We start from the raw sequence: 128,121 nt of genomic DNA, 5'->3' as shown, positions 1-128,121 counted from the left end.
ATACTGCAATTATGCAGCATGCAGATTTTCTTCCGTTGATACGTAGTCTATGTCGGTGGAAAGCTATACATAGATTATGTTTATAACCATCATCAAAATCTCAAGTAATTGCCCCACTCAGCAGGGTATATTCGCAATATAGGATAAAAAAACAACAACATATGCGCAGCAATATGTGGATCTTTACAGCTAAAAGACCCCATATACAACAACGTACGGTAAAAACGGGATAAAAATCTGACTTCTTCGTCCACTGGCATGCTGTATGGGTACCCGGCCAGTTCCGTCTGGAAACGTACCAGAGTCGGCTGGAGCACGACGTTTGGTTTGAGGCGATTCGACAGGACTACCGATGTGGTGAAGAAACTGTTCTGGTAGCTATCTGTCTGAGTTTTTGCGGGTTGCCTCTTAGTGTTCGAGCATTGGCGAGAGGAGGTCAGGTGTTACGTCGAATAGATGGTTTATGATCTTATACAGCATAGAGAGTCGAGCTGTGTCTCTCCTCTGGCATAGTGCATCCCAGCGCAGTGTTGACAACATATTTGACACGCTGCTCTGCCTCGAGTAGGTATTCATTACGAAGCATGTTCTTCGGTGTTGTACAGACTCGATCTTGTTGATGTCCCCATCATGATACGGTGACCAAACGATTGATGTGTGGTGTAGGTCTTGTAAGCGTTGGCCTTATCGCTTCTTGGACTGTATCTGATGATTCACGGAGGAAGCCGAGGGTGGAATTAGCTTTTTTGGTTCTATCATCGACGTGGGATATCGATTTCCATGATAAGTCAGGTGTGATGGTAACGCCCAGGTACTTTGCTTTATCTGTTGATTTCAGTGTAGTTTGATGAATATTGTATTGACTGCGGATGGAATCTGTCTTGGTTGTAATATGGATGACCTCGCATTTGTCATGGTTAAATGCCATCTGCCACTCATTTTCCCAGGTTTTGAGGTTATATAGGTCCTCTTGGATGATCTGGATGTCTGATGGGCTCTTGATTGGACTGTAGAGCAATCAGTCATCAGCAAACAATCGGGCAGTAGATCTGACTTTTGATGGCAAGTCGATGATGAAAGCTGAGAAAAGCAGACTGCCAAGCACGCTCCCTTGCGGGACACCTGAGGTGACGGGCGTGATATCTGAGCATTCCCCTCAATAACTACTTGTTGAGTTGTGTCTGATAAGAAGTCCTGGATCCACAGTAATAAACTGATCCCGTAGTGGTCTAACTTCTGTAGTAGACAGTCATGCACAACCTTTTCAAACGCCTTACTAAAATATAATAGTATGGAGTCTATTTGCTGGTTGGTGTTGAGCCCTCTGGCAAGGTCATTGACTGGAAGTAGCAGCTGGCTGTCACAGGAGAGACTTCTTCTGAACCCATGTTGAAAGTCTTTTAGGATATTATGATGTTCAAAGTGTGACATGATATCACTATATACACAGGATACAAATGTTTGGGAAATTGGCCGGTAGGTAGCTGGGGTTGCTCGTTCGCCTTTCTTGAAGACTCGGTATCTGGCAGATGTGTTGAGTCCGTTAGTTGGAAAAACAGAACAGCACATTCTGAATAGTAAACATTTTGCGGAGAAAATCAAAAACCTTGAAGTCCCACCGGTTAAGAAACTTGTATCTTATGATGTGACTGCCCTTTTCACAAGTATACCCGTGGATAAAGCAATAAAAGTGATAAAAGAGAGACTGAAGAAGGATAACACACTCAAGGAAAAGTCAATACTCTCGGTAGATGAGATTACCACCTTTCTAGAATTTGTTTTGAATACAACTTATTTTGTGTACCATGGAACATTTTATAAACAGAAACACGGGGCAGCAATGGGCTTACCCGTCTCTCCGATTGCGGCCAATTTGTACATGGAGGATTTTGAACAACGTGCCATATCGACAGCTGAATGTCCACCCGAACTTTGGTTCAGATACGTGGATGATATGTTCACGAAAATGAGTATTAATTCGATAGATTCGTTCACTGATCACATCAACTCAATTGATGATGAATTCAAATTCACCAGTGAACCTGAGGAAAACGATCACCTTCCTTACTTGGACACTGACATCTATATTAAAGATGATGGCTCCACTAAAGTGAAAATCTATAGGAAACAAACCCATACAGTTCAGTATCTGAATTTTGGCTCGAACCATTATATACAACACAAGAGATCAGTTGTAAGAACTCTCATGTATAGAGCAGAAAATATAGTCAGTGAGCCGGAAGACATCAAGGTGAAGAAACATCATATATCAGAGGCGCTTAAAGTAAATGGTTATAAGAACTGGATGTTGAAAATACGTGAACAGAAAGATAAGAACAAGGAGAAGAAGAATTCTGAAAAAAAAAGAAAAGAAAAAAAAAAGGGAAACGGATAGCACTTAAGAGGCATCTCAGAGAGACTACAAAAAGAGTACAAACATACCACAAACCTTTCAACACAATAAAAACAAATTTAGTACACCCAAAAGACCCTACCCCAGCTGAAAAACAATGTGGTGTTATATATACCAAGTAAGATCAAGTGTGACGGTTGCAAATCTGAATATATTGGGGAGACTGCCAGGAATTTAGGAGTACGGGTAAAGGAACACATGAGTACAAAAAAAGCCGTTTAACATTAGAGAGCGAACATTGTTAAGATACTGGACACTCAATATCATGGGATAACATCCGGGTGGCGGCCCGTGAAGATAACTCCGTGAGACGGAAGATCAAAGAAGCAATTGAAATCATGGAAGGTGCCTCCGATTTGAACGAATATATAGGTTACGACCTTCAGCCAGTCTATCGGAAGGTTGTGTCACGTGACCACCATCGTCACGTAGCATCACAGTCCTGAAGAAGACTCCGAAATGGAGTCGAAAGTCTCAACAAAAAGATAAATTTAAGCCTCAGAAAGGTAACTATCTACTTTGGAATCAGCATGGCTGAGGCAGGAATCAGCCTCTATTCTACATTAAAAGGTAAATACCAGACTAAAATGTATGTAAAGATACAGTAATGTCCTTGATCTTAATACTTGGAAAACGCTTTGTTATTCTCTTGTTCAGTGTTTATTTGACTGCACTTGTTCTGCCTGGTGTAATTGTTTGGGCAAAACTTTGAGGTCCAAGCTCTCCATGTTACTCCTGAAGAACAAAGTAGTCAGATCTATACTGAATGTACCTGCACTTGTTCAGATTTTCATAAACTTGGTTTGTTAAAAATTGAGGATAGAGTCAAACAACTGAGTCTCAATCATGTTTGACAAATGTCAATCATACATGAAAGATAACTTTGTCAGGAGAGCCAGTGTTCACAATTATTGTACTAGAAAATTTCAATTTTTTGTTCCTTCCGTTGAATCTGTAGCAGCCACGACCTTTTACTATGATAACATTTTAACATGGGATTCACAACCTGAATCAATACAGTTCATAGGTAATCACACTAGGTTTAAGAAAGAAGTTAAGAAGCATTTCTTAAATGCTTATGAGATTTGGAATTATTGTTTGTCATCTGGTTTGTGTGATAAGCTATATGTAATAATGTTGATGTTATTTAAATCCGTCTGTGATATTTTTGTTGACCAAATACATATGGGATTTCAAGTTGCAGGGATTTGAGATGTGCATTTTTGATAGACTAGTAGAGAAATATCAGAAAAATATTTAAGTATTGAAAGTATTCATGACATAGTTTTCTTATAAATACTTTTTGGAAAATCTGAAGTATTAAAATAATAAATGTAGGAAAGTGCTTTGATTATAGTTCTGCCATTTTTCCTTTTTCTTTTAGTAGTATAAAGGTAACCATTGGAATTAAGTCACAATACTTTATGGGCTGACCTGGCACTACATGTCAAGTCTTCTCAGTTTTGATTGTTTAAGAATTTCTTCTCAAAATATACTGATAAAAGACATTTGATCTCACTGATGGTTGTTTCTGAGTAGAGATAAGTGGTAGTATTTTATTTTTCTGTGATTCTAAATTACAAGTCCTTCTTATTTTATTTATTTTTTTAATGCAGAAAAATGTTTGTATTGTAGATATTATACCTATACCTATACCTTACCTATGCTATGCTATGCTATGCTATCCTATGTTATCCTATGCTATGCTATGCTATGCTATGCTATGCTATGCTATCCTACACTACACTACACTACACTACACTTGTGCTTCTTGTGGGTGTACGTGTGGATGTGGATGTGGCTGAGCTGTGCTGTGCTGTGCTGTACACTACACTACACTATACTATACTACACTACACTACGAAACGCAAATAGATAATACTTGGACATGAAGTACATTAAATACCAATCACACTGTGAGTATACAAATAATGAAATGTTTGTGCTGAAAATTATTTATGTTCAACATTTTATTATGGGGTAATCTTGATCACTTTACCTTTTCTGTTCTAATTCTATTATATCAGTTACTAGTAGTTGTTTATTCCTTACCTGTGCCTTCATCACCAATGCTACCCCATTCATTTGAAAATATCTTGAACTCATGTCCATATGTATATAGCTTCACTATGTTAAAGGCGACTAGGTGTTACATTGAATAATGGTTTGATACATTGTTGAAATTGTAGCAATAATAAAATGTATGGTGTCCTTTATGGCCTTCTATTATATTTGATACTTAATATTTCATGACATTTGAAAATACACAATGTTGGAAAAGTCTTCGGAAGTCCATTTTACTAAACTAGTGTCCGTAGCTAGACATATCAACAGCTGAATTGTGATTCAGAATACCCGAAAATGACTCGAAATAGTCACGTTTAAGGAGGTCGAGAAAATTTGAATATAGGGCAAGGTATGTAGTATTTCATTAATAAGACAACTCATTTAAGACAGTTAAAATAGAGGTCAAACACAAAATTTATAATAAAAAGCACACACACATTTAATACCTGATATCGCCAGCAGTAAAGATCCTGACTATGGTGCTCCAAATAAATGTTCTACAAACAAGATACATTCTTTGATTAAAATCTCAAAACAAAGAACTAATAACATATTCGTTAGTTCGAATTCTCTGTCCAAATCAAGTGTGTCCCCTCTCAAAGATTCAATTTTCGGATTCATATTTGTTGTACCAAGAAGATTAACATAATTGCTGGTGACAAATTAGTTCTGGAAGCAATAAGGTATTTGGGTGTCTTTCAGGACAAAACGCTGAACTTCAAAGAGCATGTTAAAGGTGTTTAGCAATATTTTATTACATTTTTCAGTTTTTGAATATTCTGTCAGAATTTTATTTAAGGAACAAAAAGTTGTTGTTCCGTTTAAGAAAAGAAAGTCTTTTTATGACAAAAGTTAGGTACTATAAGTTTTGTGTTTTAAAATTTACTATAATAGGTAATGCCATTGAATATATACTTGTATAAAATAGGCTTCTAAAATCAAATAAAAGAGTTTCAGCTTCAAAGATAGCCATTTCCTGCTCTGGACAGGATCACTCCACTACTAGTCCGTGGTCACATCAGTCGACATCTCTGGAGGAACAGAAACAGCATGGACATGATCACAGCAGTCGACACATCTGTGGAGGAACAGAAACAGCAATGGACATGATCACATCAGTTGACACATCTATGGAAGAACTGTTCCGGCCTTGGGCATGATCATTTATCAGTCGACGCATCTCTGAAGGAACAATTGATAACAGCCTCAAACGTGATCACACCATTCGATGCCCCTCTGTAGGACCAGTACCAGCCTTTGACATGATCGCACTAGTCAACACACCACTGGAAAACGTTATGTGTATAAGCCGAAGCTTCGGATTAAGCCATTAATATCCGTCAGAGGTTCGTCGTTATGGTGGCTGATTTATGCTATTTCGTTATTTCGTTCTGTCGAAGCGACACAACGAGAAACGTCGTAATCCCCACCCCCACCCCACCCACGAATGTCGCCCCACTAACTGTCGCCCAGCCGAATGTTACCATCAGGTCTGACATGGCTGCATGGCTGTATCATTCAACATGAGGACATTATATGAAATAAACTCATATTTTCGCTCTGCGCAATATGTACTGCCTGTAGCAGGATAGTGTCAGAATAGATGCATATTTTGTATCTTTATTTATTCATAGTTGCCCATATCTGGAAAAAATAGTTAATTCATATTTTAGAGGACAATGCTACATAGAAAAGATACTCTTATTAGGTTCCTTTACGTTTGCTTTACGTATAGGAAAGAAGCAAACACACACTGCATGTCACCTCGATTTAAGGTGCATCCGAAAGACTATTTGACTATCTGACTCCTGTAGGTTTTAACCAATGAGCTTCCACTTATTAAGTCAATACATAACCATCGAGTTGAAGAGGACTCTTATATTGTGTACGTTTGTGGACGTTCTTTGTATAGTTTCTGTGTTTCTGTATATCGAGCAGACGTCAATTTCTAACGTTGACAATGCCCTTTACATTGTTCTTTTTTTCACATTGATTTCTTGAAAGTTTTCGTAACTATGTCTGTTCTGTTGAGCAATGTAAGTTATTGTCAGACATGTGAAAATGCCAGGGGAGAGAAAAAATGCCAGAAATCCAAATTTGTTTATTAACTCATTCCCGCTAAATTTCTATAATGAACTTGTCATCTTTCAATTTGGACAGTACCATTAACTGTAAAAAGGAGTGCATACCAAAACGATACTGACTAAATGGCGAACAGTGCAGAACATGATCTGACTACACCGATGTGCAGGCTGATCTTGATCTGTACTGGTCGCAAAGGCAGAATTAATCGTGTCCAGCATGATAAGGGTTAAGTAATTAAATGTAGAAGAAGATATACTGGAACAAGAAAAACGACAACAGGCTAGGTATGACAGAGCCGGTTCAGGATTTGAAATGAAAAACACTCGCATAGTTGTGTTTTTAAGGCTGACAAGTAAGTATAGAACACAACACTGTTAACCAATCAAAATTAAAAGACTTAAACGAACAGGGAGATTACAATATTTATATCACACGTAGGTTATTTTCAAAACGGAAGAAATGTTATTTGATAAACTCTAAAGACTGATGACAATCCTATTTAATCAGTACAATAGCATTGTCACCAAACGTCTGTCAATAACAGAATCTATAACTAGATGTTATTATTCTGTGGTATGCACTATGTTCTACTAACAATGTAACCATAATTTAATACATATATAATGAAACAATTTAAATTGTTTGACATATAAAATGACAGATATGCAATGTAACGTAATTATGGTGCTGCAACCCTGAAAACATTTACTAATACACTTACATCGATTTTGAGAATAAATTGCAGCAAATTATCCATAATTTACATGCTAGTGTAATTAAACATACAAGCATTTGTACAGAGAAGGTATAGAATAATGTTCCAATTTTGTAAAATTGACATCATGTCGACTGACCTGTTGGACGCAACACCTGCTATTTTAATTTTCCGCGCGTCATTTACTAATTAATGTTAGGAAATGTATGTTTTAAAGCGGAATGATCCCTTAATCTTAACACCAAGAAAAAAAGACTGGAAGATTGCTAAAAGTTTGAATTTTCAGGACAAACCAATACAAAACTATCATCTAACTAATGTTATTATAAACACATTTGCAATCAAAAATATCTACAAAATGGAAAATATAAAGTTATGATTTTTGATCAATATCTCTGTACAAAGAAATTAAAATATTTTTCAATTGTCACTTTATTTATACAGAATGTGTACAGCATATATAGAAATATTGTGATCACCACATCAGCTAAATATAGAAACAGGTCGGCATAGAAATAAAAGAAAACGTGAATTGTGTGGAACAAACTGTAATGTAAGATAAATACCCTTTTAGTCATGATATGTCTAGTATATAAACTGTGAAGAGTAATTTGATAATATTATACACAACCGAGAAGGCTTTTTAAATACTGAAAATGTGCAGTTTTAAAAGACAAAATGAACCGAACTATTTGTATTAAACATATTTTGAATATTTATTAAATGCAATTTAAAGCTCGCCTGGGTGTAATATTCTTTCATGCGAGGAAGCCATCCAGCTGGCCAATAGAGGGTAGGTGGTTCTACCTAGGTGCCCACTGATGATGAAACAATATCTTGAGGGGTACATGGGGTCCTCCTCAACCATCAGAAATTGGAAAATATAATTGTGTCGGTGTAACGTTACACTCCTCTTCACCCAAACCTAAAGAAAAAGAAATCATTGTATGTAAATGCTTAGTTTTATAATCGTATAGATATATGCATACAAATAACTTTACTTTTAATCATTGTATTAAATCTCACTTTTTTAAATGCATGTGTTTGTATTTATGTTATGCTATGACGATGAACCACTTTGTTTCGATACGCTTCTGTTCTGTTCTGTTCTGTTCTATATAAATATCTATGACTAAACGAATGGCAAATATTGGTATCCTAATATGCACCTGTTACATTAGTGAATAAGCTTTCTCTTATAACTATTTGAAAATATTTCACAATATTTTGATTCATATTTCAACCACTACTAAAGTAAAGCCTGTAAAAAGCAGTTGAAATGTAATCCCACCACATTAGTACAAGAGACAGTTGTATCAAAACAATAACGAATAAACATTACAATGTTTATAAAATGTGTTCAAGTGGCATTTACCTCTTACATTTATATTATCTGCAAATAAAAATCTAAATTGAACTTGGGGCACTTTATCCTTTCTTATAGAAATATGAAATTGATGTTTAATAATATTTTTCAAAAGGTTTAAATGACTTTTCAAGAAGTAATTGAATATGGTTACATTCTGTCTTTTAAAAGTCTAGCCTGGATGATTTGGCATTTACTTCTGGAATTGAATATCGGAAATCACTTGATGACATTGTACGTGTTCTTAGCAAAGTTGGAATTCATTTTGGATACTAACAAAGGTAAAATACGTTTGAAATTTATGTTCCTTTACTCTGCACCCATTGAACATTGGAATTATCAATTAATAAACTCCTATGAATTAATTTCATTTTTCCTATAAATAGTACGTTTACTACATAAAAATGTTGCAGTAAATGATATTTTTGAAACAGCTTTAAACTTTAAATAATTGACATGTCTAGAATATAAAAGAACGGTAATATATAAAATTAAAATTGTAAGAAGATATGGAGCACTTGTTACAATTAAATTTGTGTTACTCTAACCTTTTATTTTTTGTATATTTTAAACTGGATAACAATTTAAAACGTCAACTGTATCAAGTGTAGCGTTAGTATGACAGATGACTTTTTTCCATTCCCAAAACCATTAGTCCTTTTTCTCTCTCATATAAACGAACTAGTTAAAACTAAATATATACAAATTTCCTAAGTTTAGTGAAATTATGCATTTATCAGACACAATTTCATTCACTTATTCATAAATAAATTTATACGACTTTTATTTGTGACAAAAATACCACCATTTAAAATATCATTTGTGCGGAGCAAATGGCTTGTATCATGCAATGAATGGTGAATAGGAAACCTAGAACAATCAATGAAACATGAGATAATGCGTAATTATTTTGATTGCAGGTAATTAGAAACCGCAGAAAATGTTTACAAAGGTGTTGCAGGTTAGATAAAATTACGTGATTATGTAATTTTATAGAGATTATCGTCTTTTCTATAAATTTATATATAAAAATCTGGATTGTAAAAATTCCGAACATTTTTGTAACGTAGAAAATCCTGGTACAAGAAGTGTAAAGAATAAACTACGTTATAACTACATAAATGGAAACAAAAATGTTGTTTGATTGAGTAAAAATTACTAAAGGAAGTTAGAAGATGCAGCAAGAAATTAATTAAAAAAACAAACAAAAACAAGTTTGCTATTAAAAGTTTAACGAACCAGTGTATTCAGACTTTGCACATTTCATGGGAATGACTAATATTTATAAAATATTTTATTATTATAAAAGTGAAATTTATAATTAAGCTTATTATTATACTATGCTACCTCTGAGGGCAATGTAAGAAACATTTACATACATAACGATTTAAGAAGACGAAGTAATGCTTTTACTTTCTTAATTGCACAATTCAATTAATTATTTTCATTGCATGCATGTTTTGGTAGATTCAACTTACCTTGGCACTTAGAATAAGGGATCTTAAAAATGAAATTATTGCAAGCTCTTTTTAGACAAGACACAATTTGAAGAAACTTTGTTTACAAACCTGATCACATAAATCTGCAAAAGTTAAAATGCACCGAATTCGTTTAGTCCTTGAATAACTAAATAGTAAACTAATAGCTGATGACAAAAGATGGAAACTCCCACAACAGAACTCAATGACATGCTTGTTTTGTTTAAACTTTAAACTGCATTTTGTATGTGCAGTATTTCAAAGTTATTTCATTTAAATATAAACAAAGAGATGATAGGCTTCATTTTATTTCGAGTGTGAGAAATTCTTTTAGTGGCCATACCATTTCTTTTGTGGATGTGATCTTAATTTTATAATACAATATTTTGAGAAATATGCAGATCATGTGGTTAGAACCGTTTGAATACTGAAACCTCACAACATCAGGTATGTGTTTCATATTCTACAAATACATTTTTGTTTTTAAAAGTCAAAATCATAATGAATTGATTATAATTTCAGTTTCTGTGAAAAAAAAGGTAGTGAAAATAAAATCTATAAGAAGTAGAATCGGTTCCACTGTGGCTGTGTCACAGGCCATGAAACGTGTAACCTCCCCACACCCATCAGCTCTTATCATTCTGAAAAACTGAACTAGCTTCATGATACTAAAGGAGCAGAAAATAGCATTAAACTTATGCTTATGATCAGGCAAATCTTACTAGCTGATTTATGAAATGAATGTCTCGTTCTTCTTCTGGATACTCGGCATTTAGGTATAATCAAAGCTTGACAAATCAAATCATGGCAATAAAAAGTTACGGCATATTTGAATACAAACATGGTTTGCTGTATTGAAATAACATCAAATACAAACATGTAACTGTATGTCTGCCTGCAACTTCAATTATGACATTTTATTTTCCGAAAACATTTAATGTATTTTTAAAAATATATTTTTACTTTTGCGATATACGATACGCTGAATGCATTTATGATTAATTTATATAAAATAAGCTGCAATAATCTGCATGTTTAGAGTAATTATGTTATTCATTGACGTCATACTTTCTTTCCGTTTTCAGGAATACAAAAAAATATTTGTTAGTGTGAACATATGAAACAACACCAAATATTGAGCCTTTCTTTCTTTCTTTCTTTCTTTCTTTATCTAAGCCACATCTCTGTTATTGGGGGGTGGAGGTGGGTGGGGGTGAGGGGAAGACAAATTTAAAACATAAATTAAGGCATTAAAATGAGCATATACTCGGATTTGTATACACACTTGGGTTAATATTAACAACTTTTTTTTTCCAGATAATGTTATACTAAGAGTAAATAAAACACATACATCTTACTTCCAATAATTATGGCCTTCTATGTGAACACAATTACATTTACTATGAAAGCATCACCATTAGTGTCTCGACGCAGAAGATCAGCACGTCTTTTCCAACAGGTCTGGCAGATCTCTAGGATGTCTGAATGATCAAGGTGTTTAAATATGCCCACAGAATACTTGATAAAATTTATCAGAAGATCCCGAAGGCAACGAGGCAGAATAATAGCAGACTTAGTCTGTTTCTGAGAGGTAATGAAATGTGCAACATCCCTCGCGCCACATCGGGACACCATACTGTGAAATCATTAATATTCGTGGGGGACTAATTTTCGTGGATTTTGTGGTTGAGTCAATCCACGAAATTTAATCCTAACGAAGAAGTAAAATTCCCATTCATTTTATGTTCAATGTTGATCCACGAATTCATATCCCCACGAATTTGCCGTTTTGATCAAAACCACGAAATTTCATGCCCACGAAATTAAATGATTTTACAGTATCTATTCATATTGCAAAGACAGGAAGAAATGAAACCATTGGTACATTCTAATTTATTTGTAATCGAATCTTTAATAAAATTAACCAAAACGTCGTTAAAACCTTTTGTTCAAACTAAAAAAAAAATAAAGAAAAGAAAAGATTTACGAAATTCAGACACTCTAGTAACTGGAGTAAGTGAGTCCTGGTATTAATATAACATTAGAGAAACATGATACTGAAATCAAAAAACTGATGGATAAAGGTGAAGAATGATTGAAATGTAAATAATTATACTAAATATGTTGAAATTAACCTGTCTGTGGCAAAATGGCCTAGATCTACTGTTAATTATCACAAAACCTGTCACGCAATAATGCAATTTGCAAAAAAATCTTACCACCTATATATTTGGGCAATATATTTTTATTTTATATTTCTAATGCACTCGGTGCATTCCACCTCTACCTTTTAGGGTAAATACGGATATTTATCTTTAAGGTTGCATGTTCAAAATACCATTTAAATATAGTGTTCCTGTAAAGGGATACAGGAGCGTTATTAGTGAATAAATAATGTTAAATTTATCTGATAACTGGTAAATTTCAAAAATGGCACCTTGTAAATAACATTATTTGACACATAAAAAGTTATATATATGCCATAAAATGAAAGTTTTTTTTTAAGTAAATTTTCCCATTGACCTTCTTTTAGATGTTATGGTCTTTCATGACAGCAGCATTGAAGTGTGGAGGCAGTTAAAGTCAACCCGTACTTGGACACGGTTTTTATACTACTTCCTGTCTTTGGGTCACTGAGTCCATTCAATGTTCATCTATGTTAAAACTGTCTATTGTTTCCCCCCTTCCAAAGGTAATACTAATGATTAACTTTACTTGAATTTCCCAGACATTTCCAGACATTGAGACATTTCCATTAATAGAATTTCAGTAAAAGTATATCTGATGCTAAATTGACAAATGGATCATTGTCAGACAGTTTGTTATTCAAGTTTGTCATCATTAATCAATACAACCGATGCAAATATTCTGTTATTTACTAAAGTTTCATGCTTGGATATTACAGATATCACAGAATAGAAATTCATAATGTAATATCGATAGAATTATGAGGAAAAAAGAACTACAAATAGGTTGTCTTTGTAAAATTAAAATAAAGCTTAAGCTCCTTGTGCTACCTGATTTACTCCATGCCATAAGTACGAGGGAAACATTTAAAACTTAATATGCAATACTGATACATTAGACCATAAACTATTTAGATCATAAACTGAAGAACAGTTCCAACTGAACGGCATATCAAATCTAGTGTGAAACGATTCTCCAACTTCTCAAACTAGACACATTAGTTACCAAATAATTAAAAGGAACAATGTATAATCTGTAACAAAGTTAAAGTAGTGTGTACCGCAAGTGATACCACAATAAAAAACTGACCCTGATTATACGTTCACTCTTGTCACTGTAAATTAAATGACCTCGTACCTGAAACTAAAATTTCTACTAGTAAAGTTGGAATTCCTTTGTGTATGTATGGTTTGAGTTTGACGAAGTGCTTGTTCTTGTTTGTTCTGTAAATTTAATGACAGATAAAGTTTGAGAATATTATGTCTTAACATAATACACATATATTGAGATATAAGGGCAATGGTAAAACAGTTTTATGAGCGGTAAAGTGAGCAGTTATTTTGCTTTAATGAAGTTTGTGTGTGTGTGTGTGTGCGTGCGTGCGAGCGAGCGAGTGTGTAGCAGGCGGAAGAGCTGGGCTAAATAGAGTTGTAGTGCCATTGCACACAAGGCTGTAGGAATTATGGAGACCTTGTTTTTGTGAGCAGTTTTTTCATTCATTTTTGCTTGATATGTGAAAGGTTAAAAGGCAAAGATACCCATAAATACCGACAATTATCCTTTCCATATTCAATATGACTTTAAAGCACGCACAATCATCGCGCTCATTAACTCTTTATTTATTGACTTTGGAAAATGATTGAACGTATTTTACATCGGACTGCAACTAATTTTAGCGGAGAACAATTGCTTAACTGTGGAACGAAGTTTATTTTTGTTTATTTGTAAACATTGTAACTTGAAGTTGACGGCTGAATGAAATTTTAATGGAAATAAGCTGTAATTATTCAAGAGATTTTCATGAATGAAAATATGATGTGGTGTACCAGTATTAATATATTAGCGGATGATTGAGAGAATTTTACATAATATTAAATTGATTAAACCGGAGAGATGGAATTAAGAAGTTGATTTGTATGTAGCATATGACATTATAAACGAAAATGACAGTAAATCAACTCAGTAATTGATTTACATGGGCGGCGTTATAAAGACGTATATTTAATAGGACACTTATATTGAAGGTATACAGAGCGAAGATATTTGATTTGAATTGGGTGAAAGTATTGATAGAAGTGCATTTGGTCGTGGTAAAGAATTGTTCAGCAATTTAAAGAAAATAAGGCGGCACATTGATGATTAGGAAGAAGATGGTATTCTATTTTCATGTGTAATTAATAAAAAAATCAGCAACATCTGGAATGTTAAAAGGCGCGAATATTGATATAACACACAAAACTTGCTTCCACAGAATATAAAAAACACCATGGATGCTATCATGCACACGATGACTAAGGTACGTACTTCTGACATAATGACTAAGTTACACAACTCTTAAAACGATGACTGAGGTACGTAGCTGTGACATAATGACTAAGTGGGACAATTCTTTGACGCGATGACTGAGATACGCAGCTCAAATAGGTAATGCTGCTGAATGAGGAAATGCTGCTGCATGGCATTTATACCCACATAAATGCATATAAAAAGCGCTGCTCGCCGATTTTGTTTTTACAAATTCTAAATATAAGGTACTCATTAATACAAATAAAAACTACTTTCTATTCATTTATCTTGATGTAGCCACCATTATATTAAATAGATACATAGTATAAATCCGGACTTATTTTCAAACCATATAATTACTTCTTTTTTTCTGTTTTTTTCTTTCAATTTCCAGATGTAGGAAAAATGGATTGTGCAGGAAGTGCTAAGCTCATTCATGTATGGATTTTCTTTTTCAACATCTTTCAGAGAGGTAAGTTCAAATACATTTATATTGAAACAAATCTTTCCCTCAAGGAACCCGTATTCACCATAGATGTAAGTCTGATAGACTGTTAATACTTTTAATTCTTGTCATTTTACACGGTAACTTTTTATTATGAAATCGACATTAAGAAAACTGTAAGTCAAATTGACATTTAGAAAATTGTAAGTCTAATTTTCTTTTGAGTCTTTAAAGAATGCTATTGGTTTCCAAATACTGAAAACTGTGTTTACCATAAGTAAGGGAACGGATTGAATGTGCTTGCAAACGGTCTATTAACTTTTATACAACGCAATCATTTATTTGGATTAAATATGCAGAAACATATTATCGAGATCAAATGAAAAATGATTAGCGAAATACTTTGAAATTATAGAGTGAAATAAACAGAACTGCAACATACTATTTGAGCCGCGCCATGAGAAAACCAACATAGTGGCTTTGCGACCAGCATGGATCAAGACCAGCCTGCGCATCCGCGCAGTCTGGTCAGAATCCGTGCTGTTCTCTTTTGAAGCCTATTGCAATTAGAGAAACTGTTAGCGAACAGCATGGATCCTGACCAGACTGCGCGGATGCGCAGGCTGGTCTGGATCCATGCTGGTCGCAAAGCCACTATGTTGGTTTTCTCATGGCGCGGCTCATTTATAGATTAAGCTTAATCAACATATACGCTACCGTCTCAGCAGGCACGCTCCATGTTATGAATGATATATTGCTAGAAACAAAAGTTCAATTGTGTCAATAATGTGTAATTGTAAAATCAAGCCTTTATGGACTGCTTGACTTTAAGGCAATCTGAATCTAAGTACATTTATTGATAGGTCGATTGGCTTTAAATTACAAAAAAATTAAGACCAACACGCGATGATTGCTTGATGTTACATCGACAGTTCATCACATCATGGAGGAACCGGTTAAAATGTCTGAAGAAATGTTAGCGCCAGACAAAGCAAGTCTTGTCTTCTAAATCATTTGATACAGTTATATACGGTTTGCGCATGCCCTGTAATCATTATCTTCTTTTATTTTGAAATCCATACTTCTCAATAACTCTATCAAAATGTTTTATATTTACAATATAAGCATATTCGGTATAGTAATTGTTTCTAATTAAGCGCTACAAAACACAATGTATGCCTTTGAATAGTTAATGATATCCCATATTTCTCTTTTTCAATTGATTTGAGATAGAATCTTGACAAAAGTATGAAAACGATTATAACTCTTTTGTAAGGGTCAATTATATCAGTGATAAGGAGCGAGTCAGGTACAAAAGACACACCACGCCTTGAAATTATCATTTTTCGATATCAGATGGGTCGTTAGATACTATTGTATTTGTAAAGAATGTTGTCAAATCCGTTTAATATCATCATAAAAACGAGAAACGTGCGCATGTGTCTGAAATATAATGTAATAATAATAACAGAATAAATATCTTTGCGTTCATCATGAGTCATTTTAATTTAGTCTCATCAAAGGACTATAGTCGATTACCATTACCTATGCAATAGTTTCCTAAAGGGTGCTTCAATCAAATAACAGTCATCCGTTCTTAATCAACTCAAAACATACTGAAGTAATGAGGTATACGGTCGATTTAACGAAAATAGAATCAGACATTGAAATAGACAGCTGTATTAAAACTATAAACTGGACCATTTTTGGGTAAAAATAATGACAATAAAATGAATTTCATTTTTATTTATTGTTATATAATGGTATGTCTTTATAAATAAAATTAATAAATATTTAGACTAACTATAACAGCGGCCGCTCTGCTGAATGAGTTTATTGTTAGTGTCACAGAGATGACATATGTATAGGAAAGTGGAACCAATGCTCCATTATCCTTGCGTCACGACTCACCAGTATGTAAGCCGTGATCGTAAAGTAGGAGGATGGTTGAAATGTTAACTGGTCGACGTCTTGTTAATTTATTCATATTGAGTCACTTCGAGGGTATTATATACGTATTACGTGCCTTGAAGTTCTCAGGATGACTACACGCTCAAGTAAACCGACTCTAGTCAAGATAAATGCAACCATATCCTGTAAGACATGACACGCGTCACATTCCCGTCTGAATTAGGCTAAAACCAAAATTACATCATCCATATAGATTTATTTATTGTAAAATGCAACAATAGTCCAACTGCATATCAAAACAAGGCTCAATTTAAACATCTTTTCACAACACTCACGAAAGCCACTTCCCAAACCTGATATAAATGTTGTTTGAAACAGAGAGGAGTTTTACAGAGTGTCGAATTTTCTTATAAATCATTGGATTTAAGCGTACATTCTATATCAAGACCTTCACATGGATATTAAAAGTTTATGGGTCTTCAGCTCCATAAAATAAATTGTCTATACTATGTATTTGTCTTTGTCCTGTGTATTGAAAGTTTATTAGATTCGTATCGAGAAATATGCACGAGTTCGGCAGTTATATTGCGGAGGACTTTTGGTTAACGACGCTAAATCTAAGCATGGGGCTAGGCGTGATTTTAGACTAAATAAACAATCTGCCTTAAACTGTAAACTGGTACTGTAACAGTAATATTTGTTTAGAAAAGTCTGCTGAACGTAGCCTTTATTCACATTTAAAGGACAGAAAACGCATTTGGCCGCTACTGTGACACTTTATAGAAACACTAAATGATTTTTGTTAATTGCATGATATATCACATGCTAAACATATTCAGAAAGAGCAGAACAACATACTCAGTAAGAGGTACAAGAAAAATAACCGGAATTCTTTATGATTTTTTACTCACGTCGTTTAACCGTAAATGGGGTGTAACAATAATACTGCCTTACCGATTTCAAAGCATCTTTTTTCACTAAAATGTAAAAGAAAATGAAGGAATTCGGAATATTTGTACGTTTTAATATGTACTGGTTATGGAGGCCGCGATCAAATATGCATGATTTTAAAGGCAATTAAATTTTAAATCTTAAGTTTCTTAAATGGGTAAATTTCAAATGTAACATATAAGCATGTTTGATTTTAACTTGATTGATTTACAACTGCTAATTTCTGATACGTTTGAAGTGCTTTTAATGAAACATTATAATTTAATAATGGCTATTTTATTTCCTTTTAAAATATCTGCCTGAAATTTAAACACTCCATATTATACTTGTATTTAAATATACAAAACGCCTCTATTCAAATACACTGTATTTTTGTTGCGGATAAAGATTAGGGAATACTGACGTTAAGGAAGAAGAACTTGTTTAATTGAAACATTGTCGAGATGATGTAAACAATAGGTGTATGGTTATAAATTTCAAGTGAAAGAAAAATAATTTTTCGCATAAAAATATTTTCCACTTCAGACAGTCATTTAAAAATATCAAAAGGAAAGAAAAACGTGCTTCAACTTTTAAGCAAGGTAACAGTGACATAGCAAATGCCTAACGACCTGATATTATATGTTGATTTAAAATAAACCTTGGTTCAGTTTTAGTGCATTGGGAGCATGGATTCAATTCAAACAGAACTCTACTTGAAAAAAAAAACACAAACAAAAAACAACAATAAACAAATCCTTTTAAGCCGCAACTAGGCCTAAATGAGGGGTGATGCACATTTCATTTACTCTCACGAACCTAGTCTGTTATCCTTTTACTTTGGGCTGAGACATATGCTATCAAGGACACCTCAAAGCATTCACATATTTTACTTTACTTAGTAAAACACTTATGCAAAGGTTCTGTTCGCCGACATGTTTTTATGATGCAAAATATCTATTCAGTTTTGCTGAAAATAGTAGACATTTTGACAAAGTTAAAATTGATTTTTTTCTGTTTGTAATGATTTCGGCATAGTCATTTAATAAAGGTTTCTAGTACATTGAAAGTAACTTTGTTTCTATTTACGTAGCATTCTGTCAGTGCAACGGTTCACCTTCCACAGTCTACGCTAGTGAAGCTCCCGCAAAATTTGAATCGCCCGGATACCCTACATCATATGCAAAGTAAGAGTTTTATTATTAAACAATATTGCTTGTATACTCTACATCAGATACAAAGTATATACACTATACAAAAATAAAAGGTTCATTACTTTTGCAATAATTCCATGACAGATTTTTGTTATGTAACAGTGTTCCGAAATCTACATAACAATACGTTGTTGTATAGCATACGAAAAGTAAGAGAATCACTACTCATCAATCACCGGGACTCTCAACAGTATACAGTACTTGTAGTAAGAGATGTATTACTCAACAATATTGCTACAATTCAATGACAGAATTTTGTTATGTTAACGTGTTCCAAAATCTACATACCAATATGTTTTTCATAGCACGTCAGTAAGATATCTGTTTTGAAGATGTAGTTACTTTTTTTTTTTGTGTTTCTTGTCAACAATCATTCAATTTCAGTTCAGTTTTGTTATATTGTTATTTTTCTTTATTTTTATAACTTATCGATAAGACTATACATGAATATATAACTCGGACATACAGCGAACGAAATAAAATAATGAAATAAAAAATTCAGAAGGACATTGAACAAATAAATATATAGAGATTAACAGAAAGAAAAAGCAAACAATGCGCTTGAAACAGAGTATGTTTTTACAATTTCAGTGATTTGAGTTGCCAATGGTTAATAGACTCTGGGGTTGCTGGTCAATCTATCATCTTGTATTCAGATAACCTCGACATGGACTGTTCATTCGGGGACTTTGTTAACATTTACGATGGTAATATTTCCAGGGTAACGTTTTAACATTAAAAGTAAAAATGACTATTTTAGAACTCAGTGCTTCAGAAAGCAGCTTATGGCTACGATTAGAGTTTTATATCAGAATTGACATAAAGACAGAAATCAATATAGGTATCGAATGTTTCCTAAACTATTATAACAATTATAAGGAAAAAATAAATCAAGTACTTATGTACTAAGGTAACACGTAAAACAAAAGCTAACAATATTTGCAACGTGTTTTTGTGTCACTGTTGGTCACGACTGAATAATTATTATAATTACCATTGGACATAGGTTCAAGTACGTCGGATGCCACCTTACATCAGAATTTGTGTGGGACAACACTAAAGAGTAATGAATATGTCTCTACCGATAGATATGTCCTCGTGGAGTTTACCTCGGATTCTGCAACAGCTGGTGCTGGGTTCGAGATGACATATCTCACAGCTGCAGACACATGTAAGAAACGGCGAATATGACGTTTACTTGTCATTTGTCTGTATTTTGTTTTAGAGTCGGGCCTTAATTCCATGCTGCTGATGCAAAATGCAAAAATGAGCACAAATCTAACATAAATATCTTTTGAAGTGTCATTTTCCTGACGACACAAGTCGAAGTCGTTATTTATTCAATGTAGATTTTAAACATTTGCAATAATCATACAGAGAATATTTGTTTGTTTTGGATGACGATGGAAAATTATTTCATCGGACAAGTAGCGTTCTTAATATTAGCACGTAGGATACTTAAAATACAAATGTTTCATATAAAACTAAGATGTTTGTTTAAAAAAAAGTGGAAAATTTAGTTCTACGTTTATTAGTTGAAAGAAGTTTCATGTATTAACAATTAATATTCTTCCCCGTTCTAGTGTATTTCGCGAAAGTAAGATTGTATTTGATAATCTAATTGTTCAAAACAGTTGACTTACCAAGATATTTCCAATAAAACACAATAAAACGGCGAAGATCCTGTGTGTAATGGTCTGGATTTTATCTTTGCGATCTGGTGTCAAATTATTGAACCGACTCATAATGTAGTGAAATCTAAAATAAATCGTAAACATTAATACAAAATCATAAAAGTAGTCCTTTTACACTTGTTTTTCAGCCGGAACTGGTTGTTCCTCCCAATACACACTATCCGCCTCAACAACACCGCAGTACCTAACGTCACAAGGTTTTCCAGCATTATATTCTAGGTATGTTCTCTACATCTCGGTCTTTATCTTCTTGCTAAAGTTTAGAGATGTAATAATATACCAATATACAAATATGACAATGATACTGTTTTATTACTAATTCATGTATAGGGAAAACTTCCAGTTATCTTAAAGTTAATATATAAAATGCATCTTATTAAAACATACTCGTTTTTTTTTACGCTGCTTCGCTTGCAAAGAGCAAATACAAATTCTTTGTCTATATATCTGCACTTGACACAACATAGTTGCACAAGCGTTTGAATTTATTGTCAAAATAATTGTTTAATTCTTCCAGTGACAGTTCATGCCGCTGGTTGATAACTGCCTCCACTTCATTATCAACGATAGATTTTCAAGTTATCTGGAGTGATGTTGAGGCAGACTCAAACTGTGCATACGATAAACTTGTTATTTATGATGGTAAGTTCTTTTTTATAATGTTGAATAAATAAAATAGAAAAAGTGGAAACTCCACAGGTCGCTCAACACGACAAAAACAAAAATGTTGCAGGCTCGGTTTGACTGAGCCTGTTCATGTACGGTAGTGGAAATGCATGCTATCGTCCACGCCCACTAGCCCCGGATTATACAATATTTTCTCTTTTGAGTCATGACCGATTTTTAAGACTTTATATTAATTATTAAATATATGGTGCAAATGATGTTTAAAACAACGTGTGATCTGCTCTATGTATTCTAGGATGTAACGTGGTACGCGAACTAATTTTACAAGTGTTCCAAGTTCAATAACAATATCTAAACTTATTGTTACTTGTTCGTGTTAAACAATTGTAATTGGACGTTTGACTTCCTGATATAATTCAGTTGTAATTCAATTTGTAGGTAGCTACATCTGCGAGAACCAGGAGTTGTTGACAGATTGCTCCGCCAGGACAAGCGCAGACGCCACGTCCACTGTGTATACGTCATCCGCAGACAGCGTGCTGGTCACGTTCTTCTCGGATAATTCATTTAATAGATATGGTTTTATTATCAAATTCACAGAAAACTTTGTTAACTTCACCACCACAACATCTCCACCAGCCTCTACAACAACAGCGGCTGCCGTTCAGTCTGTAAAAACTGACATTGTCACAAGTAAGTCAGTAAAAGTGACCAATAAATAAGAATTTGTTACGATTTGCAATCTTGGTCCAGAAAAAAATAGTTTGATATCTTTGATAGAATATCTTTCAATATAGCAGTTTCTTTCATCAACGAGAATGAATATTGTTTCATTTCATTATCATTAAAAGTTTACAATTAATAATTATGTTAACATATAAACATTTTCAATGAGTTGTGCTCCTTACATTACGTGTACATTGTATATCAAGAAACTCATGTGTTTCTATATTTTGTTATTTTTGAATACATCATTTGATCTATATTAAAAGCCAAAAACATAAAGAATTTCGGGGAAAGGGTCTCTTAGAAAATTCCCGAATCGCTGCTTTTTTCTTCTTTAAAGTTGAATAAATTCATAAGAAAGATATCTAATTATTTAAGACCTCATTACATAAAGTTTCATACTTTTTAAAAATATCTTCCAAAACTATTTTTCAGAGACAGAAATCAGCATTCCTTTAATGGCGGCAAGTGCTGTAGGCGGGGCTGCATTCGTGCTTGGTATCTTAGCAACGGTTTGGCTTATCAAATGCATATTTACGAAAAAGAAAACGAAGAAAGGTCTCATTACTGTACATTCCATAGCTCCACTGCCTGCAAGACCTACTGTGTTCGCTCCAAGACAACAGACCAATGTTCTCTCCTTTGTATAATACTGATCAAAGGATTGTTCCTTACGTTAAAACATTTTTTTCAAAAAGTGCCAAATGTTCTAGATAGTGACATTTGTTTGACTTCACAAACATGTATATTGCTCAAACAGAAGAATCAAAGTGTGTTGTAAATATTTCTTAAATTATTGATTCGTTATCAATTTCTCTGTTGTTTTGCATTTTCACCTGTTTGTAGTGTCATCACACGTTTATGTCTTAAAAAAGACATATATAATCACTCTATCAGTCCGACCGATTTTCTAACCCATATTCCAATGTTTTTCAATCGAACTTACAGCATTGTGGTATAAAGCAGATAAACTTCGTCGTCTTGCATTCAAAGTCAAGATAACATGGCGTATTATGATTTTTTTGCTATAACATTGTCCAATCTTTCTTTTAAGTATACATGTATCAAGTTTTTTAGGATGGACACTGTCCTATCTCCAAGATCAGGAAAAGCCCGAATGGTCCTTAATGCTGTACATTAGTGTAATTAAAAATAAATTTGTACATTTATTGGTACACAGTCCAATAACTTCGGAATATGATGGGCATGAAGAGTGAGATTCTCTACAATTGTTTTGCCATTTTTTTTATATTGGTCTCATCATTGTTGTGATATCTTTTACCTTGTCTATGTATATTATGTATATATCATGTACATGTCCTTACATAAACCGCTATGTGATGGCGGTTTGATAGGCAGCGTCCCTGTCGCCTATTTATTTCTTTGCAATAACTTTGTTGCCCTGTTTACGATATTATTTCCTTTTTTTTCTCACTTGTCTCTCATTGTTTTGGATGCAAAATTCTTTTATATTAGGTAGCTAAAAAGAAATGTTGTTTTTTGTTGCTCAGCTCAGATACTCTGTTTGCTTGAAACAATGTGCGGAATGGAACAAGAGTTCTACCTCCATCATTGAATCTGAAAATCTGGAATGTTACAAAGGGAGCTGAAAAGTGTTAGTGAAACTCAAAATCAAAAACATAAAGCTTAGAAATAAGAACGACTGAAAAGCTATGGCCAGGACAAGGGTTTGTCTTTGGTATTTTGTGTTTCACTAGTATCTACGTTCCTTTGTGTCTTCCTGGCCCCAGCCTTGAAGACATGAATTAAAACTTGAAGTACTCCTCTGGTCTCCCTAACACTGATCTGGAAGACAGATATGGTGTAGCCTACACACTGCAACATTATGATAGATAATTCATAAAGTATACTAAAATACATTATCCTATCTTGATCAAAGCTGTTTTACTAATATTCTGATTTCAATTATGATTGGTTAAACTAATTACAAGTACTTCATATTGTATAAAGAAATAAACAAAGACCACGTATACTGTTACCTGAACCATATCATAGAGTTTGGATAAGTGATATTAGTATCATGATTTCCTTACTACAAATTGTCTGTAGTATTCACTTATTGAATGGCTTATCGGTTAATAGTCAAAACTATTGCCCAAAGCCAGAAGCCATTCAGTAAGTGTTTTTTTTTATATAACATCAGAAATTATTTTCACGATTTATCTTTAATGTTTGTTTTACTTATTAGCCCAGTATTCATATATTGAACATAGATTAGTCATATAACACAAATTATGGGCCGGTGTACACATTAAATACTGACCCCGTTTAAAATAGACCAAATGGGTCCTTTTAGAACATTGAGAAGTGACCCCGTCAACATTTCAACATTGAATCAAAAGATCCCTTTTCATCGTTGAGAATTGACCGAGTCAACATTGAATTATGATCAAAAGGTTCCTTTTCAACGTTGAGAATTAACCCCGCCAACATTTCAACATTAAATTTTGATCAATAAGGTCAATTTTCAAAGGGGTCAATATTTAATGTTACACCGGCGATTGATATAAGGAGTCATCTATAATAAATATCAATGATACAATGAGTAATGTTCGAGCCGGTGGAGTCCTCCGAGTATAATACGTATTGCAACACAATCATCTTTTCATGCATTCTGTTCCATGTCCTTCTAGTCAAACATTTTGATTGTGATTTTATAAAACTCATTTACATTTTATACTTATAGTCAAAGTTTACAGTTTTTATGGCTAATTTACAAAAAATAATACGATGGGGGATTGATGCATAAATGACAGAAAACAAAACAAAAAGGTCAAAACGAACAAAAACATAATATTATTTAGGCGTTTTGTGTATACTTCACATTGTTTGTTTGAATGCCAAGGTTTTGTATAGGGTTTTGATGCATGTTGCTTCAAAAGTAAATTTGAGAGAATGAGAGAGATTATTCTTTACACTATGTTTTTTCTTTCATCGTATGTAAAAAACTTTGTTCAGCCTGCTTGCACATCATTTAAAACATGTACAGACATAATCTATATTTCACTTGGTGACATCAGCCTGAGGAAGTTACTGACTTCAACGGTGAAATGACGTTCCATAACACATCATGCTACATTCTTAAAATGCCTGACATACGCACACGTATTCTATGATAAATAATAACAACACTAATAATGAATTATCATCCTTTGTCTCAATTGAAAGGTTCTTTGGTTTTGTCTAAAAAACATCAGTATGTTAAAGGAGGGAGCTTAAACTAGTTCCGATATATGTTACTATTAAAGTTATTCATTGAATATTTTGTTTGCTTGTTGTTTTGACCTATATCATATTAAAAATGAAACGTTTACAATGTAAAATAGCATATTAAAGATTCATTTGAAAAATATACGAGAAGCTTCTAACATTTTACATGTATGGGCTAGGTGATACATGGGTTTAGTAGCAGACGGGATGTTTTTGTTATCTGAATGCACTGCTTAGCAGTTAAATTCAAAACTATAAAAAATGAAATATGACAGAATACGCTACTGTTAAAAAGCCTTCTGTTGCATGTCTAGATCTGTAACTTGAAATGCAGAAACTAAAAAGAAGCCAGATTATCTTTTGCTTCCGTATTAAACAATAACAACAACAACAACAAAAAAGAAAACACAACAAGAACAAACAACAACAAAACAATCGAGTAAGATGAACAATGAAATGGAATAAAGTCATGACTCTTATACGTATAATAGCACTAAATAGGTAATCAAGCAGCACTTCCGGGCTAGTTGGATAATGGAGGAAAGAAAAACTCTCATTTGTTCCCAGTTAAAGTGGTTTTCATGTTTTATGTAAGCCAGTTCCTGTTTATTTCATTGTGGAGATATAGTTGACATTTTTGGTACATTTTTATAAAAATGTAAACAAACCTTATTAGACATGTGTTCATACACACATTTTAGCTGTCAGTTTGGAAGATGTTCCACAGTGTAGACCTGTCAGACAAAAAATCTCTCTTAGAAGATATATGACCCCTACTTTTCTTTGTATTTTGACAGGCTATTAAGCTACCGGTTGATGAACCTTTAGGATTATTTTTCGACATTTCAGAAGACTTAGGAAAAATAAATGTACGAGTTAAGAATTATGTACCTTGAAAAATCTTTACAATAAAATCAAAACATTATACTAGTGTTTCCCACCAAGAATAGTATTTTGAATCAAAATTAAACCGGCGGTTAGTTTAACAGCCGGTTAAAATTTCGAACAACTTGGCCCTGGACGGTACATGCAAAACACGTTCTGACTTGCATAGAAAATGTTCGAATTAGGGAATATTTTCAGGTATAAAAGACAATATGTATAATGACTGCCAATGCTTAAAATCTTTTAATCAGAATTATTTTGAACCTCCTCATCCACCCCATTCACCTCCCCCGGAAATTCTTCGTCTGGTCGTGTTAATTATACCCCAAAATACACTCTTTTTTTTATAATATTGTAATGGAATTCTCCCTTACAAAATGAACGTCATGAAATTATGTGACAAATAAACATTTAGCATACAAGTAACTGCTGAACTAGAGTAATCTAACTTAATACAAGGACTGTTTTCAATATTTAAAGTGTTTATATACGTCATACCTAAGTAACTTTCCTTCAAATGGACTGTTTCCTACAAAGATTCTTCATAAAAATTAGAATGTCATCATTGTTGACATTTCTCCTTGTGAGAGAGTACTCTACATTAGGATACGTAACTCTTGTCATAATTAGTACAGGAGGCAGATGGTTCTTCTAACGAATAAATTAATTACTCCCCGACACGTACAGGAAGAGATTTTTACCACATCAGACTATCTACAGACGTATTGGAACATTTCTGACGATGCTGCCTTGTGCCATTTACGGTATTTAAAAATGGCGGACACGGAACTTTGGACTACTTCTACCTTTTTAGGGTCCGGCTTTTCGTGAATGTATCTTTGTTATGAATGAAACTTTTAGGGATTCATATTTATGCTTAAATAACTTAAAGCCTGATGTAAGCCGGATATTTCACATCAATTCTAACATTTTACTATGTATGTACTATATATTGTTAGCGTAACAAATTTCGTCTACATGTATCACTACGCTTAGCATATAATGCTCCGGCTTTTTGTCGATATGTTATTTCATAATGTATATCATGTATAATTATGTGGCTTTTCTTTTAAGCCGTGCTTGTAGTACTCGAGCCTGAAATGTAATGCACTTTTATTGTTCTCATTGTTAATTGTTGCTTTGGGCATATCACATTACCTAGTCTTAAGCCGGGATTTTCATTGGTCAAAGCCGTTGCCATTGGCACTCCAAAGGCTATAAATACGGGTGTCTGCGTTCAGTCGGTATCTTCTTCTCAACCGTAAAACCTTGAGAAGTAAAACTCACAGACGAGACATTTCTATTCAGAAATACATTTTCTATTAAGAAATACAAAAAAGCTCTTTAGCAAGGTAAAAGAAACACTTACTAGGCAGTCTTAACTTTATTTTAAAGAGCAGAAAGTCAAATTCATAGAATAGGCACTTTTAGCCTTACAGAACAACAACAACAACAATATTATGAAGTAAATACAAAACCATGTAAAACCGAACCTTGCAGTATGCCTAGTTTGAACTACCACGTTATGGCAGAACCAAAGAGATGCATTGGTCTCCGTAATTCTACTTATATTCACATATTATAATGCTTTGTACTGATGTAGATTCTATATATAACTGCTTTGACTGAAGAAGATCCCATTGCATAGGCCTAGGTCCTCCATTGTTAATCTATGACGATGTATTTATTTCTCCGGTGTAATATCATTTCTACGATGCCATATTGTCAACTTCTGGAACGTACTTTTGTGTTATGTTTACAAGCGTTACACGATTATTATGATGTCGCAATATTAAAGAGCTATTTTTAACCGTTCATCCGAGTTCCTGTGGTAATTTGAAGGTATTGATGTAAACCAGAAAGGAGTACCGGTATATATGCACTTCATCTAAACTGATGGTGATGTATGTATACTGGTTATCATTATGGTCCGATATCCTGACTAGATAGGACCGAAAAGGTATTCCCAAGGTATATGATATATATATTGACGCATCTACAGAGATTGTCCAATATCGACGCATCCAAAGAGATTGTCCAATATCGACGCATCCAAAGAGGTTGTCCCAGGTATATATTTCAACGCATCTGGTGTTAATCGCAACATACACTTGTATTTGCATGCTTTATCAAGGGTAGATGTTGATGTGCAAATACCAGTTATTGCTAAATAGATCGGTATCCTGATTAATAAGGATGTGCAACTACCCAGGGGTTAGGTCCTTACAATATATAGGCTCTAAGCCTTCTTTAGGATATATATTAATCATTATACATTACAAAAATATCAGAAACATACACAATTTGTAAAACTTTCTCATTGTCTAAAATATGTCGTTTACATAAAGTCCGTTGAAGTAAGGAGGTAGTACCATTTGAAGACAAAAGATGTTAATTTGTTACAAAGAAGCAGAAAATACCAAACACTTTTGAAACATGTATAAGGCCTAACAAAAAATTGTTTGTTTCCGGTAAATTGCTAAAAATAATAGGAAATTTGAAATTTGGTCAAAATATATTTTTTAATGAAACTTTCGTTAGATCTGGTTCAGTGTCATCTAGGGTCATAAACTAGGCCACTAGCTCGCACCATACATTACCACTGTCAATGCTCCAGAAGTCGTGTTATTTGTTCTTTGTGTTCATGAAATCTAGGTCAAATTGGAAACAATGTTCTCTGGATTAGGAGCTAGATCAGGCGAATTATAAAGAGTATTACTGTCTATACGAACCCTCCCTGTTGTATATGGGAAGTTGTCACAAGGTACATCATTCTCCCCGTCTAATATATTGTAAAATACAATGCAATGAAATACATTCGTTGCTTTTTTGTCACTGTTATAGATATTGCGAAGTAATCTCCCTTGTATGTTGACTATACATTTAGCGATATTTTGGGTACTCGCACATTGTCACATAAAACTCGATACCTCTTTGTTGGAAACATTGCAGCTATCTTAATGAATTTTCCTTGATTGTAGAAATAGTGTATTTCAGTAACACTGTTTTATAAGTTCAAGAGCAAAACAATCTTAACAAATGACAAAAAACTACCTAAAAAGTGATTTAAATTTGCATGTCATTAAAAATGCGGGATCTTTGAAGCCTTGTAATATTATTGTTTCTTATCATATTTTTTGGATATCTTAGTAGACTACATATTTTACATCATTCATAGAAGTTAGTCTTTTTTATTAACTGCATTAAGTATATTGGGTCAGACTTGTCATTTTTTCTAACAATAGCTACCTCTTTTGAAACTGTATACGAAAGCTAAATAAGTAACAATAATTATCTGTAAATTGTAATTTGCAGTTGACAGTGATCAAATGGGGGTGTTAACACTATTGAATTACAAGAATGCTGTAAATATTTTATAAAAAAATTCAAATATTGACCGAACATGCCTGAATGTAATTGTAGTAAATCGAAATTTTGATTATTTTATATTTGAGCCACGCCATGAGAAAACCAACATAGTGGGTTTGCGACCAGCATGTATCCAGACCAGCCTGCGCATTCGCGCAGTCTGTTCAGGATTCATGCTGTTCGCTAACAGTTTCCCCAATTCCAATAGGCTTTAAAAGCGGACAGCATGGACCCTGACCAGACTGCGCGGATGTATGCTGGTCGCAAACCCACTATGTTGGTTTTCTCATGGCATGGCTCATATGTATCTTGACTTGTGCCTTATATATAATCACCATTAAAAAACTACGATAAATGAAGAGTTTTTCTTCTAAATAAGCAATGAATGGTGAACATTTTGAAAGAGAAGTTGTTTCCCCTGAATTGGTGTAATCAGCTGTGAGAAGATGTAGAAAGCGAACACATTATAACAGTATTTTGTATTAAGAACGATAGTTGATGATCAATCCATTCCTCCTTATAAAGCAGAATATTAATTCCGCTGGTTTAAAGAAATGCTCCAATGCATTATACGGATTTCAATCAAACAAGCTACTGAGTCTTTTCATATCTGTTGTACCTATATGTTAATATAAGCTTGCATGTGGTTATTAAGGATGCGAAAACATTCATTATGTTGGCTCTTATTTAATATTTTGCTTCAGAAAACTTGCTAATCTTTCTGACTTTATTGAAATCATAATTTGCATTTTCTTGTATTATGGATATATGCACCCGTTGCATCAAACATCAAACTAACCGTTTGTAATTCCGCTGTAGAAAAGGTGGGAATATACGATATGATGATTCAAAAACTTGTTTTACAATGACTGCTCGTTGAGGTAAGTTAATATGTTATTTAACAAATGTTATTAACCAATTCTTTCTACAGATTATAAAAAGAATTGAAATAAAATTATAAATTTCTACAATCACTGTCTATAAGCCTTACTGTTGTTATTGCCATTGCTAAATTCATATTTTCTTTTCTATTTGGAAATAAAAACTGTTACTTTCCTGTAGTTTATTAACTCTCATGTTTATTTCAGGTAAACAAACATCACAATATTACTGGTTGAATACTTTTCAATTTAAAAAGTTGCAAATATTTGAAGGAAATTATTTGTTAAACTAGCAGTTGCTAACTTGACCAAATAAACCAGCGTATGATAATGATAGAAATACCATTACGGTACGTAAAAAGTCGCTATAAAAGGTTCTTTATATTATTATGTATAAATTTAAATATACATGTACATTGTATTCATGTATGTTCGAGTGAAACTGAATAGACTGCAGAGAAAAGAAACTGGAAATATTTTCAATGTATATGTCAAAATTACTTGATGTTACAAACTGTTATTCTTAATAACATGGTGTTCCTTATGAAAATCTTAAAGCAATCAACGTTTCCTGACAATATTTTGTTTTTCTTCCTAGTGTACATTTAGTTATCAATAATATTATATATTTGTCTGTATCTATTGGATTATTTGCGGATATACCGAGATGTATTATGGAGATATCAAACCAGCATAAGAAGAAAATCACGTCAGCAAATTCTAACATCGGAGAAATGCATAGAAAAATACACGAAGCAGGCCATGGTGGAAGAACTCCAATTACTAATAGGCAGCAGCAACGTGCAAGTGCCAAACAAAAGACAAATATAAAGGGGGCTGGAAAGGTGTCAAAAGAAACATCGCTTTATATGAGTAGAACATCTCCACTCGTCAGGACTGGATCAACACCAGTGTCTTTGACTTCTGTTGTTGCAATGACAGAGTCATCTACGCCTATAGAGAATGCCATTCCTGATGAAAAACTTGGAATTCGCAATGCATGTAGAAAACCTCCAGTGACTTGTATTCAACGAGAATTTACGTTCACTGGCTACGATATCATGTCTGACAGTAGGTATACCTTAAGATCCTTTATTACAACGGATTTTAGTCCTGTTTGTACTTTTAAAACTCCACACCAAAGGGCAGGCTAGCTGATACTATATCGTTTGATAAGGTTTTGTTTCTATACTACTACTGTTTTACCTAATAAAGTAAAACTTTAAAGTTCCATAAGACTTTCATTATGATGTTGAAATCAGATGAAACAGCCATCCAAACAGATTTTATGCATAATTATATGATTAGACTATATATACTACACATGAACTTAAAAGTGAGGTAATAAAACAATGTGTTCAATAAAACTTCCTATTGTGATAATCAATATTCAAACCTTTAACAATTATTAGAGAAACCAATTAATACCGAAAACAGGATGTAACAAAAATCAATATATTTTATGTTCGTATAAAAAATTTGGCAGCCAGTAATAAACAAAGGCGTTATGAGACTTTAATATTAAAAGTAGAAATAAGATATACATGTACAAAATATATGTACTTATATTCTTAAATCGTAATGTGAATTCGTTCGTTTTAATTCCTAAAGTTGAACCAAAAAAAGAAGTGAAAGAAAGCGCAAATCAGAAAGTAGAACGGGAAAATGTTGAATGTTACTTAACAGCCTGTAAACGGTTAAGGGTACCTCCATCCTCATTCATTTCACGGCATATCAATGACAAAGACTTGGTGATGAAAAGTCATCCATTAGGACCAAAGGGAGTGAGAGCTCTGTGTGTTGCTCTCGTGGATAATCATCGCGTGCAGATGCTCAATCTAGAAGACAACGATATAGGCAGTGAAGGTGCAGAGTGTATTGCTGAAATGCTAGAAGAAAACGACAACATTACGGAACTTGTAAGTTGTTAACCTAAAACTTACAGTTTGTAGTTTTGCTTGTCCTGCAATATTCACTCGTGCTTCTGACAAGAAATTTTAATACACAAAATAATTTTCTGTATAGCAAAGAACCTTTCGAGCATTCTTAAGGGTTAAACATTATTGAACACAATATTTCTAACTGTAAACACCGAAGATTTAGAAAAAGAAAACATTAAAGACTTTAAACGGCATTGCTGGTGAGTTATACATTTCAGGAAAAGCAATACGTTTGTTGTAAAAGGATGTATATAATGTATTAAGTATAGAAACATCGATTTAAACAGACCGCTATGCCTCAGACCTTAAAGATTACGTATTCGTAGTCAGTCTGTCACAAGGTTTCTTTAAAAGTCCGAATTTAGAAGATAAAAAGCTAGTTTTGCAACTAAATATATTGTTTATAATGTATCTGGTTTATCAGAAGACTACACGAAAGTATTTTTGCTTTTTATAAAATTATTCCTCGGTGCAATGTATTTTCAGAACATTAGCGGTAACCTGATTGGATCAAGAGGAATAGAAGCTTTCACAAATTTACTTAAAAGAGGGCGGAATCTCCATAAACTAGATATTTCAGGTAAACGTACATTATGCCGACCAATTTCTATTTGAAATACAATTTTTTTTTTCTCAGATTGAAGTTACGTGTACATAACTGTTTTGTCACACGCGAGAACAACATGCATTTGTTTTCCATTTAGGTAGTGGTTTGGAAGATTCTGAAGCAAAAGTATTGGCAGACATGATAGAGGTAAAAACTACTTCATAAAAGTAATTTTAATGATATATACAGTAACACAAAGAGTAACAGGTTGTATTAGATAATTGTATATCAAGACATGGGATATATCACCTTCTATGTAATATACTGAATGGACAGACATATTGGTTCTTGTTATACGATGCGATCAATTCGTTTCTTTATTACAGGCAAAGTCTAAACTTGAGGAATTAAATGTTAGTCACAACGGAATTAGCGAAATCGGAGCCCTCGACATTGGGCGTGCAATAGGTGAGTTTACTTTAATAAATCTGGAGGATGCATTAACTGTCAGTTTGTTTAGATACATATACTGAAGGGAACTTCAAACGGTCCCACTCCTCAACCCAATTTTAAAAGGTCACAAAAATACGCATCATTGAGTATACTCAAACGCGAAATAAAATCAGTACTATTAGCATCATTCTACATTGACAATTACATGAGGAAAATGGAGTCGTGCAAACTTTGTTGCAATTAACCTTTAGCCTGCTGGCGGCAATTGATTCTGCCTTTGCGACCAGTGCAGACCAAGATCAGCCTGCACATCCGTGCAGTCAGATCATGGTCTGCACTGTTCGCTGTTCAGTCAGTAAATTTTCAGTGAACACCCCTTTGAATAATAAGTGGTATTGGCCAAATTGAATGATGGACCAGTCCGTTCTGGAAATTTAGCAGGGTAAAGGTGGAAGGTATACTAGACCCAATTTTCACATTTAAAAACGTGAGCAAATACTACAGTTTATGTAAACATGAAAATAACAAGTTTAATTGTACTGATAATACTAAGAATTAGGTTAAAAATAGTACACGCTGTATACACATGTATAGCTGAACGCAGTGTAAATGTGTTCTAGCAATAAAAAACTGGAAGTTTTTTTAAACAGTCGCCTGTTACTGCATGTGTTTTAATTATGAATGTAGCTCTACATACACAACTAATTTATATATTTAGTAAAGTAAGACATAATTCATGAGGATTTTACAAATTTGAACTGAAAGATTGCCACTGTATATCTTTAAGCTGATATTTGTAGCTTAATTACAAATACTTTATACCGATGCCCATTCATTTATGTCTTCGGCTGTTATAATAAAAAATGTAACCACAAAATAAAAAAGTAAGGAATAAATTGTTGTGAGATAGAATTTTTATTTTCAGCTAAGAACGATATTTTAAAAGATTTGGATATGAGCTGGAATCATATCAGAGGGAATGGTGCATTAGCAATAGCCCTAGGTATAAAGGTGAGAAAAATTACGTACAGTTTCATAGCTTGCATCACATCTGAATAATGATTGAAAGCAGTTGTTAATATGTGACCATGCATGTTTTTAACTAATAGTACTTAATGGTTACTAATTGGAAGACCCATAAAAACATACGATACACACATTTGCTTAATTAATGACAACTACACGGTAATACACGTTTTTTTTGTTTCTCTTCAGAAAAATGTTGGTTTAAAGTATTTGAACCTAGCATGGAATGGATTTGGTAATGTTGGTGCAGAGAATCTAGGCCGGGCATTAATGAATAATAGAACATTGTTATCATTAGACATATCAAACAATCGAATCGGAATAGATGGAGTAAAGGGACTTGTAAAAGGGCTTCAGCGAAATGAAGGACTTAGATCGATAAAAGTAAGGTCATGATAATTTTTTTATTTTTGAACAACCAACAAAGGCACGGCAATGTTTCCATGGACGTCAACCTGAATATGATTGTAACTTTCTAATGGGTCTTGTAAAACTTCTGCTTCCTACTCTCAGAAGAAAAGAAGTCTAAAAATGATTAAATTTGTCACCTATTATCATTTGCTCAAATGTCCATGGTAGGTTATTTCTGGAAACTATTATAATAATACTTATTGATTTCAAAAAAGCTGTGCTAAAAGTATACACTTATTGTATTGCTTACCACTGCCCTAGGCCAGTTATTCAATAAGTGTTTTAAATGACAACAAAAAATAATTTTATTTATTAAATTTTGACTTACCAACCCAGTAAACATGAGTTTAATACAGACCGATCATATATCACATACTATGGTTCGAAGATTTATATAAGGTGTCATTATTGTAATTGTAGTGTATGTCCAATACATCATATGAATAACCGGCGAGTATTATTTACATGTGTATGTGACAGTATTTAATTACGATGTTCTTAATTTTATGAAGTTCTTATATAATTATATTACAACTAGATGGGCCAAAATCCTTATACTGCAGAGGTTGCTATGACCATATTGAGAGCAATAGAGAACTCGGACAAGTGTGTGCTAACAATGCTAGACATTTCCGTAAGTTCTGATAATACTGGAAAACGCTTTCATATGCATTTTTTTCTAGCAAACATTATTAGATTCCTACCCGGCACTAAAATGTCCTAACCGTTTTACTTTCCGAGAGCAGTATCTTTATACTTATTATAAATAATTTACTGTTATTGTTGCTTTCCTTCATTCATACATGACACAGGTACACCTATTAAATTTCAATTAGTAGTGCGTGCATTTTGAAAGACGCCGTTTCTTATAACTATCAAATCGTTAATTGTACAACACCACTTTTTTTCGATCTGATTGTATGTTAAACTGCTCAAAAACTTGTGAAACATTTCTTTTCAAATTAACGTTTTTCAAGGACATTGTTGTTAGATCAGAATTTCTTGACAAATGGGATGAAGTGAAGCGCACACGGCAGCTACCACTAAGGATTGTCTTTGGACCGGTCATGCAGTCAACGGCCCCACCGATAATAGATGAGGAAGTCATTGACTGGAGAGACCCAGTAATGCGCATGTTCAAGTTTATGCATGACAAGGGTTATCGAATCATTGACCTTTTGAAAAGATTGGACAAAGACAGAAGTCTAAGCGTTGATAGACAGGAATTTAAAATGGGACTAGTGGTAAATGCATATATAGAATTGTAACATATTTTTGAAATAGAAAAATTCTTGGCATGAACGTTTTACATATTTTTCCCAAACCATAAAGAACAAATAAACGACGAGTCTGTGCGATCTTTTAGCTGTATTTGAAAGTCGGATATATCTGTTTCTTGGTTTCCAGACATAGTTTTTATTTTCTGCCAACCAGTATAAAGGAAAATGTCAATCATAACTACTACAAACAGTTATTTTAGTTAAAGATAAGACCTAATAGTTCACTTGTAACTGCAAGACTTGTTAGCCAGGGGCATCCGTGACCAGGTGGTGAAGGTTGCTGCTTCGAATCACTTGCCCCTGGCCAAAGTTGGCTCAGAACCTCGCTTGGGGTGAGATTTCTTCATGTTGGGTAGCCAATTAGCTGGCTTACAGAAGGTCGGCGGTTCTACCGAGGTGCCTACCCGTGAGGAAATAGAAGGACCCCCGAAGTCTGCCTTAAACATTAAAACTTGAAATGTTGCTGTATGACATAAACTGTACCGCTGTGACTCTAACACCCCCACACTCTTTAAAAAACAACGACAACAAAAACCTTGTTAGCTAATTAATGTTAATTTAATTTCATTCTGTGCGAATAGAAAAAGTTTCGTTAAACTTCAAATATATGAACTTTTTAAAACTGGTATATAAAGCGAAGAGCGTTTTATTATACAGAACATCAAAGACTTGCATTTAATTTATCAAGATAATCATGTTACGTTTCACTAATTATCTGCATATTTTTGAAGATCCGTAAAAAAATGGTAGTTTGCATATAAAATTTTGTTTAAATCGTGAAAAGGTGCATATTCAATAGTGCGGTTCCTCTTTCGTTCTGGTGCCTATAATGCAATACTAACTAAAGTTATCTTCAACGGTTGACTACTTCTATAGTTTTCATTTTTCTTGTGTCATTTATTTAAATGTTTAAAGCAGGGTGATATTAAACTTTTTGCATACATACGTTGGTTTGTATGTTGTAATTCCTTTTTAACTGGGTATGCATACATTTTTCCGTTTTACCGAATAGGCTGAAAAGATACCGATGACTGAGCACCAGCTGGATGAAGTTATTAAACAACTAGATACTGACAAAGACGGGGAAGTCGATATGGGGTATGTATAACACAACTAGGTGTTGACAAAGACGGGAATGTTGATATGGGGTATTCATTACACGACTAGATATTGAAAAAGACGGGGAAGTCTGTATGGGGTATGTGTGACACGACTAGATGCCGACAAAGACGGGAAATTCATGGGATTATGTTAACGCTACTACATACTGACAAAGACGGGGAAGTCGATATGAGTTATTTATAACACGACATGATACTGACAAAGACGGAAATGTTGATATGGGGTATGTATAACATGACAAGGTTCTGACAAAGACGGGGAAGTTAATATGGGGTATGTATTATACGACTAGATACTGACAAAGACTGGAATGTATTATAATTACATGCTGACAGAGATAGAGACTTCGATATGGGATATATATAACACGACTAGATAACAACAAAGACGGGAATGTTGATATGGGTTATGAATTACACGTATAGATACTGGCAAAGACGGATGTAGTTGATATTGGTTATGTACACCACGACCAGATGCTTATAAAGGCATGAATGTTTATATGGGGTATGTATTACACAATTTTACACTGACAAAGACAGGGAAGTCGATATGGGGTATGTGTAACACGAATAGATACCGTCAAAGACGGGAAAGTTAATATTGGATATGTTTTATACGATTGAAAACTGACAATGACGGGAATGTTGATATTGAGTATGTATTACACGAATAAGTTTTGACAATAAAGACGTGGGAGTCGATACGGGGTAGGCAATAATGATGTTTATGTTTATTTGATATAATTGTCTGTACAAATGTGTAAGCCAGTGCAAAACATCGAAGTTCTAGACACTCATGCACCCGTCATAAGTTTGTTTTAAAAACCGTATGTAGATGTAAAGGCAGAACAAAGCTAAATGTCAAAATATCTGTTAAAAATATTTCTGTTTTAAATTAGTTAAAGTCAAAAACAAACTTTATGATTTACTGAGTTGTTCAAACATTGGTTCACTGCGAAAGACCACACAAATATTCAAATATTTAAATTATATTTCAGAGAGTTGATGCGTGGGGAGAAAGAATTTCGGAAGAAAATGAAAGCTCGCATGAGAAAAATGTTGACAACAATGAAACCAGACACCGCAATGATGAAATTGATGGAAATTAACGAACTATGAAAATTTAAAAATAAACGTTACGCTGAATGCACACATTCAGTCTACACATACAGTTACCAACGCGCGGCATTTTTAGGACCAAAAGAATTTTGTTTTCCTTTATTTCAGTGGTAATATGCTCAAAGTGTAACTATTTTGTATCTTAGTTGTAAGATCAAATACACAAGATCACATGATCAGGGGAAATCCGACATTTTATCTTTGATTTGACACAAGTAATTAAACATCAATAAAACCTTATTCGTAAATAACTTACATCATATATACATTTATGTAGAAATATGTGATTCAAGTGAATTGAATCAAATCTGTCAAAGATCCTAGGAGAGCACAGAACGCACACTAACCGAAACGTCTGACTTGCGCTCGATATTTTTGCCAATATCTATCACAATATTAATAGCACACGTACGAGTTTCTCAGACACATATACGAATATGTTGTTCTGTACATACAAGTATAAACATTTCAACAAAATTGAATCGTGCAAAGAGTCTTCAAAATACAATTGAATGGTTTGATTTTATTCAACGAGCAAATATAATTCATAGGGATACAAAGGTATAAATATTGAATTTTCACTGATTCATGTATATCAATCCAAATTTATACTTGTTTCCAATATTTGACAGGATAATGAATTTATTTGGTTTCTGTAGTGTTTTCTTACCTTATAACAAGACTGATAAAATAACATTATAGTCTTACTCTTCTGTGTTGAAATATATACATCTTATTAATAGTGACATGTTTTGAATGTGTGCTCAAAGTATTATGAAGGATGCTGCCAAAAATATCGGGAGTCGTGAGAAATTTCGATTAGTAAAACAGTTGACTCGGTTACATTGTGTTTTTCATGGAAGGTTATAAAATATGAATCATCCCGCAACCCCATCCCCCACCACCAAGCAATTAACTGTAATCACTTTATGAAAGTCATTGGGTTGACCTTATGGTCACAAATGAACAAAACAATGACTACACTGAATCTAATTAAGAAAGGCGACTTTTGACATCTGGATGAAGTTACGTTTTTGGGTACTTTAACTCAGCTCTTGTGGTCTCTAAAGCAACCAAGTGCCCCCATTTGAACAAATTTGCGAGAAAATCTGAAAATGATGCTACAGAGCAAGTTTAATGAAGACCCATCACGCGGTTCATGAGAAGACATTGTTTAAAGAGTTTTCTATTTTTAGCTCTAGTGGCCCCAAGTAGGGGCCAACTGCATCCATTTGAGCAGATTTTGGAAAGATAATGATTCCACAGAGCAAGTTTGTTGAAGATCAGTCATGCATTTCATGAGAACAAGCTGTTTAAAGGTTTTCTTATTTTTAGCTCTAGCGGCCCCTAAAAGGGAAAGTGCCCGCATTTGAACAAACATGTGAGATATCTCATTGTGATGCTACACACCAAGCTTGACGAAGATCCATCAAGCGGTTCATGAAAAAGAAAGTTGTATTCTAATTTTTAGCTCTAGCGGTCCTTAATAGGCCCAAATTTCCTCCATTTGAACAAATTTGGAGAAGGACGCTTTATATGATGTTACAGAGCAAGTATGATAAAGATCCAGCGTGCGGTTCGTTAGAAGAAATCGTTTAAAAGTGTTTTTTTTCAATATTTGATCTAGCTGCAACTAAAAGGATCCGAGTTCTCTCATTTAAATTAATTAGGGAGAAGACCGTGAGCAAGGATAATGTTCCATCATGAGGCACACGAGAAGAGATCGTTTAAAATGGTAGTTACTTTTAGGTTTAGCAGCTCCTAAAAGGGGTCAAGTGGCCCCATTTGAAGAACATTGGTTTAAACAATATTTATTTTCCAAATATGTATAATACAATCATAGATGAATGAGTAGGATTGAGGAGTAAGCTTAAAGCTTATATTGAAACCTCTTTCCTGAAGAACATTGGTCAAGGCCCATCCAACGAGCATCCAGGTGTAGCTTATTTTAGCGTTTGTTTAGACTGGAAACGTCCCAAGCAAGGAATTTCGTCGAAATTGGAATGTTTGGTGCTTATCAACATTTTGTGGAACCATCTTTTATTAGACTGGATGGTTTCAGTGATGTACTATTTTACAATAGTGTTTTCAACATACGGCATGCGATCACGAAAGCTAAACATTAGCACTTATGCGTTCTCATAAACAAAAAAGAGGGTGGGGGGCTCAAGAGATATTTCATCACGGGCGGGCACATGGGTAGAACCACCGAACTTCCGTAAGCCAACTGGTTGGCTTCCTTGCATGAAGAATTCAACGCCCCGAGTGAGGGTTGAGCCCACATCGGTGAGGGGCAAGTGATTAGAAGTCAGTGACCTTAAGCTCTCGGCCACGGAGGCCCCCTCCAGTTGGTTGTCAAACTGTTGATATTGGATCCTTGAATTGGTTAAGGTCAGATAGGGTTGCGATGTTTCTAGGAAGTTGGTTCCAAAGAGTGATACTATGTGGGTAAACGAGTATTTGTGATAATCAGAGGTAATTTACACTTTCTTAGTGATAATGCATGCATATACCTGATTTGTCTGACAGGTGATTGTGTGTCAGTAAATAGAAGACGGATTGCTGCAATGTTGGAGAGAAGGATTTCAATAAGACATGTCATCATATACCTTACTATGAATAGGAAGCAATTTACGTTTAAATTAGACAACTGCATATTCACTTGCTCAAGAGATATTGACACCAGTGGATCGTCAGCGCGTCTGACGTCGACGTCATAAGACAATTTATCACATGTCTGACGTCATGTCAGTGAAATAAAGCCATTACGTAGTTTTGGTATTATACTAGTGTAATAAAGCTTCGACCTTGACGTCGTTTTGTGTATAGAAGACACAGTAGGTCGAATTGGCTAAATGGTCTACAACAGGTAAAGACAGATGAAATTTTGATGTTTAAGCAGAAAAGTTGTCAAGTGATAAAAAGAATATTCTATTTGTGCCTTTCCACATTGAATTTATTAAACTCGTTGTATAAATTAAATATGAAAAGACACTCATGTAATATCCTCTGTGTATGTAGTAAACAGTTAAATGAACAGCTGCTAAAGCCCTTGGATGAGCCGTTATGACTAGAAGGCACATTTTAGCCGTGTATTATCCTCATAGTAACAAGAATAACTGATATTAGGAAGTGTGAACCTGCAATTTTCAGTGAAATTGTTTGAGCAACAAAAAAGGGTTATGACCCGTATTACTTATAGTGTTTACAATATAGGGGGTTTCTTTTCGAATGACATAGGTCCGTATTGTAACAAATGTTAGTACATATGTAGCTTTCTTGGAGACAGATAGAGGTACTGTATGCGTCCTATTCACTGGGGTAAAAACCAAGGTAGCTGTTGCTAAAGTAGATAATTTTCTCTGCTCAATATCTACAGTAAGAATATTGTATTGCGACCAAACCTTGAAATTTGGAAGCTTGCACGTAGGTCATGGCTTTGGTTGTATTTTGGGTTACTTAAATTTGGTCAATGTCAAGATTATTGTTACTAAGATAGAAAAAAAGGTTTTCTCACAAAACCTCTGTTAGGAATTAAGTAAGTACACCAGCCCATGAAAATATATAACTTTCAGAGAAACCAATGGTTTTGATTGCATTCAAGGTGACTGTTACTAAAACCAATCAATCAATCAATCAATCAATCTATCTATCTATCTACCTATCTATCTTTAGTGGCTAACCCTTTCCAGGGACGTAGACACTTTCGTGCACGTCACGTCTCAAAATTTGTTAGTAGAAATATAAAGAAATCGGGCCAAATAAAAGGAAAAGAAAAACGTGCTAGTGGTTTAAGAGATCAAAGCATGGATAAAAATCAAGATTATAGTGAAGCATGTTCAATGTTGCTAATAAATCTATGACTGCGTTTTAGGCAGGAAATATTTTTCAAGGGCGAATCCTTTATCCCGTTCGGTAGGATCTGCTTGTTTTCTATTTGGACTGCTAAAAGGCCTAACTAAACTAAAGGAACCAGCGTGGGAGCCATCTGGTCTAGTCGCATAATGGCTGCCAGGTATTTGAACACTAATTTTTCACTTGGCATGGCAACAGTGGTCTAAATTGAAGCTAGTTTTTGTTTAAATTTCATTGTGGATGTATTGTTGACATTTTGGTAGGAAAAATGGGAGAGCAGGTTGTATTTGGTAAAGTCAAGCTCAATTTTAGTATGAGTAGTACTTCCAGGTCACAGCAGTGTGATTTTGATGTCAGTTTACAGTAAGTAAATGTGACCAGAGAAATCTCTCTTAGAAGATACATGACCCCTACGTTTCTCTTCATTTTATATCAGTTTTATCATAACTCTTTAAAATGGGGTAAGGATTTGTTCTCTGAAATGGGTCAAGCTATGTTTGGTAGCTCTTTGAAAAAGGTCAGTTTTATATAAAATATACAGGGAAAACTATTAAGGCTATTGTGACCTATAAGAAAATGTGGACAAAAATTGAGATTTGTCCAGATATTGATATAAATGAACTAGTTTGGTCAGATTTTGGTAAAAAATGAGCATTTTATTGAAATTTTGCTGCAAAAATTGATAAAAACCCCAAAAATCACATTTTCACTGATTTGGGGGTATTTTTTCTAAAAAATGCAAATTTGCACTCTAAATTATGTCCATCTATACCTTTCAGTGGGGACATTTGGTATATTTCATAGTGTCAATGTATAATTTGCTTGCAAATTATGGTGAAAATTTATGAAATAGGGCAAAAACCAGCTCTGGCTAGAAGAACTGGTTAAAAATTATGTCGTGACATCAGTTTTGAAGGAAAATTGGCGCAGGGACCCGCGTTACTGAAATGCCATGAAACCTGGAAAACTGATTTAATCAAGCTGAAACTTTGTATTTTTCATGCAGATGTGTTACTGGTACTATACAAATGAAACTGAGACTATTACAGAAAAATAGTTTTTCTTATAGGCCTAACTAAACTAAAGGAACCAGCGTGGGAGCCATCTGGTCTAGTCGCATAATGGCTGCCAGGTATTTGAACACTAATTTTTCACTTGGCATGGCAACAGAGGTCTAAATTGAAGCTAGTTTTTGTTTAAATTTCATTGTGGATGTATTGTTGACATTTTGGTAGGAAAAATGGGAGAGCAGGTTGTATTTGGTAAAGTCAAGCTCAATTTTAGTATGAGTAGTACTTCCAGGTCACAGCAGTGTGATTTTGATGTCAGTTTACAGTAAGTAAATGTGACCAGAGAAATCTCTCTTAGAAGATACATGACCCCTACGTTTCTTCATTTTATATCAGTTTTATCATAACTCTTTAAAATGGGGTAAGGATTTGTTCTCTGAAATGGGTCAAGCTATGTTTGGTAGCTCTTTGAAAAAGGTCAGTTTTATATAAAATATACAGGGAAAACTATTAAGGCTATTGTGACCTATAAGAAAATGTGGGCAAAAATTGAGATTTGTCCAGATATTGATATAAATGAACTAGTTTGGTCAGATTTTGGTAAAAAATGAGCATTTTATTGAAATTTTGCTGCAAAAATTGATAAAAACCCAAAAAATCACATTTTCACTGATTTGGGGGTATTTTTTCTAAAAAATGCAAATTTGCACTCTAAATTATGTCCATCTATACCTTTCAGTGGGGACATTTGGTATATTTCATAGTGTTAATGTATAATTTGCTTGCAAATTATGGTGAAAATTTATGAAATAGGGCAAAAACCAGCTCTGGCTAGAAGAACTGGTTAAAAATTATGTCGTGACATCAGTTTTGAAGGAAAATTGGCGCAGGGACCCGCGTTACTGAAAATGCCATGAAACCTGGAAAACTGATTTAATCAAGCTGAAACTTCGTATTTTTCATGCAGATGTGTTACTGGTACTATACAAATGAAATTGAGACTATTACAGAAAAATAGTTTTTCTTATAGGCCTAACTAAACTAAAGGAACCAGCGTGGGAGCCATCTGGTCTAGTCGCGTAATGGCTGCCAGGTATTTGAACACTAATTTTTCACTTGGCATGGCAACAGAGGTCTAAATTGAGGCTAGTTTTTGTTTAAATTTCATTGCTGTGTATTGTTGACATTTTGGTAGGAAAAATGGGAGAGCAGGTTGTATTTGGTGAAGTCAAGCTCAATTTTAGTATGAGTAGTACTTCCAAGTCACAGCAGTGTGATTTTGATGTCAGTTTACAGTAAGTAAATGTGACCAGAGAAATCTCTCTTAGAAGATACATGACCCCTACGTTTCTCTTCATTTTATATCAGTTTTATCATAACTCTTTAAAATGAGGTAAGGATTTGTTCTCTGAAATTGGTCTGGCTATGTTTGGTAGCTCTTTGAAAAAGGTCAGTTTTATATAGAATATATAGGGAAAACTATTAAGGCTATTGTGACCTAAAAGAAATATCATGGATAGTCCCTTTCCGATCCTGTTAAGGTAGTTCTGCAGTTTGATAAACCGGAAGATGGCGTAACGTCATTTATCTGGAAAACGTATAATAAAGCTTGGATTCGGCGTACGGAAATGAAAATCATTTTATTAATTAATGGCAACCTGTGAGTAAATTGATTACAATCGTACTGTTACTATACCTTTTTAAAGTTAAAATATGATTTTAAAACATCTGACATGCTAAATAATTCAAAATATTGTCTTGAAATTAGCGCGAAATGTGCGGTTCACTTTAATATTAAAGTTAATCATGGTCAAATATCTCAAAAATAAGCATATGAATCTATACATTTTATTTACCACATTATAGGCAATATGTTTATTTACAACTGTGAGAAGTTTCACTAAAATATCGGAAGGTCTTTTCACCCCAAGACACCCAAAGACACCCCAAAACACCCCAAGTCACCTAGAATATTAATTTATTTGTATCATTTGAATTATTCCCCTTGAATTATTTTTTTTTCTAAAGTTACCTTTTTTATGATTCAGGAAAAAAAAACTATCACCTAAAACATTAAAATATGTTATTATTTTGACATTTTGATACTAAACAATAGGATAATTAATATTTTTAGGTGTCTTGGGGTGTCTTTGGGTGTTTTGGGGTGTCTTGGGGTGAAAAGACCCTCCCCTAAAATATACATTGTAGAAAAATTTCTATTTGCAAAAATGTTATAAAAGTTATGATTTGTGGAAGCTGCGTTTTTGATACGTGGCATTCCCTGTTTGATATTTGTCTTTGTTTTTTCCCATTGATAGACGCCCATTATGAAAAATTGCGTGAGGTCCAAATTTTTCAAATCAGTTGCGCAAAAAATAAAAAAATCAAGCACACGACCCCATCTTTTTTATACGCTGAATTTTCTAAGTATATTCTGAAGTTTTGAAAAGTCAGAGGTTAATCAAATTCTAAATTGTAGAAAAAAATTTAGAACCTTAGAGCCTTCCGCGAAAAAGCGCCCTTCCTGGTATCACTCATTCTCTTCCAAAATACGCATGTGCACGAAACGCTTCCGCGAAGTTGTTGTATCTTGTCTGTTTTCGAAATAAATTAGGGTAAATATTTAATCAAAAAGTGATTTAATGCATTATTCTCCTTCTTTTTGAATGTTTTAATTGATACTTTGTGAGGTAAAATTTAATGGTGATGTTAAATTTACAGAAAGTTGATAAGTTTGATGTTGTTTACATTAACAACAGTGCAAATTAAGTGGGAGGGGTATGGTATTTCTATTCTGTGTCAGATTAAGTGTCTGTAATGTTTTCCTATCTCATATTTTTCTTTCAGTGTTTTTTTCCACTAGATTGGGAATGGGGCGGGGGCTTTTACAATTGGGAAAAATGTATTGTAAAACACCCATTTCAGAATTAATGAACTAACAATACTTTTTAGGCAAGTTTTTTGGTAAAAGATAGTACAGTTATCATATTCATTCATTAAAAATATAAAAAAAACTTCTGCAAGCAAATATTCATCTCTCATTGAGCTTGCAATACAACAGACATGACTGTATCTTGTGTTTCGTTATAACTTAGATCGTTACCTGAATCAAAGAACTATAAAATACACAGAATGGCAACTGGCTGTAATCTCGCGTGATCTCGTGTCAGAGCATGAATCAGCGTTATCTTATTAAAAACAAACATCGGCGAGTATGGAGTTACAATTTGTACCTTTAAAAGTACATTTAAAATTCATGTTAGCTTCTAAAACAACATTAGTTTAATGTTAAATAGTCTTAAGACACAAAGCAGGGCTCCAGATAATTTTTTTGGCCTAGGAGTAATTACTCATCATAATTCTTGTGAATGAGTAAAATGGTAAAATCTGAAATTGACTAGGAGTACTTTTAACGCTGAAAAAACATAAATGAGAAGAAAAAAAAACACAAAACAGTTTTATAACTATTTAGTATACATATTTATTGGGTGTAACACCCATGACTTATGTCAAGTTTTTGCTTTTTATTCACAATCAGTGTCAATCAAAATTTTACTTTCTGTCATATAGTCTTTCAAAGACATTTTGGTTGCATTTTGATGGTCAGTGGAATCACAATGCCTATCTATAGTAGACCTTTGGAGGTTACTAGAACCAGTAGTAAGCTTGTCTACCAAAAGATTAGCCAATAAAATTATACCTTTTATGATGTTTTTTTTTTATCATTTTTTTATAGTTGAAAGAAAGACTAAAGCGTTTTTTCACCTTTAGAAATTAGCAGTCTTCGAAAGAGACATTTTGTTTTTGAATATTTCTCATTGCAGAGTTGGTGCAGCCGTTCTGCGCTTGCGCGGAATTATTATCCATTGGAGCGCACGGCAAAATTACTCATTTTTTTGCATGTCCGCACGCATTTAGAGTATCAAATGCATAATATACTGACTAGAGGTTAGGGTTAGTATTACCATGGTTACAAAATATATACATTTAAGATATTTTCTTTCAAATTTAGTTAATCCGGTATATACCGGAGTCTGTAATATATCACAGGTGCACCAACTCTGTATTTAGTCACAGCCTTTGTTTTTGTTTACTTCACACCGGAAGTTGATAATTTAAATCGACACCGCTTTTAAATACACTACCGTACCATCAATATTAGTTAATGCACGCATTGAGTGTATAGTTTAACCTAGGTTTATAGAGATCATACGATGCGTGTATACGTTCAATGTGGGAGAATTAATGCTGATCGGCTATGTTACGTAACACATCCAGACGATTCAGATTTTGTTTTTACGCTAGTAAAAAACATTGTGTGCGTTTCTGTAATTTCATATATGTTTTTATACGCTTAGAAATTATTAGACATGCGTATTTGCATTATTTCTATACGTAATTTACACTAATACGCATCTTATCTGGAGCCCTGACAAAGTACACGTTTCTTACCATCAAAAGAAGCGTGGTCAAACGGTGATAATTAATTTAACGATGAATAATTGCTTTCGCTTACAAAAAGGCGCGTGGAGAACGCGTCACTTCCGGTAAACGAGATCTCATTCAGTTGTCCCGTTTTTTTGGCGAGATTTGCTCTATATGCCTTTCAAGTTGCCGATCTATTTATTTTTATAGCTCTTTGCTTGAATCAGGCGTCACTGATGCTATTATTGTTAGTTTTTCTTTATTTTTACTTTCGGTTTCAAATTGACTAGACATAGCCGTTGTAGATGTAATAATTTGAGCGGTAAACGAGTCTGTAGTTTTAATGTTTCTCTGACAAACAAAACATCAATTTTGACATACTTTTAGCGTCACTTTTATTGATTTTCTTTGTATATAATACTTACAGTTGTAGACGGCATGTTTACGATCAGCAGACGCTTGCATTATCATGCCTTTCAATGAAGCGACTGTTTACAAAACCAAAACCATTTACATAAACACCAATGTAATGTATTTCGGAACCTACTTTTCGTGTCATGATGTTAAAATTTTCAGGCATTTTTTCAACTTTCAGTTGGAAATTTTGAAGGTAAAATTGGAAAAAAAACATACTATTTCTCATTGGGATTGGGGCCAAACTTCGGCCCGAAATTGATCCAGAAAAAAACATCGTCTTTATTCATCGTGTACATTCTAGAATAAGGATCAAGTCAAAAATTCCACTTTTACGCTTAAATGTTATCCTGCAGGATGCATGCATTTCTTACCAGTAGAAATCAGTAATGCAATGAATGAACAGATTCATCAGGCAATACTGCACAGTTCAACCCTGCCAGGATGTCATGACATGCATCCATAATGAAACATGAAGCATGTCAGTACTTCTAACTACTTGTAGAGGGGCCTCCGTGGCCGAGTGGTTAGAGTTGTTGACTTTAAACCATTCGCCCCTCATCGATGTGGGTTCGAAACCTCATTTGGGGCGTAGAATTCTTCATGTGAGGAAGCCATCCAGCTGGATTATGGAAGGTCGTGATGAAATATGCACGGAGGGGCACCTGGGGTCTTCCTCCACCATTAAAAGCTGGAAAGTCGCCATATGACCTAAAATTGTGTCAGTGCGACAATAAACCCAACAAAATAAATAAATAAATAAATAAATAACTACTTGCAGATGCCTTTGTATTGCTGTGACACATTTGATGTTAAACAGACTATGCATCAGTTTCATCATATTTATTTGCAGTAATAATAATATAGGTATCATCTGGAAAAAATGTCAGACATCTGAAATTTGCAGGCCTGTGAACTTTGTTGCAGGGCGATTAAGAATTTTATAAGTCACTACTGCATGTCTAAACAGACCCTATAATCAGTAGAATGTAGCATTTTCTTACACATAATATATACAGTGTACACAGGTTTAAACAGTTGAACCTACAGTTATATACAAATGTATCATATTCTAGTGATATTGTGTTAAACTTTACCTTTAAAACCCCTAATATTCAATTATACTTGTTCATATCTTTGTTTTCATTATTTTTATTTTAGTGAAACGACTTTTGAACATTGTAGTGTTTCTGTCCTTTGACAGCTGTTGTTATATTCTGTATGGACTTCCCCACTAAGAAGGTACACATATTTATATTAATCCTGATGCTCTTCTTCTTGCTCCTTAGATTATCAACACTTCACTGTCAGGAAGAATGGAAGGGGCTATGGCACCAGGAATGTTATCTTCACTTTGTGACATACTGAAACCTCCTGATGAAGACTCTGATAGTGATGAAGACAAGGTATATATCTACATAGCTTCTTGATGAAAAAATATTGGTTCAAACTGTGTAATAATTGTGAAGTCTTACAGTATTCATGGTTTCATATTGATACATTGTCATGATACTCTTGTATACCCCATGTGGACAGTTTATTTTGAAGTCGGAAAGTGTTAAACAGGCTTACTACTCAAAGAAGTCTTAAAATACAGGGATTGAGGGTAGGCTGCTATGTGTAATCTTTGCAGTTTGTAAGTTTAAAACCACACCTCATTCACAAATGAAGATTATTATTCTTGTTTTAATTCCGATAAAATAGAAATAATTACTTTTTGGGAAAACACCTAGTACCGGTAAGTGTCCTAGAACAATTGTAAGGCACGGCCACTTTTGATGTGTGGCTATCAAAGACTGAAATTATATTATTGCTACATTATTGATATTAGTTGGACAATTCCATCCACTGGCATTCATAACGATTAAGTGATTCATAGTTTCTGATATTCTTTACACTCCAATGATGTATTTATGCGCAATTACAAATTTGGCACTATTTAATTTGATGCTGTTGAAGAAAAAACATTTATTTCGTAGGCAACATTTTTTGACATCGCTTACACAGGGCTTGACAATTCTTCACGCACATAGAATATCAAATTTTATTACCTACTCATTAAATTTATGAACTTCATAAAATTTCAGTGGAACCTGAAACGTCAATAATTTTCCATATTTAGCATCCATTCCATATCGAATTCCATATTGAGTGTCTGATGTCATTTGTTATGTCAGTTTCATGTATGTCATCGTGTTTAGAAGTTTCTTAGTGACGATATTTTAGATTTTGCTCTGAGCAACAGGTTAAAAAACAAATTTATATCATTTATGTAATATATAAAAGTGTAGATGCTTCTGTAATAAAAAGATTATTAGAATTGCACCAAGAAATATGCACTTGTTCTTTTGCAGAATAATAATGAGCTCCTAAAGTAGTGCAACATTTCCGCAGCAGAACTCCTGCATATTTCTCGATATAAATCTAATAACCTATTTATAACCATGATTACAAACCTGACCGATCTGGAAACAAATGAAAACAGTTTTATATACAAAGTTATCCCCATTTCATTAAGGCGTTTCACCAATTCAGGATTACGGAAAAGTTAACCAGTTTTGAAATCAGCTGTAGATCAACATGCGTATTCATGAGGCTATGCATAACTATTAATAGATAGCGGAACAGGGAGATTTGTAATGGCCTTGAAATAATGCTGTTTTTTGTGCATGCATGTGTGGACACTCATTAGAGTCACAGTTGAATATTACTATTTGAGTGAAGTGCATATTTTTCTTCTTTCTTTTGTTGTTGGGTGTCCTAAGGATGTGTGGTGCAAATCAAATGATATACAGTTGTGTGTGTAGAAAAATAAGACCAAAACTCTCCAGAATATCAAAATTTGGTCTTCAGTAAAACAAAAGTCTAAACTGAATATTTTGTTTTACTTCTGCAAGAATTCTGATGATGTTATAAAAGTTATGAAATCTTTTCTTTTAAAGAGCATGTGATCCAAGGGAGGTTAGACACAGTCAAGAAAGACCTCTGGTATGTGAGAATAGCTAGATATGACTAACAAGGAATTTTTTTTTTGTAGCCAGTGTCAAGTATAGCCCAGTTAAACCCAGGAAACATTGGGGCTGCAAGTAAGCCCAGCAAGGGTACTGAGGAAAAGAAAGGTAAATATAAAAATATTAAATGATAGAAAGATAAATTATTACAAGTTCTTTAGTAGATCAGGAACAGTTGTCTACAGTAATGTTGATAAAGAAAAATTGTGACTGAAGCTACTCAGTTTCACTAGCATACTAGCATGAAATTTCATAGTTTCAGCTAAAAGGCAACTTTTTATGCCCCCGAAGGTGGGCATATTAAAATCGCACTGTCCGTCCGTCCTTGTGTGCATCCATGTAAATTCTTGTCCGGGCTGTAACTCTGCCATCCATAAAGGGATTTTGAAATAACTTGGTATAAATGTTCACCATAATGGGACGACGTTTCGTGCGCAAGACCCAAATCCCTAGCTGCAAGGTCAAGGTCACAGATGTCAAAGGTTAACAGGGTCTGTTTTGTGTTCGGTCTATAACTCTGCCATTCATCAAGGGATTTTGAAATTACATAGCATAAATGTTGCCCATAATGAGACAATATGTCATGCACAAGATCCAGACCCCTAGCTCTAAGGTCAAGGTCACACTTAGAGGTTAAAGGTTAACATGGTCTGTTTCTTGTTCGGTCCATAACTCTGCCATCGATGAAGGGATTTAAAATTAATAAAAATTATTTGGCATAAATGTTACCTATAATGAGATGATATGTCATGCGCAAGACCCAGACCCCTAGCTCTAAGGTCAAGGTCACACTTAGAAGTCAAAGGTTAACATGGTCTTTTTCTTGTCTGGTCCATAACTATGCCATTTATCAAGGGATTTGAAAATAATTTGACACAATTGTTAACCATATTGAGAAGGTGTGTCAGGCTTATGACCCGGGTCTCTCAGGTCAAGTCAAGGTCACAAAATGATTCATACCTGAACTATTCTAGCATATTTTGTGCAGACAACTGTAGCATTCTTGGGCACGCTTCGGGGGCATTTGTCACCAATAGTGACAGCTCTTGTTTTGAGTCTTAATTTTGTGGATTTCAAAATTAAGAGATAAAATACGCTACTTTTTGTTCTGATTTTATAGCTCATAGTCTCCATAAGCATGAAATCAATGAAAAGTTTAACACAAATTATTTTGAATTGACTGCTTTAATATTCTAGCAGCATTTTATATACTTTTGTATTTCATATTACTAATCCCCCGCCACAAGTGGTGGGGGGTTATAGGAATGGTCAACGTCCGCCTGTAACATTTTGTGTCCGCTCTGTATCTCCTAAACCCCTTGAAGGATTTTCATGAAACTTGGGTCAAATGATTACGTCATCAAGACAATGTGCAGAACTCATGAGTCTATTATGTTTACTCAAGGTCAAGGTCACAACTCGAGGTCAAAGGTTTGAGCCTTCCATTTTGTGTCCGCTCTGTATCTCCTAAACCCCTTGAAGGATTTTCATGAAACTTGATTCAAATGATAACCTCATCAAGACGATGTGCAGAACTCATGAGTCTGCCATGTAGGCTCAAGGTCAAGGTCACAACTCAATGTCAAAGGTTTGAGCCTTCCATTTTGTGTCCGCTCTGTATCTCCTAAACCCCTTGAAGGATTTTCATGAAACTTTGGTCAAATGATCACCTCATCAAGACGATATGCAGAACTTATGAGTCAGCCATGTTGGCTCAAGGTCAAGGTCTGAATTCAAGGTCAAAGGTTTGAGCTTTCTTTTTTGTGTCTGCTCTGTATCTCCTAAACCCCTTGAAGGATTTTAATATGACTTGGTTGTGATATTCCCCTTATCAAGACAATGTGCAGAACTCAAAATTCACCCATGCCAGTTCAAGGTCAAGGTCACAACTCAAATGTTTAATGCTTCCACCCAATGTACCATCAACCCTTTCACTATTTATAACAGCGGCGGGGCATATAGCTGTCTTTCAGACTGTCTTGTTTATATTATATTTACAGTTGAGAAGAATACAAAAGATATATGGGACTCGGAAGAAATTCAGGAGGGTGCAGAGTTTGAATCTGTATATGATCCTCGACCACAACCAGAGTATGTGCTTGTTTTTATTCTACTGGTCAGTTTTGAGTTGTTTTTAGCTCAACTTTTCGAAAAATAGGTAGAGCTATTGGACTCACCCATTCATTGGCGTCGGCGTTGGCGTACTGATTTGGTTACATTTTGGTATGTAAGCTGGTATCTCAGCACTTGTGGGAATGGATTGAAACTTCACACACTTATTCACTGTGAAGAACTGGCTTTTTGATTTTTTACAAAATTATGCCCCTTTTCGACTTAGCAATTTTTGGTTAAGTTTTTGTATGTAGGCTGTTTTCTCAGTACCCACTAATGGGATTGGATTGAAACTTTACACAGTTGTTCACTGTGATGGTTTGACATCCAGTGCTTAGGTACCATCAATCTTGTTTGCTTTTTTACAGAATTAAGCCCATTTTTTGACTTAGTAATGTTTTGGTTAAGTTTTTGTATGTATTCTGGTATCTCAGTACCCATTAATGAAAATGGATTGAAACTTAACATGCTTGTCCACTGTGATGATCTGACATGCATTGTACTAGATCCATAACTCTTGTTTGCATTTTTACAAATTATGCCACTTTTTCGACTTACTCGGTATCTTTATTCAGTTGACAAGGCTTTTGAACAGTCAAGTGTTGCTGTCTTCTGACAGCTCTTGATTCATCTAATGATCTGATATAAATGCACATGAAGTTTGTGTTATTGCATGTGTCTGGAATCTGATAAGGTTAAGAAACTCATTCTCTCAGTTTTAAGTAAGGTGTATTAAGGTATTAGAGCACTAATAGTAATGTTTACAAAATGGCCTTTGCTTGGTATATTCTAAAAGGTAACCGTATTTTGCACTTTTTTGCAATTTTTAAACAACTTTTACCGTGCCGTTTTTTATAAATTTTGTATAACTTATGGTATCTCCTCAAGCTCAAGTAGAGACAAACTTCAAAGTGATAGCCACTATCCAAACCGTTTACAGAGAACTCATTTTACCATTTATTTTAATAAAAGAAACATCAAACTATTGGTAAACAATTATAAAACACAAAATAAAAATGTCAATATTATTTTTTCTATGGTGCCTCAAGTAAACGGATTTAATGAGACAGAATTCATACTTCAACATTGAAAAAATAAGGTCGAATGCTGTTTTTCTGTTTTGAATTTGTCTTACTCCATTTAAAAATAACCTTAGGACAGAGGCAAAACCTACCTAAATTTCTTCCACAATATATATTCCAAGAGTGAAAGCAAAATAGAAAACTTTCACCGCGTGTAACTCAATATTTTTAAAGATGTGTAACTCTACCCCTTCTATTTAAGTAGTAAATTCACTTTGAACACTAAGAAATCGCTTATAAGATTAATTTTTTTCCATTTTTGTACAAGAAATCAATAATAAGTCTTGAAAGAAGTAAAAACTTACTAGAAAAAAGGAAAATAAGGGGGAAAAAAATTTGGTCCCAGTAGGGCTTGAACCTACACCCCCTAAGAATTGCAGTAAAAGTAGGTTTATGGTAGGAATTGAATACTCTTCAAAAAGGAGGTTCTCTATTAGTGATCTAATACCTTAAGATGCAGTGAAGTGATTGCAATCAGTGTTACCACATGGCAAAAGGGTCTTTTTTGCTGTTTTATAACAAAAAATACTCCTTTACAAACTCCATACCTCAAGAAAAAGATATTACTCAGTTTCCAAAATCTGTATTGTAAGTTAAAATGAATTGGATTGCCTCCCTTATGTTTATGTATTTTCCTATATATCCAGGAAATGGAATGATACCTAAAGTTGATCTGTTTTCAGGTATGATATAATACATAAGCAGGCTGTAACATCAGAGGACATGTTTCTACAGATGGGGAATAAAACACCAGCAACAGCTTCCTGTGAAGATATGGTGGTCAGTATACATAAACTCTCCACGGTCTATAAACAGCTGCACTCTATATTTACTCCCTTCCTGTATTTATTTTAAAGGAATTTTTTTGTTGGGTTTAGTGTCACACCGACCCCATATCAAGTATGGGATCACCATGAAGTAAAGATGAGCATGACTTACTTATGGATAGACAAAGGTAGCCTCTAAGCTCCAGTGAAACTTATACACATTGTACATTTTTCTGGGACAACAAAATACATTTGTACCATCTTGCTTTTGACATAGTGGTATTAGGGAGTATTTATCACGTTTAGGTGATAGCTCCAGTTTAAAGGAAAATATTGGAGTGAATGTTAGCTTTGCTTAGGAAAAAATAATAACTATTCTAACATGACCAAATTTGTTTTCCTATTAAACAAAGAAGGCTGAAATGTGTGTGTTATTATGCAACAATTCATTTTTCTGACGTCACGATTGTTATGTCATAGTGTCAAACGGCATAGCTGCACGCTGGAAAAGAAACCAACAGAAATCAGGCAAATATTTAATGGATGTCGTCAAGGATATACATAATAATCCTTGATAACATGTTAGAATCGAAATAATATATCTCAGTGATTTGCTCTTATATAAAATCATTGTTTGTTGTTTAGATGCATATTATTATATTACTCGGGCTGCATCCTCGTGATATAATTCCTTCGCATTTAAACAATGATTTTATTCATCAACAAATCACTGTTTTGGATATATTATTTTTTAAGTAATAATAACATGACTGGGGAGGTCAGTGTTTGCTGCCATCTCTGTTTGTGTTTTCGTTTGACTTGCAGAGAAATAATAATAGTCTTCATTATGCCTTTGTTTCAGGTGAAGATAAAATTACCAGACACCAAAATGGCTGATGTTACACTAGATGTGAAACCTAAGTTTTTAGATTGTAGAACACCGAAATAGTAAGTAATAAATTATTATACCCCCACAAATGAAGTTTGGGGGGGGGGTGTATATAGAAGTGAGCTTGTCGGTCGGTCAGTCCGTTGGTTTTCATGGTTTCCGGACAATAACTCATGAAAGGCTTGACAGATTTAAATAATTTTTGGTACACAGGTGTAACATCATAAAATACAGGTCAAGTTTGACTTTGAGGTTAGTAGGTCAAAGGTCAAGGTCACAATGACCCGGAACAGTTAAACATTTTCCGGATGATAACTTGAGAACGCTTGGGCCAAGGATCATAAATTTTGGTACATAGGTGTAATAACATAAAATACAGGTCAAGTTCTACTTTGAGGTCAGTAGGTCAAGGGTCAAGGTCACAATGACCCAGAACAGTTAAACGTTTTCCAGATAATAACTTGAGAAAAGTTTGGCCTAGGATCATAGAAGTTGATAGGAAGGTTGGTCATGACCAGCAGATGAAGCCTACTGATTTTGAGGTCAGTAGTTCAAAGGTCAAGGTCACAATGACCCGGAACAGGTAAACCGTTTCTGGACGATAACTTGAGAACGCTTGAAACTTAATAGGGAGGTTGATCATGACCAGCAGATGACCCCTATTGATTTTGATGTTCGACTTTGACATTGGCTTACTTCTATGACAAGGCCGTATTGTGGGGGTATAATTCGTCACTCCTGTGACAGCTCTATGTATATTTATTCTGCCAAAACCTAGTAATTCATCTAAATATAACACCTTGCTGCTATTCAGGGCTTGAGATAAGATGCGTATTAGCGTAAATTACGCATTGAAATAATGCATATACGCATGTCTGATAATATTTATACGCCCGTCTGAAAGACCTGTATTAAATTTGTTCAAATGGGGGTACTTGACCTGTTTTGTTTACTACACATAATTGTTACCAACCATAACTCTGTGTTAACATATAGTCAGGGTTAGGTGAGTGGCTTAGGGCTTTTGTTTACTTACCCCTAACCTTAATTATTTATTGCATTTTGGCATGTTACCTGTCAAAAAGCATAGACTTGAAGTCTGAAAACTATTATTCTTTTCAACACAAGACATATGATTATTTGTGTAAGTAATTCTCAGGGTTGTCATAAAAGTGAACGTTATATCCAACACTCACCATTACAGTGAAATTACATAGAAAAAGGTAAACTGAAGTTGAGCATTTAAAACATAGTAGTCAGACATCATTATAGAGTTTGCATTACTTTCATAATTTGATCTTTTATCTTTCCAGTTTCCTTGGATTACATTTACCACATCCAGTTGATCATAAAAGTGGTAAAGCACAGTGGGATGGTAAAACAGAGACATTGAGTGTTACACTGAGACTGAAAAGGGAATATGACTTTATGAACTTTTGATACCAATGTTATACAAGTGGTATAGAGAGCCGTGATGTGTTCAGATGTTTCAGCAACTAATATTGGAGGGATTTTCGAGTATCTATCTTAGATAGCTCATCGGTCTTTAAAAGTCTGATAGACACATGATCTCAGTATGAATGCCATACTAACTGATGAAAAGAAAGAAGAACTTTATAATAAACCAAGCTGAAAATATAAGGTTTTTATGTTAATTGATGACCAACTTTACGCTTGTATTAAGGTGTCACATTATTTACACTTTGGAGTAGTAATACAGTTGGAGCACACAGAGGCACAGTTTACTGTCAACATGTATTGCTTATTTTATTTTTACATTCCATTTATGACACTTTTTTATCCGTCCAGATTATATTTATTTATTTACCAGTATTTGATGAAATAAATATTAAAAACAGATGTTACATGTCTTCATTTCGTGCAAATGCACAGTAATTTTTTATTTACCCAAAGGGACTCATTACCTGATCATCTGTCCATTCATCAGATAGCAATTTAGTTTCTGCTCGATATCTGAAGAATGCTTTGACCTTTGTCCTCCAGCTTGATAGGCACATTGCTTATTGGCAGTGGGTGAACCCTGTTGAATTCTCATGGGCAGAAGATGACCCCTATTGACTTTAAAGTCATTGAGACATGGGGTCAACAGTCAAGGTCACAGTGACTGTTGAACAAGAACCTTTTCCACTCAATATCTTGAGAACCTCTTGACCTATGATCCTCAAACTTGACAGGCTTATTGCTTGTGAGCAGTTGACATTACTTATGATCCCCCACCGAAGGTGGAGTGATATAGATTTGGCACTGTCTGTCAAGCTGTTTGTCCATGCATCCAAATTGAATATGCTTAAAACTTAAGAAGTTTTTTAGCTAGAATCACCAAATTTCACATAATTATTAATAAGCACATGATCTTTGCTCACATGTTTTTCCTCTTGAATTGATAAAAATTGGTATTTTTGACTAACAAGGTAACCTTCTGATGGATCTTCATGAAACTACACAAATGTAGATCACTATAGGGCGATGGTGCATGTTCATCTTCCATCAGGATTCCTTCATTAACTGTAGAGTTGTTACCCTTTGTTTTTAAAATTCATAAATGCTCACTAAACAAAATAACCCATGGATGGATTGTCATGAAACTTAATACAAATACATATTGCGATGGGGCGATGTTGCAGGGGATCCTTTTAGTAGCTGCAGAGTTATTGCCCTTTAATTGTTTTAAAGCTCATAAATTCACACATACAAAGTAACCTATTGATGGATCTTAATTAAATTGAATACACATATAGATCACATGCAATTTTTGTCAGGATATCTTAACTAACTTTAGAGTTATTGCCCTTGAATTGCTTAAAAACCTTAAATTCCAACAAAAGCCTTGTAGCCTATAATTGTGTACGAGTATACCTAGACATTAAATATTTTTCAAAATAATAAGTTCCCTCATTCACAAAACAACCTAACTGGTGGCCAGATATAAATCCTCTGAATTTGCTTGTTGATTTTTAGATCATGGGGATTAAAGTTTAAGGCCATAGTGACTGTTAGTACAAAAATACTAACGTTAGTACAAATAAACCCCTTTACTTACGATCTTCAGACTCTGCAGGCATATTACTGGGCAGTGGATGAACTATTGATTTTGAGGTCAAATGTTCAAAAAGTTACAGTAACTCTTTGTACAAAAACTGTTTTCACTCACAATCTTTAGAATCCTCCAGCTTGTAATCCTCAAACATTACTTTTTTTGCTCACCTGTGCATAAGGGTGGACAGTTGTGTTCCCTCAACATCTGTCATAAGGCTGTTATTCTTTATCTTAAAACGAGATGTCTGACAACATTTGCTTGAAGTTGATGAAACTAAGCAAGATGTTCCTCTTGGTGGTCCTTTCAATTTTGTTCGACCGTTTCAGCTCAGCAGCACATATGGGAGCTTAAAACAAAAATCTTCAAACAGTTCCTTAACAGAAATGTTTATGGAGTGACATACCATGATTGTTCGTATTATACAGATTTGTACGAAAACAATCTTAAATCTGCTGAAATTCTGCTCATTTTAGCTCAGCTATTACATGAACAGGTAGAGCTAATGCACTTGCCCATAGCAAATGCACTTGTCCTTTGGTCGGTATTGGCATCAACATCCCAAAGTGGTTAATTTTTTGTACCTAAGCTTCACATAATTGTTCAGTGAGATGATCTGACATGCAATGCCTAAGTTCCACAATTCTACACTTTTATGAATTTATGCCCCAGTTGTTGGTAAATTTTGTAAGCTAATATCTCACAGGCATCACATAAGTTGCCAGACCGTCTTACATGTCAGGCAAGTTCAAGCGAGTCTGGTAATTTTTGCAGGATCAGATGTCAGACATTTGCACAAGTTAAGGACGGTTGTGGCAGTTTTGGGTAAAAAATCCAAATAATAGAATTTGTTGGGGGACACTTATATAGTAGTGAATCTAGGCCTTTAAATACAGCAGAATTATGAAAAAAATCGAAGGTCACCATGCTTGTTCAGGAGTTATCTGCCATTTAATATGCATATTTGAAGAAAAATCCAGTTATAAGGGCAGATAACTCCTAGACAACCACGGTGACCTATGATTGTTTTTGCATTTTCCATTTCTAACATGAAACTGTGTTCATATACAAAGTTTGAACAAATTCTATTACTGGGAAATGTTTGCACCATCTCTGGTACAAGAAACTGCAGCAAGTGTCTTTAACATAAGTTCCAAAACTTGAAAAGAATAGTTTCCTAATAAAAAATTAATGAATGTTTTGACTTGTCAGTTGATGTTCAATTTCCAATCAGAATCTTTTTTTTGTATTTTACTAGCACATTTGGAATAACAGATTTATAAATCATGAATATGTTGGTTGTACAGATTTTCCTTCAATGAGGCAAAAAATATGTTTGTCTGGCCAAATTAACCTAACCAGCAGTTTTGCCGAGCTAATATCAGTAAACACTTGTTTGAATGGATTGAAACATCACACACTGTTTTCTTTGCTGATGCATGTTCAATTTTTCTGAAAGTTATGCCCTTGTTCAGACTAAGCAGTTTTGATAAAGTTTTTATATGTATGCTGGTATCTCAGCAACTACAAGTGTGAATGGATTGAAGCATCATACACTAGTCTAATATGCAGCTTGCATTTAATGAAATCTTGATGAAATTAGGTACTAGGTTCTCTTGAGTAGAACTATTCAGGTCATTTTACCTTTGGTTGGTGTGAGTCGTAGGGTAGGGGTAGGTATAGCTACTATTAATCATCACCAAGAAGAATAGGGGGTAGGGGAAGAGATGTAGTGTTCGTAAATCCCAGGGAAAAAAACAGGTACATACCACTTACATGTTGAAAAACATTCCGATAAAGTTGCATGTCTCCAGTTCAAAGACAGAGATAAATTAGGTTCGAGGGCCATAAATGTGGTCTTGCTGAGTGAATTTCTGAACAACCAAAAATTCTGGATCAAGTAAGTTTTGAGATATGCACCCAATAAATTCACCCCTTCCCATTAAAAGAGGGGAGGGGCATAAAGCATATTATGTTGCATGGTTTTGTGTAGTGACATGAAAGTCCAATTAATGTGCATCATTTAAACGATCGGCTTTCTTTCAGGAGTTAATTGTTCATGTCTAAGAGAGGGTCAAAATACTGTGCTACTTATCAATATTCCAGACTGCTTACATTTATTAGGAAAGGAAGTAAGCTGTCAATGCCGTGGTCATCATAAACACCATCACTCACATAGACTAGTTCCCTTGTTATTTTCAAAATAACACCCAGTATACAGGAAGATACAAAAATATCATATTAACCTTAACTGTATCCTAACTATAGTAAAACACATTTCACCATTATAAAACTTTGTATGTGTTCAGGATGCCAGCAGTCATACTCATAGTAACTTTTTGTCCGTTTTTCAAGGATGAGTATTAGTAAAATTCATGTTACATTTACTAACTGTTAAGAATTTTCTCTAGTTTCTATTCATCTTCTTTTTGTAGGGTTTCGCATCAGTTTCTGTAATGTTCAGATTGCCGAGCACAACCTCCAATGACTTATTTAACATTGATTTCATAGCAGTTCAATTCTAAGAATTTTGTCAAACAGTGATACAGAGTTTCAAATTTCGTCAGACTCTTAAACGTTTTGTCTAATTTTAACAAACATTTTTTCCGATGTACTTTTTGTCAAGATCTGTTTTCAAGATGGTGCTCCTCTTGAATGAGCAGTGCCGTGTCTGACACCTCTGAATAGTAGCGAAATTACACCAAATTTTTCACAGCAATGCAGTTTTCTAAAGGTCTTTAGATGCTGGTATCATAGGTTCAGCATTTAAATTCTCACCAGTTTCAGAAACACAGTTCAAAGCAGTTCTTCCATTTGTCTAGCACGGGTTTCACAACCGTTCCGTTCCCATTTGTTTCTAAAATACCGAATCAGAACGGGCCTCAATGACAGTCATTCAAATTTCAACACTTATTGAAATGTCGAGTTCACAACAATTCAATTTTCAATAGTTTCTGAACTGCCGATTCCGCCACTGGTTTTGTCTGCCGTAACATCTTGCGCATGCGGGCATGCATCTTCCTCCGAAACTCTTTCTCGCCTTTGATCAACTCTCTGAAAAAAGTTTAGTCAATTATGTTATTTTACTGTATATATGTTCCATTTAACAGGTAACTTATAAAATTATGAAAATGGCGGAAATTTTTAAAATTGTAATAGAATAAGTGCAACCATGCTGAATTATATTTTCGATATATAACTATACAATTGGCATTCATATCGTGATATAAAAAGATAAAAGAAACATAATAAATCCTAAAACACGTAAATTGAGTAAGTTTTAAACTAGAACAAACTTGTGCATTGTATGTATACATGTTCTTTTTCTGTAAGAAATTTTCAAATTTCTCTTTCTAAAGGATGTCTCAAAATTAGCCGAGTGGTTAAGATCGCTGACTTAGAACCACTTGTCCCTTCCCTCACAAATGTTGGTTCGAACCTTAATCGGGGCGTTAAATTCTGCATTTGAAGAAAGCCATCCAGCTGGCTTACGGAAGGTCTGTGGCTCTACCCAGGTACCCGCTCGTGATGAAATAATGCACTAAGGGACACCCTGGGTCTTCCTCCACCATCAGTACTGAAAAAGTTACAATACGACATATTATTATGTCGATGCGACATTAATCCCAACAAAGCAATCAAAATTAGCCATGTTTTACGCTAAGTGTGATACTCTGACACTTGGTACATGGTCTGAAATAATCTAGTAAGACATTTTAGAGCATATTTTCGTGAAACAATATTTATCTAGCAAGGACTGAATTTAACAGATACAAGTTGTACTTTTTGCCTTATGATAGTATGCGTACATTTTGCACATCAGTAAGTCTTAAACATGAACAAAGTGTTATAATTTTGAAATATTTGACTTTCACATTTTATTGAGTTTTATTTTGCAAACTATTTGCAACCAAATCTTTGAAGAAAGAATCTTCTTTGTTCTGCTGAATATTTTGGGGACATTTTTTTTCCTCATATACAACATGAACATTATACTTCTGTCTTCCCTATTTTTACATTCTGCCAGCCAGTATTTCCTGTGAAGATTCAGTAAAAGAGGAAAGTACCGTGTGGTATCATACTATATGCGGGACTAGACCGCCAGCATATCAGTATATCATAGCAGTAGCTAGAAAAACATAAAAGCTACAAAAAATCATAGTTGAGGACTGAACTTAAAGAAGTTTTAAAAATGTAACAGATTATAACTTCAGAATCTACAAAACAATTTCTCCTAATACAGTCTCACTAGCCAACAGATTTGCAGACAGCAAAGCAGTTTATAAGTATATGCATAGCAAAGGTAAAATATGGGCATATTGACGTAAATCAATTCCTATGTAGACAGATTTCACACAAAAAGTACAAAGTCAAACAAAAAATCATATAAATTGGAAATAAAGAAGTACAGATCTAGCAGTTTACCGCTATCAGTAGTATAAAAGTCTTACACCCAACGTACCTTGAGAAGTTTCCTAAACATGCTAAATAAAAGCAGTTAGTATTTAATATAGTTACATATAATAGTAGTTCGGCGAGTGTTTGAACAGTCTAATCACAAGTTGATATCATTATCCGATAAACATATTACCTTGAAATTTATTATAAAGATCAAAGCATTGTGGTTGAAGTTCTGTATGGAATTGCAATGACATTTTGGCATGTAGTATAATTAAGATTCTTTATGTATATCATATTTTTGCTACATAAATAAAGAGGGTATACATCTCGTGCATACTTTTCTTTAACTTTGATACACTTTTAATATCTAATTTAACGGTTTTCTATCTCTTGACTTGGGCAACTTTCAAAATTGTGCCCACCTGGTGAGGACGGGCATAAAAGGTAGAGCATAAAATATACAATGAGAAGGTGATAGGTTTGAATCCAACACTCAGTGATGGGATGGATCGAGCTGAAGACAGTTTGTCTACTGGTCTTGCACTGGTCTTGCACCTCGGATTCAAGAAAGGAAGTTGTCACTATCTTATTGAGAACATGTTAACACTGGTAAAAAAAGCAGCGTGTTTAACCAAACTGTTGTTGAAAAGGACATAAAATCCAACAAAACAAACTGCATTTCTCAATTATACCTTACATATTTGAAGGACACTAATTAGAGAAAAGGAAACTTTTGGGATCAGGCGTATCATAAATTCTTAAATGAACACTAAATAGAAAAAGCGAAAACCATGAAGTACTATTCTAAGCACGGTTGTAGGATGAACTGTTCTATCTGTACAGACATTGATATAGCTAGATGTGTACCAGTCTGTATTATTAGCGCATTCTGGTCGCATCGGAAACCTACGACTTACCATATAACTGTTATATTTTGCATATTGCCAATCAAAATGTACAAGTGCTAGAAATGTATATTTTTTTCATATGATTAAAATGTGCGATTTTAATGAGTTTTATCCTCTGAATCTATTTAGTCGTTAAGTTTGTTATCGAGTTAGTTAATATTCATTTTTACATTTGTAGATGTTTGTAAAATCCGTATGATAATACGAGATTAGTATTTGCATAATTGTGTTATTATAGAAGTATATTACTATATATTGCTATATATAAAAACAGGGTTAATCAGTAATATTACTACATAAAAATCGAAGTTTATTGTGGGCACTTACCCAAGATCAACTTCCCCGTCACCATCTGCATCTAGCCTATCAATAACATCATCTAACTGGGCCTCCGTGAGAGGGATATTTTCGGCCTGATATAGATGTGAAAATTAGAAATATCAGCGATTTCTCATTTGTTCGCAACCTCAAATATTTGAGTAACGTTCCGCTATATTCAAGTACAATATGAATGATGAAAAATCAAAAATAAGAATGAAAAAAGGTAATGAATGTATGTAATATTATCATTTTTAAAATGTTATTGTCGCAAGAAGACAACTGCTACAGTAATGATAATAATTTTTTATCATACACTTACCATCAAACCTAGTTTAAACTCTTGTCTATCTACGCTGAAACTTCTGTCTTTATCCAGTCTTTTCAACAAATCAATCACCCTGTAACCTTGATCCTGCATGTACTTAAACATGCGCATGACGGGATCCCGCCAGTCTATAGCGTTAGGATCTTTGGTCGGAGCGTCCGTAGACCTTACAACTGCACCAAACATAATACGGAGTGGAATTGCTCTTTTGCGTTTGATTTCATCCCATTTCTCAAGAAAATCAGATCGGACTACAATATCCTAGAATAGTTAATCACAGAAGTACATATCAAGCACGGGTATTTTCCCCCATTTAATATAATACATTAACATTTCGAATTGCCATATTAAGCATCATAGTTATTTTAAATTATTTTAATGGAACTTGTTTGCTACTACATGGAAAAGCCGTTAGGGAATTTTGCAAAAGGTTGAAATAAAAACGTTATAATTCAGATAATATTTTTGTGTGAAGTACTTGTTTTGTACCTAGTATATATTTTGTACATACAAACTCATAAAACACTTAACGTAACTATAACTGAGAAAGAAGAGAGAAAACTTATCAAAAACAGGAAAGCTTACCGAGAGATCGAGCTGTGTCAGCACACACTTATCAGATTCCCCTATCGCTCGGAGTATTGTCAACGCCACCTCGGGTGAAAATGGATTCTGTCCTATCTACAGTACAATTATAACAATGTAATTATCATAATTTTGTCCAATACTAAAGTACTGTCAACGGAGGCATTTAAATTACACAGTTATCAAAACTGTGAAACCAGCTCAACCCGGTATTTTTACGTTGCTCCTGCAGTATAAGTTTATCAAATTTACAAAGCCGTAACACTATTGCCAGTCTATGTTTTTAAGAATGGAAGCTAAATGTAACCCTTTAACTAGTAGATTATTAGCAATTAGCAATTATATACAGACTTATTGTATGCTGATAGTCCGATTAGGAATATTTTTCACTGTTACCTTTAATTCAGTTAGTCCATCGTTTTGTTGCAACCCTTTGAGAACTCCACCAACCCCATCAACACCAATGCGGTTGTTTGAAATATCTAGAGTTCTTAATGTTCTGTTTTCCTCTAATGCCCGTCCCATACATATAGCACCTTCTTTAGCAAATCCATTCCAGGACACATTTAGCACTTTAAGACCAACATTTTTCTGAAAGAAGAAAACAAAGCAATGGAATGAATCCAAATATCATTTCTTTATCAGATGTGCTATTAAAGTAAATATATCTGAAATGCAGTTAGTTGGAATTCGGCTTTGGTACTTGCCGATAATTTTGGATTTTAGTATAAATTTCTCTTACAGCTGACATTAAATTTTCATTAATTAAAATTCTTCATTTTATTTTAGGTGGTAGCTAAATATTATGTGTGAAAGAACAAATTTCTGACCTGAACACCTATGGCAACTGCTAGGGCACCCTTCCCTCTGATGTGGTTCCAGCTTACATTTAATTCTTGTAGTGTGTCGTTTATTGCTGAAATATTGCGCTTATTCTTTTCATGTTTTGAAAATCTAATCTATATGATTAGCTAGAAAAAATGTTTACTTAAGTTGACATAATTTGTGGATGTGTGATTTCATTACAGTAAGAGCAAGCGATATCAGTTTATTTTTGAATCTGCAAACCCATGTCTAAGAAAAGCAGTATTTTACATTGAATAAACAGGTTGATATTGTGAGAAATACTTTTGCACATGTTTAAGATAGAGCAAAGCATAGTTACTGAGCATCTAAAACGTATTACCAATAGCTCGGCCGATGTCAAATGCACCAGCATCACTCAGTCGATTGTGACTGACATTTAGCACTTTCAGCCGTGAGTTAAACTGTAAAATATAAACACTCAGTCAATCACTTTAGAAGAAAGTATTGAATTATTGAGATGTTTACTTACGGTAGCTTTGGCAAGAAACTATATTTTTGAATAAATCAAGTTGTTGGTGTAACACTGATTAGAAAAAAATAAAGATAAACAGACGGACGAACATTTAAATAATTGATTAGATATAACACATCTGAGATCTGTTGCTTTAACGCATATTGTATGAAAATAGATCAGGCAAGTTATACGTACCTCTATCATGTCCGCCACAAATTTGGAATCGGAATCTTCTAAACCACTACCTAAATACAAGAAAAAAATGAATTTTTCAAATTATGTAATAATTGCACACCAGTTTGAGGATGCAATTGTTTGAATTCGCTTGATTATGAAACAAGATATGAATTATATAGGTCCTATATACTTTACCAGATATGTTTAGAGTGTAAAAATATAAGTTGTATGATGTACCAGATATACATGGAATGTGAAGATGTAGATTGTACAATTTACCAGATATATCAAGAGTGTAGTACTAAATAAGTTATGAGTTATATATTTTGCCTGGTATATCCAGAATCTGAAGGTATGCATTCTATATTTTACCAGTTTTTCAGATATGTCTTAGATGTAAAGGTATGAGTTGTATAATTTACCAGATATGTCTAAAGTGTGAAGATTTTTCCCATCTTTAAGTAGCTCAGTAAAGGCGTAGGCTCCTCTTGATCCGATCAAATTCTCGGAAATTCTCTGAAAATAAAATGCACATATTTTAGAGGTGCAAAGTCCATAGCTTAGTTATGTACATATGTAGTTTTTACAATTTCTGTTTCAATAACATGTCTCGCGTTAAATTACATCGGGCAAAATGACCAGGTCCAAAAGTTGAAATCTAATTCGCAACCCAAGATTAGGATTCCCCTGCTTTACTCACGCACCACTAGGCCTGTTTGAATATCTTATGAAGAATCATGTGCTATGTTTTGTCTTATTGACTTGAACTGAAACTGATACAATTATTCGAAGAATGACACTATATTTGCCTTGTGATATTGGTACACTTGGATAAATATAATTTTTCAGAATAAATATTTGAAATTTAGCACCTCAACGATTAAGCGGGATGACTGCGTTAAGTTTACTGAAAATAACATTTGTTCAATTTACATGTATTTCGTAGGAGGATCGAGAAAACGCACATGGTTTTACATTTGATAAAATGAAGTTAAAACCAGGAAAGTCTCCTCAGGTTCAATGTAAAGGTCTCCACACTGATCTGTATGATTGAACGAGTTGATTTACTTTATCAACAAGTCTTCAACATTTTTACTCACAAGTTCAGTTATGGTTTCATTTTCTCGCAACATCTCAGCGACACAAACAGCTCCTTCAGTGCCAATATCATTGTCCTCAAGATCAAGTTTCTCTACAAATTTATTGTTCACTAGAGCAACACACAACGCTCGCGCTCCTTGAGGCCCTAATGGATGACTTTTCATTACAACACGTTGATCATTTATATGCCTTGCTATATAATTTACAGGATTTATGCCTAATTGCTTGCACGATGATATGTAACATTGCACGTTTTCCCGCTCTTTTTTCTCCTCGTCGGATTCCTTTGGATGCTTTACAGGCTCAGCTGCAATGAAATGGAGATATATTGCTTCATCATTAATTACACTTTCCTGTTGAAAACGGTATCACATCGTCAGCCGGCGTCGAATACCTCGGATATAAAATATTTTTCAGCTGTTTACAATCTAGTTATGGTGCCTCATGTTCTGAGATAATATTTGATATCCTATCCATCCAAAACGATATAAAAATGTCTTTTCACAACCTCATGTTTTTTAAATTTCTGACAGGCATCGGAACCTCAAACAACAAATACGATATCGGTGGCTTTAAGTTCGAGTTATTAAGTTTTATAGAAACATCGCTATATTTTCATTCTAAAGAATCAGATTTAAGGTAATTAACCTTGAAAAAAAATGTGCACTTACTGTCAGCCATGATATCATATCCAGTGAATGTAAATTCACGTTGCATGGACGACACAGATGTTTTCTTTGAAACACTTCCACTGTTTGTGTCACTATTTTTTACTGAACCATCGTCTTTATTAGGGGTCTCTGTCCTGGAATCTTTACCATTTCTCACCAGAGATGCAGTTCGACTGAGGTATAATGAGGCTTGTTTAGATCCTAGTCCAGCACTTTTCATGTCCGTCATTGTTCTTTGCCTCCCAGATTTACTTATTCCGTCCGCTTGCCCCGTATTCGATCTTCCATCTCGACTGCCGGTGCGTGATAAGACTCCTTCATCCATTTCTGCTATTGGTGAATATGTCACCGCAGAATGTTTACTTTTACTTGATAAAGCCATAATCTATGTATAAAACTGAAACAACAAATAAACTTTCTATTCTTCGTCTACTGTATAAAATGTTTACTTAATGTTAACATTTAGTTCTCCATACTTTTAGATTAAGCGCTTTATATCTGACACTCACATGTTTTGAATGATACCTAATCAAAACCTGCTTAATTTTAATTGTCGATTATAAAATTGCATGAATTCAAACAGATCAGATTCGTGCCAAATTTATCACCTTTTGCTATAAGATGACACGGGACATTAATTCCATTGCATAAAAGTACTGCCAACTTGTGACTATATCATATTCCAAAATATAAAAAGTTGATATGGATTGATTATACCATATGCTAGCCATTTAAACAGATGACATTTACAGTATGTTAAATTACAGCCAAACAAGATTTTAGATAATAGAACCTACCCTGAATAATACGTTATACCTTACAATAGAGATATATATCCGACGGCCGATATACATCTGTTTTTCTTATTTCCACACTTCCATAACTTACTTACAAATAAAACTAAACATAAATAGGTTGCTTGTACAAAGTACTAGAGTTGTAGAAACGGGGAGTAAACTTTTTTTGTTTATTATAATAGCATCCATTTCTTTTATAACCCTTCTGATTTATCCGATGATTTCGTTTGATAATGTTCCGTAATATTTGAAATCAAATTGACAAAACTTAATAATTTTCTATCATGCGTAATTTTCAAAGGTTATATTGAAATCAACAGTAGATATAAATCAAAATTATCTCGATAATTGTACTTTATCGTACTTGTATAGCCGCGATATTCTGGAAGTAGACACATTTTGATTTATTAGATTGTGCAAATGAATTCACCAAGCTTGCTCAGTATGAAATATAGTTGCATGTCTTGGTAAAGAGTCCTTGTATAACAAATTACATTTAATTGTTCGTATTTTTTGAAGTCTTAACTTCTTTAAATCAAAGTTCAAGTTTACTGTCATGTAAAAATATTGCGGCCTTTTCAAATATCTATTAAAACAAGCATAGACTGTTCAAAACATAACCATAAACTATGTTAATGAATCGTTTACATCTAATAAAATACTTACAATATCTTATGTTTATAAAATGCCTTACCGAATTCCGAACTGCGAACGGTAGCCAGTTCTGTCACCCTTCTTGTCTTCCGACACTATTTCATTCCTCCAGCAAATAAACAACCATTTCTCATTTCATCATTATAATACGTTATCTTGTCCGTCTTTACTTGCACATTTTGCGATTGAAAAAAATAACTCAAAAGTATTCGTATGTTTTTTGTATAGGTCCCACACAAATAATATACGGCAAGTTCTTCTTTTTTATTCTAAAGTGTGTTTTGTGTGTTTAAGCACAAAAAAACAATTTATTGACAAATAAATCAGTCTGTATGAAACATTTAAGTGTCTCAAAAGATACTTTTATTACGCACTTGAATGATCTCTATTTAGAAAGGGAATGCAGAATTTTATTCCAAAACTGAATATTTAATCAAGTGCATTACGTCTTTAAAACGATATCGTTTCATATTTTTTATCATTTAACTGCTCTATATCACGATGTCGCCAGATTTTGATCTGTGATTACAGTTGGTTTATTTCACACTTGCACGTGTATGTATTTCTTCAATCAGTAACTAATCCATTATTCCGTTTGTAAGTTGATGGAACCTTTTTAAACTAGTAGCCTACTGGTGGACGAATATGTCTTTTAATGAATTTAGATCAGTTTATTCCATCATTACTTTCTTACTTAAAATAGACTTGAAAAATTCAATTCGATTCTAGTCCGAAGTATAAAGCCATTAACATTACCATGAGAAAATGTTCAAACCAAAACAGTTCAGAAACTAACCCATGATCACTCGTATATCTAGAAATCCCCAGTATCAATATTTATTTCTTAATATCCAAAAACAAGATTTGTGAGAATAACACATGATATTAGGTATAATACCTTTTGAAAATATCATTATTTTCTTTTAACTTGTTATGTAGACACTCCTCATGGAAAAATATTTTCACTTTTCTTATTAATTTTCATCATATTTGTAACAGAACTTCAAACATAAGAGTTCAAAATCTCGTTTATAGCTTCGGCTACTTATAAAAATTAATCGTTTCCTCATATCAATAAAGATTTTATAACGGAAGCAAGTCTTGTCAATTTGTTATTTTATTTGGACAACTATCGAACATTTAATTTACCCTTACACAAACAATTATTGTACAAGACTTTGTTTAGATAAGAAAATGAATGGTTACAATTACATTGTGGGATCGATGTTTTAAACCATTATCTATAACCTATTGGACATTTAACTGTTCAGCGGTAGAATAATTACTGTAATCGTTTGTAATTTGATCACAAATTTTAAAGTTCGTTCATAATTTTGTTGAAATGCTGCAGACATTGAATTGCAATTTGCCACGAAACAGAATGCCAATGTTTTCCATCAGTATTTTATGACAATTTTCAACGTGTCAAGCAATTTAAAATTAAAATGAAAGTAATAAAGAACATGTGTTAGGTTTATCCGTCTGAAAATCTATCGCATGAGAAAAATCTACATCGTGTTTCAAGACATGGCAAGTTTGCGAAGAACAATATATTTGGAAAACTCTACTTTTTTCGTTCAATTTTGATTTATCGGTTGGAAAGCGGAAGGCATTTTAGTATAAAAATGTCCACTTGATTTTTCTGAAAGTGAAGATTAATTCATTAAATCATTATACAAACAAAAATGTTAAGATTTAACGTAATAGAGAAGTCTTACATTGCCGTGGACAAACAGAAAAGTTCAGCGTTAAGTTTTCTGATTGTTATATATTTTTGTAAGTCCGTTTCCATAAATTGTAATGACACTCCTATACTTGAATATATTTAGCTACTTAAAAGATATTGAATAACTATGAATTATATTTGAATACGTCTTTTATCAAGCATTTTCTTATTTGAACTATTTTTTGTCATAGAGACACTTGTAAAATTAGCAAGAGGGCCACGATGACCTATAATAGCTGTCAAATAAGTATGACACTTTCCTGCAGATTCAGAGACGATTTTTCAAAGAGCCATATAGGGAAAGTTATACTCTTTACGTACATGGTTACTAAAAGATCTGTGAAATTACTTCAAAATCGGACCAACAGTTTTTGACAAGATCATACGATATACATACAGGAAATTTGGTAGCAGTGATTTTTTTTAAATATCAGAATAATATGAACAATCTTAGTCAAGGATCACCCAAATATGATTTATATGAAATTGTTTTGAATTGAGCAAGCAGTTTTAAAATTTTCCACTATTCTACGCGTACAAATCCGAATAATTTGAACAAACTTGGTAGAGACTAACCGAAGGATTATTCACACGAAATTCAGGATCATAGCAGTTTCTGACAAGAAGACTTTTAGCGTATATACGAATAGCGAAAAGTGACTACGCATTCTGGCGACCTAATTTTTAACGAATCGAAATAATTTGAACAATTTTGATGAAATTACTTTAAGGATAGCAATTTCTTACATTTCTTACAAGAAGACTTTCACTTTATACATAGTCATACATAGTCATATAGTGAAAAGTGACCACACCTTCTGGCGTCCATACTTAATAAATGGTCAGTAAAGGTCACATTGTAAAGTTCTTTTAAAATTGGGCATAAAGTTCTAACAAAACGATTTTTTAAGTTGCTAATGTACGTACGTATGAACGTACGTATGTATGTAATTAAAAGTGACCACGCTTGCTGGCGGCCAAGTGTTTTGAGGAATGAGAAAAATTGCAAACTTTTGGAAGAGAGTTATTAAAGAAACATTTTGTGAAATATTTTAATATGTAACCAGTTGTTAAGCAGAGATGTTGTTTGTTTTTCTAGTTCTAGCTCTGGGAAACTTTAACATGCTGTTAAACTAACCACCGGTTAAATTATTTCAAAATATTAGTCAAGGCGGGAAACACTGGTATGATGTTTTGATTTTACAGTAAAGACATTTTAGTGCTCATACATTTGTTTTAAGTCTTCCATAATTTCGTAATAAAGTTAATCAACCGTTCGCTTAATCGCGTGTTAAAGTTTCGAAGAACCGGGTGCTTGTGGCCATGTGTTTGAGGAATCAGAAATATTTTAACGGTCTTAGTGAAAGGTCACCAAAGGATCATTTCTATAAAATAATTCTTCAAATCACTTGCCCCTCACCGATGTGGGTTCGAGCTTCTCTCGGGGCATTGAATTATTCATGCGAGGAAGTCATCCATCTGGCTTGCGGAAGGTCGGTACATGGTCCTACCCAGGTGCCTACCCGTGATGAAATAATGCACTGAGGGGCACCTGGGGTCTTCCTCCACCGTCAAAGCTGGAAGGTCGCCGTGTGACCTATAACTGTGTCGGTGAGACGTTAAACCCATTAACAACACAGATAATAGCTTTTTATTCGATAAATGAGTGTCATTGATTTTCTGACGCCATACCATTTTCCCTTAATTGTTCCCCTCCCACCCCCCGCCGTTAAATGATATATTATATAATATACTTTGTTTAATATTTGTGTATTATCCAGGATTCTGTTGGTCCGTTTGAATAAGCACTTCAGTTACATATATTTTGCAACTGTATACGCTCATTAACATCTGCTCGCCCAGCTACCTTAAATTGTCAGCGTGCATGCTGATACAACAGCAATGTTATTTGGCATGTATCAAACCATCAATATTATGAAAGATCTGTACTACTGAACAAAACAAGCAAATACCTTGTAAGAAACACATACAATTTTAAAAGAATCACATAGAACTAACATTGGTAAATATATATCATACTGTCTCTGTAGACAGACTGACTAAATATATAACATATTTCTAACAGTACTAACACAAATTCCCAGAAATGATATCTGATTTGTTTTCCAGTAACACAGAGTTAGTCATATATCACATAGAACTGGTACTTGTGAGAAAAAGAAGTGAGCCTTTAACAGATTGAACTGATATGAGTCGTGCCATGAGAAAACCAACATAGTGGCTTTGCGACCAGCATGGATCCAGACCAGCCTGTGCATCCGCGCAGTCTGGTCAGGATCCGTGCTATTCGCTTTCAAAACCTATTGCAGTTAGAGAAACCTGGTCTGGATCCATGCTGGTCGCAAAACCACTATGTTGGTTTTCTCATAGTACGGCTCATATATGTATTCTCCTTTAGAGAAACATTGTATTTACTGTTATCGACCTTGGGTATTTTATGTATGTTATAACATAGATATATTTATACAGATTAATCATAATAATAAACACGTTTCATTGGTTTCAGCACTTATTTCAGCTTTGAAAAATACTATTCAACGCAATTGACATTCTAAAGCACTCGTTCTTCTTTTTGTAACCCTTTCGTACAGTATTTCATTCAGCTCATTTTAGGTCCATTCAGTGGAGGCAGTTTTCTTGGGGTATTGTTCTTTTGAGTTGTAAATACTTGTGAGTATTTTTGATCCTTCTCCTTTTCGGCAATTATTTCATCTTCGTGTTCCTTTATTAGATCGCGTTTTAGTCGTCGTTCCCCGTTTATGAATTCTCTGCAATATACAGATAAGAATACAAATAAGAATGATTAACCGAAGAAAATCATTTCTCAAATTAAAGCAGAAAATTTCCCTGCAGATCATCTTTATAAAATCTGCAAAAGGAATGACCAGTTACTTCAGGGTCTTAAAATGTAAAACACTAACTGCCAATTATGAAAAAATGATTATTTTCTGTATTAAGGCATGAAAATTGTCTCTTAAATTAAAGCCTTGAATACGGATAATTGCAATTACAGAACTGTTTGAATACTCGAATGCGAGACAGATATATGTACTACAGAAATAATTCGTATTGTAATGTCGCTACAAAAACGAAAAGGTTAGAGACAGCATCACTGCACTAGAAGGTGATTACATACACCAGTTTCTATCTCTGTCTACTGACATAAGCTGAAAGCAAAGTATTTGGAAAAAAAAAAGACATGCAAAGAAAAAAATAACATGGACTGATATGCAATAGGGAAACATTTTATAAGAACACATACCGCTCACACAGCAACCCCAAAACAGTGCATGTAAGGATTTGTGCACGATAAATAGATCAGTAGAAGATACAGACATCGAAGACGAAACGATTTTATATTGAAACACAGAGCAAACTGTCATTCTATATAAGGTACCTATTTGTCAGAGCATGCAAGACAAAAAAGCAAGCAGCAATATTTTCTGCTATGTAATTATACTAGAACCTGTGCTCATCATTTCTGAGGGAATCCTCTAAGGTACTCATTTCTGTGCTTATTTTACCACACAAAAGCCTGTAATGTATAATTACTTCTAGCTGTGTAATTAGAACAAAACGATAAATGTGTCTAAATTTCAGTCAACGTGAATTTCATGATTCTGTATTACTAGTACAAACATAATGTTTTCTTGAAATGATTATGCTTTATTTCATTGAGCTGATGGAATGGACGCAACACTCGTACATCGAGTTCATTCAATCTTTCAGGGTAAAGGAATCTGCGTAATTCTTTGCTAGGGGGACGAGAAGGGAGATACATATCTAATTACCTCTCAATGAACAAATTCAGCCACACCATGTCTATTACTTTGCTAGGGTGCGTTCTCTACTTCCTAAGGATCCTCTTAAAGACTTTATGGATTTATTTACTACCACAACAACAGTTAAAGTTCCATATGGCGATCAAAAACGTCTCTAGTACTTTGACCCAGAATCATAAAGTCCATTTAATCTTTCTGAATGATAAAGCTCCGGTACGAGAAGGGTGTTGCACATTCATTACCTCTCATGAAAAAAAAAGAATCAGTCAAAGCGAGTCTGCAATTATCTTGCTTGGTTACGATCTATGCTTTCAAACGTTCCTTATATAAACTTTAATAGACGTATATGTGCTTATTATTATTATTATTATACCAGATTTATATAGCGCCCTTTTCATGATCAATTTCACGTTCAAAGGCGCTTTACATAGTTCTAGATTACTTAAAATGAAGTTGAGTTTTTTTCCCTTATCAATGGTAGGTTGCTCGGGGAACCTGCTTGAGGAAAACGATAAGGACACTAGCTTTGCGTAGAAATGTCATTTTGCTGAATATTTCGCCGTGATATACCATGGGCTCATATGCGTCAATGCCAAAGTCTTAAAGCATTATACTGATAGTTGTGATTCATGATACAATGTATTTTACAGTATTACACGGGTTTAACATTAATTTCAATCCAAGTAAAGTAAAATTTAGTTCATTAATATATGTGAATTGTTCAGTCCAAAATCGTACACACCTTAAATCCGGATATGATAATAAGTTTACTGGTACTTTTCATACTTACAAGAAGTCAACTTCTCCATCTTTATTGACGTCTAGATAATTCATGACCGTATCTAGAGCACGGTCACTTATTGGGAATCCTTCTCTCTGTAAATATGCATTGGTAATATAATGCAACTGTCAGTTTTTACTCTTTGCTTACAGAGGGAAGAAAAGAATATATGCCCATAACAAGTGTAATTGTGGCAGCGGCGAATAACTTTGTGAACAAATGTTTTTCTGATGTCAGTGGTTGACGACAGAACACGATAAACGTATGGCTTTACGTCCGTAAAATTTCACCGTATGATTTTTCACTAGAGTGCAGAACGAACATTTTTATCTATACCGCACTTAAAAAGGTTCGGACAGAAGATTTAACGCTGTCAAAGTTCCGCTGCCGCCACTTCTACAATTCGAAATAAAATGTATAAATCTTCACTACACTATATCTAAATGTATGCTTTTGTTAGTTATATTAAAAAGATCCAACCACGCACAGGTCCATTTACCGAATCTACTAGAACATATTCCATCTCCATTTACTTTGAGCATATATTATTCAGTAGTAGCTTTTCTTACTTTCATGAAGGTGCTTTGAATAGCAATTTAAAGTTAAGATTATGTAAATGTCTTATCAATTCTTTACACATGTTACACTAACATTATGTATAAACATTTACCAAATATCTTACAATGAAGATGAACATATTAAGCACGTCATCTCTTCATATCAGACAGAGATACAAGATATTTCCTTTGTTCGGCCAAATACCCAAATTTTATATCAGCTTTAATGAATTAAGTTTCAATCAAGTTTCTTAACTGACGAAAGAATGTAAGATAAGAAATCACATATCAAGTATTGTTGATTCTTAAAGGCTGTACTGTTTACGTTTTCTGTAATATCTAAATACTTAGCTCTTAAGCGTTTTAGACAACCAAAGTTCAACATTGCATCTCGAGGAGGCAACACAACAGAAATAATTTCTCCTCTACCACGCACTATTTACTATCAATTAAAGCTAAAAGCACAATGAAGGTATATAAAAAAACTACAACAATTTATAAGTTTATACTGGTAGTATATATTGTTTCGTTACAAGATATACCTCAAAAGCAAATTTCATCTCGTCCCTGGATAGACTGTTGCTGCCGTCCCGGTCCACCTTCAGGAACAGGTCGATTGTTCGCAGGTGCTCTTTCATATAGAATAGAATCCTGATGGGGTCAATGTTGAAAATGTTTTTGGGATCGACGTGGGATATTTCGCCCTTGTTAAGCGGCAATGAATGATCATAACGGACTATCAGCAATCGGCTTTCCTGAATTTGCTTTAATATTCCTTCAAACTCTTTATCAACTATCAGGCCCTGTCAAATAAATAGATATCAATTTTCATTACAGCAATAGTAAATATATAAAGGTAGATGGAGAATGACTTATTATTAAAGGGACATACACGTTATTCGTATAATACCGTTCAGTTGAATATATAAGGAATAAGGTCAGTAATTCGGTCGAAAATGTGCTTCCGTGGTGTAGTCGAAAGAAGTCCATAATAAATAGATCCTAATTTTCCCATTTTTTGCGCAAATTCGTGTAGAACGAGTGCTTTAATCACCATTTTTCACTACTAGAATACATTCTGCATGAAATGAGACGGTTTTCATGTTCATACACCCCACATGGCAAGTTTTGCAGATCAAAACCGGAAGTAGGTGTTTATTGCGCGGACGAGAGCAAACATGCGCCATTTTTAGGGTAGCAGACCACAACTGACTGGCATTTCACTAGGAACTACATAACCCCCTATTTTCTTTTCATTTTTTCGTTAATTTGTGATAGAACTTCCATAAAAAATAGGTGTAGGAAAAAGTGATGTTCTCTAAAGATACGTAAAGACGACCTGAAGTTGTCGTTTTTTATATGAAACAAAGAAGGATTTGAATTACTGACCTTTAACCTATAACAAAGTCAAGGGGACAAACTCGTTTTTCGAATATACCGTTTTGAGACTAGGCCAGTTACTCCCCTTCCATCGTTCAACAAAAAAGGTTAATTTCAGTGATATTCTTACCGCGAGATCCAGTTCTTTAATGTTACTTTCCTTTGCTTGATGTAGTTTGGTCAGCAGAATGCTCGTCATACTGGCAGTTATTGGGTTATAACCAAGCTGAAATGTGAACAGTTGTAAAGTATTTTGGACTTCGAACGCATTGAATATATCATGACAAAATGGTTCCTGACAAGTTCATATCCTATTTACATAACTCAGCTATGACAACAGAAAAAGATGTTATTTCAGCTGATCAGTAGGACGAGGGCAGTCACATCACTTACAGGAAAGGGAAGGTGTAAAATATAGCAAACGTTTAAGATGCGTTAAGACTCGCTGCAAAAGTGATTCAAAGTTTTACATAACATTTCCCCGCTTGACCAGGGATCATGACTCCTCCAACTAAAAATCACTAACATTGGGACAGAGTCCCGTGTATGGGTGTTTTACACCTGGAACGCTAAAGAACCAGGGAATCTTATTGTTTTGGAGCATCTGATGTATCTTGCACTATCCTCCAACTAACAAGGAGGCCCTTGAACAGATACAATTAAAGGTTTGTGTTGTGAATACTAAAACAAGTATGATATATACCTTTAGTACCGACAGTGCTTTATTCTGTTCTAAACCTTTAATGAGTTCAAACAATGCTGGTGGGTGAATTCTGTTGTTTGCCAGGTCAAGTGCTTGAAGAGTTGTGTTTTCCTTAAGTGCATAACCCATTGCGGTACATCCCTCGAACCCAAATCCATTCCAGGATAGAAGTAATGTCTCTAGTCCTTTATTTACCTAAATTGTAGCAAAAAATGAGTGAAACTGTCACCTCTTTAGACGAATCATGAAATACATAATGTAGAATTACTTCTTTCATATTTGAAAATGTGCTAACTTACATCAACAAAGCTTTGCTTATGTGTCTGTGTAAACGTACTATGTGTTGGGTTTAAAACAGGGTGGCCAACCCACGTGACTTTTGGATACTGTACACACGGTGTCCAGATTCAGGTAGCCGTTTGCCTATATTTTCCTTATTACTAAACGGATCTTCATCAAATACTAGTAACCAGCGCCGAAGACAGATAAGTTGGGCGGAGGTTTTGAGAAAAGTACTGATAACTGATTGCAGACGCTTTGCGCGGTTGAAAGCACTCATGTTGCTGTCTTCGACGCACTTTACATTATAAAAATCCGACAAGTAATGAGGGAAATATAGGCAAAATGTTATCTAAATCGAGACGTTTTCTCCATGTGTACGGTATCCAAAAGTCGCGTGGGTTGGCCATCCTGTAAAATAGTACACACCTAATACATGTATAGCTAAGCACAGTGTAAGTGTGTAGTACCTCTGAAACAACTGGAAGACTGTTTTATATGCCTTTTAATTGTGAATTGTATTCTACACAGTAGTTAAATTAATTTCATTTGATCATCAGTGACAATTTTCTCCATTTGAAGTTAGTATCTAAAACTCTTTATAGAATTATGCGCATTTGATATGTTTAATTATTACTTTTCATTACCTGTACACCTTTACAAAGACCTATTGCACCATTTCCCCGTATATGATTCCAGGAGAGGTCCAATACTTTCAGTGTGTCGTTTGTTTCTGAAATGAGTGAGGACTACATTAAAGTTATGTATAAATGTAACCATGTTCACATGACTTTTAATCTTATGCCATATCAGTTGTACCTTTAATATCAATGAGACAAAAGACCTTACTTTATTTTTAAAAATGCATTTTGAATCACTATAATCATACTATGGATAACATTATAATGCTACCTTCAATATTGACTTGTTTTATGTGTCAGTAAAGTTTTTATTCTATCTGAATTGAAACGGAATGATATCGGTACATTACCAAAATTTACTGGCGTACCGAAATAACGTTGGTATAGAAAAGGGATACTCCAAAATTTGGCTAAACACAACACTTACTCAACGCCTCCCCTATCGTTGTTCCACATTCTGCCAGTTTGTTACCTCGGAGGGCGAGTTCTAAAACGTTCTCGCCATTCTGTGAAGAGAGAAATGAAGTTAAGTTCCATTAGGACATGATGCATACTGTAGTGTTGTGGAACCTGCGGTCCTGAACAAAACGACGAATACTGACAACAAGTATAATTATTTTGAGCTGATGGTGCAGTATTTTGAGCTGATGGTGGTGTATTCAAAATCTGCAGTTGTTTTATTCGTGGTTAGGTGTGATTAACATACATTGATCACTATTTATGGATTGCAAGGATTAATAGCATCACATTTTATGTATAAATCCAGACCGATATTTAAAGGCAAATGACATATCCAACACGACAAGAAGTTTAAAGACGATAACCCCTGCTCTGTCTTATTCAAACAATTTGTAAATATAATTTAAGTATAAGACAAACATTACGATAAAGACCAATATAACCTCACAATACGGGAGTCAGTTATCTTATACCTCAATTATTTGACTTATGCTTTCCCCTGCATTGTCTGTAAAGTTGTTATCTGAAAATAGAACAAACACTTTCCTTGAGAAAGAGAAAAGCATTGGAGTCTATGACCCTCCGCATTCTAGTGGTTAAGGCCGCTAACTTCAATTCACTTGCCCCTTACTGCCGTGGGCTCGAAACCTCGCCCTGTGTTTATAATTCATTCATATGAGGAAGCCTTCCAAGGTCAGTGGCCCGTCCATGCTTGAAATAATACACGGAGGCATACCTGGGACATTCCTCCACTATCAAAAGCAGGAAAGTCGCGATGCTTAAACCAAACATAAAATATAAGACCTTTGAATTTATGAATTACATAAGAGCTGTCAGTGGACAGCGCGCTCGACTATTCTCAGTGCCTGACAGTATAATATAAGCAATGAGTAAAACTTTAACATTACAATAAGCATATTCTAAGTCGAAAAGGGGCCATAATTCAGTCAAAATGCTTTATAGAGTTACCTCCTCCTTTTTACAGACTGGGGTCATGATGGTAAACAATTATGCAAAATATGAAAGCAATATCTCAATGGACTTTGAAAATATTTGGGGTGGTACGCAAACGTTAACATTTATTCTAAGTCGAAAAGGGGCCATAATTCAGTCAAAATGCTTGATAGAGTTGTCTCCTCCTTTTTACAGACTGGGGTCATGATGGTAAACAAGTACGCAAAACATGAAAGCAATATCTCAATGGACTTTGAAGATATTTGGGGGTGGTACGCTAACTTTAACATTTATTCTAAGTCGAAAAGGGGCCATAATTCAGTCAAAATGCTTGATAGAGTTGCCTTCTCCTTTTTACAGACTGGGTCATGATGGTAAACAAGTATGCAAAATATCAAAGCAATATCACAATGGACTTTGAAAATATTTGGGGTAGTACGCAAACTTTAATATCTATTCTAAGTCGAAAAGGGGCCATAATTCAGTCAAAATGCTTGATAGAGTTGCCTCCTCCTTTTTACAGACTGGGGTCATGATGGTAAACAAGTAGGCAAAATATGAAAGCAATATCTCAATGGACTTTGAAAATATTTGGGGTGGTACGCAAACTTTAACATGTGTGTGACGCTCACGCTCACGCTCACGCCGACGCCGGGGCGTGTAGGATAGCTCCCCTATTCTTCGAATAGTCGAGCTAATAAACAACAACAACAACAAATACTTTTATTTCCAGTCAGGTTACAACATGGTAACAACATGACAGAACAAAGCAAAACATTTCAACAATAAATGTGTTATTATACTTATGTGACTAGATTTAAATTTAGATCGTGCATCCTCTTTTCAATATTGTTCAGTACTTAAACAATAATAACTATATTTGCATTTTTCCCCCAAAAAATTGCGGTAATGCCTACTATGGATTATGTAGATCCGACTTAATTCACATAAGAAAAGAAGTGTTTGCCTTTTAAAATTTAAATGCTTTAATCTCCAAAGAAGATTAATTATATATATATGTTAATCCATTTAAGGTTACGGAATCTACTTTTTAGACAGGAAAAATTAATAACTTGTTTACAGATATACAGACATACAAAGGTTTTATTACGAAAACAAGTCACTTGACATTTTGGTATTAAATTGTGTTAATACAAAGCACGGACATCACAAGGCAAGATTAAGTTATGAATAAATTATGCCAAGAAGAGAGGATTAATTATTTTTAATATGAATTAACGTATCCGTAATAAACGATTAATTATTTTTAATATGAATTAACGTATCCGTAATAAACGTAGCTAGAAAACCAATATTCTATTACCTCTCAGATAGAAACATTGATCAATGTTGAAGGCACTGTGTAAAAGGTAAGACTTGTACAAAAATGGTCAAACCTCATTTGATTCCGAATGACACTGACCTTTCAGATAGAGTAAAAGCTTTACAGGGCTCTAGTAATGTGATATATTATTAGCTCGTCTGATTTTTGAAAAAAATCTACGCGGTATTGTCGTCACTTGATCGTCGGCGTCGGCTTTGGTTAAATTAATTTTTGTTTAGGTCCACTTTTTCTCAAAAACTATAAGAGCCACAGCTTTGAAACTTTGTACACTTGTTTATCATTATTAGGGGACTATGTAGGCAAAGAACCATAACTTTTTTTTGCATTTTATCGGAATGATGGCCCTTTTTGTATTAGAAAATTTCTTGGTTAAATTTTTTGTTTAGGTCACCTTTTCTCAAAAACTATAAGAGCTACAGCTTTGAAACTTTACGCACTTGTTTATAATTATTAGAGGACTATGTAGGCCAAGAATCATTCATAACTTTAACCTGCATTTTGTTAGAATTGTGGTCCTTTTTGTAGTTTGAAAATCTGAACTATAACTCTTTTCTTACATATTGTCCAGCACTTGCAGACGGGCGATTGCACCCGCAAGCGGTGCTCTTGTAGTTCTCTAGATATAACTAAAACAAGAAGTATCTTTAAAAACGATACACGGCCGCATTAGTCAATGCACAATTTAAACTACGAAACGTGCATGCAAAACACATTCGATCGGGTATTCATAAATCAAAACAAAATGTATTTTTAATGTAAAATCTTCATGTATTTTTGTTTGTTTGTTTTTAGGGTTTAACGCCGTTTTTCAACAGTATTTCAGTTATGTAACGGAGGGCAGTTAACCTAACCAGTGTTCCTGGATTCCGTACCAGTACAAAACTGTTCTCCGCAAGTAACTGCCAACTTTCTCACATAAATTATCAGAGGTGGAGGACTAATGATTCCAGACACAATGTCTTTTATCAAATCGTCACGGAGAACATACGCCCCGCCCGAGGATCAAACTCGCGACCCCGCGATCCGTAGACCAACGCTCTCCCTACTGAGCTAAGCGGGCGGGTCGTTTTTTTTATGTAGAACATATTTTACAGAACATATATTTTGCATAACAATTATATTAATCATTATCTAGGAAACTTTGACAAAAAATAAGACTAAAAAGGAGGGGCCGAAAAGTGGGGGACGTCAAGAGATACGAAAAGACCAAAATTGGGACGAGTTGACTGGGGGACGAGATGACTGTAAATAGTTTACAGGAGATCACTCCGTATTAAATTGGCAGAGTTGGCAGGTTTGTAGTTGAACTCAAGTTGGATTCAAGTTTATGACTTAAGCTACTTCCACAGGAGTCTTGCAACGGATTATACTGTCAGAGCACCTATACACCCCTTAGGAAAACATTATGTATTCTATTCGAAAACTTGTGGGATTATTCATCCACCAATCAGTGTACAATTTTAAGCAACTGTTAAATGACCTTCACCCGAGATATTTACAGGAAGTAAAGGTGAAATCAATACCGGCCTGTGTCCGGAAAAAATGATGTACAAAAAAAAAAAAACAGACAAGAAAAAGTACAATATGTGACTTCAAAGATAAATAGCTTAATTAGAAGCATCTCATTTCACAATTTTGTGCTTTATAACGGATTATGTCCAGACAATAAATAAGTATCTATAATGGTTTGACCACCTCGTGACCTTATCTTTGTAGATCGCCCGACAAAATATATGCTGTATACACAATATCGTGATTAATAGTTCTACCAGGCCTAAAGGGTAACAAGGTTATGTCTAAAACAAGAATGTATAATATTTTGACCTTTCCTGACCTTGACATTTAAGGTCGGCCTCTTTACATCACTAAGTGGTCAAATAGACTTTAAATTATGACAGATACTGTCTGCAAGAAGGTGGCTGGACAGATACACGAACATACAAACAGACCTACCACTGAGATCTAGATGTCTGAGTGTCCTGTTTCGGCTCATAAAGTTGGCAAGTTGCTTCAGACCCCTGCAACACAACTCACAGTCCACGAGCGACTGCAATGAAACATTGACAAAACGGATACAAAGCAAGAACTCATACTATCAACCGATACGCTCGGAAGATAGAAGATTTTTCTTTACATTAAAAGAGTTCAAATTGTATGAAAAATGCATGTTGTATGCAGTTTATATGGACATGTACTGTAACCATGTTGTAAATGATAGAAGGGTCTCGAACATGATTCCAAATTAAATAACACGTTGAAGAATTAAACATGAAAAATTGCATTTACGAACAACTCAAAAGGTCATAATAAAGTAGTATCATACTGTGTCAGAAAAAAAGAAATATTCAAGTACGGCTTAACAACATGTTTTAACCTCTTAAAGTAAAGACAAAGGACGGACTTATAGAAACAAACAGGAGAAACTCCGGATGACAATATCATCTTGGCAGCAAACATAATTATAATAATGAGCCGTGCCATGAGAAAACCAACATAGTGGGTGTGCGATCAGCATGGATCCAGACCAGCCTGCGCATCCGCGCAGTCTAGTCAGGATCCATGCTGTTCGCTTTTAAAGCCTACTGCAATTAGAGAAACCGTTAGCGAACAGCATGGATCCTGATCAGACTGTGCGGATGCGCAGGCTGGTCTGGATCCATGCTGGTGTTGGTTTTCTCACGGCGCGGCTCATATGTTCTCCCAAAAGAGAGACAAAATGGATTATAACTATACGCACGAGTTTTACAAGAGATCTGTGGGCATCAGCAAAATCTGTTACATAGGACATCTGTTTCTTGCCTATCTTATTTCCACCAAGTTCTATACTCTCTAGCTCATCTGTTTCATCTGGATTCTAAAAATGTTGTAAGGGAAATGTTATTTTTCGTTGACAATGCAGTACCTATATTTTTAGACGGAAACTCCTTGAGATCTGGTACTTTTAGCTCTTCTCAGTACGTTCGTTACTGAAACGATTATCTAGGGGGAGAATGCGTATGTTATGTTTTCTCAGACTGCATTTAAATCGCATGCATGATGATAGCGTGTTTTTGAGTTATAAATCAGGGCTTTTGGATCATGGAGAACATTCAGTTTAACTATAATAGAATCCTGCTTAAGCTGGTGCTAGAGGGCGTGAGGGATGTTGCAAATGTTATTACCTCTCATATACAGACTCAATCAAACCAAGTCTGCTATTATGTTGTTAGGTTGCGTTATATGCTTCCATAGGATGTAATCACAGATTCATTTTGTATAGCAGAGTTTTAAATGTTATATATACATGCAGTGCATATGCCTAGAATTTAAAATGCGTACAAAACAAGTAATAAACAAAAACTACTTACCGGTTCTCCTCCCTCTCTGTTTACGTAATATTCCTGCAAATAAAAGAAATAGCAAATATACAGTATCAAATGATTTCTTAACGGTGATACAAATATAACGGTTCACTATACTAAGCTAGAAGGCTTGTTCAAAATAGGGGAGTTAATGAAATCAAGGCCTTACAATATAACATAAACAGCATGGCAGATTATTTAAGTAGAATTTTATCTCTCTTTTTTTTTAGAAAATAAAAATGTTGCTCAGCACGATAGGCAAAACAAATAAAGAAACAAATTTTAAAGACTAAATGTGTGTGCGTTCAAACTGTTTTATTGGTAATTTGTATTAGGTTTTCATGATGTATATGTTTGCTTTTTACATTTATATTGAAGTGTTTCTTCATGGTTCATAAAAAGTATTTATATTGGCATATCGTATAATTCAAGTTGTTTTCTTCATTTTATTACATGCCCAAGATGAAAAAGTTGAACTGTCTTTCATTTAAAAATGGATACATACATGGAAACTGTATTTGGCCGTTTTTAAGTTCGTTGACAACAATAGTGACATTCCTATTTCGTAGGAATGATCATGCCCATGTAACAGTAAATTCGTACAAGTTGAAAGTAATCTTACAACATATTATTTCACTTTAAATATTTGCTTAAAAATCATATCTGTTGTATTTGCAGTAGTCGCGTTAACATTTTTTTAAAATCAAAATGCTGCTTTTGCTCCAGACAACTCTTTTTTTACATCGTTGTCTTTAATGTAAAGATGTGAACATAATGACTTTCCGGAAAAAGAGTTTCTCCAAAAATTTGAATGTTGCATAAATACATTTAGATACGAAGCTTGCTATTGTTGTGCTTACGGAATTTTGATGCGTAGTTTAAACATTGACTTCAGAGTTTAAGTGCATTCTGTTTAAAAGCGAAGTTTCCATATTTCTCTTTGCGTTTTGTAATAATTCAATACTGTTCATATTAATATTTAACAAATTCATCTTTTAAGCGTATGCATACATGAAATCATTTTCATATACAAATACATAGGTTATGAAAAGTAAGGGTAATCTACGATAAAGGTAGAATATAAAATTTACGAACCACATTGTCAGATCCTTCAATACTGAATATATAAATAGCGTAAACAATGCTTTTTATTTTCATTTCACTGCCTAAAAGATAAATGGCAAAAATCTTATTGTAACTTTATCAGTACTGCATATCTATAGCAATTTACATTGAAATGTTTGCAATTAACTTGGAGTAGATCAGATACTATTCTATTTTGTATTTTAATCCATGCATTATTGGTTGAACATAAAATTTATTTTACTACATTACAAAATCCTTTATCACCTTTGATCTTATTCAGTAAGAAAGTCTCTGGATTATGTAAAAGTTTCTAGCGGATAATGAATGCCATCATAATATTGACAGTCATTGATGTTTAAGATACTAAATCTTTGCTTTAATTCATGTAAAACGAACTGAGTTTTGGACATAACAAAGAGGAATTCAAGCATTTCTTTCGGCATGGACACTTTTTTCCTTTCGTTCTATAATTCATCTTGTATCAACGTCAAACAAAAGATTTTATACACTTGCAGATGAAATAAATGCAATGGTTTTAAGAACCTGAAACAACGAGTTCACTCAGAACTACTGACATGGAAAAAGAAAGGAAACACAACCTCAAACATTGACTTGTAATGTACAATTTAAGTTAAAATTTTAGTTGACTTCAAGATATAAATCATATTATAGCCTTAAAAAACAAGCGGTTTCGTTTTAGAATTTAGTACACTGGTTGCCTGAAACTGCGCATGTTTCTTTTCAGAACGCAAAAGTACTACTTTTTCTAAGTGATTCTATATGAATAACCTATATTACAATGTATATAGAAAATAATACATGTTAATGTAACACAGTATTATTACACATCTCTTTATATCAATTGCCGTGTTTCATGACAGACTATATTTAACATAAGTCATGTTTGCTGGTCTGAAAAAAAAAATATCCGTGAAACTGTATTTCTAATGAATGTAATAAAACGTTTAGAGAATAGCATTCATTCAAGAAGTATAAACTGATTGCCCTCCTACCAGTAAAGCAACAAAGAAAGCTTTTAGTTCATTCCTGCTGAGGTTAAAGCCTTTCAGTGAGATGGAGCCCTTTCCGAATTGTTTCATTACGTTCTTGACAGGGATCTTGCCGTACTTTCGGCACAGTTTCTGGTACACAACGGCTCCCCGATTCAACTGCTTTGAGCTATCTTCCTTCGGTTTTGTAACTGAAGTCTCTTCTTCATCTGAAAATTGTAAACGACTGATGGTTATTTATCATATTTTAAAGGCATTTCAGTTCGAGCTTCCTTGTGGTTTATGCCGATTTATTGTTCCGTTTTTGGAAATCTAACAAAAACCCTCCGCAGTTAAATTAGCTTTAATGCAAGGAAGATTTCTTTCTCAATCAGTTACCATTATCTTTTTATAACTTTTACTAGTAAATGATGAATGTAATATCAAAAAGTATACAGCAGGCATCGCTACAAAGTGATATGAGATATTGAGTGAATATTTGTGAATAATTCAATTGAAATACAAAAAATAGAATCTATTGTTGAAAATGTTTTAATTTCATAAATGACTTAAGATTTCTTACCGTCTGTGCTGTCAAAGAAATATTCATCCTCAGGGTCAAATGGTTTCGACCTGGGCTTACTGAGCCGAGAGCCAGTTAGTCTAGCCGGGACTGTGAGTCCCAGGTGGGAAGAATGGACTTTTGACCCACTCTTATGTGGCGTTTTCATTGGTGAGTCTATAGCAACTCGAGTTGTCTTCCTTGAGAGCTGTCTTCTTGTATCATCGGTTGTCATGGTTTCTGAGTAATAGTGAGCATTACAAAATTAATTAAATAACAGTTTTAATGAAAATAAATGGATACTGATTAATAATACAAGAGTACGTATGGATTTGTCAGGTGTAAAGCAGAATGTTTCCTGAACATATACAGACTGTAATTTCGGAGGAATCAAAACAGTCCTAGATTTGAAGCAGGACTGAAAATACCAGTGTATGTTGAAATATTGTCTCAGTCATGTCAAAGCTTCTGAACAAACAATTGAGTTTAAGAACTATATCATTTTAGCCTACATTTATTCGTAATGGGTATATGGCATATAAAGATAATATATTAAGTATGCACATCAATACCAAACACTTTGCCAGCTTTTAAATCCAACAAAATTATCTTGAATTTAAGGCACTCACATTTTTTTTACAAAACAGTATTCCACACTTTAAGTCCGGTGATATTGTAAGAGTTCAAAATGTGTCATATCATTACATTTTTATTGAGCCACCTTTATCATGAAGTTGTGAAATTTTGTAACCGTACCACCTTAGCTGCGACCAAGTAGCTAATCATGAAGCCCGTTATTCCGTGTTCTATCATTCCTATATCTAACCAGTAACACAGGATTATCCGGATTTCTCTGATCCAAATACATTAATCCTCTCGGGTTAAATTTTCAGTTATTGCCAATACGGCAGTTTACTAAATTTCAACAACAATTACATCATTTAATTACCAATAACAACAATGATAATCATTGGTGTCTACATAATATATATTCCGTAATTAATCATTCCTCATTGAAAATGGTTGTAACAAATCTCGCTCACAGTTATGAAAGAACTTTCATATTTTTGCAGTAATGTAACCTGTATAAGTCTTACTTTTTTTCCTGTTCTGTGTTTAACAATAAAGACTAAGATGGTACTTAGTACCTGCGGAGTGGATTACTCAGTACTAATTAGTCATAAATTGCACCCACTAGACCAAAAAAAAAAATATATATATATATATATATAAAAAAATTGATGTGTAAACATAAGAAGTAAAATTTAAAGGCGCATGCCTCCAAATTATTGTTAATTTTTATATTAGAAAGCAATCTTATTTTTTGGTAATTATGCAAAGTAATTAATATACATAAGGCCGCTCGCGTGGGATGGAAACTAGAAACTCTCTGTCGCGTTTGATACAAAAACACGTGAAATTAAGCAATATTTTTTGTCTGACTCATAAAATGCAGATACCTTAATTTATGACTTTTATCTATTTTATAGTCGATGTTTTCTGTTTATAAAATGTTGATAACAGTTTGACATCTATCTGGTGGCGTGCCCCTTTAGTAACTCCTATATATCAATGGTTGAATAGAAAGATATTGTAAAATACTAATAATTTCTTTAATGCGTGCCATAAACTGAATTTTTATGGGGGACAAACAATAATCATGTATAGATCATCTTTCCAATTAAGGGGGAATTATAGTTTTCAGTCAATATTTGAAAATATTGACTTTCATTAACTATCTTGTTTACCAATATATTCATGTCTAAAATTGTATTAAGATATTAGATTTGAATAGGATCTTGTGACCTACATAATTTCTTACGAAAAAAAAAAAGAAAAGAAAAAGGTTTTAAAGGGGAAAGATACACAAAGGCCTGTTTACATTGATATTTTAATATATATTAATTGCACTTCATTCAACATAAAAACTTAATTATCATGTTATGGTTGCGCTGAAATGAAATTAGACAACGGCATTTATTTACACGGTATAACTTTTGTAGAAGAAAATCACAGGTCAAATGACGATGAGATATGGAATTTGCTTAAAATGACATTTTTTTTTCAAATGAAGAGGAGTTACGAAATGTGCAAATTTCTTTGAATGATATCGTTAAACAATGATGTATTTTACAGCCCAATGCTGCACACTTGCTTCTTAAATGGAAATAGAGAACAAATTTGACGAATCTCTCAACAATTCATCCTACTTCCCCGTCGTTTAAATGACTGAAAAATTGTTGAAAAAGACGTTAAACCCGAACACACGCACGCACGCACGCACACAGACACACATCCTACTTCCAGAAAAGTTGTTATAGTCCATGAATCTAGATTGCACAGTGTATGTCGCTATTATTGGTTATTCGGTCCATTTTTCGATGCTCGCAACTCAGTACTATAACCAACGTTTTGGAAAAGTTTCACGAAAACCTTTTACATGTTTATTAAATTATGCATGTAGTACAAAAAATGTTTGCGGAATACGAGTATATAAGAGTACATATGTTAAATATGTGCTAATCCTACGCACTCCTAACAAAATGTCCTCTTTATTGTTCGTACTACAAAAGTAAAATGCACCGGAATTGCAGATATTGCACATATATCTATCAATAAGGAAAAAAGGGAAGTGAAAAGTATCTTAAATTGAAACGGTAACACCAAGATTAGAGTGTATCATCTAGGGAGTGAAAATCGAATAGTGACCTGATATATTTCACATTTATTTCGCTTTCTCAGGCTTAAAGAGATTACCCAATATTTGATTAATTATAGTTTCTAAATCTCTCTAATCTTGTATTGTGTTTGCCCTTATCGCTGACTGGTCTGTGGATTTCTAGGTCTTTTAAAATCAATGAGGAAGCTAACAGGATTTTCTTGTATAAGGTCAATTTATTATTCTTTAGTATGTCACTTTATCGTTTACATTATATAACATAAAAATAAATGTATTTACAGTATCATCAGATATTTAGAGTCTGTTAGTTAGAATCCACATTTAGTGTCCGCATTTTAAATTCCACGCTTAAAATTTAAAATGCGGTCACTAAATGTGGATTCGATTCTATGTGGATTCACTATTCGATTTTCACTCCCTAGATGATACACTCTAAACTTGGTGTTACCATTTCAATTTATCTGATTTTAACGCAATCCATTGTGTCCCTACTAACGCGGCTCTATCACAATCTCTTTACCAAGATGCAAAGTCAGTCTATGTCAGGGAAATCACGATCATCATATTAAATGCATTCTCGAATGGTAGAAAAGACTGTTGCATAAGCGCTAGTGCACATTTTACCACCGTATGTTTAATATATCATACCCGTACATTGTTTACATATCGTGCTACTGGAGCTTAGTGTTGTTGTGATCAGACATTTTGATACATATTTACAGGTATAAATCAATAATATTTAAACCAATACAGAGAAGATATTAACGAACAGATGTTAAAACATTGTCAAGAAAATGTTACAAGCAAATGTATTGATGTGTTTCATACAGCGGCTTAAACATTTCTGAAATGATTGTAAATGCTCCACAGACATCATGTCAGTTTTTCCACTGAATGTTGTGTTATTTTATGGACGAGTGATGGGTTTGGCGACGACACATCAATTTGAATGGGCCAATAGCAAAGATATATGAATGTCACAACAACAGCAACGAAAAGTAGAAAGTAACTTATAAATGTGAAAGATAAATTAGATATAGTTATACTCTTTTATTCTATAGTTATGTCCAGCTGTGTTAAATAGCAAGACAAGAGGTCACTAGAAAGAAAAGAGTTCACTCATTCAGAAAGATACATAAAAATTATATTACAGTATATTAATACACATTTTTGGAGGGTTGTGAGTACAAGTCCCTATGGTGATTGTGCTTTTGGTTATAAGTTTGTCTGATCTATTATTACTGTTTTCAGTTATGTAAGATTATTACTATTAGATAATTATCGACAGGTTTCTATTTTTGATTTACATTTAATTACGATGCAGCATAGAAATTACTTCATCAATGCTTTTCCTTTATTCCACGTCCCTTTAAAGATGTACTATGCTCATTTTTACATAGATATTTCATCATTGCATATTGATCTAAATCTAGAAAATTCTCATTAAACATCTTTACCTTGGCTAAATATATTAACTAACTGTGTATACTGCAATCACAATTAAATGTCTGTAAAGTAACAACCATTTGTTTCAAACAAACTTCCAGAGTTTTAGTAGCGTAATATATTCATACAGTGTTTACTTACACATTAACTAGTATGTAGTATTTAAACCTTACACACTACCTTTCATACTCACAAACATGGTTATTTTATAATTCCATAAATGATATGCGATAATTGTTCATATATTCAAATATGAAATTTGGGCATAATATATCTTTAATATTGTATAAATCACGTTCCATTTATTTCAGATAACAAAATGCTAAATAATTATGTATGTGTACGATGTAAACTACAACAAACTTCACTTTCAGCAACAAAAACAAACAACTCTATCAATCATTTGAAGATTATGATATATCTAATTTTTTAAAAATGGCCGCCATTTTGATAACGTCATAACACGGTCCAGTCGCATAATTCACACTGGCGACATGGCTTAGAATGAACTTCAGACATTACGGAACAGATTGGTATATGTCGCCACTGATCTTTTTTCCAACCGCACGGGACCCAAAATATGGCTCTAAGCGAATAAACTAACGAGGTATTGTCGTCACTTGATCGTCGGCGTCGGCTTTGGATAACATTTTTGTTTAAGATATTTTTCACTTCCTTTTTTCCTTAAAGATAGATATATAATTGCAATATCTGCAATTCCGGTGCATTTTTAATTTTGTAGAGCCTACAATATAGAGTCCGAAATTTAGTTTCCGCAGGTGTTTAGAGTCCGCATATTAGATTTAGCGAGTATTTAGAGTCCACGATTAAGAGGCTGCAATGTAGAGTTCACTGATATAATATTCCGTCCGCAATTTAGAGGTCGCAAATTAGATTCCACAAATATGTTATGTCCGCATTTAGAGTCTGCGGGTACTTAGAAATATTTTTTGAAATAATCGCTATATTGCTGTAACAAAAAAAAAAATAATAAATAAAAAAAAAAAATAAATAAAAAGGCGTCATTTTCTTGCCCACAAGACATGAAATGAAAAGGGGCGGTCTCCATAAGGCTGTTTTCCTGGTACAAACAGATTTTGATAGATTTTTGCTAACAGCTGGCTTGATGAATGGGCCTTACATCCCGGATCGGAGATTTAGTTTTGAGAGTATGGATGGGGTAATTCCATACCAGTCCTGCCTTACCGGACAAATATATATAATAACAAATATATAGTACATTATATCAGCTGAACTAAAAGTAAAAGGGTATAATGTGTACACTATAAGACATTCGATTGTGGGGGCAGGTGTGGGAGGGGGTAACCCCCTCCCGCAAGTGGGGGTATAGGGACCTCCCCAAGAAAACTTTTTAAATCAAGAAGTCAATTCGTGCGATTTGGCTTGTATCTGTAAGCTTACTGATGGGTAGATATGTGACACTTTTTTTTAGTAAGATAATGATAATATTACTAGAAAGACATAACACTTAATTTTTTTTTAATATATATTTGACAGATGCGATGGGCATAGGAAAAGGCCAGTGTTGTTTATGAAACAAAGTTTACATTGTACCATTTATTAGAAAATTAATGTAAACTTAAACTGTCTTTTTTATATATTTCACTTCACTTTTGTGAAAAAGGTGTATAGCTATACATAATAATTTTCGCATAGAAGTAATGCTCTGCGCTATCTAAAAATCGGATTTACCGGCTCCGCAGCCTCTACGATTTTGTTTAGTGTGCGTGGAGTCCTTGCTGAGACAGGTCACTACGACACCCTGATGCACGAGCTGATGCGGGAATCACATGGGACTCCTAAGCGTACCTCAGAATCGAGCCACCCATGTTACAGACTGACCCCCAGAAATCCTAAGCACCTTAACTGCCGTCCAGACTTGTACCGTCACCGTATCATCTCTGTGCAGCATCTGCATGCATGGAAGCAGTACGGGCGTCGTATAATTTCCGTGGTAAGCTTGTCGAGACTGCAAGGCAAATGCACTGAAATTACACGACTTCCGTATAATCTCCGCGCAGCGTCCATACGGATTTCTCCCGGCTTTTCCCGAGAGCCTGTGCAAAAAAGGCACGATGCTCGAATATAATGTGAACACATACGCCGTAGCCCGTAGCCCCTTCGATGCCCCAAAATCCACAAGGAATTATCGTACGGCGCCAGGGTCAAATGTGAATTAGGCATCAACTATAGAAAGAAAAGAAATGGGTTAAAATACGTTTTTCGGTCAATTTAAATCTAATCCAAATTCACGAAAGCACAGGAAAATCTATGTCTATGAACGGAAATGTCGTCATGGTGTTTAAAAAAGCACGACAAAATAAATGTTCTGATTTTAGCAGCTGTAGCGTAATATTTTTCTTTAAATATATCTAATATGAAATTAGGTGCTACCTAAAAGGCAGAGCTCCCTTGAAAAATCACAGTGCCCCTTAAAAATTAAAGGAGTGGTGTTAAAATTGTCTGGAATTATGGATTTGTTAAGGAAGTTTATGTTCTATTGGATCTATTAAAATTATAAGTATTAATGATAATTCATGATTTCTGAATGCATGTTTTAGACTGCATCAAATTTAATTCTTCGTATTCTGTGTATAATTAAAAGAAAGTTCGATATAGATTAAAATCTGCACCAAGATAAAGAAAAAAAAAACGTATTTGAATAATTTCTGTTATTCTTATTAAAACGTACTGCATCGACAATTTTTCATAAATTATTATCATACTGGAAACCAGTCACAAATGATAACTCCTTCAAATTGAAAAGCTTCAAACCTAACAGAATCTTATTCGGCCAATAGCCAAAGGAATTCTGTCTCTTTGCGTGTGAATGTTTGGCAATAATGACTTAATGTAAAAAGTTAAAGTTGATAGAAATTAGAATTTACGTAATCCTGGAAATGACTATAATTGTAATTCTTTTAAATGTCATTATTGTCGAATTTTGGTTCTTTCTGAAAGGAAGAATGATTGTGTCCAACTTTCAGTCAAAAATATTACTATAATAGACGCCTAGCTGGTAAGGGAAAATTACAATCATTTACATGACTGTACAAAGCTTGTTTTAAACTCAAAAAACTAGCAATTTTTAAAAGTTAATGATGAGAATTTTACCTAGGGAAAAACAGTGTTTGCCGAAATTCTCGAAAAACCCTGTTTATTTACTGAACTTCTAAGTTAACATTTCTATGGCTTTTTTATGGTTAATCTTTTAGCACTATAAATTAGGGATGGTAGTAAGAACCTTTTTGATGTTTATTGATAATTCATCGCCAATAGTTTTAGTTTTTTTGATAAACTCTGGTCAGTGATTTTAAAGCTAACGGATGAAATATATGCGTACGGGGAGAAGAGCATTATTTGCTTTTCACAGTTTAATGCCTGTATATTTTGATCCTAAAGCTGTTTTTTTAAAGTTATGTCTACTGAATACTGCACAGGCACTACATTGGAACCTGACATCAAAACTAAACACTTGTTAAATTTCACATGAATGACTTTAGTTATACAATATTTTCAAAACTCAATAATACAAAAAAACTGAAATTAAACAAAGGAATTGAAAAAAAAAATCTGGTCCAGGTGAGGTTCGAACTCACGACCTCTGGTTTTCAACGCGAACTCGCTAACCACTACACCACTGTGGAGTTATGACGTCATCATGACAAACATAAGTATATATAATAAAGTTCGGTAATGGCAGCGTGACGAAAGTCGTTTCAAAATGAAAATATTATATTTTATTTCTTTTTTCTTCGTAGAAAATGTATTAAGCACTAATTTTATTATCAAACGCGCATTTACATTTTTATTCAATATTCAAAGCAGTAAGCGAGACGCTTTTGTCAACCGTAAACAGTAAGCGTCTACTGACGTCTTTACTGATTAATTACTATGTGCATAGTGCACATGAAAAAATCCGAACAACACCGATTCCAAAAAGTACCACGAATTTTCAACTCGATAGTATACACAGTTAGATCTCTCTATTCGTTTTCTTGTTCATACGTCTAACCGTAATGCGACGCTGTCGGCGCCGCTTCGCGGCGCCGGTAGCTCTGCTATAATTAAAAAAATATACTGAAAGGAAAGGGGTACATTTATAAAATTTGATTTCATGTGCAGTGCATACTTGTAAAAACACAGAATTTCTTATGTTAGATTAATTCCTCAAAAGTCTAGATATAATACTCGTACGAATCCATAATAAAAACAAACACTTATACCATATCAGCACCTAATCCATATTCACTTATTTTTTCGCACTTTCAGTAAATAAGACTTTTTAGGATGAATGTTGGCAAATCTGTCAATTATAGCATATGGTGGTTGTGATAACAGTCCTCTGTATTGATAGATACATCCAACCTTCTGTAAAACCGGCAGATTCAACATTGAAACTTGGGTAAAAATCTGTAAAAGCTTCCGGGCAAAATATATTGCTCTTTTGAGATATAGACAGCTAATAAGAGACTTTATATAAAGGTTACCGTGAATGTCAATTTTAATAGTTAGCATATGCAAGTTGGCGAGCGCAGCGAGCAGAAAAAAATCATGCAATGGATATTCAAGGGTAAAATGCAAGCTTTGCCCCCCTACCTGGTTACGCCCTTTAATCATTAAAAGTGGGCAAATATTGAACCGTTCCACATCACACGTTTAAACACGAGAACTTAAGATAGTTACGTCCCTTTTATATTCCTTGTATACATATATACACAATTCAATTTACATCCTGGTTTGTGCCTTTAACAGAAAAGGTAGCAAATTCGTTTAATCGACGCGTGAACTGTGTCTTGGAATTTTGGTTTGTACTTTCTGTTATTAATTAAATGAAGGTATATATGATATGATTTGCAATAACAATTTAGGTCTTTTCTACTTTCGGTTTCGTTAATCGCTTTGCAGGTGTTGTAAACAGAAATATAGTTTACAGAAGATTATATTGAGGATTTATTGGGTAATGTTATAGTTACAGTTTTCATGCTGATATGTGTGCATGATTGATCTCTTCGTGATTTACATTTGATATAAGAAACACACTTAAAGTTATATACCATGTCAACGATTTACTTCTTTTTGTACCAGAAATTGTACATGTTCCGATATAAATATTTAATATTTGTACAAAAACTACATATATCAGAAAATGTCTCTATTTAAAACACGATATAAGCGATACCAATACTTAATTAGTGTATTTTTACATATTGTGTATCCATTTGTTGTAAAGGCTCGCAAGATAAAAGTTCGCTGTTCTTCCTAGATTGGAACTAATGATATGGGTAAAAGGAGGCCTGGCAATAAACAAAAGGTACTTATTTTATTTGTATGTACGCACTTGATTAAAAACATTGCAGCCCTTTGTAAAACATAATATCATTAGCATGACATTTAAATACACATCAGATACATTTGAATAAATAGCCCACAACGACTTTTAACTGTTTGACTTATATAATGGGTCATGAGTGCACCCGTCACACCATGTAATCACAACGCATATCATCAGTTTTCAGACACTATAGAATTAGTAATTGTTTATATGTTGCGACTTCTCAATTTTAGTGGACAGAAAGCATCTCAAAACATGTATATTCAATACACTTAGTTTGGACAATTTGGTCCTGGATGAAAACAGGTCAACGGGTACAAAATAATATCTGTAGATGTTTTATTTTCTAGCTATAAGTATGATCCTCCGCATGTAACAATAGCATAAATCATATATTTATCGTTGTACTGATTTCGGCTCCTTAAATTGTAATCAGTAATAATGTAAAAATGCAAAAAGAAAAGTAAGTACTTTCATTTCTATTTTTTTTTCTCCTGCAAAGCATGAAAATAAAGACAACAACATCAGCAGTCTGACCAGAGTCTTTAAAGAAGACCTTGTAATTACAGCTAGCAGTATTTTGGAATTAGAATGATTTGTATGAAATCAAAGCTGATACTCGTTCTTACAATTTGTAGAACCTATTTTTATTTAGCCGCGCCATGAGAAAACCAACATAGTGCGTTTGCGACCAGCATGGATCCAGACCAGCCTGCGCTAACGGTTTCTCTAATTGTAGTCGGCTTTAAAAGCGAACAGCATGGATCCTGACTAGACTGCGTGGATGCGCAGGCTGGTCTGGATCCATGCTGGTCGCATATCCATTATGCTGGTTTTCCCATGGCACGGCTCATTTATATTTTGTCATTTAATGGGCACAAATTTTAACCATCCTTCGTTTAAAAGGGTAAAAAAGAAGGTAAAACCACCCCTGATCCAAACAGATGGAGATCTCCCAGGAATTCTTCGCGCACGAGTGTAGAATCCGAGCCTCCTCAGAGTCCACCAATTGGGAGACCACCGAGAAAACGATCACGTACTTCGTCATTTTATCTAGGCGAATCATCAGAAGAGAACAGTGTATTCTGTGGGCGGTGTCAAGAAAAAGACAAGGAACTGGCACTGTAATTTAACTTTTAAATTATTTTTAGCTATGTGGTGGCTGTACTTAAAATAAATATTGTTACTTTTCTTTTTCCTTTGGATCATAGGTCCAGGTAATAATCTTTATAACAGAGTTCCGCTTATGTCGGTGATAGTTTACTTCATAATCGTCCGTTAACAGACTCAGTCAAACCCAGTCTGATATTTCATGTTTTTGCTGGTTTACGTTATAGGCTTCAAAACGATTATATTGTAAATTGTATTTTTGGTTATGACCACTTACTTCGAATCATTTACCTGTCACTAAAGTGCGTTCGAAACTTCATTTGGGTGTTAGGGGTATAGGAGTCTTCATGTGAGGAAGACATCCAACTAGCTTACAACGTCGGCAGGTTGATGATTCTGCTTAAGTACCTTATACTTCATGATGCTGTCAGTGTAATCATCATGAAGATTTTTCCGCTTGACACAGTTAAGGCGGTTTGAAGGGACATACAAGTATTTCACATCTTCTGTCATTTTATCCTTAAGAAAAAATATAATCCTTTTCAGACTGTTAGAGGAATTGTCAATTAAAGATAAGATAAAAGAAGAATATGAAGAGATGAAAGCCAAATATGAGGAGGAGAAACGACAAAAGGATGAAGCCCTGACGAGGTAAATTACAAATACTAAAGAAGTGTGAAGACTTAATTTAGAAACAGAAGACAGTTTTACAATTCGTCGAATAGATACCCTGCAATAATAAAGAAGTATCAGATTTATCATTTGAGAGCACTGAAAATTGAAATAAATTTGTCGCAAATTTTTGGTTTCAGGAACTAAACTCATAGATTCGTGTCACTCAAATATATATATATATATTTGTTTTAATTCAAGATGTATTCTTTACAGATTAAGTGCCATGGCGTCCAACAAACTTCGTGATAACAATCCGAATATCGCCGACCTTAGTGACCAGAACAGACCAACTAAAATAGCTGAGAAATTGTCAGAGCTGTATGACAATGAATGGACAGATGCGTTTGATGCCTTGAATGATGAAATGAGTGAAACAGAAACAATAGATTTCCTTTTAGATATTTTAATGGTAAATACTATACGTAAGATCTCAGTGAGAGTTTTTAGAAAAAGATATACCATTACACAAATCGACAAAATAATTGTATATGATGTTTTTTCTTTATATTTTTAGCTCGACTATTCGAAGAATAAGTAGAGCTATCCTACTCACCACGGCGTCGGCGTCGGCGTCGGTGTCGGTGTCGGCGTCGGCGTCGGCGTCGGCGTCACACCTTGGTTAAGTTTTTCGTACCAGTCCACATTTTGACAAAGTCTTTTGAGATAAAGCTTTGAAACTTTCAACACTTGTTTACCATCATTATGGCCAGTTATAGGCAAGAGCACATAACTCCTTCAAGGATTTTGGCTGAATTATGGCCCCTTTCGACTTAGAAATCTTGGTTAAGTTTTTCGTACCAGTTCATATTTAGACAAAGTCTTTTGAGATAAAGCTTTGAAACTTTCAACACTTGTTAACCATCATCATGTCCAGTTATAGGCAAGAGCACGTAACTCCATCAAGGATTTTGGCTGAATTATAGCCCTTTTTGACTTCGAAATCTGGGTTAATATTTCGTACCAGTTCATATTTTGACAAAGTTATTTGAGATAAAGCTTTGAAACTTTCAACACCTGTTAACCATCACCATGTCCAGTTATAGGCAAGAGTACATAACTCCATCAAGGATTTTGGCTGAATTATGGCCCCTTTTGACTTAGAAATCTTGGTTAAGTTTTTCGTACCTGTTCATATTTTTTGTAAAGTGTTTGACATATGGCTTTGAAACTTTTATCACTTGTTTAGTATAATAGTCTCTATCTGTAGGAAAGAGAACATATTAACTCTGTCATCTATTTTGGCTGAATTATGGCCCTTTTTGGACTTTGAAATTGGTTCTGTTTTCATACAAGTCCATGTTTTGTCAAAACTATTTGACATATGGCTTTTAAACTTTGAACACTTGCTTATCATTATGATTTACATCTGTAGGCAAGAGTACATAACTATTTTGACTGAATTATGGCCCGTTTTGGACTTTGAAATTGGCTCATATATTGCCATTTAATGCAAGACTTAATATCGAAATCAAAGTAATACAGGAACATTTTTTGTCTAATCTATTTATTTCTTTTATCTGAATATCCGTGGAAGTATTTTGACGCCATTCTTCAATCAATTCTTCGAATAGTCGAGCGCGCTGTCATCAGACAGCTCTTGTTTAAGTTTTTCTTCATTTTTTAAGGTTGCAATTTTCAACCGTAAATTATCCTTTGCGTTTATGTTCGTATTACGTATATGTCATGTTTAGGTGTTTAGGGATCAAGTGCTTTGTCTACTTTGTTCAGATGTTCGATATCATCTCATGGTAATGTGTTTGCTGTTTTGTTTTAATCCATCAGCCAGTTCCTTAAAGTATGTCAAAATACAGACGTAAACGGGGACTAACTAACAACAGATAAAATGTCTATTGCAGAGATCATACAAGGCATGTAAGGCGATTGCGTCGGAAAACTATTTCGAGAAGGTTCAACGCATCATAGAATTTCCCGTTCAGGTATGTCTGTTTTACAAAAAAAAAATGTTTTCGTAAACATATTGTAAAACATTTTACATGAAATAACTTGCAGATTTGTGAATTCTAACTTTTAATCTGAACTCTAGCCTCTGACCTTATCTTTGGCGTCAAGCAAATTATGGTAGCACCAGTATCAGGGAAGCCCATACTCAAACTGAACACAATTGATTTTAACAACATAAAATATTGAATAAAGTGGCATAATTGACAGCGAAAGCAATCAGTTGTAAATGATCATATATTATATTTAAGGGGGAGTTGTCAGTAACCTCGTCGTCTGTGCTTCCAGACGAGAAGAAACAGTCTGTGCTTCCAGACGAGAAGAAACAGTCTGTGCTTCCAGACGAGTTGAAACAGTCTGAGCTTCCAGACGAGTCTATGCTTTCAGACGTGTCTGTGCTTCCAGACGAGTCTAAACAGTCTGTGCCTCCAGACGGGTTGAAACAGTCGTTGCTTCCAGACGAGTTGAAACAGCAAATCAAGGAGTTCAGAAAACTGAGAGCCGTGCATGTTATTGAAGACGTTCAAAAGGTATTACCAGTCTAAAGTAACAGCAAATTAAGAGTTAATCACAAACTTTACTTAAAGGGTGCAGTATCAAGTCTGGAGCTTAAAACAGCTTTGCCTTCTTCATTTTGGAACAAACAGGTGGCATAAAATAGACTATGAAGGAATGCTTTGCTACCTATTCTGTTCGAAATCCCCATCTTCGGCCATGGAAGCCATGTTTGAAATATATTTGGTGAATAAACTTAAGAAAATGTTTACGGCAGGAATATAAAGTAAAGTATAATTTCAGAGGAACCTCTCATGATGCGGCAGTGTACATTTTTTTTATCATATTATGGCATCATCATAAAATGACAGTAAAGATGTAATAATTAAGCTTAAAGTTTTATTTTCTTCAGGCAATTCGAAGCAATCAGCAGTCAAAGTTTGACAGTGTAGAAGAAGTTAAGACATATAAATCTATGTGCGAGGAGCTCTGCTGGTTGATGGCGGTACAGGACCCACCACTTGTTCTTTCTGAAAACAGTCCGCAGAAGTTTGATACAAATGTCTTTAAGGACTATACGAAGCGAGGGACGTATGTACAGTATGTAGTGTGGCCAGCTCTATTCTTGAATGAAGGAGGTTCACTCTTAACAAAAGGTGTTGCTCAAGGGTGCAACAACCTCCCCTTAGATAATTAACAATACCTCTTGTAAATCTGACTATAGAAGTATAGGTTTTTAGCTGAATTAAATGTATATATCTCTTCTACATAGATATACTCAGAAAATATATAGTTTATATTATGTTAGTGTGATCGTTGATCCCTTGAATAATTTACCAAATACTAAACAGCATGTACTTTAAGCACCAATCTGTAACTCTCCAACAATTTGGAATAATAATCTAGACAAATATTTATGTACAAAACTGTTACGTAATAAAACATTAGATGCGTTTTAAATCGCAGTAGTTTTTGTTGCCGTCTGTTCTCAAGTAACTAACGTTTTGTTAGAAAATAGACAGTATATGGGTTATATTCATACGTAGAAAATATCTTACTTGTCTGAAGTAGCAATTAATTTTATTGATTACATAATCCATAGTGACTTGTCCTCCTAAATAAATATACAAGTAGAATCTTATGGCAGCGGTCGGTCACCAGTCACTTGAGTCGTTACAGTATTCCGGTATGCCTTTAAAGCGTAACTACTTGTGAAACATTAGTTTGACTATATTTTATTCAAATATTGTTTGTTTTACATTTCTTCCAATGAGTACACGAACTATAACATAAAGCTATTTTTTAGGATATTTACATAATCGTGTTGACATTTTGCTAATTATTCAAGAGGTCGCTTATTAAGTTGTTTGGGATGTAGTCGTTTTCATAACTTGAAGTTCAATTTACACAGACGTGATAAAAGCATATCAAGTGATTGGTGTTTAATGGTTGTAACACATACGAACAGATGAAGGAGATACAGCAGTTCGATATGTATTAATGCTCATGAAAACTTAATGGGAAAACAAACAGCCAAAGACATGTTAAATTATTTGAACCTACTCAAGCATGCATGTTGTGTCACCTTAGTTTTTCTATGAATTACTGCTTAATCTACATCTTTACCAGAATTAGCTTGTGGTTTTATTTTATACAGGATTTTTTTACAAACTGTAATATCTTTGTCAATGTAAATGGAGTTATGAGACAGTCTATGGGACCCAGACCTGTGTTTTCAAGTTTTAAATACATCACTTCACCCGCAGTACATTCAGTCATAGATATTTGTAGTGCCATTTGATAATAAAATAAAATGTTTACGCCAAATTCATACTTTTTGTTACATTTGCTTTCATAGTCACCCTTCATTATCGTATAGAATAATGTGATAAAAAAAATGATTTCTTTGCCGGTGTTCGGGACTTATTTAAAAGTGGTTTATAGGATTTTGGTCGTGTAATGGACTTTTTCATATGTTCACAGAGCACTAAATACAAAATTTTCACTAGAGGTAATTCTAAAATTCGATTTTCCATCCTGGTTGCCCAACCAAGGTAGAGTTATCATAACATAAGTATAAACTTGATATACATATTTTTCCTACGGAATGATATGAATATAAGAACAATTGTATTACATCTATGGAAGTTTTGCTGTGGCATTTATATGTCTAGCCGACATTTATTAGAAATGCAAGTTTAGGGATCTCAGTAGCCGAATGGTAAAAGTCGCTGACTTCAAATCACTTGCTCCTCACCGCTGTTAGTGTGAAACCTCGATAGGTGTACAGAATTCTGTCACGTGAGGAAATCATCCAGCTGTTGTTCTACCTAGAATCTAACCTAGGCCTAAATTAGCTCAATCTGGGGTCTTCCGCTATCACCAAAGCTGAAATATCGCCATATTGGCCGAAACTTTAACCGGCTGTTAAACTAATCGCCGGTAAATTTCTTATTCAAAATATTAGTCTTGGTTGGAAACACTAGTTTTGACGTTACTGTAAGCCTGTTTAGTATTCATAATCCTTAACTCATATATTTTATTAAGTCTTCCCTTTGCCCATCTTGGTTGCGCAACCAGGATAGATTGGAAATACGTGACTTTAAAACCTGCATTTTGGTTCAGATTGTTATAGTATCCCAATATATATCAAAAGTTTTGTAACACTAGAAATTATATTAAATTTAAAAGATTTAGTTAGTTAATTATATTTCGTTCCGACACGTCTCGACGGGACGGTATTATGGAAAGACTTTTCTTTAAAACAACGAAAAAGGCCGAAGATTAAGACTTACCTTGCTTTCTCTGTGAGCAAGTGCAGAGGCAGTGGCAAGCTGAATTTACCTTGCTTTCTCTGTGAGCAGGTGCAGAGGCAGTGGCAAGCTGAGAAATCCAGATGTTGCAAAATAATACCCAAGGAAATGAAAGTTTTTATTTTCATAACTGGTCGATATTACCAGTACATGTACTTCGAAGATATTTCAGTCTCAGTTATGTTGAATAGTTGCATAATAAACAGCCCGATGAGTAGTTTTTACGCAAAACTATAACTTAACTTTTATCTAAGATCGTAAGACACTGTGTCATTATTAGTATCAGAGTGTATGACAATCGGAGCTTAGCGTTCCCTGTTATCCGGATATGCATTAACTGCTCCTAGACTGTGGTACTACGACGATAAAGATGTCTGAAAAAGCTAAGGAACAAGCATGACACACATCCATGTGAATGATGTGAACATAACAAAACCATTTGAAACGTGCAAAAATCGAATAGGAACATGCCTGTCATACATCAGTCAGAATAGAGGTAACATAACATCACCGTATAGAAACTGGAACAAATATGAAATAAGGGCATGCCTGTCATATGTCAGTGAGAATAGAGGTAACATAACATCACCATATAGAAACTGGAACAAATATGAAATAAGGGCATGCCTGTCATATGTCAGTGAGAATAGAGGTAACATAACATCACCATATAGAAACTGGAACAAATATGAAATAAGGGCATGCCTGTCATATGTCAGTGAGAATAGAGGTAACATAACATCACCATACAGAAACTCGAACAAATATCAAACAGGAACATGCCTCTCATATACCAGTGAGAGTACAGGTAACATAATATGACCATATAGAAACTCAAGCAAAGATCAAATGGGAACATGCCCGTCACTCATCTGTGTAATAATGATAACAACAAAAAGAGAGGGCAACATGCATGTTCGATGAACGCAGTCTATAGCAAAGGATGTATAGAGTGCATATCTTGAAAATGTAAGACCCTCTGAAACATGTAGGTAAGAAAGCAAAAAAAGATAGGAACACAGTGGGGCACCGCCTTGGATCGATCGATGGCGAATACATAACTGTGGAGTTTAATTCGGCCAAAACCAAACATCACTCTAACTCCCCAACATACTCCAAAACTTGCAGGACAGTGTTAATAAATATGATTAACGCCGAATGAATCTCATACACAAGTAATGGTAGCACAAAACACAAAATGCTCTCGCAAATTTGCTTAAGCGTCATCCATTGCACCGAAGTAACTTTATCACATCTAAAAAACCCATCAAAGACGTCACCACTTTAACTACTAACCGTTTAAAATATAAAACAATGGCAAGGCAACTGACACAAGTTATCAAACCATATTATTTCCTCCGTAATTTCAACTTTCAAATAATAATAATTTCATATTGTAAACGTCATTTAAACTTTGCCATGGATATATATTTCTTCAGTAAAATGTCAGTTCTAGACTTTAAATTATTTTCACAATGCAAGTTTCAGTTTTTCACTCAAAGTAATAAAGTCGCCTTCGACCAATGTATTTAATGAAAGTTACAGTCGCTTTAAAGTCCTACAAGCTTCCTCGTTCACTGACGTCTGGAGAGGATTAAAACAATGTCCAGGTTTTATATTCAGAGCCGTAATTTTGTTACGAAAAGTTGTAAAACTATCAAAAGTTGTGAAATAATAGAAAATTGTAATGCGAAAAAGGACATAAATCTTAAGTATTACATCGAGTCTTGACATTAAGTAGTCTCCCTTTAAGAATTATCCCATTTGTATCATACATCCTGGATTTCTTATTTCAAAGAAAACAAGGATTTTTTCCATATATTAGTTTAATGAATTCGTAGAAAAAGGCAAGTTGTTATTTATGTCCTTGTTTATTGATTTCGAGGAAAAATGACAAGACTTTTTATAAAAGTTGTACATGTATATTATTTGCATGAGTGGTTTATGTAAATGTAAAATATTACAACACGTTTTCAATTTCTGTGCTTATGATATCGTTTCAATTTATTATCAGAATTCCATTTAATATCGAATAAGGAGAGTATTCAAAACTTGTCTACGTCCCAGTAAGGGGTTTGACAGAGTAAGGTAAACAGTTCAAATTTCATTTTCGGTCTGCGTTGATAGTTCTGACTTGATCTACTTTCGGTTTCATTTTTTTCTGAATCTTTTATTAGCACATCTCGTGCATTTAATGGTTGTAACATGCAACCACATACTAAACATACATAAGTCATAACTAATGTATCAAATGTTTAGTAAGAGTATCAAGATATTGTTACGGAATTTATTTTCTGGTTTCTCTCTAGCAGGTCACATATTGCACCCACCCTCTTAGCTCAGTAAGTAGAGCGTTGGTCTACGGATCGCGGGGTCATGAGTTCGATTTCCGGACTGGGCGTATGTTCTTGACGATTTGATAAAAGGCATTGTGTCTGAAATCATTTGTCCTCCACCTCTGATTCATGTGGGGAAGTTGGCAGTTACTTGCGGAGAACAAATTTTTACTGGTATACAGAACACTGGTAAACACTGGTTAGGTTAACTGCCCGCCGTTAAATACTGTTGGAAAACGGCGTTATACCCAGCACAAACAAACAAACAAACATATTGCACATTGTAAAAGTCCACAACTGATTTATTATCTAAAACTGCATCTATGGTCAGTCTGTGAAGTATTGTGTTTTACGCAAAGTATTTCAGTAACTATTATACGCCATCATTGTGCATTTAAACTTATTTTATCATATTTATATTGTGTTAAATAATTAAATGTCATCAATTCAGATAAAAAACTGCAACACTGTGTGGTATTCTGTACAATAAGCGGCCAGTCAGAATTCAGTCATATAAAATTCAAGTAATAGCTGTATATCTTACATAGGACCTGCTTATCAATACGTGGATATATAGAAAATATCTGACTAGGAACGCTATGGGAAACTCTTGGTCAAAGTATTGGCAACGTGATGATGGACCTCCTCCTGCAAAGAAAAGAAAGCTGTCAGACAACATAAGTGTACCAGGAGGGGCATACACGGAGATATTTCAGGAAAAGGATCAGGAAATAAAACAGTTACAGTCAACAATTAAATGGTAATATATTCAAAATAAAGAATAAACAACAATGTTGAATGCAATGAAAACGTTTCAAAATATATATTGCAAAATGTTAAAATCCATTTAATTTGATCACATTATTTCTTACTTTGTGACTTCCCCTGGTCGTTCCGATCAGCTTATTTTGTATATCACCTAACTGAGACTGGACGGGAATACCTCCATACAGAGTGGGAACTTATATAAGACAATAATGCTACATGCTTTATTAAAATAGAATTTTTAGTCCGATTTTTCCCAGCCTTGCAAACCAAACATTCATAATGGACTTTAGCACTATGTATTATCAGTTCTTGAAGAACTAGAGTTCTATTTTAGGCTTGAAGAAACACACATCCCGAAGAACGAATACGAAGAGATGAGACAAAACTATCAAAGAGAAAAAACTGCCAAGGACGAAGCTTTACGAAGGTATTGATGGAGTAAATAATAAATTGTTGTATTAAAGATATATCTGATGTTAATTGGATATGAACGAACGGAATGACCATAACCAAATAAAATAAAAATAAATCACAGTTTTTGGCGTTACAATAGGTTATTCAGCAGAATAAAACTGTCACTACATATAAAAGGCAGTTATCACCACTGTTATTATTCAGATTAAGCGCCTTGGCATCCAGCAAACTCCGAGATAACAACCCAAATATCGCTGACCTTAGTGACCAGAATAGACCCACTAAAATAGCTGAAAAGATGTCAGAGCTATATGACAACCAGTGGACAGATGCATTCGATGCCTTGGCCGGAAACATGAGAGAGACAGATATCATAAAACTGCTACGGGACCTTCTAATGGTTTTGATTCTCTTGTCTATTGTTAAAAATAAGGGGTAGAACGAACATAATTATGTTTTAATTTAAAATTAAATCTTAAGTTCTTTTAAAATGCTGTTTGTGAATGAAAAGAATGATATGAGTGGAGGAAATGCCTTCAAAGTATAACGAATTGTATCTGTATTGTTGAAGCATAACATAAAAGTTGAGTTATATTTTCTGGTCCTTTGGGAACAAAGAATGCTGATGCAGAAATAGAATAATAAAACTGGAATGTGAGGGGTGTTTTAGATTTTATAACAGACTCTGTCCAATCAAGTCTGCTTCTATTTTGCTTGATTCTAAAAAGTCAAAGAATCAAATTTTATCTTAATGTCAACAGTATTTAATGGTAAGCTTCTCTTCCAGAAATGCTACCATGAATGTAAGGCCATTGCTACTGGCCATTACTTTGAAAAGGTCCAGAGGTGCATTGAACTTCCACTGCAGGTATGTCAGAATAAAATATGGAAAGTTTAATCGGCATCAAAATCTTTATTCTTCTTTGGACATTCCTATCTTTCTACTGTATCATTTATGGAAGTCAAATGTTAGTAAAAAAAAAAAAAAAGATACTGTGCGTTCATGTTTAAAGTGGGCAGAATTTTTCTCAATAATAGAATTTCTTAAAACTTACTTTTATGAAATACCGTTTTCAAGGGCAGATAACTCTTTTTCAATACTGGTGACATATGACTTTTATTGCATATCTTTGCTTCTTAGATGACTGATCTTTAGTATCCAAAGTTTGAAGAAATTCTATTTTTGGGAAAAAATCGCCCATCTCATATACAGAGACTATAGCGTACACCTAATACTTTAATTCGTTACCTGCATTTTTACTGAAAAAAAAAAAATTCTATGATTGCAGGGGTACACGCCTGTCCCACCACGAGCGACATCCATGATGCCAGATAGTTTAAAACAGCAAATTAAGGAGTTCCGTAAATCCAGAGCTTTGCACGTGACCAAGGAAGTTGAAAAGGTAGCTGCTTACAGTTATATATCCATTATTTCTATATTTACTACATATTGGGGAATCGATTCCTTTATGGTTACATGCGATATGCGATATATACCGAATGAGATTAAAAAATATGGTCATACGGCACATGCAGAGAGCGTCTTACTTCGGATTGTTTTGGAAGAATAAACTGTTTCCTTGTGCGTAATAAGCGTCCACATAACTTGTCTGAACCGCAACGTCTTGCACATCAGTACAAATATGAGCAGCAATGTTCTTGTTTTTATTCCAAAATCTAACTTTATATTGATACAAACGTATACTAGTATTTCTGGACAAGCTGATGGGCTGTATCGATTCCCGATTGAGGCATTGCCTTATTTCATATTCGCATAACATTGTCTACCAATATTTATAAAATTGATTAAAAGATTTTCTAAGCCAAGTAAAATATTTCTAAAAATGGCGTTAAATCTTTATTTTACCTGAGATGAGGTAAAGTAATCAAGTAATCAAACAATCTCGTGTTTATTTTTAAACAGGCAATACAAGGAAGGCTACATACATCATATAATCATTACGAAGCAGTTCGGAAATATATCTCTAGTTGTGTGGAGGTAACGTGGCTGATGGTTGTGCAGGATCCACCCCTTGTCCTCTCAGTACCGTCATCATCAAAGTTTGATAACAATACATTTAAAGACTATACCAAGCGAGGACCATATATGGAGTATGTGGTCTGGCCAGCTCTATACCTTCACGAAGGAGGGGCTCTCCTAGCCAAGGGTGTTGCCCAAGGATGTAACCAACCTCACCGAAGACATTGAAATGTGTTATGCTATCATTTATACATTAACTAAAGTCATATTTGTAGAGATTGCACTATTCTTTTTATTTATCATTATTCTGAAGGCATGTAACTTTTTCAGACTGGAAACAAATTGTTAACTTTACCGGTAAACTAATTTTTATAGTAATATTTAATTTACACAAGAAAAACGTTTTCAAGCATGATTTCATGTTCAATGAAATGGTATAATAGTTATGGTTTTATTGACAAAATATTTCTAGATAATATATATTCTCAATTTTGTAGCATTTGTCATTCAAACATCTTCTTCAGGGAAGTAGACATATATTAAAAGTTTAAGAAAAATCATATTTATTACTTTTAATCTTTTGGGAAAAGTCAGATTGCCATCCATTAGCAAAGAGTGGGTTTTGAACTATTATGAAGGGCTAGGAATTATAAAGTGTTATTCAACTATTCAAATTCAAAGTGTTCTCTAAAAATATCTTCACACTTCATTCTTATCTCATACCAGTCACAATTACTTGCTATTTTATCTTTCACTTTATCGAGGACTTTGTCTAAATTCTTACATTTGCTATACTGAAACGGGACCGGAGGGTCTTCGGGTGAAGAAGCAAACACGACTGTAAGAATTGTTTCAATCAATTTGAAGTTGGACACAATGTCATCTTTCCACATCTGTGGACAGGATATAACTTCGAAAAAGTTCCCTTGCCTTTTTATCCAGATCTTTTGTTCTTCGAACTGACTTACTGGTAACTGACTTACTGATAATAAATTATATTCTGTATCAACTTTCAGCAGGTTAACAAGTTTTAGTTTCTCTGACAAGAAACAAAGTACCTTCTGTAAACAATGGGAAGTATTAGACTCTGTGCAAGATTTCATATGATGTAAAACAGCAGTTTTGATATGGTATCTATTAACAAATGAACCCAACTTGCAAACTATATTAATTAATTCAAGCGCAGTGAAACAAATTTTGAGTTCTGTGTTTGCATTTTCAAATGCATGGATTTCTGAAATACTGCGAAAAATTCGCCAGCAATGTTTGTGAAACATCTCGCAGTTTCATGGAAAGGCATACATTCCCTCTGTTGGTTTACTATTTGTTGAACACTGCTTCCCGTGTATCACCTGTGCCGTTGTCCAAACATTTTCTACATGTATCTCTATTGCAGGATTTAAGTCAAGCAGAATTTTAACTTTTGATACTTTTCCATAGAAATGTGTAAAAGTCAGCATTAATTGTAGGAAGTCTAAGCCCCTTTTCTGTACTTATCCAGTCAAATTTGAAATGGAATGATATTGTAGAACACTGTAACACAAACTGAATCCAGCGTGGTCCTTAAGAACACCTGTGCTCATTTTTACCGTACCACAGCAAGGATCTTCAGCATCTCTATCAGCTGTAAGAAAGTAGATGTCATCTTCTTGTTTATAGAACTCAAATCTCTAGCATTTGCATAATGATGTTTTAGCCTGGAAAACATTTATTTAGAAATTTTCAATACACACCTCTGTGTCGGGATATTTTGAATCTCTAAATTGTACATGTTCTTCACACTTTTCTTCACATGCAATGCCTTCTGACATAGTGCTGTCAACAGCAGCTAGGTAATCAAATTCTATTTCCTTGGCAATAGAAAATTTTGATTATATAATTTTCCCCATATTCTTGTACCTTCAACCATGATTCCGCATGGCATTATGTGTTGAATTCTCCACTCGTCCGTCACTTTACTGAATTGATTTACGACCTTATTTATTAAGATGTTAACCGCTTCACTTATATCCTGTTTTTCCTTGTAAGCAGGTGATTTCAGACACAATGTCTTTTATCAAAAAGAAAGTACGCCGCGCCCGGGGGTCGAATTTATGATCCCGCGATCCGTAGATCTGCGCTCTCCCTATTGAGCTACGCGGATGGGCAGGTTCTAGTATAAAACTAGATCGGCAACTGACCGACCTTCTTGTTACAGAGCAGATAGTATCTAATAATTATAGTCCTATATGTAAACACCTTAATTACGAGTTAGTAAGTAACTCGACGATTTTAAATAACCCTTCTATATATGTAAATGTGACCTATATGTAAATGTTTGATATAAATACCTCAGCTGTGACCGTCTGTAACAGTATACATTGATATTTACGATTTTATACTACAAACTGAACAAACACTACAGATTCTTATGTCCTATTTGTATGCATATGAACGAGACATTTATAACTATAAAAGCATTATATTTATTTACTCACAATGTTAAATTTCTTTCTGGGTGGAGGGGTGTAGTGGGGATGGTATAGCGATTTTCCTTGGTGCAAAGATTTTTTGTTTGTTTGCTTTCTATTGAAGTAAGTTTTTTTTTCCGAACTTAAAGGCAGATTCCTTTTTAGAGTAAACAAAAGAAACTTTCTGTTTCTTTTTCAAAATACGTTTTGTAATTCTTTCGTTATCAAAAACTAATAAGCACATTTAAGATATACATTCTGTATTGAATAATTTGCTTAAGTACATGAAATAGCTAAATGCAAGTCTCCTTGATTAAATTTCAAATAATGAGCAAGTATCAGAGCTTCTGAAAGCAAAATGGTTCAAATCTGCTATTAATGTAATTATATGTAAATAATATGATGAATGCTTAAAAGATGAATTTGCCACAAGGAGCAAAGCCAGCAAAAATGGATGTCCAGTGACTCGTTAGGAGGGTTCATGGAATTTTTTGATGCATATTTTAGATATTATCTCCTCCTTTTTAAAAAATTTAATCCTGTAAAAAGTCATGTACATGCCTGGGTCTTTGGACCTAATAGGAAAGTATGCTATTGGCTACCCTATACACTACTTTATGACTTATCTGATGAAAAATCAAGCAAATTGTTTGATTAAATTACAAACAACTTGATAGATGATTTTATTTCCTCATCTCGACAACGATCATAACGATCTAGACCTAATGCAAGCAGTCTGATGGGATTGAAAGGGAAAAGAAGCAAAATATCGTGTCTAAGTAAGAAACAGTGGCTCTGATGTCTGACCCTCCTGTACTTCGGCTTATTACAATATTGCTCGTACCATGTCTTGCAAGCAAAACGAGCAGAACATTTCTTCTAAAATTCTCTGAGCTTTCAAAAATAGATGATTGTTGTTTTTTATGTTTGTGCGTTGGTTGCTTCCCTGAATCAGCACCATATATGTAAGTATACCATGATGGATTTACGGGGGTTCTCCCCGAAAAAGTTAGGTATTTTAAACGATAAATCGTGCATTCTGCTGAATTTTGAGAGAAATATATTTCTGTAATAAACTGAAGTTTCACAAGTGTTTGCGGTTTAATTCAACTAAAGTAAAGTTTGTATTCTAACTGGTTTCTTATTATAAAGAGTTAATATTTTTCTCTATGTGACTGAGAGCTGTTTCCAACAAAATTATCATCTTATTTCTAGAAAGTGTTTCTGTATAAATGTAAAATACGGGGGATCCACCCCCGAAAAAAATACTTTTCAAAATTTCATCCAAAATCCTGAATTCTAGAGAATCGCAACACTAAAATACTCTAAGTTTAAGTTATGTAATGACAAGTTAGTCCGGGGAAGAAGATATTTTTGTGTAGGACTTTTTATTAGGGTGCGAGACTCTTGTTGGAAATAGTATCAAACTGGGTATATGATTTTGAATATTTCAAGAGCCAAATGCTGAAAGAAGTATGTTTTAGGATAATGTTGTCGGCAAGGTTTTATCAAAAAGAAGGAGAAATATACACAGCCAAAAAATGGTGCTCCCCTTCCCCAGCTCCCTGCTCTTACGCTTATGTATAGTTTATTGTTCATATATTGAAAATATCAGCAGTAAAAGTTACACCAAACAACTCAAATCAATCTTGCACTCTTCTATAAGCAGTATGGATGGAGATGCTGCTCTTCATTAATAACAAAGAAAGAGTAATATCTAACCATACTTTATATTTTGAAAAGCTTTTAAAATTAATATTTTAGCCAACTTTTTTTCAATAAGATGAAGCCAGAGTATTCGAGTATAGTCTTTACAGCCTTTTACATTTTGTTCTATTTCATCTTTCTGACCACGATGACTTTATATCAATGAAGTTATCAATATTGTTTAAAATATGAATTAAATCATTTAAATGCCTCTTCTGTTTTCAGCTTTACACCAAAAGGGGAATAAATACGATACAGCTACGCTCCTTCCAATGGATAAATTGATTACATTTACCTGTCTGTTTACCTTCCTGGTTTAAATATTTTGTAAAAATATGGCCGGATATCGTGGTCATGAGTCGGCTGCAACGAGTACCGCTGTTTTAAAAAGGTTTGTTTTCATTTTCATCTAAATGATATTTAAGCATCTTTCAAAGAAATTAGATTAAAATTTATTTGTAAATCGAAAACGAAAGTAGTTTGCTTAACGTCAATATGACTTCTGCAAAATGTTTCCTTCTATTGTTATATACCGTGTGTGTCGCAAAACTTTACGTAATACGATCTATAAGGACTAAAATTTGTTCGGATTTATACGAAAGGATTTCTGATATTTCGTTAAATCCTTCATATGAAGCCATTACACTTTAGAATGTAATGATTAAAATGAACCTACTTATATTAAATACATTTATGGGAAGCACCTTTTTTGACCTCAATAGTGTTCATGAAGCAAATCCCTGAAGGACAAGTCGTCATCATCAGGCCATTTTGTTTTCAATCAAAATATCACTATAGTGGCCTGATCGTGAAATGAATAGGTCGTAAGTCATTTGTTTACCAGTTGACCTAAATATTCTTCAGATAAATCACTGATCCAAATTCCTTTAGATAAATTTTGATAGTTTAAAATCAGTACGTCAGTTGTATTTAAAAACTCGACCAATATTATTTATATAAATTGTCAAGTTATTTCAAAAGTCAAAATTGTCATTGTTCTTCTGACAAGATTAGAAAATGAAGGTTTGTTTTTATTTTGTCTTTAATCTGTCAATAGCTATTCACAGCTTATGGCTGTACTGTGCTAACTACCCGACCTTAGATAGACAGTGTACGTTGTATCTTCTATGAACAAGTATACAATAAACTTTTAGATTATTTCTAAATGGGATAGGGGTAAAATATCGTCAAATATTGAAAAATAAAAGTCGGTGACCCCTAAGTATTTATATGTCTGTTAGACGTCTTTATTTATAGCAAAACTTGATGTGAGGACGTCAATCTTATTTCGCTGAATTTCATACCATTGAATAGCATTTTTCTTAATGCAAAATGATAGTTATTATTTTGTATTTTTCATTAATATGACATTCAGAGGGCAGGAAAGGGAAAATGCCGAGGGCACACGGAACTGGGCGTTGCACGAAAAGTGATGCCAGGGGCCATGTTTCTGACAGGATAGCAAAAAACTCGAACAATATGGCGACAAAGTAAAACCGGAACCTAATCGCATATATCCTGAATTTTGTACAGTAAAAATTTCAGGACGAAGTTCGGCAAAAAAAAAATTGGGGCGCATTCCACCATAACTACGTCCGTTTATAAAAGTATGCATGTATTAACGGTAAATCGGAAAGTATTGAGAGACGTAAGGGGAGATTCTCTAAGAAACTGTTAAAGAAAAAGTCAGATATTTTAAATTATTTAAATAAATTGAAACATTCAGTGATTACGGACATGTTCCGAGAATACCGGTATCTTGGTGAGATATTCGATAAAGGGTGTAAATCATGTAAACGACATTTCTTATCTGAGAATATTATCGAAAAATTATAAACATATTTTTGGTTCATATCAATGTGTGTGTTGCCCTAGCGTCATGTATATAACACTGTTACTGTATGCAAATTGAGTTAACCGCATTCAACACTTTCTATAGTCTTCACACATGTATATCGCACGCTATAGGTGAGTAGAATAAGGAACTGAATTACATATTTTCGAACAAACATATTCATTAACAAAGGCTTGAACCCAAGACATTGCTATTTTCCATGGAAATCTGAAATGTTGAGTATTTTTTACACTGTCATGTTGCGGTTCAAACTCCACAGTAGTAGTTTCACCGCAGACCATTCCAAAGCTCTGTCCCAGTTTTTTTTCATTATTTTTTATTCTGTTAAGTCTTCTATGCCTATTTTTGTTCTTAGTCTCTGTATATAATTACCGTTTTGTACACATCAATACATAATTTGCCGTTAGGTAATCTTTCTATTCAGCCTGGATCGATACAGCACGCTATAATGGGGCATACGTGTTTCACAAACAGCCCTTATTATTTTGTTTATTTTAGAATATTTGTTTCATTGCCAGCGTAAAATGCTGCCACTACAAAAGGTGGGACTGCTCGGATTATTAGCAGATGCATTATTCGTCAATATATAACGCCGCTTCACCTTTATATAAAGTCAAATTTGATTTGCCGTAATTTAAAACGGTATTACAAAAAGCCTAGAATCTATACATAATTTCTCGCTGCTAATATTAATTGACATCTTGGAGAGAGGAACTTGTTAACTTGTTTTGGTTAAGAGAAACCTATTATACAGTTGTCAATTTAAAAAATATATTCACAGAACAAGAGTACATTAAAACAGAAATTTTCTACTTTGTTTTGTCGTGCGCCCGAGTTATCAGGTGTATACAAACAATCATTATCACTAAATCAAATTTTTTCCGATAGATATATCGGCATGCCTATTTTACACACAGACTGTCTGTTTCAGTTCCGCCTATAAGGAACAGTTCGATCTCGAAACAGATACATTGCGCATTCAAGCAAAAATTGTGAACGAGAGTGCAAAGGTAATACATAAAGAACAGAAAAATATTCAGAGGAAGAAGAGGAAAGCGAGCAGCAAAAAGCTACCGACATGTATTGATAATTATAACAACGCTTTATTGGAAATCAGAGAATCACTACAAGTGATACAGACTGTAAGTAGAGATGTACGTCGTAAAGTCAGTCTTCAAATGACGCAAATCCCCAATGCGTTAAAGTCACGTGATAACTCTTTTTAGAAACGGTATTAGCGAGGAGTCTTTGCATTTTTTCATGTTTTGATGAACCACGAATGACCACAATAGTACTGTAGGAAAAATGCCAGAAAAGAAAACATGTGATAGGAGTGATTGGTTTACAGATGTCGAATTCTATAAATCTGAATAAATTGAAAAGTTATAACTTTAATTTAAAGCTTCTTTCTTATTATTTCATATTTTACTTTAGTTAATAGACACTGACGACGCTGGGTTCGCACCTCCGAAACAAAGGGCACACAAACCCAGGCGTGTCTCATCCTGGAATGAAACAAAAGAAAGAAAACGAAAAAGGGAAGAGGAACCATTCAGAAATATCGAGACAGATTGCCTTCAATGTTTGAGTAAAAGTCAACAAATTCAAAAACTTGAAGCCAAGCTGAAAAGGTAAAGTTACTTTATTTTATACTGTATTATTTAGATAAAGAACATGCTTTATTTTTTTAAATCTACACGGTCGCTTAGAGTTAAAAAGATCGAATGTAGTTAAGATGTGGAGCTAACAATCCGATATTTTGCTAGTCAAAGTATTTTCATTTTTACTTCATTTTCATATATTACACTTCTGATCATAAAATTTCTTTGGTTAGAAATAAATTTAGTGACAAGTTGGCGACAAATGGGTCTGGTAAATTTCATTCATTTCCCTTCTGATCAAATTATTTCTTTGGTAAGAAATAATTAGAGTGACAAGGCGGAACAAAGGGTCCGGTAAAGTTCATATATTTCCACTCTAATCATAACATTTCTTTGGTTAGAAATAAATTTCAGTGACAAATTGGAAACAAATGTGTCCGGTAAAGATAACATCACATGATTTTTTTGCAATCTTCGTAATCATAAGATGACTGGTGTTAAATATATTATTGAACCGTATACCATTAAATGTTCTTGTGATTTGTGCAAAAAAGTTTCGAAATTTAAAGTGTAGGACTTTCTTTATTTAAATTGCGATGCATTTACTTTGTTTAGCTACATTTAAATTGATAAATCAGGACAGAAATGTTACTGTAGAGAGGATAATGGATAAATGGTCATATCAGAGTCTCAAAAAGTTGTTACCGACCTTTTACATAACATTTCTTCGTGTCTAATACATAATACCTGTCACAAAATACAGCTCAATAAAAACAATGCTGGTGGAATTCGTAAACAACACACATCAGCAAGAACTGTAGCAAGAAATGATAATAGCTAAGGGTAGATTTCTCGGAAGCACAGAGCACTTCAAACACAGCCTCAGAGCCACGCATTTGCAAAGTAGGCACACAACAAAAAGAAGCTGTAACGGAAGAAACCAAAAAGCAAACAAGTACATTTTAGTGTAATGCAAAATGTAGAAAAAGGGGGAAGGTTTAGGGGGTAGAAAGGAGGAGTGGGGATGGGGGTGAAGTGGAAAACGAAACAAGTATGAATGTTCAAAGGAATCAAACGTTCCTTAATCACAGTTACCCTACAACGTATACCAAAGCAGCGCAGAATTATGTATAAAAGACACGCACGCACGCACGCACGCACGCAGGTACATACGCATGTACGCACGCATACACACAAGTAACTTACATAGATAAACAGACAAGTAAGATATAACAACACTGTAGGACACACAAGCACACAAATGCGAACACATAAGCAGGAAAAAACAATAATCGGGCACCGCCTTAGGATTCCGGCAGCCAGAATTAATGTGGGCACGATAACTTACTCATAGTAAATGGGTAGGAGATGCCAAAGCAAGGGAGCGCAAATGCGAGGGGAAAGAATGGCGTGACAGGGGGATTGAGGAGAAAGAGGACAGAAACGTTAACAACAAACAAGACAACATACGTAAAATAATGTTTGTTCACCAAATGTCGCGGTGACATATTGCTCAACACTGCAAGTGTTTGTATTACACAAATAGAGTTTATTAAAAAGCAAATAATGTTTTCGTTACTCTTTTTTTTTTTGCATTCCAGAATTCAAAGAGAAAACGAGGATAAGTGAGTACTTGTTGACTATTTTAAATATATATATAAATATTGTGAAAATAGCCATATATATTGACAAAATATATTGCTCAAATGCGTTTCTCGCTTTTTTTAGCTCGACTATTCGAAAGATAGGGGAGCTATCCTACTCGCCCCGGCGTCGGCGTGAGCGTGAGCGTGAGCGTCACACAAATGTTAAAGTTTGCGTACCACCCCAAATATTTTCAAAGTCCATTGAGATATTGCTTTCATATTTTGCATACTTGTTTACCATCATGACCCAAGTCTGTAAAAAGGAGGAGGCAACTCTATCAAGCATTTTGACTGAATTATGGCCCCTTTTCGACTTAGAATAAATGTTAAAATTTGCGTACCACCCCAAAATTTTTCAAAGTCCATTGAGATATTGCTTTCATATTTTGCATACTTGTTTACCATCATGACCCAAGTCTGTAAAAAGGAGGAGGCAACTCTATCAAGCATTTTGACTGAATTATGGCCCCTTTTCGACTTATAATAAATGTTAAAGTTTGCGTACCACCACAAATATTTTCCAAGTCCATTGAGGTATTGCTTTCATATTTTGCATACTTGTTTACCATCATGACCCAAGTCTGTAAAAAGGAGGAGGCAACTCTATCAAGCATTTTGACTGAATTATGGCCCCTTTTCGACTTAGAGTAAATGTTAAAGTTTGCGTACCACCACAAATATTGTCAAAGTCCATTGAGATATTGCTTTCATATTTTGCATACTTGTTTACCATCATGACCCAAGTCTGTGAAAAGGAGGAGGCAACTCTATCAAGCATTTTGAATAAATTATGGCCCCTTTTCGACTTAGAGTAAATGTTAAAAGTTTGCGTACCACCCCAAATATTTTCAAAGTCCATTGAGATATTGCTTTCATATTTTGCATACTTGTTTACCATCATGACCCCATTCTGTAAAAAGGAGGAGGCAACTCTATCAAGCATTTTAACTGAATTATAGCCCCTTTTCGACTTAGAATATGCTTATTGTAATGTTAAAGTTTTACTCATTGCTTATATTATACTATCAAGCACTGAGAATAGTCGAGCGCGTTGTCCACTGACAGCTCTTGTTGTTCTTTACTTATCTTTTTCTTGTAATGATTAAGGATAACGGAATTTTCTTCTTAAAAGTTAAACATACAGGTTAGCATACACTTTATTCCGAAAAGAGGATTTTATATCAATAAATAATTGGTTCAGCTATAATTGAGTTTGGAAAAAGTCAGCTAGATTGCTTTTATAAATTGTTTTAGTTTGAAGCAATTTATTCAATCAAATGAAGAGCTGCGAAAGCAGTATGAAGGAGAAAAAGAGTCAAAAGAAGATGTTCTACGCAGGTAATCTTTTTAAAGTCAGCTGACATACATTTCTGTGCAAATAATAGAGAAATAATCACGACTAGGAAGTCGGAGGCAAAAGCAATGGCTCTACATACTCTCATCGAAGGAAAGTAATATATTGTAGATATTGTGAAATGTATTGCATTGTAAATTGTGTTACATGTTTGACGGTTTTAATTTCAGTAATTTGAAATCTGACGAATCAAATTTTAAAAGAAAAAATATGAATATTTATTACGTTTGTATAATAAATATCCCAGGTTGGCTTTTACAACAGACTCGAAAACCGTGCTCTAAGTTTGGTAATTTTGTCTATTGTGTTTTACTGAACAGATTGAGTTCCGTGGCATCAAACAAATTACGAGATAACAACCCGAATATATCTGACCTTAGTGACCAAAACAGACCTACTAAGATAGCCGAGAAGATGTCAGAATTGTATGACAACCAATGGACTGATGCATTCGATGCGCTTCAAGGAGAGATGGACGAGCGAGAAATTATTCGGACACTGTTAGACACTATGATGGTAAACAATTTCATTTTTGTAACACTTGACACCATGGAAAACATGCAGTGTGTCGTTTGTATTATTGGTATATACTATATTTAGCAAGAAATTTTTTCTACATGAATACGAAGTTATCAAGAAAATTACAAATTAGAAAAGGATTGAAATTTCGTTTCATTGTTGTCTGATTCTTTTTGACGCCTTTCTTGTGCAAATGTATGTTAGTTTGCTCAGTTAAGGATTAAATATTATTTTTGTGCTTTGTGACGGGTATAAACTACGTTGGGACTTCTTGCAAATCAGTCGATCCCGTTAACATACAAAAAGGTTCAATTCTTATATGTTTTATATTTACGGCAGCTTGTTAAAAACGTTGTAATCACATTTGATTGTAATTCGCTTTCCGATAAAAACATAGTGCCTGAGTTTTATTCCTATTATCCTTAAAGCTGGTAAAAATCACACAATCATGTCGATTTAATTTTGATATTTACATTCATTCGGAAAATAAGTTTTAGCCATAATTCATGCTAGATTTTAGTGAAGTTTTATGGAACGACGCAATTTTCATTAAGTTATTTTTGTGAACGATGCAAGATTGCATGGGCAATCTCGCGGAAAATGCCCCCTTAATATTATTGATACATGGTATTTATACGAAGACAAACTTTTTTCTTTCTACAAGAAAATGTCGTAGCAAATGTATATATTGTAGACTTTATTTTATACATTGCATATCATATACAATATTAAAGTGAGTTACTTTCGTTACAATAGTTGTAACTAAATGGAAAATTGAATTAGTTGTAGAGTATGACATTCATACGTGTCTAAAATTAACCAAAACAAATAACAATTCGAATATACACAGCTATTGATTAAGCGAGAATAAAAAGAGTTGGTCATTGCTCCCGACCATTCTGTAGTTACATAAACAGGTATATCGAAAGGTGCAACGGAAACGGAACTGCGATTAAAAAGTGAAAAGCTCCCGCTTGTGGTCTTCAGAAACTAAATTCCTCTCTTTCTTATAAAATACAATACGTCTATATCATTCCTTAACATTTTCAGGCTGTCTACCATGAATGTCAAAGGATGTCGACTGAAAATTTCTTTGAAAGAGTTCAACGAAGTATTGAAGTGCCAGCTGAGGTATAATATGTCTCACATTGGTAAACCGTATGCTAACAAACGTGTGACTTTTTCAATCAACGTGGCAATTATTTATTGCATAAGATAAGAAGATTTTAATTCCACATTGCATACTGGATAATGCCCATAACACAAAGCGTTCAAATAACCTATGGGTCAGAAATGAAGTACAGCAATTAGATACTTTTATTTTAAAGTGTTTTAATACCCCATACAATTTAATACTCAAGTTTACAAAATTATGAAATTAAATCGTATAAAGTGGGATTTTTGTTGATGTTAAAGTTTTTGTAACCTTTAAAGTATATTTGTTGTTTGTCTTGATAAGCTGCCACTTCAAGTAATATCGCAACAAGTAGGTTACAATCTCTCATATTTTTCATGTACATTCAGTGTTTTATTGTTAGCGAAAGAATCCATTGAAAAGTCTGTATATATAATTAGCTATGTCTCTGATACACTCATCAATAATTATTTTGTTTAAGGTAACGGGAAGATCAAAAACTAAGCTTATAATGTCAAACGAGTTGAAACAACAGATCAAAGAACTTCGGAGAAGCCGTGCAACCTTTGTAGTCAAGGATATTGAGAAGGTATTACATGTTTTCTTATCATATCAAATAGTATCCAATGCTTATATGAAATGTGCCAGTATCAATAACACGCCCATTCTATGACAGTGTTTTCTTGACTTTTTCCTAGTAATATCAGATAAATGTCTTTTACATGGCTGCATGAACAGCAGAAGATTTATTTTCAAGGGCCATGTTCTTAAGTTTACAAGTATATTTTAGTATTCTGTTTCTATTCTGATATATTTCTAAAACTTAATGAGCATTTTACACGAAATGTTAGTGTCACAATTATAAAATTATGTAGCCACAGTTGGCTGAACTGAAAATAACCGCCTCCACACCACCCCAACAAAGTGATAATTAGAATATTAAAGACAACGTTTTAACTTTTTTCAATGTGGTATACTAACAAAGTGAAAAAGAAATCGACGAAAATATTTCTAAGATCACAGGGGATTAACAACTCAATATGTACCAACAGGTTGTGAAGCCAAACATCCAGTTATCCAAACATCAGTTGAAAGAGATTCAGGAGTACATATCACGCTGTGTCGAGATTGGTTGGCTTTGTGCGGTGCAAAATCCTCCACTGGTTCTCGAGTCGCAACCTCCATCAAAGTTTAACACCAGTATGTTCAAAGATTATACAAAAAGTGGAAAGTATGTAGATTATGTTGTATGGCCAGCAATGTTTCTTCATGAAGGAGGCGCTCTTCTTGCGAAAGGTATTGCACAGGGTACCGATCACAAGTAAACTCCACCAAAGGATTATGAAGAATGTAAATAGCACGCGCTTGTATTGCGTCATCGATGTCCAGCCTAAGCAACGTTATTATCCACAAGCAGCACTCATGGCCAGTAAATGTACAAAGTCTAGTAAGGTCATGTATTCAGTGCAAAGAAAAAAACACAAACGAGTTGTATTCAATCCAAACAACTGCGTTAGGGATAGTTGTGTAGAATATATGGAAATCGTTCCAAGGACCTTTGACCATCAAAGAAGAAGACGCAATGTATAGATCACTGTTTACCTGAGTTTTGTGATTAACAACTTATTTCATTTTGTTAAAATGTTTGCAGGAAGAAATGTTTAGTAAACTTGATTTACAATGCCTGTGTAAACATATTTTTCATGTTACTAAACAAGTATGTTGAATAGATTCAAAGACTATATCAATTAACAATAATTGATATTAAAGTAGACTAAAATTTGAAAACACTCATATTTTTTCCAAAAAAGAAAGTCAGCATATTGATGTATGCTACTGGACCCTATATGGCTAAACAAACATCTCTCAATTCAAATGCATCTTCAAACCATAGGTGACACGCTCTGGTATATTTTTCATGAGACAAAAAACTTTTATAGAGCATATTAGAACATTACTTTTCTTTAGATATTTCTCTTCCACACCTTGAGACAGTATATATCTTTCTCTATTAACTACACATACAAACCATTTCTGTGCATTATTTTCACTGTCAGAGACATTGAAGAAAAATGTACACATCCATTTTTTTAGTAGACCGATGTTGCTTGCAAGGGATGGTTTAAGAGTATAAGGATTTTACATTCTCTACCGGAGGGACATCCCCATTCCCTACTGGAGGGACATCGGGAAATGAACAACCGAAAACTAGCAAGTTTTCTTATCCACGCCGTCCCAAGGACTGTATGAAAGCACGCCGTCCCGAAAACGGTCAGACACAGGCAGCACGCCGTCCCGAGGACTGTCTGACACAGACAGCATGCCTTCCCGAGGGTAGACATGTAAGACCCTTTACTGGCCTACCATTGCACGTTTTTAGTGATATAACCGGGATATCCATTCTTTTCCTGCAGTTTTTTTCCACACTTTCTTCAATATTAAGGAGGTAGGTTACCTTGTTACCAGGGTAAATTCAGATTAGTTGAACCGCAGTGATTTTTTGTATTTCGTGTAATTAAATGTTTTAGCTGCTACAATTTCAGTTCCGTTTATCTCTGTCCCTTCAAGTACAATTTTTATCCAGGTTTGAAGTACATGACCCTCTTCGGGTATTTTATATAGAAAGAAGAAGGAAAATGCGGATATTTAACACTTTTCAGTGTATTTTGGTTTCATTGTTATCCGTAGAAGTCTGCATAATTAATAGTTTTACTAGTATGCGCATTAGCTTTCTAATAAAAGCTTAAAATGTATATGTCGCGGGGCTCGTGTTTCCATGGTAACGCATTTTCTCTCATTTTTTCAAGAATTATGTATGAAAACGGGGTTTTCGACGGCTTCAGTGCCATTCTGTTATTGACCAACATGGAATATTTGGGTAATATGATTAGCAAAATACCAAGAACTTTACATGGTACTGTGTTTTTCTTAAAGTTTAGAGTAACCATGGCAACAGAGATGTTTAAAATAGCTTATATGTTGCTTTTTATCGTAATTTCTTATAAAAAATATTATATAAAATTATCTTTCTTGTTAATGTAGCTTTAAAACATCTTATTTCTAACGTTAGTAATATTTTCGTATGAATTGCAGTTAATTTAACAAATTTCACAGCTTAAAATAGGTTACCATGTACCGTGTTAATTATTAGTTGAACGTCGCATCTTTTTTATTTCTGGATATGAGTTTTGAAATGATAAAATCCAGTGTTCTTTAGTCCTGTCCCTTGTTGCAATTTTACCATTTGAGAACATGACCCTCCATGGTATTCTTATTGAAAAAGAACACATTTATACGAATTTGCACTTTTCGGTGTATTTTAGTTTATTATATTTCATAGAAGGTCCGCATAAAAATCTATAATTTTACTTAGTATGACGTTAGTTTTACTATAGCTTAACTTATATTCGCGGCTCCTAGTTCTATGAACACATTTTTTTCTCATTAAACATTTAATATATACAAAAAGAAGAAATATGATTTTTCGACAAGCTATAAAGTGCATTTCAGTTAATACAATGATTTTTAAATATTAAATTAGAAAAACCAAGCATATACTTACCATATTTTTCCTTAATACGTTTGAACGTCATGACGATAAGCGACATTTTAATGGCTTTTCTGCTTTTGCGTAATTTCTTATAAAATAATATTGAAATGGAGATTCTTTTGTCCGAGTAGTGTTAACAACCATATTAGTTTTACGTAAGTTATATTTTCGTGTTATCTGCATTTATTCAAACAAATTTCTAAGCTTAGAATACTTACAGCAGTGCCCCTCGTCTGGCATTTTTTCATGGAAAAATCGTTCAGCATGCTACTATTATTCTCATGGATATTGTTGAAATGAAAATAAAAAGCCGAAGCTGTGTTTCTTAAATAGACTAGTGTCAACGCTTTTGAATTTTACATTTAGATACATAGGTCACGGGCTTCGTTTCCATGGTAACATCAATTCATTATAAGAAACCACAATTTTTTACAGAAATTTGAACAATTTTAGATCTTAGTTTTGTATATAAGTAACAAATATCAACGGAACCTGAAAAATAGGTATTACAAATGAAACTGCTAGATTTTTTATTTGAAAATGGCCGTAACAAGTAACCTCTCACCCAACTATATTCCAAATAACATTGGTTACCATCATCCATTTTCTTACATTCCGCATAACATTTCAATATAACTACATAAAAGAAGCAAAATATTGATTATTATTCAGAGCAAAAGACTCCTAAAAAATATTTCAGCAAATAATGGTTATTTGAAAATAGTTTGAATAAAGAAAATGCACAGAATTACGTACTTTCAAGATAAAAGCTATTTATTTTGCGCGGTAACTGACACGTAACGTCATGACGTCAATGACGTCATTTTAAGGCAACATTGTTTTGAAGCGTTTCTGCGGCAATTTATTCATTATTTCTGCATTATTAAACCATAAAGCGTCAGATCGAAGACAGGTCTATGATTTGTTTTTAGAAGAATGAATATACAAACACATTTAGTTTGTCGTAAACGTCGTCGTAAATCGTCACGTTAGCTTCCGGTTGGACATGCGCACATACAGATATAAAGGTAACCTACCTCCTTAAAATACTTACAGCAGTGCCCGTCGTCTGACATTTTTATTGAAAAATCGTTCTGCATGCTGCTATTATTCTCATGGATATTGTTGAAATGAAAATAAAAAGCCGAAGCTGTGTTCCTTAAATAGACCAGTGTCAACGCTTTTGAATTTTACAATTAGACATATAGGTCACGGGCTTCGTTTCCATGGTAACATCAATTTAATTCAAGACACCACAATTTTATACTGAAATTTGAACAATTTTAGAGCTTAGTTTTAGTATTTAAGTAACAAATTATCAACGGAAATTGGGAAATATGTATAACAAATCGAACTGCCCAATTTTTATTTGTA

The 128,121-nt window shown here is 34.2% G+C and overlaps 8 protein-coding genes across 15 annotated transcripts; 6 read left to right on the top strand and 2 right to left on the bottom strand.

Moving 5' to 3' along the window:
- Positions 1–1,073: 1,073 nt before the first annotated feature.
- On the top strand, positions 1,074–2,395 carry LOC128557292 (uncharacterized). The gene is made up of 2 exons (XM_053544528.1): positions 1,074–1,127; positions 1,481–2,395. Exons 1-2 carry the CDS (start codon positions 1,074–1,076, stop codon positions 2,393–2,395), a joined length of 969 nt encoding a protein of 322 aa, XP_053400503.1.
- A 6,206-nt stretch (positions 2,396–8,601) lies between these two features.
- LOC123556877 (embryonic protein UVS.2-like) lies at positions 8,602–25,423 on the top strand. 3 transcript variants are annotated; one of them, XM_045347935.2, is made up of 9 exons: positions 8,602–8,927; positions 14,992–15,069; positions 18,977–19,070; positions 19,689–19,804; positions 20,104–20,268; positions 20,920–21,010; positions 21,309–21,433; positions 21,857–22,111; positions 22,580–25,423. In XM_045347935.2, the coding sequence occupies exons 1-9, from the start codon at positions 8,768–8,770 to the stop codon at positions 22,792–22,794; spliced, it is 1,299 nt and encodes a 432-aa protein (XP_045203870.2). In that variant the 5' UTR covers positions 8,602–8,767; the 3' UTR covers positions 22,795–25,423. The 3 variants fall into 3 exon arrangements, with proteins under 3 accessions (XP_045203870.2, XP_045203871.2, XP_045203869.2); XM_045347936.2 differs by lacking the exon at positions 8,602–8,927 and adding an exon at positions 10,367–10,571; XM_045347934.2 differs by lacking the exon at positions 8,602–8,927 and adding an exon at positions 13,508–14,607.
- Positions 25,424–30,296: 4,873 nt separating this feature from the next.
- Positions 30,297–38,897, top strand: LOC123558889 (leucine-rich repeat-containing protein 74B-like). Its single transcript, XM_053544849.1, has 11 exons — positions 30,297–31,581; positions 32,122–32,429; positions 32,937–33,030; positions 33,155–33,204; positions 33,384–33,465; positions 34,376–34,461; positions 34,666–34,860; positions 35,426–35,521; positions 35,865–36,131; positions 37,180–37,265; positions 38,290–38,897. Exons 1-11 carry the CDS (start codon positions 31,185–31,187, stop codon positions 38,408–38,410), a joined length of 1,782 nt encoding a protein of 593 aa, XP_053400824.1. The 5' UTR covers positions 30,297–31,184; the 3' UTR covers positions 38,411–38,897.
- A 6,870-nt stretch (positions 38,898–45,767) lies between these two features.
- On the top strand, positions 45,768–57,835 carry LOC123556876 (dynein axonemal assembly factor 6-like). Its single transcript, XM_045347933.2, has 7 exons — positions 45,768–45,890; positions 49,404–49,520; positions 51,152–51,233; positions 53,126–53,216; positions 55,003–55,099; positions 55,949–56,034; positions 57,289–57,835. Exons 2-7 carry the CDS (start codon positions 49,431–49,433, stop codon positions 57,413–57,415), a joined length of 573 nt encoding a protein of 190 aa, XP_045203868.2. The 5' UTR covers positions 45,768–45,890; positions 49,404–49,430; the 3' UTR covers positions 57,416–57,835.
- Positions 57,836–61,195: 3,360 nt separating this feature from the next.
- LOC123556875 (leucine-rich repeat-containing protein 74B-like) lies at positions 61,196–71,383 on the bottom strand. Of its 5 annotated transcripts, none has more exons than XM_053543186.1 (13): positions 70,304–71,383; positions 68,841–69,237; positions 68,169–68,476; positions 67,491–67,584; positions 67,087–67,136; positions 66,757–66,838; positions 66,401–66,486; positions 65,967–66,161; positions 65,571–65,666; positions 64,980–65,246; positions 64,667–64,752; positions 63,493–63,514; positions 61,196–62,084 (listed from the first exon to the last, which is right to left on the bottom strand). In XM_053543186.1, the coding sequence occupies exons 2-13, from the start codon at positions 69,220–69,222 to the stop codon at positions 61,968–61,970; spliced, it is 1,785 nt and encodes a 594-aa protein (XP_053399161.1). In that variant the 5' UTR covers positions 69,223–69,237; positions 70,304–71,383; the 3' UTR covers positions 61,196–61,967. The 5 variants fall into 5 exon arrangements, with proteins under 5 accessions (XP_053399161.1, XP_053399159.1, XP_053399162.1 ...); XM_053543184.1 differs by having other exon boundaries at positions 70,332–71,382; XM_053543187.1 differs by lacking the exon at positions 70,304–71,383 and adding an exon at positions 69,638–69,862.
- A 2,397-nt stretch (positions 71,384–73,780) lies between these two features.
- Positions 73,781–89,132, bottom strand: LOC123558888 (leucine-rich repeat-containing protein 74B-like). The gene is made up of 14 exons (XM_053544527.1): positions 88,919–89,132; positions 88,360–88,565; positions 86,267–86,299; positions 85,657–85,773; positions 84,873–84,966; positions 81,094–81,143; positions 80,589–80,667; positions 80,168–80,253; positions 79,242–79,436; positions 78,669–78,764; positions 77,701–77,961; positions 76,611–76,696; positions 75,505–75,573; positions 73,781–74,806 (listed from the first exon to the last, which is right to left on the bottom strand). The coding sequence occupies exons 1-14, from the start codon at positions 89,130–89,132 to the stop codon at positions 74,638–74,640; spliced, it is 1,755 nt and encodes a 584-aa protein (XP_053400502.1). The 3' UTR covers positions 73,781–74,637.
- Positions 89,133–97,716: 8,584 nt separating this feature from the next.
- On the top strand, positions 97,717–124,985 carry LOC123558290 (uncharacterized). Its single transcript, XM_053544526.1, has 21 exons — positions 97,717–97,851; positions 98,278–98,358; positions 99,286–99,503; positions 100,036–100,140; positions 100,378–100,573; positions 102,021–102,101; positions 102,375–102,653; positions 103,031–103,312; positions 108,316–108,527; positions 108,870–108,962; positions 109,154–109,349; positions 110,239–110,352; positions 110,874–111,061; positions 117,874–118,084; positions 118,377–118,573; positions 120,145–120,168; positions 121,444–121,527; positions 121,864–122,059; positions 123,113–123,193; positions 123,679–123,786; positions 124,250–124,985. The coding sequence occupies exons 2-21, from the start codon at positions 98,326–98,328 to the stop codon at positions 124,520–124,522; spliced, it is 3,171 nt and encodes a 1,056-aa protein (XP_053400501.1). The 5' UTR covers positions 97,717–97,851; positions 98,278–98,325; the 3' UTR covers positions 124,523–124,985.
- Positions 107,183–111,490, top strand: LOC123556873 (uncharacterized). 2 transcript variants are annotated; one of them, XM_045347930.2, is made up of 7 exons: positions 107,183–107,278; positions 108,316–108,527; positions 108,870–108,962; positions 109,154–109,349; positions 109,737–109,817; positions 110,239–110,352; positions 110,874–111,490. In XM_045347930.2, the coding sequence occupies exons 2-7, from the start codon at positions 108,367–108,369 to the stop codon at positions 111,156–111,158; spliced, it is 930 nt and encodes a 309-aa protein (XP_045203865.2). In that variant the 5' UTR covers positions 107,183–107,278; positions 108,316–108,366; the 3' UTR covers positions 111,159–111,490. The 2 variants fall into 2 exon arrangements, with proteins under 2 accessions (XP_045203865.2, XP_045203864.2); XM_045347929.2 differs by lacking the exon at positions 107,183–107,278 and adding an exon at positions 107,383–107,519.
- Positions 124,986–128,121: the final 3,136 nt, after the last annotated feature.

The sequence above is a fragment of the Mercenaria mercenaria genome, chromosome 5 (assembly GCF_021730395.1).
Source record: "Mercenaria mercenaria strain notata chromosome 5, MADL_Memer_1, whole genome shotgun sequence".
NCBI lineage: Eukaryota > Metazoa > Mollusca > Bivalvia > Venerida > Veneridae > Mercenaria > Mercenaria mercenaria.
Note: the sequence above shows the minus strand (reverse complement) of the source record. Positions and strands in the feature narration are given on the sequence as shown.

Excerpts from the sequence above, each read along its gene's own strand:
- LOC123558290 (XM_053544526.1), top strand. The coding sequence starts at position 98,326 with ATGGGTAAAAGGAGGCCTGGCAATAAACAAAAG. Across the intron at positions 111,062-117,873 it reads AAGCGAGGACCATATATGGA|TTCCGCCTATAAGGAACAGT; the intron begins GTATGTGGTCTG and ends TGTCTGTTTCAG. Across the intron at positions 123,194-123,678 it reads GTATTGAAGTGCCAGCTGAG|GTAACGGGAAGATCAAAAAC; the intron begins GTATAATATGTC and ends ATTTTGTTTAAG.
- LOC123556873 (XM_045347930.2), top strand. The coding sequence starts at position 108,367 with ATGGGAAACTCTTGGTCAAAGTATTGGCAACGTGATGATGGACCTCCT. Across the intron at positions 109,350-109,736 it reads TGCTACGGGACCTTCTAATG|AAATGCTACCATGAATGTAA; the intron begins GTTTTGATTCTC and ends CTTCTCTTCCAG. Across the intron at positions 110,353-110,873 it reads TGACCAAGGAAGTTGAAAAG|GCAATACAAGGAAGGCTACA; the intron begins GTAGCTGCTTAC and ends ATTTTTAAACAG.
- LOC128557292 (XM_053544528.1), top strand. The coding sequence starts at position 1,074 with ATGAAAGCTGAGAAAAGCAGACTGCCAAGCACGCTCCCTTGCGGGACA. Across the intron at positions 1,128-1,480 it reads TCCCTTGCGGGACACCTGAG|GTAGCTGGGGTTGCTCGTTC; the intron begins GTGACGGGCGTG and ends ATTGGCCGGTAG.
- LOC123558888 (XM_053544527.1), bottom strand. The coding sequence starts at position 89,132 with ATGACAACCGATGATACAAGAAGACAGCTCTCAAGGAAGACAACTCGA. Across the intron at positions 88,566-88,918 it reads TTTCTTTGACAGCACAGACG|ATGAAGAAGAGACTTCAGTT; the intron begins GTAAGAAATCTT and ends TACAATTTTCAG. Across the intron at positions 76,697-77,700 it reads AGATGAAATTTGCTTTTGAG|AGAGAAGGATTCCCAATAAG; the intron begins GTATATCTTGTA and ends GCATATTTACAG.
- LOC123556876 (XM_045347933.2), top strand. The coding sequence starts at position 49,431 with ATGGAAGGGGCTATGGCACCAGGAATGTTATCTTCACTTTGTGACATA. Across the intron at positions 49,521-51,151 it reads CTGATAGTGATGAAGACAAG|CCAGTGTCAAGTATAGCCCA; the intron begins GTATATATCTAC and ends TTTTTTTTGTAG. Across the intron at positions 53,217-55,002 it reads GATCCTCGACCACAACCAGA|GTATGATATAATACATAAGC; the intron begins GTATGTGCTTGT and ends ATCTGTTTTCAG.
- LOC123558889 (XM_053544849.1), top strand. The coding sequence starts at position 31,185 with ATGGAGATATCAAACCAGCATAAGAAGAAAATCACGTCAGCAAATTCT. Across the intron at positions 33,031-33,154 it reads CCATAAACTAGATATTTCAG|GTAGTGGTTTGGAAGATTCT; the intron begins GTAAACGTACAT and ends TTTTCCATTTAG. Across the intron at positions 35,522-35,864 it reads TAACAATGCTAGACATTTCC|GACATTGTTGTTAGATCAGA; the intron begins GTAAGTTCTGAT and ends ACGTTTTTCAAG.
- LOC123556875 (XM_053543186.1), bottom strand. The coding sequence starts at position 69,222 with ATGGCTTTATCAAGTAAAAGTAAACATTCTGCGGTGACATATTCACCA. Across the intron at positions 67,137-67,490 it reads TCACACTTTAGACATATCTG|GTAGTGGTTTAGAAGATTCC; the intron begins GTAAATTATACA and ends TCTTGTATTTAG. Across the intron at positions 63,515-64,666 it reads GACGGGGAAGTTGATCTTGG|CATGTTTAGGAAACTTCTCA; the intron begins GTAAGTGCCCAC and ends GCTTTTATTTAG.
- LOC123556877 (XM_045347935.2), top strand. The coding sequence starts at position 8,768 with ATGACTTTTCAAGAAGTAATTGAATATGGTTACATTCTGTCTTTTAAA. Across the intron at positions 19,071-19,688 it reads TACCCTACATCATATGCAAA|TGATTTGAGTTGCCAATGGT; the intron begins GTAAGAGTTTTA and ends TTACAATTTCAG. Across the intron at positions 21,434-21,856 it reads TAAACTTGTTATTTATGATG|GTAGCTACATCTGCGAGAAC; the intron begins GTAAGTTCTTTT and ends TTCAATTTGTAG.